Genomic DNA, 144,179 nt, shown 5'->3' on the forward strand with positions numbered 1-144,179 from the left:
CTTTACGGTCTACTGAGAATTAAAGAACCAGATAGGAAAAGATGTGGTTTACTAGAATAGGTTAAGAAATAAATGAATGGAGAATTGTACTTGATTTATGGAGAATTTGTCTTGTGGCTTATATAATTTCTGTCATATCCATCATAATCTTGAGGTAAAGTTATTGCAAAAGTCACTGGCTTTGGACGAGTTGGCTTTGGTATTCTTTTACGTGCTTCCAGTTCCTTGATATTGAGGCAACAATATCTCCCATTTTCACATAGTACTTCACGTATTTCAGTTACTTTGCATATTTTTCTGCAGTTTCCTTGTATATATTGATTCCAGCATTTCTTAAGTAGTTCAGTTACTGTGCACATAAAAAACAATTGATCAAGGTCAGTGTTTGAGATTGAAAGGCAACTTTGGACATGGAAAGTATAGAGGAAATTTGTAGGGATTAGGTGCATGAGAGATTCACAAGACAGATGCCCATCATATCCCACAGGAGATGCCCCAAGAAGGCAAACCTCAGTGTTTATATCTATCTGATTACTCATATTTAGTTCCTCCAAGGTTTTGGGTTTCCAGTCAACATCTGATGGACTCCATCAAGAGCATTAGGTCATATATAGGAAAACAAAGAAGCTGGTTCCTTGATTTCAGGGCATGGCACTATATCAGGGTACCACAGCAAATCTTCCTCTGTTTGAATGTTCCCAGGTCACTCATTTTTTTTAAATAACTGCTCCACCTTTATTACCCAGAGTATAATAATTCTTTGCTGTGTTATTTATTTCTGGGTTAAATTCTGTTCTTGGGTTCATACTCACTGTCATGGTCAAGAATGACTTTCTTATCCAGTCAAGTTATTTTTCCCCCTAAATAATCTTCCTCCCTCCCCCGTTAATTCTTAGCATTGTCCATTTCTTTCTTCTTTCTTTCTTTCTTTTTTTTTTTTTAGCATTGTCCATTTTTGTCAATGCCTATCTTCCTTTGGCTTCTAAGTTATTACAATAATCTTGGATTTGTTTTATGACTTCTCATTCTTCCTCTACCTCCAGTTGCAAGAATTCCTCCAATATTCAGTCCCAGACTGAATAAAGCAAAGGCTCACCTTGAGATATATTTTTTCCTTTAGTTATCCTAAATACTTTCTATGATCTAAGGGTTAGGAAGTTCAAATATTGGTTTCTGGGCTGGTACAACCTTCTAGAATAGGTCTCAGAGGAAGATTGAGAACAAAGATTCCTCCAACCTCAGGTTTTAGAACCTCTTTGATTGTTAGGAATTTATGGACCCAGGGACATGCCATCACCATTACTATAATAAGAGGCAAATGTAATAGATATGGTTTTGAAAGAGAAATTTCAAGTTCTTAGTATGTGCCAACCCCTATGCTAGGTATTTCACAAATGTTATATCATTTAAAAAGGTCCACATGAGTCCGGTGTCATTATCTCCACCAGTGAGAGTCTTCACCATTTATCCAAAACTGACCGACCAGAAGTAGACATCAAAGGCCTGTTTCTTAAACCTGACTCCAAAGTTTGTGAATATTCACCCTCTGTAGTAAAATGGACTAATATATATCTATTTCCACTCTTTCCACACTATTCACACTCATACAATGGAAGACAATATGATTGGATGTCAGAATAAAAACTATATCCAAAGAAATAAGTGCATCCTTAGATATTGGGTGCATTACTTTCTACAATGAGACTTTCCCAGAGGAAACCATGGCTTCTTTTCAACTCTGAATATTCCTTTTTAAGAATAGTACCATGGTAGAAGGCCTCAGGAAGAGGGAATCTAATGACATTGGGTAGACTTCAGTCATCCCTAGGGTACCTATTTCCTAATACTATGAATTATAAAATTATCTTGGGTTCTTAGAAATACTCTATCCCATGTTGATTTGTGTGAACCCCTGGAAAACTCTAGGTTACCTGTGGGCTTCTGGGAAAGCAGAATTACAATGATCAGGAAGAGCTTCATAGTTAGGCTTCCCAAGGGAGGTGGCAGCCAAAGTTCTTGGTCCAGTGAGCTACACACCATGTCACCTTCCTCAGAGACTTGGATTCTTATGCACTGAACCAGAATAGATGGTATGGTACGAAATGTGTCCCCAAACTTCCCATCTGTGGATTTTGCACCATGTGGGCAGGCACCGGAAATTTGAGGTCACCCACTTTACCCCTACATGGAATCAGATGCAGCATGTTCTATTTCATCACCCCTGATGCCATTCTGTGGGCTGTGGACTGCTGGGGAGAAAAATCTGTGCCAGATAGACCAAAGTAGACATGTACTCACTTCTAAGAATGAATGAGTTAATATAAATAATGAAGCCTATTCCATTTATTGCATTCACCTAAGTCTAGGATCCCAGGGTGTTGTATCTATCACTTTAATTAATCCAAATGGAAGCCAACTTTTATTTCTACATCCTAGATTAATTTAATTATGCACAGACAAGCAATATATAATGGAGGAATAATCATATGATTATAATAAAAATTTCATTTAGGAACAGCAAAAAGGGGAGAAAATTCAGAGATAACAACATAAAGCATCGTCTCGATGGATAAGAACAGCAAAGTTTTTTGTTTTTCCTGACATTGTGGAATGGCAATTGTCAACCTTTTGCATCTCATGGCACACATAAATTAATTACTAAAATTATTTGTCCCACCAAAAAGTACATTATATTTTTTGCCAATCTGACAAAAAAATAGTTATAATTTTGATCCATTCACACCCAGATGGCTATTGTTATGTTGGCTCTTGTCTTTTTTTCTTTCTTTTTTTCTCTTTTCTTTTTTTTACAATCTAAGGGACAAGAGGTCAGTGCCTCTGACTAAATAGTCAGGTGTTGCATATCTAAAAAATTCTTGTGGTATACCAGTGTGCCTGCCGCAGTTGAAAATTACTATTGTAGAGTTCTTTTGTATTTTTTCTGTTCTGATCTCTGTGAAGGTTTCCCTTCTTCTCCGTGGCCATCCCTTGGAGGGGACTAGGGTGAAGGGATTCTTCTGGGAAATTTACTTTAGCAACATGTTTCCTGTTAGTGCAGGTTTAGGAAACTGTATGAATTATTTTGTTACACAGACTCTGATTTCTATGGCATTATAACTCTTTAGAAAGATCAGTAGACTTTATTTTGAATTGTTCTTAGTCATTTTAATTTCTAAGACCCATACAGAAATTCTTTTGAATCATGACAATTCATTTTAGATTCCAACCAGGGCACTGGTATCAATAAAACAAGCTTTTGGAGATTATACCATCTCTATAGCTCTTAGCTTAACAACTTCTCACTCAGGCTCTGATTGTATATAGTTCATTACAATAGTCTCTGGACAGCCTGGCTAGTGTTGCTCAGTGGCTGAACCTCAACCTATGAACCAGGAGATCACAGGTTCAATTCCCGGTCAGGCACATGCACATGCCTGTTGCAGGCTCGATTCTAGGTGTGAGGCAGCCAATCAATGATTCTCTCTCATCATTGATGTTTCTATCTCTCCCTCCCTCTCCCTTCCTCTCTGAAATCAATATATATAAAATAGCCTTTGTTCCCTTGAGTGTGGCTCTTCCATAAAATATCATGTGCGGGCGCACAGGTACACTGTGATTGAAATTTTGTGGCTCACGTGCAGAAGTCGGTTTTTGGCCTGGGCGAGTCTATTTTGAAGAAGTGGCATTAGAATACTCAAGAGGCCAAAGAGCCGCAGGTGACTCGCGAGCTGCGGTTTGTGGACCACTGGTGTAGGTGAACTAATCGAGATTCATCACCATGAATTTATAGTGGTATTAATGTATGCTCTTGTGTAATGCCAATAGCAACACTCATCTATCTACATGCAGAAATGCATGCAACAGATAGTTGGGTTAATACACAGCTATGGTGTGCCCAAAGAATCAAATGACTTAAAGAAGAGGAACAAGGATTCCTGGTTATTGGCTAGAGAGTTAGTGAAGTAGATCATGGACTCTATTCTTGATAAGAAGAGAAATATAAACAGGGAAGGTCTTTGGGTTTTGAAGATTTATACTAACAAAACATATTGCTTGTGCAATGGAGAGAACATTCTGTATCTAACCTGCACTGTCTTCTTCTACTTTTTTTTTTTTTTTTTTTTTTTTTTTTTTTTTTAGGGAGTTGCAATCCCATTGCATCTTTTTGTTTTTCTAAATATATATTTTATTGATATTTTTACAGAGAGGAAGGGAGAAGGATAGAGAGTTAGAAACATCAATGAGAGAGAAACATTGATCAGCTGCCTCCTGCACATCCCCTACTGGGGCTGTGCCCGCAACCAAGGTACATGCCCTTGACCAGAATCAAACACGGGACCCTTGAGTCTGCAGGCTGATGCTCTATCCACTGAGCTGTCCGCAGGCCAACACTCTATCCACTGAGCCAAACCGGTTAGTGCTGAGTCTTCTTTTCTTGAAAAATCTTTTTTAGAGCTTAAACAATAGGTGTTTCCACAGAAAGATGGGATGAATAAAGAACAGGATGTTTCTTAATGAGGAAGAAATCACCAGTCAGTACTTACTGTTAAATCTCAGGACCTCAAAAATTTGGGACTTTGAGCCGAAACTGGTTTGGCTCAATGGATAGAGCATCGGCTTGGGGACTGAAGGGACCCGGGTTCGATTCCGGTCAAGGGCATGTACCTTGGTTGCGGGCATATCCCCGGTGGGGGGTGTGCAGGAGGCAGCTGATAGATGACTCTCTCTCATTGATGTTTCTGGCTCTCTGTCTCTCTCCCTTCCTCTCTGTACAAAATCAATAAAAATATATTTTAAAAAAAATTTGGGACTTTGAAAGTACAAATTGTTTTAATGTACCACTTATAAAAGGACACAGTAGGAGATCAAATAACAGCCGAACAATGTGGAAATTAGGAGCTCCAACTCCCACACAGGTGAAAATCCACCTATAGCTAGGTATTTGATTATTCAAATGAGCCATTCAGGGAAGTTGTGTTTGTTTGGAAGATTTTGTTTAATTTTTAATGTCAATTAAAAACAATATTTAAAAATAGTTTTATTGTGTAATGTGCTTTATTGAGAAGAGCCAGGAAATATAAAAACAAAGAGAAAAAAGGCAACAACAGCAGCAGAAAACATCTGGAAACATGTTGTATAGCATTCTAAAATTTTTCTTTAATAGAATGAATATTTGCTTATGGGATTTTCCTGATTAGTAGGAAAGTGTAGTAAAACTGTCTCACACTTCCACCAACTGCATGGCTTTTGGAAATCTAGGGTCCTCAGCCCTCTGCTAACTCCAGAGATGTTTACATTCTCAGGGATCCACCTGCCTTCAGAATTCTGTCTTGAGGCGCTAACTCTGACTTGTACCGTATTTATCATTCCACCATATTTATCATTCCTGGTGCAAACCTCTCCTAACTTTCCAACAAAAATAAAATTACACATACAAAGCATTTAGGAGTTTAACAGAATTTACACAAGAGTTTGGGAAGGAGGATTATTTGGAGTAACACAATCAAATTTCAAAATGATAGGAAGACTTCAGTGATCTTAAATGAAATTTCTTCATCCCAGTAATGGTGAATTCTTTTGGCTTCACCTAACATTAGCTTCTCATTTGCTCACTGGCTTTTAAAATTATTTTTTCCTGTTTCATCTCCTTCACTCAAGCTTTCTTTTAAAAATTGCCCCCAAACCCTTTTATATGCTGTATTGTGGAATAGTTTTTAGTGTCTTGTGGCCACGTGAGTATTTCTTGGCATTAATTCCTAGAGGTGATTAGGTGGATTAGTGGGCAGGACTTTCCCAAGACTTCTAGTAAATACTGTCAATTTGGTTGTACAGATTTTACAATCTATCTGTAGTTGAGGAGAGTATGTTTTCTTGTCAGCACTCAACATTATAATTTCCTGTTCCCTATAGACTTTTCTAGGGAAGGTTTTAATGGCTAAATTGGTTCAGATAATTCAGAAGGAGGCCTCCTGCCAAAGGATATTAGTGTGTCTCAACCTCACTGATTTTTCCTAACAACAATTTTACATACGTCCAATCCAGTTCTGAGGCAGCAACTTTAAGAACTAGACTGAGCCTGCTGGTGAGGCTCAGTGGTTGAGTGTTGACTTGTGAACCAAGAGGTGACTGGTTCAGTTTGCTGTTAGGGCACATACCTGGGTTGAGGGCTCAATCCCCAATAAGGGTGTGTGTAGGAGGCAGCTGATTGATGTCTCTCTCTCTATCCTTTCCCCTCATCTCTCTCTAAAATAAATAAAAACGTTAAAAAAAGAATATTCTTAAAAAAAAAAAAAAGAACTCAAATGAATTTAATGGAGTGATTTTTCAAACCTGGGTAAGGTATTCGTATAGATTAGGGCTAATTACAAAGAACCATAAGTGCTGCTCCTTTCACCAGATAAATGCATTTTCTCTTAGCTTAGGCAAGCATATACTTATGCCTGAGCAATGAGAGTCCCTGCCCTGGGCCTTATGCTCTAGAGAGCCCTATCTGGCCTTCATCTCGCTGCATCCCTTCCTGTAGTGCAAAATGTCACTGCGGCCAAAGGGATATGTTAACATAGTCCCATTTACTTATTTTCTCCTTTGTTTCCCTTGCTCCAGGAGATGTGTCACAAACATATTGCTAAGGAGATGTCTGAAATTTTGTTGCCTATGGATTCTTCTAAGATTTTTATGGTTTCCCATCTTATGTTTAAGTACTTGATCCATTTTGAGTTTATTCTTGTGTATGGTGTAAGTTGTTGATCTAGTTTCATTTTTTGCATGTGTCTCTCCAATTTTCCCAACACCATTTATTGAAGAGACTGTCTGTACTACACTGTATGTTCTTGCCTGCTTTGTCAAATATTGAGTGTAATGGTCAATTTCTGTACTTTCTGTTCTGTTCCATTGATATATATGTCTGTTCTTGTGCCAGTACCAGGCTGTTTTGATTACAGTGGCTTTGCAGTATAATTTGATACCTGGTGTTGTGATCCCTCCTACTTTGTTCTTCTTTCTCAAGATTGCTGCAGTTTTCAGGGTCTTTTTTGGTGCCATATAAAGTTTTGGATTATTCGTTCTACAGCTGTGAAATGTGCCATTGGTGTTTTAATAGGGATTTCATTGAATTTATAGGTTGTTTTGGGTAGTAGGGACATTTGGATGATATTAATTCTTCCAATCCATGAACAACGTACATTCTTCCATTTGTTTGTAATTTCCTCTGTTTCTTTTTTCAATGTCCTGTAGTTTTCTTAAACACAGGTCTTTTACCTCCTTGGTTAAGTTTATTCCTAGGTATCTTATCTTTTTTTGGTTGTTGTTGCAATAGTAAATGGGATTTTTATTTTTTATTTTTTATTTTTTATTCCTGAAAGTTCATTATTGGTGTATAAAAATGCCATTAATTTCTGGATATTAATTTTGAATCCTGCAAATTTGCTGAATTCATTTATTAAATCTGATAGTTTAGGTAAGAAGCTTCTCAACATTGATCTGAGCAATGATTTTTTGGACATAACACCAAAAGCACAAGCAACAAAAGGAAAAATTAGCAAGTGGGCCTACATCAAGCTAAAAGGCTCCAGCACAACAAAAGAAACAGTCAACTAAATGAAAGTCAATCTACAGAATGGAAGAAGATGTGCAAACCATATATCAGATAAGGGATTAAAGCCAAAATATATACATAAACATACAACTTAATAATATAAAAACACTGCAATTCAAATTTAAAAATGGACAGAGGAACTAAGATAGACATTTAAACAGAAAATGACAGATGAAAACCACTCATCAGTAATTACTTTAAATGTAAATGGTAAAATTCTCTAATAAGTTAAATAATAGATATTGACAAAATTGATTAAAAAAAATTCCCAAATGTTTCAACTATATGTTGCCTAAGAGAGACTTGCTTTAGTTCCAAAGAAAGAAAGAGGTGGGAAGTACAAAGATGGAAAAATATATTCCATACAAATAGTAAACAAAAGAGAGCTGGTGTGTTTGAACTAAGAATGACAAAATAAGTAAAAAACTGTGATGAGGCAGAGTTTGGCATTATCTATGAATAAAAGAGGTAATTCATCACAAAGTTATAAAAAGTGCAAATCAAAATCTAAATGAGATAACACTTTACACCCACTAGTACGGTTAAAATTAAAGACAAAGGAAAATAGCAAATGTTGGTGAAGATGTGGAGACATTGAAATGAACCCTCATGCATTGTTGATTGGACTATAAAATCATGTAGCCATTATTAAAAACACTTTGGCACTTTTTCAGAAAGTTAAACAGAATTACTATATGACCCAGCAATTACACTGGTATATACTTAAAATTTAGGTATGTGCCTAAAAAAAATTTAAAACAGGATGCTACTGTGTGAGTGTTCTTAGTACCAGAAATTTATAATAACAAAAAGTGGAAATAACCCAAATTTCCAGCAACGGAAGAATGGATAAGCAAAATGTTATATATTCATACAATGGAATATTTGTCAGACATAAAAATAAGTGAAGTTCTGATTACTTGCTCCAACATGAATAAATCTTGAAAATACTCTGCTAACAAAATAAGCCAGGTACAAAAGGACAAATATTATATGATTTTACTGATATAAAATTTCTAGAATAGCGAATTCAGAAAGACTGAAAATATGTGAAAGGTTTCCAAGACCTGAGGTAAGTGGAAAATGGAGCTATTCTATCCTATATAATAAAAGGCTAATATGCAAATTGTCCTCTTGGGAGTTGGACTGACCAGGAGTTCAACCGCTTGCTATGATGTGCAATGACCACCAGGGGGTGGTGCAGAATGAAGGAAGACTGGCCAGCAGCTGGGGGAAGGAAGGCCCTGATCAGCCCTGATCGCTGGCCAGGCCTAGGGACCCTACCTGTACATGAAATGTGTGCACTGGGCCTCTAGTTGCTAAATGATTGGAGTTTCTGTTTGGGGTGATGAAAGGGGATTAGATCAGATAATGGTAATACCCTGTTTCCCCGAAAATAAGACAGTGTCTTATATTAATTTTTTCTCCCAAAGTTGCGCTAGGTCTTACCTTCAGGGGATGTCTTATCTTTCCATGCGCTAGGTCTTATTTTCGGAGGATGTCTTATTTTCGGGGAAACACGGTAGTTGCACGTTGTGAATTTATTGCCACCGAATTGTACACTTAAAATGGTTAAAATGGCAATCTTATGTTCTATACATTTTACCACATTTTGAAAAGAGATGAAAAAGGGTCTTTTTTTTTCCATTTTTTTTTCTAAATCAAGTGTACCTTGTCTTTGAGAAAATTATTTTGAAATTTTAATTATCTTGTAATATATTTGACATTATCTTTGTTGTTCTCTGAGCCTTTAATGAATCCAATAACATTCCATATTATTGAAATGTGTATGCATGTAAGCATGCATGCATGCTTGAGCGAGTGTGTGTTTGTGTGTGTGTGTGTGTGTGTGTGGTGTATCTTGGGTAACTCAGGTATATGACTTTCACTATATCACAAGAATCCACTAGAGGGAGATACTTAACTAAATTATCCTTAGACATAGATTTCATTTTTCAAAAAATTTCAACCATGTGAACCATTGATATGCACACCAAAATTAAATAAATAAGTAAATAAATAAGCCAATTGGCTTGGATGGGTAATCATCATTCAGGTCATACAGTGATTTATCTTTTATGTAAAAAAAAAAAAATCGACATGAAAGAAATCCTTATTGGAGGCAAATGTAAGTTTAAGTTACCTCTGAGGTCCCAAGGATCATCTCTCTTCACCATGAGCCTAGTTTACAGGAAGACTATGCTTAAACAGGAAGACTAGTTTAAGTCTAGTCTTTCTGTGGACATGCTTTTCTTTTCTCTCTTTCTTTCTTTCTTTTTTTAAAAAAAATATATTTTATTGAGTTTTTACAGAAAGGAGGAGAGAGGGATAGAGAGCTAGAAACATCAATGAGAGAGAGACATCGATCAGCTGCCTCTTGCACACCCCCTACTGGGGATGCGCCCACAACCAAGGTTCATGCCTTTAATCGGAATTGAACCCGGGACCTTTCAGTCCGCAGGCCAACGCTCTATCCACTGAGCCAAACCGGTTTTGGTTGCTTTTCTTTTTTTAAATATGTTTTTATTGATTTCAGAGAAAGGAGAGGAGAGGGAGAAGTAGAGACATCAATGAAGAGAGAATTATTGATCTGCTAACTCCTGCACGCCCCTACCCAAGCTCAGGCTCGTACCCCCAACTAAGAATTGAACCGTGACCTCCTAGTATAAGAGCAACAGTGACCGGGTGACATGCATACCTTCTGTATGTGACTCACTGTGGAGTCACTTACAAGCATCAAATAAAGAAATAGTTAAGTCTGAGCAGTCAGGAAAAGTATATAAGACTTTGCATTGTTTAAGTTTTATTTCTGAAGGTTGTTGTTAAGTTAATAATAATAAACAATCATAAGCATAAGTATTAATGGTGAGGACAAATCACATTTATGTAAAATATAGATATTTAAAAATAAATGTATAATATTCATATCAGCAGGAGATCTAGCTAGTGAAAACTAAGATATGAGGGATAAATGGGATATAACCAGAGGGCAGGATAAAGTCCTAATATACCAGTAGTTATAATATATATATATATATACACATCACTTTTTTGTTCCTTTTCATTACTGAGTAGTATTTTTGGCATGAATGTATATTGTTTAAACATTCACTTACTATAGGACATTTTGGTTATTTATAGTTTTTAGCTATTACATATAAAACTGCTATGAATATTATGGACAGTTTTTTAAGTGGACATGATTCATTTCTCTGGGATAAATGCTCAGGAGGATTTCTGGGTTATGGAATAAGTGTATATTTTATTATTTTGGGAACCTATTAAACTAGTTACCAGAGTGGCTATGCCATTTTACATCACTACCAATAATGAAGGAAAGATTCAGTTTTTCCTCATCCTTACCAGTATCTAGGTTGTCACCATATTTCATTTTTTCTGTCTTGATAAGTATGTAATGATATAGAGATTTAATTTGCATTTCCCTATTTGCTAGTGATGTTGAATATGTTTTCATGTACTTGTTTGCCATCAGGATATTCTTTTTGGTGAAACATCTCATGTCTAAAACTATTTTTTAACTGAATGGTTCATTTTAAACTGTTTTAAAAATGGAAACATCTCTGATTTGATCCTGGGCATCCTTCAGCGACGCACAGCTCCTGTCTGCTCGTATGGCAAACCAGATCTGAAATACCATGGCTGACATGTACACATAAGGAACTGTTTGACATTGAAATGGGGACTCAAAAGGACTGGTGGCTCAGAAAGGAACTCACTACAGACTGATTCATTTGCCTCTCAGCATAACCATTATGGCTGGTCTCAGTTTCGGTCCTTATAAGGGAATCCCTTGTATCACATGATCTAACGCATCTAGGGGAAATAATGAACAACATAAATTGATGAACAGAAACAGACCTGGAGGCAGAGAAGCAACGATCAGACTGTCAGGCCTCAAAGGGAAGGTAGGGGAGGGTGGGGGCAAAGGGGATATATTAACCAAAGGACTTATGTGCATGCATATAAGCCTAACCAGAAGTCATGAACAAAAGGGGGTGCATACATGGGGAGAGGTTTGGGATGGGAATGGGAGGATGAGGACAATTATGTGACACCATAATCAATAAAGAAATTAAAAAAAGGAAACATATTTGACAGGTAACACTGTGTAAGTGTAAGTTTAATGTGTACAACATGTTGATTAATACATATATCTATTGTAACATAATGGCTATGTAGGATTAGCTAGCACCTCAAACACATCAACAAATTACCATTCCTTTTTCCTGGTGGAAATAATTAAGCTGTAACCTCTTACCAAGTTTGGTGTCTGTAATACAACATTGTTGTCTATAATCACAATATTGTGCATTAGATCTTTGGTGTTTATTTATCTCCTAGTTGTACTAATAAGTTTGTACTCTTAAAAAGTCTCCCCATATCCATCATCTCTGACAATTCTGTTTTTGTTTCGTTTTTGTTTGTTTTTTTAAATCCATCAGCCACTTTGTGCCTTTGGTGAATTCAATCCATTATATTTAGAGGAGCTATTGTAATGTAAGGACTTACTACTACCATTTTATTGATTGATTTCTGTTGTTTCTTTTTTGCCTCTGTTTCTACTTACCTTTGTGAATTGGTGATTTCTTGGTGGTGTGTTCTGTTTCTCTTTTTAAAAAAAATCTTTTGTAAATCTATATTGGATTAAAAAATATTTTTATTGATTTCAGAGAGTAAGGGAGAGAGAAAGATCAATGATGAGAGAGAATCGTTGATTAGCTGCCTCCTGCATGGGGCCCGGCTACCAGGAGACCAAGCCTTCAATCCAGGCACATGTCCTGACCTGGAATTTAATCTAAATGTGACTTCCTGACTCATAGGTCAATGCTCAACTACTGAGTCACACTGGCTGGGCTATCGTGGATTTTTGCTTTGTGGTTGTCACAAGGCTTACATAAAACATATCATAGACAAAACTGTTTATTTTATGCTGATAACAACTTATTTTTGTTTGCCTATAAAGCCTCCACCCTTTTTCTTCTCTTTTATATTTTTAATGTCACAATTTATATATTTTTATGTTATATATTCATTAACAAGTTATAGAAGCTATAGTTATTTTATATTTTTAATGCATTAAAAATGCTGCCAGCCATCCCTGTTTGCCACATCCTAGCCTAGTGACACCCTGAGATCCCGCCCCGTACAACCTACAAAACCACCCAAGCTCCAAGCAGTGCCTTTTGCATATGAATGGCCTTCCTAATCGCAGCTTAACCTAGCAAATTTGCAACCTAGTTCGGAGGTTTGGAGCTCCTAGTTTGCAACCTAGTTTGGAGGTTTGGAGCTCCAAAACCTCCAAATCCCAAGCAAAGAGGAGAAAACTGTATTTCTCCCTGTAGTTCTCACTGTAGCTCATGCAGGGTGACCCCAAACAGTAGCTGACCTGCACCCCATTGGAGATCCAGAAGCCAGTGTACTTAGTGGTCAGTGTGAGACACCAGATTTTAACTCCTCACATCCATAAGTGACACATTCGGGAGGTGGACTCAGTGAGCACCAAAGCCCCACTGAAACAAGTTCTGCACCATAAGCGTGTCTCCAGTACAGCAGTTATTCCATTATAAACATAACGGGTCTCAATAGCCAATTGGCCTAGAGGACAATTCCTCCCAGTGTACAACAGCAATCAAGGCTTAACTACACCAAGACTTTGCAGTCAGCCCACAAAGGTGGACGCTCTGTACCAAGAGCGTCCACCTCAGGTGATTGGGGAGGCTGAGCTACTGGCCCCTATAGGTTATCAACCACACAAAGCCACTCCATCAACACAGGGAAGCAGCCAAAATATGGAGACACAGAAACATGTCACGAATGAAAGCAATGGAAGAAAGCAAACTAAGGACATCAAAACCACATTTATAAGGTTATTCAAAAATCTTCTAAAAACTGCTGAGAAATTTGATCAGACCTTCAAGGACCTTAATGAGAATACCAAAAAAATGGAAAAGGACCAGTCAGAAATTAAGCATACACTGTCTGAAATAAAGAATATACAGAAACTCAGCTGTAGATCAATGTACCCCAAGAATCAAACCAAAGATCTGAAATATGAGGAAACAAAAACACCCAACCAGAAAAAGAAAAAGAAAAAAAGGATCCAAAAATATGAAGATAGTGTAAGGCAGTGTTTCCCAAATTTTTGACATATGTGTACCCCTTCTATAATTTTCGTAATGCTGAGTACCCCTCGTACTCATGAGAACATAGAATTAGGTGCAGCTAAGCATGGTGCAGTGCATGTCCCCACCAAACTCCAGTACAACGGGTATCCCCACCAAACTCTTCCCATACCCCTGGGGGTACGCGTACCACACTTTGGGAAACACTGGTGTAAGGAGCCTCTGGGACAACTTCAAACGTACCAACCTCCAAATTTTTGGGATGCCAGAAGAAGAGAGCAAAATATTGAAAACATATTAGAAGAAATATTGACAGTAAACTTTCCCTACCTGGTGAAAGAAATAGACTTACAAGTACAGGAAGCACACAGAACCCCAAACAAGAGGAATCCAAAGAGGACCACACCAAGACACATAATAATTAAAATGCCAAGGACAAAAAACAAAGAGAGAATCTTGAAAGCAGCAAGAGAAAAACAGCTAGGGGGTACCCATACGACTGTCAGCTGATTTTAATAGAAACTATGCAGGCCAGAAGGGAGTGGCAAGAAATATTCAGTGATGAACAGCAAGAACCTACAATGAAGATTACCCAGCAAACCTATCATTTAGAATTGAAGGTCAGATAAGGAGCTTCACAGACAAGAAAAAGCTAAAGAAATTCATCACCACCAAACCAGGATTACATGAAAATGCTGAAGGGTATTCTTTAAGAAGAGGAAGAAGAAGAAAAAGGTAAAGATAAAAATTATGAACAACAAAAAGACATCAAAAACATACCTACCAGCAAGTGAATCTAAAAATCAAGAGAATACAAAGTCTGAAGAACAGAATGGACTGGTGAATATAATGGAATCAGGGACATAGAAAGGGAGTGGACTGACAAATCTCAGGGGGAATGGAGTCTAAGGGGGTGTGGAAAGAGATTGGTCAGAAGTCTTACACCTATGAATAAGGACAGTGGCGGGAGGTAAGGACATGTGGTGGAGTGGGGAATCAGGTGGAGGGGAGCTATGGTGGAGTGGGGGGGGGGGGAGAAGAGGAACACCTGTAATAATCTGAACAATAAAGATTTATTAAAAAATAAAATAAAATAAAATAAAATAAATAGGAATGCATTTACAAGTCAGGAAATGCGATAGATTCTTTGATTAAATAAGCATTTCTTTAGAAAAAAAATTTGGCTTTTGCTGAAACCAGTTTGGCTCAAAGGATAGAGCATCAGCGTGCAGACTGAAAGGTCCCAGGTTTGATTCTGGTCAAGGGCACATCCCCAGTAGGGGGTGTGCAGGAGGCAGTTAATCAATGTTTCTCTCTCATTGATGTTTCTAACTCTCTATCTCTCTCTTTTGCTCTCTGTAAGAAATCAATAAAAAATATATTTAAAAAATTTTGGCTCTCAAAAGAAATTTCATTTGTTGTACTGTTGATATTTGGCTCTGTTGACTAACGAGTTTGCCGACCACTGCACTGTCCTATTGCAGAATTAGTTTTTTTAAGTCTGACTATATGTTTTTTACCTTTAGCATTGTGTTGTATATGTATTTTCATGTTGTATTGAGTGTTGTTTCATTTCAGCTGGAAGAATTCCTAACAGCATTTCTTGCAAGGCAAGTCTAGAGACTATTAGACCTGCCTAATAGTGGTGATACATGTCCTCAGCTTTTGGGAAAGCCTTTATTTCTCCTTCATATCTGAAGAATAACTTTGATGGATAGGGTATTTTTGGACAGCAAGCTTTACCTTTCAGCATGTAATATGTCATTCCACCATCTCCTAGCCTGTAAGGTCTCTGCTAAGGAATCTGTTGATAGCCTAATGAGGGTTCCCTTATACTCTTTTTTCTCCTAGCTGCCTTTAGGATTCTTTTTTTCTTTTTCTTTTTTCCACATTCACATGTTTATTACAAAAGAATGCTATAATTGTTCTATTTTATTATTAGTTACTAGAGGCCCGGTGCATTAAAGTTATGCAGGGGGGAGGGGTGTCCCTCAGCCCAGCCTGCACCCTCTCCAATCTGGGACATCCCACTCACAATCCAGGACTGCTGGCTCCCAACTGCTCGCCTGCCTGCCTGATTGCCCCTAACTGCTTCTGCCTGCCACCCTGATCACCTCCTAAACACTCCCCTGCCAGCTTGAGCTATGCCTAACTACTCCCCTGTCAGCCCAGTTGCCCCTAAAGGCCCTCCCCTGCAGACTTGGTCCCCCTCAGCTTCCCTCCCCTGCAGGCCTGGTCACCCCTGCAGACCCTCCCCTGTCAATCTAGTCAACCCTAACTGCCCTCCCTTGCCAGCCTGGTCCCCCCCAACTGCCCTCCCCTACCAGCCCGGTCACCCCTAACTGCTCTCCCCTGCAAGCCTGGACTCCCCCACAACTGCCCTCCCTTGCAGGCCTGGTCACCCCCAACTGCCTTCCCTTGCAGGCCTGGTCCCTCTGAACTGCCCTCCCCTGTCCCACCAATTTCACAGCAGGGAAAGGTTATTTTCCACCTAATTTCAAGCATGGAATGAAGAAGAAATGGATATGAGGCAAGAAGACAGGAGGGTTAAGTTTCAGGCTTCAGCATTGAAATTACATTCCTCATCAGTAATGACAGTGCTCACAGGTCTAAGATATTTTCAAGGTGGTGATCCAGGTGATTAGTGATGAGAAAGCACAGTGAGTTCTACCAGGAGCCTTTAAAACTCCACCTGGCTGTTCAAAGAGACCCTATTATCCTAATCTCTGTCACATTCTTCCCTGCATAGTAATGAGCTTTCCCTCAGGTGAAGCATGGCTCTTAATCACCCATAACCTTGCACAGCAGCCTTGATCCAGTGGGCAGTGCCCTGGGGAAAGGTACCTTTGTGCCCATTGTCCAAGTATCAGCAACCTGCTAGCTATTGTAAGTCCCTGTGATGTAAGTAAATTTGAAGATACCACTTCAGCAACCCTCAAAATAGCCTGAGTGGGAGTAGATATTTTCTTTATTCCCCTAGTTCAGAAAGCTAGGCTTAAAGATGGGAAATCAATTGTCCTCAGTCTAAAACTGAATACATGGTGGGACCCGGAATAACCTCGTATATATTTGACTCAAAGTTTATGACCTTTTCTACTCTTCTTCTTTGCTGAAGTGACCAACTCTGTCCTTCCACCTTCCTATGTGCATTCATGAGTTCTACCTACAATGATAGCCATGAGTATAAGAGATAGTGATATCCTACTGGTTGGGTCTACCCACTGCTCCCATCTCTTCTACTAGACAATGACGTAGATCATTGATGTGTTTCTTGAAGGAGTCATAAGCCATTCTTTTGGAAAAAATCTAGATCTAGAAAAAATTGAAGCTGAAATTTCAGTAATATCCCCAAATTTTCTAGGTCCTCAAGCTTCCATTTTATTTATTCAAGTATTGCTATAGACTCCAGTTGGAGGATGATAGGAGAAAAAGAAATAGAAAAAGTTATTTTCATTGACTACAGTTTCAAAGACTAGTAGAGGGGAAGACATATAGAACATCATGTGACATGGTGACAATTTTGGATAGGTCACGATAGTAGAGAACTAGATGTGGTGGTAGTTCTGTTTTGGGAGAAGCATGTGATTATCAGTGTTTTCTGGAAGAGAATAAGAGTTAATGGAATCAGGTTTAAGCAGAGAGAGAAGCATATGTTTAAAACGTATCCAGAAGCAATCTAGTGAGTTCAAATCAATAATGAGTAAGTGTGTAGTATGAGGTGTAGGATGTTCTGGGGGAGAATGATAGGAGATGAAACTGGAAATGCCATGTAGGGTATGAACATGAAGAGCAATGAAGTCTGTACTGAAATATTGGCTAGGATGCTTTCAACCTTTAGAAGGAGGCCTTCAATCATTCCATATTATAGGCCAGTTGTTTGGCAATGATGCCAGAGGTGAGTTCAATGATTAGCTTTGCATGAGGACAGTGACTGGCTATCAGTTTGGAGGATGGATGTGTAAGTGTGTGGAAGGAATGCAGTGATCAATGGGAAGGCTACTACAGTAATCCCAGGAAAAATCATAAGAGCTGAGTCTTTCCAGTCGCAGTGGAGATGGAATGATGGCACATATTAGAGGTGGTAGATGCACGCTGACATATTAATAACTGGATGTTACTAATTGGTAATCAATTGAAGAAGGAAAAGGATTTTGTGATGGCATTCACAGACTTGTGTTTTATAATGGAGATAACCCTTCCAGCAATGTTTTCTCCCAATGTTTTTATTTATTTATTTATTATTATTTTTTAATATATTTTTTATTGATTTTGTACAGAGAGGAAGGGAGAGAGATAGAGTTAGAAACATCGATGAGAGATAGTCATCAATCAGCTGCCTCTTGCACACCCCCTACTGGAGATATGCCCAAAACCAAGGTACATTCCCTTGACCGGAATCGAACCCGGGACCCTTCAGTTCCCAAGCCGACACTCTATCCATTGAGCCAAAGCGGTCTCGGCTCTCCCAATGTTTTTAGTGTTTTCTCTGCATTATATCTTTGGTCTCTAATGAGGTCAAAAGTGAATTGACCCTACAAGGCATGAGCTAAGCTCATATTTTCAGAATCAGGACACTAGCATGACAAAGGTGCGGAGAAAGACATTTGGCCCAACTCTGTCATTCCATAAGCAGGAAAACTGAGACAGACAAATACATGGCTGCCATAGGTGTCCAGGAAGTGATGGCAACTGTGTTTCCCATTCTCCCCATCCAGGTATCAAGGAAGTGGGCCTGTGGCATAAATGGATAACTATTATGTGCCATATTCTCTTATTGGTACAGGAAGAGCTCTTAAGGGGAAAATCTTATGGCTTAAGGTGAGTGTCTATCTCAGTCTTTAGGTCACACGATGTAGATCTTGATCTTCCATCCTATGATTGAAATCTATGGTTGAGGATTTCCAGGGAGAGCAGAAATCGGGACATCAAGGTATAGTGATAGAATACTCTCAGTAGTCAATTAAATCTGTTCCAGTTCTAATGCTTATACCTTAAATGTCTTCTTCTCTGAAGTGAGATCATAATATGGACATTCTGAAGTTGTTATAGGGAAGCTAGTAAGAACATGACTAAGCACTCTGCAGGAATGCTTTTGTTTCACTAACCACGTGAAAAAAATACATGGGAAATGCTTTCAACCTTAGAGGGAGGCCTTCAGTCATTTCGTATTCTAGGTCTGTTGTTTTCCAATGTGTTCCCTAGATGAGGAACATCAGCATTGCTTGGAACTTCTGAGCAATGCTAATTCTCCGGCTCTACCACAGAACCAGAAATTGGTGGTGAGGCCCAAAACTTGTATCTTAGTAATCCCTCCAGGTGTTCCAGATGCTCTTTACAGTTTGGTAATCAGAACTACAGGCAGATTGTGGACCCATTGGCTGGGAACTGTCTTCAGTGATGACATTGTTCCTATTCATCTGTCCTTAATGTGTCCTTTGGACTAACCCTCACATGGTCCTGGCATCTATCTTTATATACATATGTATGAAGGATAGAGAGTTAGAAACATCGATGAGATAGATACATCGATCAGCTGCCTCTTGCACATCTCCCATTGGGGATGAGCCCACAATCAAGTTACATGCCCTTGACTAGAATCGAACCCGGGACCCCCCAGTTGGCAGGCTGACGCTCTATCCACTTAGCCAAACCAATTATGGCCCTTGAGTCTATCTTATTTACATCCCTACCTTGGAATTGCGGGTGCTTCAGAGATGTGATTCCCTTCCAGTGTGAGAGGAGAGAAGGTGAGAAGTAGTGAGAAGACTGACACCAAAATAAAGCCCTTTGCTTTAATGAACCAAGCATCCTATCTCAGGAGACAGAGGGTAGAATGCTCAAGGTGGAGCAGTAGTGGCTGCTGCTGTTGTCGCCGCCGATGCTGCTGGTGCCCCCGCTGCTGCTGTTGTCGCCCCCGCTGCTGCTGTTGTCGCCCCCGCTGCTGCTGTTGTCGCCGCCGCTGCTGCTGTTGTCCCCGCTGCTGCTGGTGTCCCCGCTGCTGCTGGTGTCCCCGCTGCTGCTGGTGTCCCCGCTGCTGTTGTCGCCCCCGCTGCTGCTGCTGTTGTCGCCCCCGGTGCAACTGGTGTCACCGCCGCCGATGCTGCTGGTGTCCCCGCCGATGCTGTTGTTGTCGCCTTTGCCGCTGTTGGGTTTGCAGCGGTTGTCACCTGTGCCACTGTTGTCTTTGCCACCGTCTTTGCCACCGTCTTTGCCTCTGTCTTTGCCACCGTCTTTGCCTCTGTCTTTGCTACCGTCTTTGCCACCGTCTTTGGCACCGTCTTCGGCACCGTCTTTGCCTTCGTCTTTGCCCGTGTCATGGTTCCTGCCATAGTTGTTTCAACTTCTGAGGCATTTCCAGGTGTAGTTCTTGGGCCTTCAGTTGTTTTCATTTTGTGACCACCGCAGAAAATAGGATTATTTCTTTCTTTAACACAGCACTTTGTTTCCCTGCTGCACATCCCAGTCGGAGGATTTATTAGTAATTCTCCAGTGTTGCACTTGCTCCTGCAATATCCACCTTTGTTTGCACACTTTCTCACATAAAAACTACCTGTATAAAAGAATTATATAGATCATGTAAGTCAGAGATCTATCATGATAGGAAAAAATAACAATTATTTCTTGAACATTGATTATCCAGGTTCCTTGTCATTTGCTTTGTTATACCTTTCCTAGTCATGAAGACCTGCTCTGAGGATTAAGCGAGATTTTAAGTGAGATTTTATAAACATATATGCATATAGATAATTTTTTATATATGAATGACCCTTTCTGAAACCAAAATTCTGCATAAAAACACATGGCAGGTGTCTATTTTCCATTTTAATCAGAAAACTATATAAAATGTGATTACTTATGAATGTAAAACCGCCAATCAATTACAAAATGCAACTAAGACACACCTAAATAGAAGTTTAAAAACTATAGTTTAAAAATATTGTATATAATGCTCAAATCATTACTGTAATGCATCCCACTGTTATTGAAACACATACGGCATTTGTTGATGCCTGGTGAGATTTTTAAAAAGTCTTTACACATTTCTGAGGTCCTACAAACTGTATTTGAAATATATGTCTGGATTTGTCTTATATATTACTTGCTAAATATAAACATATATTTTCATATATATATATACACATTTATATATATATATATATATATATACTTAGATATATAGATATAACTATGTATTATTGAGGTATAAATATATTTTACAAAAATTTGGAAATAAAAAACCAAAAGCCAGTCTACTAGTAATATATACATTTGGGAGACATTCTGTGGATATGACTACATATGTGTACATATTTTATATATATATATATATAAATTTAGTATATATATATATACTAAATTCTCTCATCACATGGTATATAGCAGTGTTTCCCAACCTTCTCTCATGATGAGAATCACCTGGTGGAGTTGCTAAAACACAGATTCCTGAATCCCAACTAAGAAGTGCTAAACTAGAATTTTTGGGAACATATAGGTAAAATTGTATACTTAACTAGTGCTCTAAGACAGATTTTATATACAGAGCACTAAGTTAGGTATGCAATTTTACCTATATGTTCTCAAAAATTCTAGTTTAGCACTTCTTAGTTGGGATTCAGGAATCTGTGTTTTAACAACTCCACCAGGTGATTCTCATCATGAGAGAAGTTTGGGAAACACTGGTATATAGCACAGAGATGACCCTGAAGAGTTGCTGAAACTCTTTTCACCTTGCTCTACATTGCTTAACTCATTCCTCTACATTCAACCAGCAAATATATAGTGAGTGCCTAATATGTCAAGAAAGCTGCAGGATGATGGGAATAAACAATGACTAGAAAGACAAGGTCTGAGAAGCTTATATTGGAGAAGGGGAGAAGGAAAAGAAACAAGTAAATGAATAAACAGAATAACTACAGATTGTAGTAAGTACAACAAATTGAAAAAATAATGTAATGTAGCAGAGGGTAATCATTTTTGATTGCTGACTATTAACACTACTATTATCCCTTGTCAACTGCTTAATCCTCTCTGAAAATTAAATGAGATTTTGCATACATAATATTTATATACATGCATTTACACACATAGATCTCTAGATCTATCTATATATAGTCCTCTCACTACTATTACCAGAATTCTTTGTGGGGGTCATTGAGGGAAGTATCCCTCAGGAATATGATGCTCAACCCTAGACATAAAAGATGAAAAGGATCTAACGATAAGACAATCTAGAAAAGTATTTAAAGAAGAAGGAATAACATATGCAAAGGCCATGAGCAGGGGAAGAACCTCAAACTTCTGAGGAACAGAAAGATTTCTTGACTTCTTTGTTTCATGGCTTTTCTTACTCTATTTCCTCTTTTTATTCTTTTGTATCTGCAAGGGCTCTCCATAATAGTCCTTAGGCTTCAAATTACTCTGCACTCCTTCCACAATTCCCTTTTTTGGCAGGATCCCAAATATCTCCATAAAGATAGCATTCAAATGTTTTTCTTCACAGAGTAACCTATGTGAATGGAAACCACAGATCAATGTTCCCTTCTTTCTATCTTGATCTTCTGTGGCCACTGGCATTTTATTCATTTTTCTTTCCAAATGTCCTTTCTAAAGCCTCAAGATCTTGGGTTAGACTTAGTTAATCTTACAGAATAATCCTGAATTGCTTATGTTTGTGTAGAAAAAAATAACTATGGGGTTTTCCCCGGTCTTTTGGTTTAGAAAGGACACACCATGCAAGTATGTGATGTATGTCATTAATGTCCTAGAGTCAGAGTGAGAAATCATGCAGTCTAAACGGATAGAATTTCAAGGATGGAGTAGATCTGAAACAATTTCTGAGACTACACTCATATTGTTATTAATTTCCTCTTGAGTTCTGCAAATTCTAGAGGAATTCAGTACTATCCATAGAGTCAGCTATATAGATATAACTATGTATTATTGAGGTATAAATATATACCTCAATAGTACTGAATTCCTCAAATTCTAGAGGAATTCAGTACTATCCATAGAGTCAGAAATTGTACCTCAAAAAAGATTGATTCTCACTGTGTGCCATATATATGATTCTCACTGTGTGCCATATATATAAAATATGAGAATGTGTTCAATGTAAAAGAAAACAACCACACAAAACTTCACAATAATAAAACCTGTAAAAGAAGTTTCAGTAAGCAGAAGTTAATTCAAATTATTTAAGCTATTATTTATTCAAGAGAAATTGACATAAATGGCAATTCTCTCAAAAGTGATATAAGGAAAGAAACACATTTTGAAAATATTGGTGAATTTGCTTTCATTGAAGCTAGGAAAGTAAAATTAGAAGTAAACTATTTAACTTAACAAGAAAACAAAGAAATTGGTAAGTGTGGTGAATAAACTGTTAGCATGCAGAACTTTCTAATTTAGTGGAAGACTGCAAACAAAATGCCAGTATATTTGCCACATGAAAATGCAATTTTTGTGTCTCAAATAAATTAATACATTTTTATAAGTAACCCATATATTAGAAAATATTTGCAAGAAATGTGAAATAGAAAGTTTGAAAACAGTAACAAAATAGTATCACTTGGTTATATATGCTAGTTTTCTTTATCACCTTTTGACTAACCAATGGAACTTCTAAAACTTACCAATATAAGCAGAGGATCTTAGTGATATATTAACAAGGTTGTACTATGTTATTTATAATAGTGACACACTGTAAAAAAAACCAATTCAAATTAGGAGCTCTTCAAGTCAATACTCATACAGAAAATATGACAAAATAATAAGCATCTACTGTAAATTGTATATTCAAGGAATACTCAAAGACTTGGGAAATTTCCCCTATATATTCTTAAGTTTAAAAATGCAGATTATAACTTGTTCATCAGTTTGTCACACTTTTTAAAATGTAAGCATTTTACAAGAAATGGTGGCCAATTTTTTTTTATTTCTTAAATGCTTTCAGTGTTCCTGTCTTAATTGTGCAAATATAAACTATGGAATTAATTAAAAAGAAGAAATGCTTATAGAAGCAGAGCTGAAATCTGACACAAGACTTCCAGGAGGCTTGATTCACACCTCTTCACTGAGGATATTCTTCTTTCCTTTTCCAACTTAAGGTTCTATTAATTACATCCAAGAATTTAACAAATGGGAAATGTTCTCTGTAAGACCAAAAACCTGGGAGAAGTAATATTTTAGAATTGTTACCATATAAAGTGAAGCCAGGCAGGGCTGGACTGCACTGGCCCTAAGTGATAGCACAGGGAAGTTTGGGGTGTCATGATCATGTCAGTCCTTGGCTTCTAATTATTCTCCCTCACCTCCAGTTATGGACATTGTGAGAGCTTTGAGGTCTCTTAGTGGTGTTTTGAAGAAGTAAGGCAAACCTCAGCCCCGCTCCTGTGGTAGCCCTGCCCCTACTCCCATAGCCAGTTTGGAAACAGGGACTCCATGTGTAGGACCCTGTCCTAAGTTGGTGTTTCTTCTTCCCCAATATTTTATTTACCTGAGACCAACTGGGCCAGGAGCAAAAAAATTGCAAGAGCGAGTAATAGGTACTTCATGACTCCTGAAAGACAGTAGGCAGGCAGTGGGTTCTATGGAGTCCAGAGCTGTCTATTCAGTGTGACTCTGAACATGGGTCTTTATTGTCCTCCCTAGGTGGGGTTGGGCTCAGCCAGTGAACCAGAAGGGTATAGGACACTGTGCCAAACCTGACTTCAGTCCATTGGCCAGCAGCTCTAATTGGGGCATCACTATTCAAGAGCCTTGTTCTAGGCATGCCTTGGGGGAAAGAGAAAGATAAGAGAAGGTGTAAGACCTGCTGAAGTGTATGACAATTTAGAGAGAAAGACACAAGAGGAATTTTTGTTGATTTCCCCAATGCTGGATACGTCTACCTTTTTCCCATGGTCTCCCATGTTGGTGGTTCTACCAGAGTATTTATCTTACTGCATTGTGACAGTCTGTTCACCTGTATGTCTCTCCCCCTAAAGTGAAATGTATTTTTTGAACATTGACTACATGTACGTTTTTTTTTTAATATTAGTTCTGGGCATGGAGGAGTACCTAAGCAATTTTTTGGTGATTGAAAAATTTCCTTGGTGATAATCTGTCAACTTAGAAAATACTTTAAAAGAAATAAGTCAATGCTCCAAGATATATGTACAAAGATGTCTTTAGGGGAGTGGGGGAAGTAACAAGAGTTACTGGTGTTAGCTGGGCCTGGAACCATGGATCTGTGTGAACTTCTGAGCTACCAGATGGTAGTGGAGTAGGTGGATCTTTCTTGCACCTCTTCCAAACTGGATATACAACTACATTGGGGAACATTCACCCTGAATTACCACCTGAAGACTAAATGAATAGGAACCTTTTGACAAGGAAGGACAGAAACCACCTCAAGACTGCTCCTGCACAACAACATGTATGACATGGTCAGGATTGTTCCTCCCAGCCAGACAATGTGGGTTGTGGGGTGATCCCACCCACAAACAGGACAATAACAGTCAAGACCCAGTTATACTAGGAGATCCCAAATAACTCACACAGCGGGCATTTCTAGAGCATCCAGCTCAGGAGATCAAAGAGACTGCACCTGTGGGTCCCACGGGACACTTACTACATAAGGTTACTCTACGAAGACTGGGAGGCATAGCAATTCTAATATGTAGAAACAGACACAGAGGGACAGCAAAAATAGGGAGACAAAGAGGCAACCCTCAAATGAAGGAAAAGGAGAAAGCTCTAGAAAAAGATCTGAATGAAATGGAGGCAGTCAATTTTTGAGAGATAGAGTTCAAAGTAATGGTATAAGGATGTTCAAAGTAACTTAGTGGAAATTGCAACAACATAAAAAAATGAAATAGAAATCGTGAACCAGAACCAGTTGGAAAAAAAGAATACCATATCTGACATTAAGAATACACTGGGAGGAATCAGAGAAAGACAAGTATCATATGATCTCACTCATATATGGAACCTAATGAACAATATTATTTGGTGAGCATATTAGATCCAGAGACGACATAGAAGCATAGAATAGATTATGGGATCTCAGAGGAAAGGCGGGGAAGGGATGGTGGGTGGGAAGGGATCAAACAAAGAACTTGTGTGTGTATATATATATATATATATATATATATATATATATGCATAACCGCATAACCCAAGGACACAGAAAATAGGGTCTTGAGCCTCTAGGGGTGAGGGGTGGGGCAAAAGTGTTAAATGGGGGTGGGAGGATGTGAAACCTATATAATATTTTCAACAGTAAAAATTTAATTTAATAAAGAGTATAAAAGAATATACTGGAAGGAATAAAAAGTAGATTTAATTTAGCAGAGAATCAAATCAGTGATTTGGAAGATAAGATAGAAAAAAACACCCAATTAGAGCATCAAAAAGAAAAAAGAATTAAAAAGCAGAGGTTAGTTTAGGGGATTTTGGGGATAACATGAAATAACATTTGCATCATATGGGGTACCAGAAGGAGAAGAAAGTGAGTAAAAAATAGAGAACTGTTAAAGAAGTAATGACAAAATCTTTCCTAACCTGATGAAGGGAAAAGTGACAAGTTCAGGAAGCACTGAACCCCAATCAAGATGAACCCAAAGATACAACATAATTAAAATGGCAACATTAATGAAAAAAAAAAAAGAGAATCTTAAAGGGAGGGAGGGAGGGAAGGAGGGAGGGGGAGAGGGAGGTGGGGGGGGGGAGAGAGAGAGAGAGAGAGAGAGAGAGAGAGAGAGAGAGAGAGAAAGAAAGTTACCTACAAGGAAGTTCCCATTAGACTGTCAGCTGGTTTGTTATCAGAAACATTTCAGGCCAGAAGCGATTTTCATGAAGGATTCAAAGTAATGACAAGTAATGACCTGAATTCTAGACTACTCTATCTAAGAAGATTATCATTTAAAATTGAAGGTGAAAATAGGGCTTCTGGTGTGAAAAAGGCTAAAGGAGTACATTATTACCAAACTAATATTGCAAGAAATGTTAAAAGTACTACTTGAAGAAGAAGAAATCCAGAGAGAGAGATGAACACAGGTATAAAGGAAAAAAAAAAAAAAGGCAATAAATAAGTACTGGTTCATAATAACCTTAAATGTAAATAGACTAAATGCTCAATCAAAAGATACAGGATAGTTCACTGGATAAGAAAACATGACCCATATATGCTGTCTACAGGAGACCCACCTCAGAAGAAAAGATTCACATAGACTGTAAGTGAAGGGCTGGAAAAAGTAGTCCATGAAAATGGAAACAAAGAAAAAGCTGGGGAAACAATATTCATAATTGATGAAATAGACTTCAAAATAAAGGACATACTAAGAGACAAAGAAGGTCATTACATAATACTAAAGAGAACAATCCAATGGGATTATATAATCCTCCTAACATGTACATACCCAAGATAGGAGCCCCTAATATATATTAAAAAAACCTTGGTGGAATTTAAGGGAGAGATTGATAGCACAACAATCATAGCATGGGACTTTTTTAAAAAAAAATTTCTTTATTGATTAAGGTATCATATATTTGTCCTCAACTCCCCATTTCAATCCCCCCCACTCATGCTCCCACCCCACTATTGTCTTTGACCATCGGTTAGGCTCATATGTGTGCACATCAGTCCTTTGGTTGTTCTCTCCCTTTTATCCCCACCTTCCCATAGTAGGGGACTTTAACAGCCCCTACAGGCTCACTGGATAGATCTTCCAGATAAAAAAAATCAACAAAGAAACAGTGACCTCAAATGCACTCTAGATCACATGGATTTAATGGATATTTACAGAACATTTCATCCCAAAGCATCAGAATATACATTCTTCTCAAGTGCACATGAAACATTTTTGAAAGAAAGTTTTGACATGCTTGGACACAAAATAAGTTTTTTTAAAAAAATCTATATTTTAATTTTTTTTTTTTTTTACAGAGCGGAAGGGAAAGTTATAGAGAGTTAGAAACATCAGATGAGAGAGAAACATCGATCAGCTGCCTCCTGCACACCTGCTATTGGGGATGTGCCCGCAACCAAAGTACATGCCTTTTTACCAGAATTGAACCTGGGACCCTTCAGTCCTTAGGCTGACACTCTATCCACAGAGTCAAACCGGATAGGGCCACAAAGTAAGTTTTTGTTTGTTTGTTTTAATTTAATAAATATTATTCAGATTATTACAATTATTTCTCCTCCCCCTCCTCCCCTTAGCTCCCCTCCACCTGGTCCCCACCCCACCCTCTGCCCTTTCCCCCCTCCCCCTGCTGTCCTCATCCATAGGTATATGATTTTTGTCCATTTTCTTCTTGTACCCCCCACTCAGACACCCCCTGCCCCCTGAGAATTATCAATCCCCTCCCATTTTATGCCCTTGATTCTATTACATTCACCAGTTTATCCTGTTCCTCAGATTGTTAATTCACTTGACTTTTAGATTCACTTGTTGATAAATATGTACTGTTTGTTGTTCATAATTTTTATCTTTACTTTTTTCTTCTTTTCCCTCTTTTTAAAGAACACCTTTTAGCATTTCATATAACACTGGTTTTGTGGTGAACTCCTTTAGCTTTTTCTGATCTGTGAAGCTCTTTATCTGCCCTTCAATTCTGAATAACTTTGGTTGTAGGTTCTTGCTATTCATCACTTTGAATATTGCCACTCCCTTCTGGCCTGTATAGTTTCTGTTGAGAAATGAGCTGATAATCGTATGGGTGCTCCCTTGTTTTTCTCTTGCTGCTTGTAAGGTTCCCTGTTTGTCTTTTGCCCTTGGTATGTTTTAAAAAATTATATATTTTATTGATTTTTTACAGAGAGGAAGAGAGAGGAATAGAGAGTTGGGAGCATCGATGAGAGAATCATCGATCAGATGCTTCCTGCACATCCCCTACTGGGGATGTGCCCACAACCAAGGTATATGCCCTTGACTGGAATCGAACCTAGGACCTTTCAGTTTGCAGGCTGACGCTCTATCCACTGAGCCAAACCTGTTTCGGCTGCCCTTGGCATTTTAATTATGATGTGTCTTGGTGTGGTCCTCTTTGGATTCCTTTTGTTTGGGGTTCTGTGCACTTCCTGGACTTGTAAGTCTATTTCTTTCACCAGGTGGGGGAAGTTTTCTGTCATTATTTCTTCAAATAGGTTTTCATTGTCTTGCTCTCTCTCTTCTTCTGGGACCCCCATAATTCAGATGTTGGTATGTTTGAAGTTGTCCCAGAGGCTTCTTACACTATCTTCAACTTTCTGGATTCTCTTCTCTTCTTGCTTCTCCAGAAGAGTGTTCTTTACCTCTTTGTATCCCAAATCTTTGACTTGATTCTTGCGTTCCTCTAGTCTGCTGTTGGGTCTCTGTATAATATTTTTTATTTCAGTCAGTGTATGTTTACTTTATAGTTGGTCCTTTTTCATATCCTGAGGGTCTCGTTAAATTTATCAGCCTTTTCTAGGAAATTCTTGAAAAACCTTATAACCGTGATTTTGAACTCTATGTCCAGTTGTTTGTTCTCCTCCATTTCTTTCATTTGTGATCTGTTTCTCTGTCTCCTCATTTTCGCTGCTTCCCTGAGTTGGTAGGGTAGCTTTGTGTGCTAGGTGTCCTATATGGTTCAATGGGTCAGCCTCCCCAGTTACCTGAGATGGACACTCTTGGTGCACCCCTTTGTAGACTATGTGCACAGCCTTGTTGTAATTAAGTCTTGATTGTTGTTGGTGTCACTGGGAGTAATTGACCTCCAGGCCAATTGGCTGTGAGGACCCGCTGTGTCTATAATGGAAAAATTGCTGGGCTGGAGACACGTTTATGGGGCAGGACTTGTTCCAGTGGGGCTTTGATGCTCACTGAGTCTGCCTCTTAAATGTGTCCTTTATGAGAGTAGTTGAAATCTGGTGTCATCCCACACCAGCCACTAGATACACTAGTTTCTGGATCTCTATTGGGGTGCAGGTCAGCTACTGTCTGAGGCCACCCAGCAGGAGCTACAGCAAGAACTACAGTTTTCTCCTCTTTGCTTGGGGTTTGGAGGTTTTGGGGCTGTCTGACTGAAGCTGCTGTTTGTTTCCTAAAGCTGCGATAGGGCAGGCTATTTATATGCAAAAGCTGCTGTGTGGATCCTGGGGGGAAGGGAGGGTCCGTTGTAGAATGTGCGGGGACAGGGACTCAGGGCGGGGCATCAGGGCGTCACTAGCCTGGGGCGTGGCAAACAGCGATGGCTGCCATCAGCCCTCTCTGCCTTTTTACGTTTCCAAGTCCCCAAGACCCTGAGCTCCAGCATAGAAAACAATGATTGTTGCGTGCACCTCTGCAAAAAAGTCACCCTCACTTTTGGACCCGATGGCCCACAGACCAGCTTCTTCCTGTAGTCATCTGGGTCCCCCACGTGACCCCAGAAATTGGATTTCAAAGTGATTGGGAGCTTGTTTCCCTTCAGGTTGAAAACAGCTGTATGCCCAATCACCTGCCATCAGCCTGATCCGCATGCCTCCGTACCTCAGCGTTTCAGCCTTTCAGCGCTTGTGCTCCTTTCAGCCAACTTTCCCGTGATTTTGGGTGATAGACGTTTTGTCTTTTGGTTGTAGTTTTGAAATTGTTGTGCAAGGCGGCAGATTAGTTGTTTACCTTTGCGACCATCTTGGTTTCTCCTGATTTCTCCACAAAATAAGTTTTAACAAATTCAAGAAGATTGAAATCATATCAGGCATCTTCTTGGATCATAATGGCATGAAACTCTAAATCAACTACATTATAAAATACTCAAAAACATTCAAACACATCAAGGCTAGTAGCATATTATTAAAGGATTACCAATGAGATCAAGGAAGAAATAAAAACTTCCTCCAGACAAAGGAAAATTAACACAACAACCCTAAATCTTTGGGACACAGCAAAAGCAGTCCTGAGGAAGTTTATAGCATTGCAGACCTACCCCAAGAAACAAGGAAAAGCTCAAATAAACAATCTAACCCTACAACTGAAACAATTAGAAAGAGAACAAGAAAAGCTCCTTGGAAAGGGAGCCCCTTTCCAAGCCTAAGAGTAAGTTAAAGGAAGGAGATAATAAAGATCAGAGTGAAAATAAATGACAGAGATGACAAAAAGAAAAAAAAAATTAAGAAAGCAAAAGTTGGTTCTTTAAAAAGATAAAGAAGAGTGATGAACCTTTAGCCAGACTTATCAAGGAACAAAGAGAGTGGACCCAAATAAATAAACTCAGAAATAAAAGAGGTGAAGTAATGCCCTCGCCGGTTTGGCTTAGTGTAGGGGTGTCGAACTCAATCAGAGAAGGGGCCAAAATCTAAAATCCAGCCTAAATCGCGGGCCGAATGGTTTACTGAACAGTCATAAACTGACAATGTCATAAACTCACAGCGGAGTGCAGTGATGACAGCGCGGTGCGGGCCACATTGCAAGGCCTGGCGGGCTGGATTTGGCCCTCGGGCCTTGTGTTTGACACATGTGAAGCGATAGTGTTGGCCTATGGACTAAATGGTCCCAGGTTTGATTCTGGCTAAGGCATATGCCTGGGTTGTAGGCTTGACCCCAACCCCTAAGCAGGGGATGTGCAGTAGTCAGCCAATCAATGATTCTCATCATTGATGTTTCTATCTCTCTATCTCTCTCCCTTCCTTTCTGAAATATCTATCTATCCATCCTAATGGAGTAATATGCAAATTAATCATCACTCTGCTACACAAGCCATGCGCATCAGCCACGCCCACCACCCAATCAGAGTGACTATGCAAATCAACCTAACAAAGATGGCGGTTAATTTGCATATGCAGAGGGAGTGAAGACTGAAGACAGCATAGAAGGAAGAGGGAGGCAAAGTGGAAAGCAAGGCGGCTGTGGCTGCTGGAGGGAAAGCACTGGCAGCGAGTGCTGCTGCCCAGGCGGAGGCGGGAGGCAGTGGGTCGGGTGGGCAGGGCGAGGCGCACAGCAGCAGTGCACGTGGCCATGGAGGAGGCCGCAGAGGTGGGAGGCAGAAGGGCGGGGCACACAGCAGAGGCATGCGTGTGGCCCCAGAGGTGGTGGCAACAGGCACAGCCTCAAAGACGGTGGAGGTGGTGGTCCCCGCCCGCCTGTCCACCCGCCCCACCCTGCCCGCTGCAGCGGGAGAGGTGTGGGGGGGGGGGGGTAGAGGTGGGGTAGCGGGAGGGAACTCATCAGGCAGAGGCTTTAGGCTTGGGAAGGGGCTGAGCCTGGGATCGGAGGTTCCAAGTGGGGTGGTGGTGGGGGGCGAGTGAAGACCCCTTCCCAAGCCTAAACCTGGGGTGGAGGCTTTAGCCGGCACCTCTGATCCTAGGCTTTAGAAGGAGCCAAGCCTGCGATGGGAGATGCGGATGGGGAGCCCCTTTCCAAGCCTAAACCTGGGGCCGAGCCTGCGATCGGAGGTGCTGGGGGTGGAGGAACCTCTTCCCAACCATAAAGCCTGGGGCAGAGGCTTTTGGCTTGGAAAGGGGCTGAGCTTGGGATTGGAGGGGGAAGGGGAAAATATCAATGGAAACACATCCAGGTGAGGATAAAAAGAAAAATAAAGAAAGAAATGCCATATCTGCCCTAACTGGTTTGACTCATTAGATAATCAGCCTGCAAACTCAAGGGTCCCAGGTTTGATTCCGGTCAAGGGCATGTACCTTGGTTGCAGGCACATCCCCAGTAGGGAGTGTGCAGGAGGCAGCTGATGGATGTTTCTCTCTCATCGATGTTTCTAACTCTCTATCCCTCTCCCATCCTCTGTAAAAAGTTGATAAAATATATATATATATTTTTAAAGAAAAAGAAATGTCATATCCTATGAAAGACACATCTTGAAAATACTTAAAGTCATCATTATTTCATGGTGAAGGACTGGAGTCCAAGTTTATGAAAATACCTTGGCAGCTGTGGTGATTGGCAGTGGCTTTAGCAGTGGGGTAATAGGGCTGGCGCCTTCTCCTGATCAGCCTGGTCATCTCAAGCAAAGGGAGGCCAGACTGGTGGCTTAGGTCTGCTCCCAATGGGAAGCGGGCTTAAGCCATCTGTAGGACATCCCCCGAGGGCTCCCAGTATGTGAGAGGGGGCAGGCAGGCCTGAGGGACCTCTCCCCAGTGCACAAATTTCATGCACCGGGCCCTTAGTGTGTGTGTGTGTGTGTGTGTATTATTATTATTATTTTAAGAGATGAATTAACAACTGACATCACAGAAATACATAGGATTATAAGAACATACTTTAAACAACTACATACCTGGATAACCTGGGCGACATGGACACATTTTTAGAAACATCCTATAAGCTTCCAAAACTCAATCAGAAAGAATTAGAAAACCTGAATAGGCTGGTAACAACTAATGAAATTAAAGCAGAAAGAATAATAAGAACAAATTCCCAGCAAACAACAAGTTAGGACCAGATGGCCTCATAGAAGAGTTGCAACATTCAAAGAACTAACACCTATTCTCCTCAAAGTATTCCAAAAAATTTCAGAGGAGGGAGGACTTCCAAACTCTTTTCATGAGGCCGGTGTTAGCCTAATTACAAAAACAGATTCCAAAGACACTACAAAGAAAGATTACATGCTAGTATCCCTGATGAACACAGATGTCTAAAATCCTCAACAAAATATTAGAATGTTGGATACAGCAACACATTAGAAAGGCCATACACCATAATCAAATGGGATTTGTTCCAGGGATGCAAGGCTAGTACAATATTTGCCATTTAATAAATGTGATGATATATCACATAAACAAAATAAAGATAAAAATCACATGATCATATCAATAAATGTAGAAAATGCATTAAACAAAATCCAGGATCCATTTATGATAAAAACTCTCAGCAAAGTGGGAATAGAGGGATAATACAGCCATATCTCATCATGAAAAAGACCATACTTGAGAAACCTACAGTCAACATCATTCTCAATGGGCAGAAACCTAAAGCACCTCCCTTAAGATCAGGAACAAGACAGGATGTCTACTTTCACCACTCTCATTCAACATAGTTCTGGAAGTCCTAGCCATAACCATCATAAAAAATAAAATGCATCCAAATTGGAAAGGAGGAAGTAAAACTGTCATTATTCACAGATGACATGATATTGTAACATAGAAAACTCTGAAGACTCCAGAAAGGAATTGCTAGGTTTAGTAAATTAATTCAGCAAATTAGCTGGATACAAAATTAATATCCAGAAATCAACACCATTTTTATAGACCTATAATGAACTCTGAGAAAGAGAATAAAAAAATAAAATCCCATGTACCATTGCAACAACAACAAAAATAACACCTAAGCTATCTTGGAAAAACTTAATCAAGGAGGTTAAAGACTTGTACTCTGAAAACTGTAGGACATTGAAAAAGGAAATAGAGGAAGACACAAACAAGTGGAAGCATATACTGTGTTCATGGATTGCAAGAATTAATATCATTTAAATAGTCATACTACCCAAAGCAATTTATGAATTCAATGCAACCCCTATTTGAATAACAATAGCATATCTCACAGTTCTAGAACAAATATTCCAAAAATTTATATGGAACAAAAAAAGACCCTAATAGCCTCAGCAATTTTGAAAAAGAAGAACAAAGTTAGAGAGATCACAATACCGGATATCAAGTTATACTACAAAGCCATTGTAATCAAAACAGCTTAATACTGGCACAAGAACTGGCATATAGATCAATGGAACAGAAAAGAAACCCTATAAATTGACCCATGTCAATATGGTCAATTAATATTTGACAAAGGAGGCAAGAGCATACAAAGGAATAAGGACAGTCTCTTCAAGAAATGGTGTAGAGAAAATTGGACAGGTACATGCAAAAAAATAAAACTAGTTCACCAACTTATACCACACACAAGAATGACATTCTTCAAAGATGAAACTAACCAAAGAATGATCCTTCCCCCTCTATACACTAATTTTGATGAATGAACATATTGAAGGACACACCTAGAAAACTAATAAATATTTTGTCAGGACCCTTTCCTGAGACCTCCTCTAGGGTTCCCACCCACACATCTAAATTAATAAAAGAGAAAGATGCAAATTGACCATATCTCTGCAATACCCACCAGCTAATCAGAAGTGAATATGCAAATTAACTCAACAAAGATGGCGGTTAATTTGCACACACAGGTGTCCAGTGGCCTGGGTCCCGGGAGCATCCTTGGGACCCCGGCTGCTCAAAGCCTGTAGGCCCTGAGCGGCCAGGGTCCCAGAATGCCCCTGACCATTCCTGGCCTATGGGGGTGACTGAGGCTTGAGAATGGCTGGAGTGGACCCACTGGGCCCTGCCCAAGCCAAGGCACAGACTTGATTGGAGCCGGGGTGCCCTGCCCAAGCCACAGCAGAAGCTTGAGCAGGCCCAGAGACTGCAGGCTCCTCCCTGGCCAGGGCCCAGGTCAGGGCTCATGCAGTAGTCAAATTAACTGCCATCTTTGTTGAGTTAATTTGCATATTCACTTCTGATTAGCTGGTGGGTATTGCAGAGATATGGTCAATTTGCATCTTTCTCTTTTATTAATTTAGATGTGTGGGTGGGAACCCTAGAGGAGGTCTCAGGAAAGGGTCCTGACAGAATATTTATTAGTTTTCTAGGTGTGTCCTTCAATATGTTCATTCATTGAGAGGCCCAGGCTGGGCTGAGGGACACCCCCACCCTACCCCCAGCCTCGGCTTGCCAGCAGTCCTGCCTCTGTGCGTGAGCTGCAGAGGAACACCTTTTCTGACTGCTGATTGGCTAAGCTCCCTGTACGCCACTGGTAATGTTGTTGGTAACTTGGGGAATAAGAATGCCAAAAGGTGTTCTAAGGTTTTTCTACCACACTCGTGGAGGAAAAAACTAAGGTCTACTGCTAGCAGGCTAAGAAATTCCATATCCTGCCTTAGCTCGTTTGGCTCAGTGGAAAATGCCTCGGCCTGCCCACTGCAGGGTCCAGGTTCAATACTGATCAAGGGCATGTACCTAGGTTGCAGGCTCCTCCCTGGCCAGGGCCCAGGTCAGGGCTCATGCAGTAGTCAACCAATCAAAGTGTCCTTCTGTATTGATGTTTCTCTATGTCTTTCACTCTCTCCCACACTCTCTAAAAATCAATGGAAACATATCCTCAGGTAAGGAAAGAGAGAGAGAAAGAGAGAGAGAGAGAGAGTCTCCTGATCAGCTCGTTCGCCTTCCTTAGAGGGAGGCCAGACGGTGGCTTAGGCTCCTCCCACTTTATGAGAGGGGGCAGGCTGGGCTGAGGGACACCCCCACCCTACCCCCAGTGCACGAATTTTGTGCTCCAGGCCCCTACCACAAAAATAAAAGTCTGAAGACAACCCAGCACAGGCTCTCTGGAGCACACCTATACCTTTTCTCTGTCATGAACTTATTTTTTTCTCCTAAACGCTTAAGTGTCCCCGTGAGACTTACAACCAGGGAGGCAGCGGGCAGGGGCAGCTAGTCCCAGGAAAAAAAACAAACCCTGAGCCTGTCTCCAAGGCTCCCTTTTCTCTGAGCTTCCAGTGAGCTGACAGCAGTCCCACCTTGGCTCACTCTCTCACTGTGACGTTTACTTCTCATTGAATTCATGCAGCCCAGCATTCTTTCCTATAACATTGTAGAGAGCCGCAGTAGCCAGCCCTGCCTGGGCTCTCTCCTATTGCTTCTTCTACCCTTAGAGCTCCCTTTGTTTCCCTGTCCCCAGCTTTAAGAAATGTACTCTCAAAATCACCTGGACTCATGTTGTGAAACCTTTCCCACACAAAGTCAAGAACCCACACCCGATAAGTCAGCTCAAGGCAGACCTGTTCTAAGTCAGGTCCCCATCTGTTAACATAGCCACTATTTTTTTTTTTACACCTGAAACTAATATAAAATAACTAGAGGCCTGGTGCATGAAATTCGTGCACGGAGGGGAAAGGTGTCCCTCAGCCCAGCCTGTACCCTCTCCAATCTGGGACCCCTCTCACAATCCAGGACTGCTGGCTCCCAACTGCTCACCAGCCTGCCTTCCTGATTGCCCCTAACTGCTTCTGCCTGCCAGCCTGATCACCTCCTATCCACTCTGCTGCCAGCCTGATTGATGCCTAACTCCCCTGCTAGCCTGTTTGCCCCTAACTGCCCTCCTTTTCTGGCCTGGTCACCCCTAACTGCCCTCCCCTGCAGGTCTGGGTCCTGCCCAACTGCCCTTCACTGCAGGCCCAGTCACCCCCAACTTCCCTCCTCTGCCAGACTGGTCACCCTTAACTGCCCTCCCTTGCAGGCCTGGTCCTTCCCAATTGCCCTCTCCTGCTTGCCTGATGGCCCACAACTGCCTTCCCTTCCAGGCCTGGTCCCTCTCAACTGCCCTCCCCTGCTGACCATCTTGTGGTGGCCATCTTGTGTTCACATGGGGGCAGGATCTTTGACCACATGGGGGCAGCCATCTTGTGTTGTAGTGATGGTCAATCTGCATATTACTATTTTATTAGATAGGATAGAGGTCTGGTGCTCGGGTAGGGTCTGGATGGTTTTCTCTGAAGGATGTCCTGGATCAGGTTGGGTGTTCCCTTGGGGTGTGGGGTAGCCTTGGCGAGGGGCCTGTGGTGGTTTGCAGACCAACCATGCTCCCTGGTGACCCAAGCAGAGGCCATGGTATCTGGGATTTATGCATCTTCTACAATTGAAACTTTGTAGCCTGGAGTGGAGCCATCTCCTGCTAGCTTTGTGGCTGCAGCCATTTCTGTTGGAATTTGTTTACCTTCTATAATTGAAACTTTGTAGCCTTGAGTGGAGGCTTAGGCCAGCAAGGGCAGGAGGAAAGCTTGGCTTCCTCTGTTGCTGGAGAAACCTAAGCCTCCCTCCTGCTCTCTGTGGCTCTAGCCATCTTGGTTGGGTTTATTTGCATTCTCGCTCTGATTGGCTGGTGGGAGTGACTTTTGGGTATAGCAGAGGTATGGTCAATTTGCATATTACTCTTTTATTAGATAGGATATTGAATATCAATTGTAATTGAAAAAATATCTGTTTTGTGTTTTATGAATTTCTTCTTTTCATGTCTACTATTAATTTTATTTGGTGTATTTGAGTTGGATGTGCTAACTGTTCTCTACTGTTTTAATTTGAACCTCTAATAATACAGTATTTTCAAATTTTTTCTTTTCCTAATGTATGGATCAAATGACATATATTTCCCTTTAAGAACTTTTTAGTTGTTATGTTATATCTCTAATATAATTTAGTTCAGAATATTTAATTTTTCAGTTTTATTTAGCTAGATTGGTAAATTAAAATTGCATATGCAGTATATTAGTTATAAAAATGATGTTTTGATTACCAAAATTAAATGAATTAACATAGCTATCAGTTCGCATAGTTACCGTGTGTGTGTGTGTGTGTGTGTGTGTGTGTGTGTGTTTGTTGGGGGGTGTGTGGTAAGAACACTTGCCATCTATTGTATTTCTTCCTTTTTATTGAATTTATTGGGGTGACACTGGCTAACAAAATTAAACATGTTTTAGGTGCACAATTCTGCAACATATCATCTGTACACTGTATTGTGTGTTCACCAAACCAAATTACATCTCCATCTATCACCATTTATGCCCACTTTACTTTCTTTCACTCCTCCCCCACTCTCTGGTAATTACCATATTGTTATCTGTGCCTATGAGTATTTTTTTCTTTGCTTAATCTCTTTACCTTTTCACCCAGCCCTTTAACTCCCCTCCCCTCTGACAGTTGTAGGTCTGTTCTTTGTATCTATGAGTCTGTTTTTATTTTGTTTGTTAGTTTATTTTGTTCCTCAGGTTCCACATATAAGTGAAATCATATGGTTCTTGTTTTTCTCTGACTGGCTTATTTCACTTAGCATAGTACTTTCCAGGTCCATCCTTGCTTTCTCAAAGGGCAAAATTTCCTTTTTTCTGAGCATTTCATAGGTGCCAGACACTGTGCTTCATGCTCAATGGGCCTTACTTCATTTTTTATATTTTAAGTGGTAATAACCTATACATCACTAAACCTACATGCCTTAGAGTTTTATGGGTTCCAGTTTTATGTAATGTCCCATATCCTCACCTATTTTAATTTTTAAACTTATCCTAGGAAGTAGGTATATGATGATATCTGTCTTATCAAGGAAGAAATTTTGGTAGAGACCACATAATAGGTGAAAGTAGTAAAGGAAGAACCTAAATATGTGTAGCTCCAGTTTCCTCAGCTGTAACCATGTTATTGTAATTACCATGTAATGCTTCTGTTTCACCAATGTGGTTGGCCCATCATGGGTTCTTATACAGTAAAGGTCCCCATTGTCCCACCAATTTCACAGCAGGGAAAGGTTATTTTCCATCTAATTTCAAGCATGGGATGAAGAAGAAATGGATATGAGGCAAGAAGACAGGAGGGTTAAGTTTCAGGCTTCAGCATTGAAATTACATTCCTCATCAGTAATGACAGTGCTCACAGGTTTAAGATGTTTTCAAGGTAGTGATCCAGGTGATTAGTGAGGAGAAAGCACAGTGAGTTCTACCAGGAGCCTTTAAAACTCCACCTGACTGTTCAAAGAGACCCTATTATCCTAATCTCTGTCACATTCTTCCCTGCATAGTAATGAGCTTTCCCTCAGGTGAAGCATGGCTTTTAATCACCCATAACCTTGCACAGCAGCCTTGATCCAGTGGGCAGTGCCCTGGGGAAAGGTACCTTTGTGCCCATTGTCCAAGTATCAGCAACCTGCTAGCTAAGTCCCTGTGATGTAAGTAAATTTGAAGATACTACTCCAGCAACCCTCAAAATAGCCTGAGTGGGAGTAGATATTTTCTTTATTCCCCTAGTTCAGAAAGCTAGGCTTAAAGATGGGGAATCAATTGTCCTCAGTCTAAGACTGAATACAGGGTGGGATTGGAATAACCTCGTATATATTTGACTCAAAGTTTATGACCTTTTCTACTCTTCTTCTCTGCTGAAGTGACCAACTCTGTCCTTCCACCTTCCTGTGTGCATTCATGAGTTCTACCTACAATGATAGCCATGAGTATAAGAGGTAGTGATATCCTACTGGTTGGGTCTACCCACTGCTCCCATCTCTTCTGCTAGATAATGACGTAGATCATTGATGTGTTTCTTGAAGGAGTCATAAGCCATTCTTTTGGAGAAAATCTAGAACTAGAAAAATTGAAGCTGAAATTTCAGTAATATCCCCAAATTTTCTAGGTCCTCAAGCTTCCATTTTATTTATTCAAGTATTGCTATAGACTCCAGTTAGAGGATGATAGGAGAAAAAGAAATGGAAAAAGTTATTTTCATTGACTACAGTTTCAAAGTCTAAGTAGAGAAGAAGACATACAAGCAGCTATATAGAACATGCTGAAACATGATGACAATTCTGGATAGGTCATGATAGTAGAGAACTAGACGTGGTGGTAGTTCTGTTTTGGGAGAAACATGTTGTTATCAATGTTTCTAGAAGAGAATAAAGAGTTAAGGGAAGCAGGTTTAAGCAGAGAGAGAAGCATATGTACAAAATCTTATTTTCCAGAAGCAATCCAGTGAGTTCAAATCAATAACGAGTAAGTGTGTAGTATGAGGTGTAGGATGTTCTGAGGGAGAATGATAGGAGATGAAACTGGAAATGCCATGTAGGGTATGAACGTGAAGAGCAATGAAGTCTGTACTGAAATATTGGCTAGGATGCTTTCAACCTTTAGAAGGAGGCCTTCAATCATTCCATATTATAGGCCAGTTGTTTGGCAATGATGCCAGAGGTGAGTTCAATGATTAGCTTTGCATGAGGACAGTGACTGGCTATCAGTTTGGAGGATGAATGTGTAAGTGTGTGGAAGGAATGCAGTGATCAATGGGAAGGCTACTGCAGTAATCCCAGGAAAAGTCATAAGAGCTGAGTCTTTCCAGTCGCAGTGGAGATGGAATGATGGCACATATTAGAGGTGGTAGATGCACGCGGACATATTAATAACTGGATGTTACTAATTGGTAATCAAGTGAAGAAGGAAAAGGATTTTGTGATGGCACTCACAGACTTGTGTTTATAATGGAGATAACCCTTTTAGCAATGTTTTCTCCCAATGTTTTCTCTGCATTATATCTTTGGTCTCTAATGAGGTCAAAAGTGAATTGACTCCACGAGGCATGAGCTAAGCTCATATTTTCAGAATCAGAAGGACACTAGCATGACAAAGGTGCGGAGAAAGACATTTGGCCCAACTCTGTCATTCCATAAGCAGGAAAACTGAGACTGACAAATACATGGCTGCCATAGGTGTCCAGGAAGTGATGGCAACTGTGTTTCCCATTCTCCCCATCCAGGTATCAAGGAAGTGGGCCTGTGGCATAAATGGATAACTATTATGTGCCATATTCTCTTATTGGTACAGGAAGAGCTCTTAAGGGGAAAATCTTATGGCTTAAGGTGAGTGTCTATCCCAATCTTTAGGTCACACGATGTAGATCTTGATCTTCCATCCTATGATTGAAATCTATGGTTGAGGATTTCCAGGGAGAGCAGAAATCGGGACATCAAGGTATAGTGACAGAATGCTCTCAGTAGTCAATTAAATCTGTTCCAGTTCTAATGCTTATACCTTAAGTGTCTTCTTCTCTGAAGTGAGATCATAATATGGACATTCTGAAGTTGTTATAGGGAAGCTAATAAGAACATGACTAAACATTCTGCAGGAATGCTTTTGTTTCACTAACCACATGAAAAAAAATACATAGGAAATGCTTTCAACCTTTAGAGGGAGGCCTTCAGTCATTCCATATTCTAGGCCTGTTGTTTTCCAATATGTTCCCTAGATGAGGAACATCAGCATTGCTTGGAACTTCTGAGCAATGCTAATTCTCCGGCTCTACCACAGAACCAGAAATTGGTGGTGAGGCCCAAAACCTGTATCTTAGCAATCCTTCCAGGTGTTCCTGATGCTCTTTACAGTTTGGTAATCAGAGCTACAGGCAGATTGTGGACCCGTTGGCTGGGAACTGTCTTCTGACATTGTTCCTATCCATCTGTCCTTAATGTGTCCTTTGGACTAACCCTCACATGGTCTTGGTGTCTATCTTATTTACATCCCTATCTTGGAATTGCGGGTGCTTCAGAGATGTGATTCCCTTCCAAACATGTGAGAGGAGAGAAGGTGAGAAGTAGTGAGAAGACTGACACCGAAATAAAGCCCTTTGCTTTAATAAACCAAGGATCCTATCTCAGGAGACAGAGGGTAGAATGCTCAAGGTGTAGCAGTAGTGCCTTATGGGGTTCTCTATGTCCCAGGTTGTAGTGATGTCATGTTCCCCCACATAGGTGTAGGACCTGCAGTTGTATTCATTACTTCACTATCACAGAGAAGAGGATTAAGCTGTTTGCCATTCAGAACACAGCAAATTTTTTCCTTGCTGCACTTCCCAGTTTGAGGTTTTATTTGCAACTCTCCATTTCTGCACCGGCTCCTGCAATTTCCAGCTTTGCTTGCACACTTTTTCACATACCAACTACCTGTATAAAGGAATTATATAGATCATGTAAGTCAGAGAGCTATCATAATAGGTAAAAATGACAGTAATTTTTTGAACACCGATTATTCAAGTCCCTTACCAGTTGCTTTGTTAGAGTTTTCTTAGTCATGAAGACCTGTTCTGAGGATTAAATGAGATTTTAAATGAGATTATATATATATATATATATATATATATATATATATTATATATATATATATAATTTTTTATATATGTAAGACCCTTTCTATAACCAAAATTCTGCATATAAACAAATTGCAGGTGTCTGTTTTCCATTTTAAATGGAAAAATATGTAACATATGATTACTTATGAATATAAAATCTTTAATCAATTTAAAAAATATATAACTTAGACACATCTAAACAGAAGTTTAAAAACTATAATTTTAAAATATAAAATTCTGAAATCATTACTGTAGTGCTTTTCACTGTTATTGAAACACACATGGCTTTTGTTGGTGCCTAGTGAGATTTAAAAAACGTTTTTGCATGTTTCTGAGGTCCTACAAACTGTATTTGAAATATATGTCTGGATTTGTCTTTTATATTCCTTGCTAAAAATATATATATATTTGTCTTTTATATTCCTTGCTAAATATATGACTCTAAGGAGTCATGGAGTACCTAGCGAGTAATAGGTACTCCATGACTCCTTAGTTATATATTCCTATAACTATGTATTATTGAGGTATACATTTGGGAGAGATTTTGTATAATATGACTATATATGTGTACATATTATATACATATATACTAAATTCTCTCATCACATGGTATATAGCACAGAGAAGGCCCTGAAGAGATGCTGAAACTCTTTTCATCTTGTTCTACATTGCTTAACTCATTCCTCTACATTCCACCAGCAAATATATAGTGAGTGCCTAATATGTCAAGACTGCTGCAAGATGATGGGAATAAATAATGCATAGAAAGAGAAGGTCTGAAAAGCTTATTTTGGAGAAGGAGAGAAAGAAGAGAGAAAAGTAAATGAATAAACAGAGTAACTACAATTTGTGTTAAATGTAGCAGATTGAAAAAATAATGTGACATAGCAGAAAATAATCATTATTATTTTACCAATACTATTATCAATACTATTACCAACACTATTATCCATTGTCAAGTGCTTAATCCTCTCTGAAGATTAAATGAAATTTTGCATACTTAATATTTATATACACGTTTACATACATAGATTTCTAGGTATATGTATGGGTCTCTAACATCTATTACCAGAATTCTATGTGAGGGTCATTGAGGAAAGTATCTCTCAGGAAAATGATGTTCAAGCCTAGACATAAAGGATGAAAAATCTTTAACTATATGTCAATCTAGAAAAATGTTTAAAGAAGAAAGAATAACTTTAAAAAGGCCATGAGCAGGGGAAGACTCATACTTTTGAGGAATAGAAAGATTTCTTGACTTTTTGTTTCATGATTTTTCTTACTCTATTTCCTCCTTTTCTTCTTTTGTATCTGCAAGGGCTCTCCATAATGGTCCTTAGGCTTCAAATTACTCTGAACTTTAGTCCCCTTCTTTCTCAGAATCCCAAATATATCCATAAAGATAACAACATTCAAATGTTTTTCTTCATGGAGTGATCTATGTGAATGGAAACCACAGATCAATGTTCCCTCCTTTCTCTCCTGATCTTCTGTGGCCACTGGCATTTTATTCATTTTTCTTTCCAAATGTCCTTTCTAAAGTCTCAAGATCTTAGGTTAGACTTAGTTAATCTTACAGAATAATCCTGAATTGCTTATGTTTATATAGAAAGAAAAACTATGGGGTTTTCTCAGGTTCTTTGGTTTAGAAAGGGGACACCATGTAAGTATATGATGTATGTCATTAAAGTCCTAGAGACAGAGTGAGAAATCATGCAGTCTAAATGCATAGAATTTCAAGGATGCAGTAAATCTAATACATTTTCTGAGGCAACACTCATATTGTTATTAATTTTCTCTTGAACAGTTCTGCAAATTCTAGAGAACATTCAGTACTATCCATAGAGTCAGCTATAGAGATATTATGCAGTTTCCATTAAGAAATTGTACCTCAAAAAAGATTGATTCTCATTGTGTGCCATATATAAAATATGAGAATGTGTCCAATGTAAAACAAACAAACAACAACAACAACAAAAAAAAAACCCACACCGCACAATAATAAAACCTATGAAAGAAGTTTTAGTAAGCAGAAGTTGATTCAAATTATTTAAGCTATTATTTACTCAGGAGAATTGTCAAAAGTGGCAATTCTCTCAATGAAAAGTGAGATAAGGAGAGAAACACATTTTTAAAATATTGATGAATTTGCTTTCATTGAAGCTAGGAAAGCAAAATTATAAATAAACTACTTAAACTTAAAAAGAAAACAAAGAAATCAGTAAGCATGGTGAAATAACTGTTAGCATGCAGAACTTTTTAAGTTAGTGGAAGACTACATACAAAATACCAGTATATTTGCCACATGAAAATGCAATTTTTGTGCCTCAAATAAATTAATACATTTTTTACAAGTAACCCATATATTAGAAAATATTTGCAAGAAATGTGAAATAGAAAGTTTGAAAACAGGAACAAAATAGTATCACTTGCTATACACTATATGCTAGTATTTTTGTTTTTTTTAAATAACCTTTTGACAAACCAATGGAACTTCTAAAATTTACCAATATAAGCAGGGGATCTTACAATGTTATATTAACAAAGTTGTACAATGTTATTTATAATAGTAACACACTGATAAAAACAATCCAAATAACACACAATAAGGGGCTGTTCAAGTTATTATTGGTACAAAAAATGTGACACACTGTAAAAAAACAATTCAAATAAGGAGCTCTTCAAGTCAATACTCATACAGAAAATGTGACAAAATAATAAGCATCTACTGTAAACTGTATATTCAAGGAATACTCAAAGACTTGGGAAATTTCCCCTATATATTCTGAAGTTTAAAAATGCAAATTATAACTTGTTTATCAGTTGGTCACGTTTTTTTAAAATGTAAACATTTTATAAGAAATGGTGGCCATTTTTTTTATTTCTTAAATGCTTTCAGTGTTCCTGTCTTAATTGTGTAAATATAAACTATGGAATTAATTAAAAAGAAGGAATGCTTATAGAAGAAGAGCTGAAATCTGACACAGGACTTCCAAGAGGCTTGACTTCCCCACCTCTTCACTCAGAATATTTTTCTTTCCTTTTCCAACTTAAGGTTCTATTAATTACATCCAAGAATTTAACAAATTGGAAATGTTCTCTGTAAGACCAAAAACCTGGGAGAAGTAATATTTTAGAATTGTTACCATATAAAGTGAAGCCAGGCAGGGCTGGACTGCACTGGCCCTAAGTGATAGCACAGGGAAGTTTGGAGTGTCATGATCATGTCAGTCCTTGGCTTCTAATTATTCTCCCTCACCTCCAGTTATGGACATTGTGAGAGCCTTGAGGTCTCTTAGTGGTGTTTTGAAGAAGTAAGACAAACCTCAACCCTGCTCCTGTGGTAGCCCTGCCCCTACTCCCATAGCCAGTTTGGAAACAGGGACTCCATGTGCAGGACCCTGTCCTAAGTTGGTGTTTCTTCTTCCCCAATATTCTATTTACCTGAGACCAACTGGGCCAGGAGCAAAAAAATTGCAAGAGCGAGTAATAGGTACTTCATGACTCCTGAAAGACAGTAGGCAGGCAGTGGGTTCTATGGAGTCCAGAGCTGTCTATTCAGTGTGACTCTGAACATGGGTCTTTATTGTCCTCCCTAGGTGGGGTTGGGCTCAGCCAGTGAACCAGAAGGGTATAGGACACTGTGCCAAATCTGACTTCAGTCCATTGACCAGCAGCTCTAATTGGGGCATCACTATTCAAGAGCCTTGTTCTAGGCATGCCTTGGGGGAAAGAGAAAGATAAGAGAAGGTGTAAGACCTGCTGAAGTGTATGAGAATTTAGAGAGAAAGACACAAGAGGAATTTTTGTTGATTTCCCCAATGCTGGATACGCCTACCTTTTTCCCATGGTCTCCTATGTTGGTGGTTCTACCAGAACATTTATCTTACTGCATTGTGACAGTCTGTTCACCTGTATGTCTCTTCCCCTAAAGTGAAATGTATTTTTTGAACACTGAGTACATGTACGTTTTTTTTTTTTTTTTTCTTCTTAATATTAGTTCTGGGCATGGAGGAGTACCTAAGCAATTTTTTGGTGATTGAAAAATTTCTTTGGTGATAATCTGTCAACTTAGAAAATATTTTTTAAAAAATAAGTCAGTGCTCCAAGATATATGTACTGTGAATCCTACAGTATTAAAAATTTACTCATTTATTTAATGACAATCATGTCATCATCTTCTGGAACATCATCATAACAATCCAATTCCTGAATTTCCTGGTGAATTTCTTGTGACTCCATTTCTTTAAGAATCAGTGGACCAAATCTCTCATGTTTAGCAATAGCACTGTAATTAAATGAGTACTTCTTGTCAAGGTAGCCTGCTCGCAGTGCATTTGCAATACTGTAGGATTCACAGTTTATCTGGTTTGTGTTGATAATTACTGTACTACCATACCGTATACAGGTAATAAATTTCCTTTATTTTCATTTAACAATAAATGTGTACAGTATTCTTCTTCATGGAAAAAAAAGACATCCCCTGAAAATAAGACCTAGCGCATCTTTGGGAGCAAAAATTAATATAAGACACTGTCTTATTTTCGGGAAAACAGGGTAGCTTATGTCCATCTCTGCATTCTCTGTTCTGTTCCACTGGTCTATACGTCTGTTCTTGTGCCAGTATCAGGAAGTTTTGAGGACAGTGGCTTTGCAGTATAGCTTGATATCTGGTATTGTGATCCCTCCAACATTGTTCTTCTTTGTCAAGTTTGCTGTAGCTATTCGGGGTCTTTTTTTTTTTTAATTCCATATGAATTTTTGGACAATTTGTTCTAGGTCTTTGAAGTATGCTGTTGGTATTTTAGTGGGGATTGCATTGAGTTTATAGATTGCTTTGGGTAGTATGGACATTTTGATGATGTTGATTCTACCAATCCATGTACATGGTATATTCTTCCATTTGTTCATGTCTTCCTCTATCTCTTTCTTTTTAGTGTCCTGAAATTTTCTGAGTATAGGTCCTTTGTTTCCTTGTTTAAGTTTATTCCTAGGTATCTTAATTTTTTGTTGTTGTTGCAATGGTAAATGAGATTGCTTTTTAAATTTTCTTTTTCTGTGAGTTCATTATTGGTGAATAGAAAAGCCATACACTTCTGGGTGTTAATTTTGTATCCTGCTACATTGCCAAATTCAAGGCTAATAATTTATTGATGGAGTCTTTGGGGTTTTCTATGAACAGTATCATGTCATCAGCGAATAAGAACAGTTTTACTTCTTTTCCAATTTGGATGTCTTTTATTTCTTCTTCTTGTCTGATCTCAATGACTAGTACTTCCAGTACTATGTCAAAGAGGAGTGTTGAGAGTAGGCATCCCTGTCTTCTTCCTGTTCTTAGGGGAAATGTATTTAGTTTTTGCCCATTGAGTGTGATGTTGGTGTGGGTTTGTCATATATGGCTTTTATTATGTTGAGGTATGATCCTTCTATTTCCACCTTGCTGAGAGTTTTTATCAAGAAAAGGTGTTGAATTTTGTCAAATGATTTTTTTGCATCAGTGGATATGACTCTGTGATTTTTATCTCTCAGTTTGTTTATGTGATGTATCATGTTTATTGATTTGCAGATATTGTACCATCCTTGTATCCCCGGGATAAATCCTACTTGGTCATGGTGTATGATCTTTCTGATGTACTGCTGGATTTGATTTTCTAGAAATTTGTTGAGTATTTTGACATCTATGTTCATGAGAGATATTGGCCTGTAATTTTCTTTCATTGTGTTATCTTTATCTGGTCTTGGTATTAGGGTGATGCTGGCTTCATAGAAGGAACTTGGAAGTATTCCTTCCTCTTGAATTTTCTGGAATAGTCTGAGGAGGATAGGTTTTATTTCTTCCTTGAATGTTTGGTAAAATCCCCCTGTGAAGCCATCCGGCCCCAGGCTTTCGTTTGCTGGAAGCTTTTTGATGACTGCTTCAGTTTCTTCCATAGTTATCAGACTATTGAGATTTTAAGAATCTTCCTGAGTGAGTTTTGGAAGGTTGTATTTTTCTAGGAATTTGTCCATTTCCTCCAGGTTGTGTAGTTTGTTAGAATAGAGTTGTTCATAGTATTTTTTAACAATCGTTTATATTTCTGTGGGGTCTGTTGTTATTTCACCTCTTTCATTTCTGATTTTATTTGGGGGCTCTCTCTTTGCTTCTTGGTGAGCCTGGCTAAATCAATCTTGTTTATCCTTTCAAAGAACCAGCTCTTGGTTTTGTTTATCTTTTGTATGAAAAAAAAAAATTTTTTTTTTTTTTGTCTCTATGTCATTCATTTCTGTTCTGGTCTTTATTATTTCCTTCCTTCTGTTCACTGTGGGATTTTCTTGTTGTTCTTTTTCTAATTCTTTGAGTTGTTGAATTAGATGATTTATTACCATTTTTTCTTGTTTTTTGAGGTAGGCCTGTAGAGCTATAAACTTCCCTCTTAGTACTGCTTTCATTGTGTCCCATAGCATTTACATTGTTGTGTTTTTATTGTCATTAGTCTCCAGGATGTTTTAAATTTCTTCTTTGATCTCATTGAAAGCCCAGTCATTGTTTAACAGCATGCTATTCAGCTTCTAAGTGTTTGAATTTTTTGAATGTTTTTATTGTAGTTTATTTGTAATATAATGCCATTGTGGTCTGAGAAAATGCTTGATATGATTTCAATCTTTTTGAATTTGGGGAGACTTTGCTTGTGACCTATATGTGGTCTATTTTTGAAAATGTCCCATGTGCACTTGAGAAGAACGTATATTCCATGGCTTTGGTGTGAAATGCTCTAAAGATGTCAATTAGGTATATCTGATCTAGTGAGTCATTTGGGATAGCTGTTTCTTTGCTGATTTTTTGTCTAGAGGATTTATCCAGTGATGTCAGTGGTGTATTAAAGTCCCCTACTATGACTGTATTGATGTCAATCTCTCCCTTGATATCTTACAGGAATTTGTTTATTTATTTGGATGCTCCTGCAATAGGTGCATATATGTTTACCAGAGTTAAATCTTCTTGTTGAATTGTTCCATTAGTATTATGTAGTGGCCTTCCTTATCTATTGTTATGGCCTTTACTTTGAGGTCTATTTTATCAGAAATAAGTATTGCAACCCCAGCTTTTTTCTCATTTCCATTTGCCTGAAAAATGTTTTTCTATTCCTTCACTCTCAGTCTTTGTGAATCCTTTGCTCTGAGGTAGGTCTTTTGTAGACAGAAAATATATGGATCATGTTTTCTTATCTGTTCAGCTACCCTATGTCTTTTGATTGGTGCATTTAATCAAAACATTTACATTTTATGTTATTATTGACAAGTGCATGTTTGTTGTAATTTTCCCCTTTAGCGTTTGTGTTTCTTCTTTTCTTTCTCTTTCTTCTTTTCACAGCAGTCCCTTTAGAATTTCTTGCATTGCTGGCTTGGTAGTGATAAACTCTCTTAGCCCTTTTTGGTCTATGAAGCTCCTGATTCCACCTTCAATTTTGAATGATAGCCTTGCTGGGTATAGTATTCTTGGATTCAGTCCCTTGCTTTGCATAATTTTGTATATTTAATTCCATTCCCTTCTGGCCTGGTGTGTTTCTGTTGAGAAATCAGTTGATATTCTAATAGGAGATCTCTTGTAGGTCACTTTCTGTCTCTCTCTGGCAGCCTTTAAGATTTGTACTTTGTCGTTAGTGTTCGCCAATTTAATTATGATGTGTTTTGGTGTTGGTCTTTTGGGGTTCAACTTGTGTGGGACGCTGTGAACTTCTTGGACTTGCATAGCTTTTTTTTCTTACCAATATCAGGGAGGTTTTCTGCCATTATTTCCTCAAACAGGCTTTCTATTCCTTGATTCTCTTCCTCTCCTTCTGGTATCCCTATTATGAGAATATTGTTTCATTTTGTGTTGTCCCAGAGCTCCCTTAGGCTCTCTCTTGCTTTTTAAGTCTTCTTTTCAGTTGCTACTTTTTTTTCTTGTTTTCTTTTTCTTTTCTTTCTTCTTCTTCTTCTTACTTTGTCTTCTAATCCACAGATGCAGTCCTCATCCTCTTCTAATTTACTGTTCTTTATTGTGTTCTTTATTGCAGCTATGTCATTCTTCATCTCCTCTTGGTTTCTTTTCATGTTGGTGACATTCTCATTTAGCTCCTTATAGGTCTCATTGAGTTGTGTGTTTGTCATCTAGCCGTTTAAACATCCTTATAACCATTACTCTGAATTCTTTTTCTGATAAGCTGCTAGCCTCAATTTCATTTAACTCCCTTTCTGGTGATTCCTCTTTTTCTTTTCTTTAGGGATTGCCTTTTGTCTTCCCATGTTTTCCTGTAATGTTTTAATTTTAGATCCAATTGCTTTGCTACCCAGGTTCTTTTGGGGATGGTGCTACTGGTGTAATCTCTCAGTTTTCCTGGGCTTGTTAGTCTAGTGTAGCTCCCTACTTGAGCTATTTAGGTTATTTTGATGTAGGCCTACAAGCTTGAGAGGCACAACTGCAGTGTCTAGAAGTCAGCAGTGGTAGAGGGGAGTGTCCCAATTTTTGCTGTCTTGCACCCTTAATTGAAATCACGTGTGCCCAGCAGGGACTCACAGTGGCACCAAGGAACCGTCTTTTGAGGTGATGTAACTCAGGGTGCCTGCACTCTGGAAAAGCATGACTGTGGTGCCCAGAGTTCTGAAGTTGTGGGGTGGACAGACTCAGCTTTTGCTGCTGAACCTGTCATGGATAAGCTCTTACTCCCAGTGGCAGCTCACAAAAGCACCTGCGGTAAGCTTGCCAGTGAGGCACACTGAAGCACTCTGAATGGCGCTGGTAGTGTAGCTGCGTAATTGAGGTGCCTGTGGGCAAGGTATCCAGTATGAGTGAATTCAAGATTTCTATTGTTCGGGGGGAGTGCACTCCTGTTTGTTCAGGATTGCTCCCAGGGAGAGCTCACAGTGACTCCCACGAGTGCTCTGTGGGTAGATGGGCTCAGGGTGCCTGCCTGTTGGAACTTCGCAATTGTGGACGTGCGTTTTCAGGCACAGAGCTCTGAGGGGTCCTGGCACTGAGGTTGAGCTGCTGGGGTGTCTGCGGGCAGTTATTCAGGAAGAGGGAGTTCAGAATTTCTACTGCAGGGCAGTGCACCCCTGTCTTTTCAGAATCATACCCAGAGAGTCTCACAGCTGCTCCCAGAGTGCACTGTGGGTAGATGTGCTCAGATGTCCTGTTTCTTTGTGGAGGTGTGTTTGCTGGTGCAGAGCTCTGATGCACTCTTAAGGGTCCTGGCACTGAGGTTGAGCTTTTGGGGTGTCTTCAGGCAATTATTAAAGAAGAGGGCGTTCAGAATTTCTACTGCAGAGCCGCATGCCCTTGTCTGTACAAGATCATACCCTCAGGGGCTCTCAGTGGCTTCCAGGCACTGCCTATAGAGTGGAGTGCCCTGGATGTCTGTGCACGCTGGAAACACATGAATGTTTTGTTCCTGATTTCTGCCACTGGGGAGAGGGAGTTTGCACTTACTGCTGCCGAGTGATGCACCTCTGGAGTGGAAGTCCCAGGGTCCACAGTTCTGCAGCTGGGGCAGCAAGATTTTGGATGGAGTGGCCACTGGGTCACCGGCAGTTCCAAGGCCTCTTTAGGTGGTGGTGCTGATGAGTTCCTAAAAAAGGCCATTTTTTCCCTTCAAGATGGGGTGGGCTCTGTGCCTGAGTCCTGCAGTCCATGGAGTGCCCTTTTAGCATTTCTTGCATTGTTGGCTTGGTTGATAAATTCCCCTAGTCTTTTTTTATTTTATTTTATTTTATTTTATTTTTTGCTGCAAAGCTCCTCATTTCCCATTCAATTTTGATTGATAGTCTTGCTGGATAGTGCATTCTTGGATTCAGTTCTTTGCTTTGCATCACTTTGTATACCTCCTTCCATTTCCTTCTAGCTTGATGTGTTTCTGTTGAGAAATCATTTGATAATCTGATGGGGGATTCTTTGTAGGTAACTCCCTGTCTCTCTCTTGCAGCCTTTAAGATTCATTTTTGTCGTTAACATTTGCCATTATGACCTGTCTTGATGTGGGTCTTTTGGGATTCATCTTGCTTGGGATTCTCTGTACTTATGTAACATTTTCCTTCCCCATATCTGGTAAGTTTTCTGTCATTATTTCTTCAAATATTGTAGATTATCTAATCCTTGCTGCTCTTTTTGTCCTTCTGGCAGCCCTATTATACATATGTTACTTCATTTTGTGTTGTTCCAAAGCTCCCTTAGGCTCTCCTCCTGCTTTTTAAATTTTTTTCTTCAGTTGCTGTTCAGGTAAACCTAGTTTCTCTACCTTATCTTCTAATTCATTAATTTGGTCCTCTGCTTCTTCTAGTCTACTGTTGAAACATTCCATGGTGTTTTTATTTTATTATAGCTATATCACTTTTGATTTCTTTCTGATTTCTACATAGGTTGTTGATTTTATCATCCATCCGGAGTATGAACTGTACAACCATTACTCTGAATTCTTTTTCTGTCATGTTGCATGCTTCCATTTCACTAATTTCCTTTCTTAGCGACTCCTCATTTTCTTTCCTCTGGTGTTGTGTCATCTCCCCATTCTGACTATCACCAGAAGTTTCAAACGTTAAGTAGTGTGGGCCTGGGCTGTGTGCAGTGGGAGCTTCGCCCCACCCAAGTGTCACCGAAGAGCTCCAACACCAAGACATGTGGATGCCGTGTGTTGGTTGGAGCCACACTCGCCCAGGATCAGAGTCACTGGCGCTCAGTGTGGCCTCATGTGTGCATCTAAAATTAGGGACCCCACCTGCTCCTTACTGAAACAGAGACTCCTTGCTGAAACAGAGAGAAGCAGAGTCTGATCCATAGCCTGTGTGGCAGCTATTGATCAGCATTTGCCTCTCTCTTTCTGTCTGTGACACGCCAGCAGCTGCATCTTCATTTCTCTCCAGGCCTCCACCTGGGCTGCTGATAAGCCCTGCTGATAGGCCCAGAGATGCTGACTGGCATAGAAACTGACCAATAAAACCAAATCTGGGTGAAGTGTGAGGAGCCGATGACTGCCTAGGAGGCAAAACTTTTTTTTTTTTTTTTTTTATTCTTTTAAAAATATATATTTTATTGATTTTAGAGAGGAAGGGAGAGGGAGAGACAGAAATATCAATGATGAGAGAGAACCATTGATTGACTGCCTAGGAGGCAAAACTTTTGACACTGACTGGTATAGAAACTGACCAATCAGAACCAAATTGGCCACCAGAGGAGGGCAGTTTGGGGCAAGATCAGGCCTGCAGGGGAGGGAAGTTGGGGGTGAGATCAGGCCAACAGAGGAGGGCAGTTGGGGGCGAGATCAGGTCGGCAGGGGAGGGCCATTGGGGATAAAATAAGGCTGGCAGAGGAAGAAAATTGGGGGTAATCAGGCCAGCAGGGATTAGCAGTTGGGGACAAGATCAGGCCAGCAAGGGAGGGCAGTTGGGGGCAACCAGGCTGGCAGGGAAGGACCATTGGGGGCGAGATCAGGCTGTTAGGGGAAGGCATTGGGGGCGAGATCAGGCAGGCAGGCAGGTGAGCAGTTAGGAGCCAGCAGTCCCAATTGCGAGAGAGATGTCAGACTGCCTGTTTTGGCCCGATACCTGTGGGTTCTGGCTTAACTCGGCAGTTGGACATCCTCCAAGGGGTCCCTGATTTGAGAGGATGCAGGCTGGGCTTAGATGACCCCCCCACCCTTCCTTGCATGAATTTCATTTACTGGGCCACTAGTACAAAAATAAAAGCCTGAAGACAAAGGACCCAGCACAGGCTCTCTGGAGCACACCTACACCTTTTCTCTGTCATGAACTTCTTATTTTTTCTCCTAAACACTTAAGTGTCCCCGTGAGACTTACAACCAGGGAGGCAGCGGGCAGGGGCAGCTAGTCCCAGGAAAAAAAACAAACCCTGAGCCTGTCTCCAAGGCTCCCTTTTCTCTGAGCTTCCAGTGAGCTGACAGCAGTCCCACCTTGGCTCACTCTCTCACTGTGACGTTTACTTCTCATTGAATTCATGCAGCCCAGCATTCTTTCCTATAACATTGTAGAGAGCCACAGTAGCCAGCCCTGCCTGGGCTCTCTCCTGTTGCTTCTTCTACCCTTAGAGCTCCCTTTGTTTCCCTGTCCCCAGCTTTAAGAAATGTACTCTCAAAATCACCTGGACTCATGTTGTGAAACATGAGTCCTACACAAAGTCTAGAATCCACATATGATAAGGTCAGCTCAAGGCAGACCCATTCTAAGTCAGTTCCCCATCTGTTAACATAGCCACTATTTTTTTACACCTGAAACTAATATAAAATAGTATTGTTCATCAGTCTGTGTTGTTCACCATTTCCCCTAGATGAGTGAGATCGTGTCCTACTGGAAATATACTTATAAGAATAAAAAATGAGACAAGCAATAATTGTTATGCTGAAAGGCATATGAATCAGTCTGTAGTGAGCTTATTTCTGGGCCACCAGTTCTTTTGAGCCCCAATTTCAATGTCAAACAGTTCCTTATGTGAACATGTCAGCAATGATATTTCAGTTCTGGATGGTGGGAAAATGGTAGTAATGCAGGTCCAACCCTCTCTGAACGGACCCAGAGATAAGGAGCCATGGGTCAGACTGTTGGACCTCAAAGGGAGGGTGGGAATAAAAGGGAGAGATCAACCAAAGGACTTATGTGCACACATATGAGCCTAACCAGTGGTCAAGGAGAATAGGGGGGTAGGAACATAAATGGTGGGGAGATTGGAATAGGGGGTTGAGGACAAATATGTGATACCTTAATCAATAAATTAATTTAAAGAGTAGTATTGAATATCAATTATAATTGAAAAAATATTTGTTTTGTGTTTTATGAATTTCTTCTTTTCATGTCTACTATTTATTTTATTTGATGTATTTGAGTTGGATGTGCTAACCGTTCTCTACTGTTCTAATTTGAACCTATAATAATATAGTATTTTCAAATTTTCTCTTTTTCTAATGTATGGATCAAATGACATACATTTCCCTCTAAGAACTATTTAGCTGATATGTTACATCTGTAATATAATTTAGTTCAGAATATTTTATTTTTCAGTTTTATTGAAAAAGATTGATAAATTAAAATTCCACATATATATTAAGTATACAACATGATGTTTTGATATATGTATACATTGTGAAAAAATTACCAAAATCAAAGTAACTAACAAAGCTATCGGTTCACATAGTTAGAGTGTGTGTGTGTGTGTGTGTGTGTGTGAGTGGTGAGAACACTTGTCATCTATTTTTTAAAATTTATTTTTAATTGATTTTATACAGAGAGGAAGGGAGAGAGATAGAGTTAGAAACATCGATGAGAGTCATCGATCAGCTGCCTCTTGCACATCCCCTACTGGGGATATGCCGGCAACCAAGGTACATACCCTTGACCGGAATCGAACCCGGGACCCTTCAGTCCCCAAGCCTCTATCCATTGAGCCAAACCGGTCCCGGCTTGTCATCTATTTTATTTTTTCCTTTTATTAAATTTATTGAGTGATACCTGCTAACAAAATTATACATGTTTCAGGTGCACAATTCTACAACATATCATCTGTACAGTGTATTGTGTGTTCACCAAACCAAATTACATCTACTACCATCACCATTTATCCCCCCTTTACTTTCTTTCACCCCTCCCCCACTCTCTGGTAATTACCATATTGTTGTTTGTGCCTATGAGCATTTTTTTCTTTGCTTAATCTCTTTACCTTTTTCATCCAGCCCCTTATCTACCCTCCCCTCTGACAGTTGTAGGTCTGTTCTTTGTATCTATGAATCTGTTTTTATTTTGTTTGTTAGTTTATTTTGTTCCTCAGGTTCCACATATAAGTGAAATCATATGGTTCTTGTTTTTCTCTGACTGGCTTATTTCACTTAGCATAGTACTTTCCAGGTCCATCCTTGCTTTCTCAAAGGGCAAAATTTCCTTCTTTCTGAGCATTTCATAGGTGCCAGACACTGTGCTTCATGCTCAATGGGCCTTACTTCATTTTTCATATTTTAAGTGGTAATAACTTATAGACCACTAAACCTACATGCCTTAGAGTTTTATAGGTTCCAGTTTTATGTGATTTCCCATATCCTCACCTATTTTAATTTTTAAACTTCTAAGAAATAGGTATATGATGATATCTGTCTTATCAAGGAAGAAATTTTGGTAGAGACCACATAATAAGTGAAAGTCGTAAAGGAAGAACCTAAATACGTGTAGCTCCAGTTTCCTCAGCTGTAACCATGTTATTGTAATTACCATGTAATGCTTCTGTTTCACCAATGTGGTTGGCCTATCATGGGTTCTTATTCAGTAAAGAACTGAATTCTCCCACCAATTTCACAGCAGGGAAAGGTTATTTTCCATCTAATTTCAAGCATGGGATGAAGAAGAAATGGACATGAGGCAAGAAGACAGGAGGGTTAAGTTTCAGGCTTCAGCATTGAAATTACATTCCTCATCAGTAATGACAGTGCTCACAGGTTTAAGATGTTTTCAAGGTAGTGATCCAGGTGATTAGTGAGGAGAAAGCACAGTGAGTTCTACCAGGAGCCTTTAAAACTCCACCTGGCTGTTCAAAGAGACCCTATTATCCTAATCTCTGTCACATTCTTCCCTGCATAGTAATGAGCTTTCCCTCAGGTGAAGCATGGCTTTTAATCACCCATAACTTTGCACAGCAGCCTTGATCCAGTGGGCAGTGCCCTGGGGAAAGGTACCTTTGTGCCCATTGTCCAAGTATCAGCAACCTGCTAGCTATTCTAAGTCCCTGTGATGTAAGTAAATTTGAAGATACTACTCCAGCAACCCTCAAAATAGCCTGAGTGGGAGTAGATATTTTCTTTATTCCCCTAGTTCAGAAAGCTAGGCTTAAAGATGGGAAATCAATTGTCCTCAGTCTAAGACTGAATACATGGTGGGATTGGAATAACCTCGTATATATTTGACTCAAAGTTTATGACCTTTTCTACTCTTCTTCTCTGCTGAAGTGACCAACTCTGTCCTTCCACCTTCCTGTGTGCATTCATGAGTTCTACCTATAATGATAGCCATGAGAATAAAAAGCAATGATATCCTACTGGTTGGGTCTACCCACTGCTCCCAAATTTTCTGTTAGATAGTGATGTAGATCATAGATATGTCTCTTGACGCAAGCAGAGACCTGTCTCCTGGTGAAAATATAATAAATGAAAGTGATGTATTATTCTGATTATCTTCTGTGACCCGTGTGGGCAGAATTCTTAAAGGAACAGTCCTATGGCTAACCATGCGCACCTATCCATTTTATGTCACACTCCAGAGCCCTCGATCTCCTTTGTAACCTCTCTAAGTTCGTAGTTTATGTGAATTTAGATTCATAGGTAGAAAAAAGAATTGGGTAATATCACAGTGTATTGACTAAGTGCTCTTAGGCTTCTGTTTCAATCTCAGTTCTGATGCCTACAAATCAATATTTCTCTTCTCTGAAATGAGGTCATCCTATAGTTGTAGGAAATCCAATAAGAAAATGAATATGAATACTGTAGGAATGCTTTTGTATCAATAACCACTTCAAAAATATATAGCAAATGCCTTCAATCTGTATGAGGAAGCCTTGGGTCATGCCATATTGTAGGCCAATGGCTCTCAAGGTGTGCTTCTTTCATCAGTATCACCTGGGAATTTGAAATGCTAATTCTGAGCCTCTACCTCAGTGAGAATTGGAAATCTGTTTCAGCATTTCCTACAGATGTTTCTGATGCAAATTAAAGATTGATAATTATGGCTACAGGACTGGGAAATGTTTTCAGTAATGACACCACTTCCTTCCATCAGTCCTTAATGGGTATTTTGGCCTTAGCCTCACTTTGCTTGGCCTTTACCTGATTTGCCTGCTCCCCAGACCTTTGTGTGCGGTGGAGAAGTGATGACCTTCCAAACACTGTTGAATGGAAGGAGAGTGGGAAGGTTGATATAGAAAGAAGACTGATCCTGCCAAAACCGGTTTGGCTCAGTGGATAGAGCTTCGGCCTTCGGACTGAAAGGTCCCCGGTTCGATTCTGGTCAAGGGCACGTACCGTGGTTGCGGGAACATCCCCAGTGGGGGGGGGGGGGTGCAGGAGGCAGCTGATTGATATTTCTCATCGATGTTTCTAGCTCTCTATCCCTCTCACTTTCTCTCTGTAAAAAAAATCAATAAAATATTAAGAAAGAAAGAAAGAAAGAAAGAAAGAAAGAAAGAAAGAAAGAAAGAAAGAATATTGACCCAGAATAAGCCCCATTTGCTTTAATGAGCCAGGAATCCTATGGCAGGAGACAGAGGCTGATATGCTCAACCAGTAGTAGCAGTGGTCACCATTATTATAGTTCTTAGTTTCTTAGTAGCTGACAGTTGTCGATTCTCAGTCGCTGGCAGATAGATTTTATTACTGGAACTTAAAGGTTTAATGTCTTTAAGCTGAGCACAGCACTGCGTATTATTGTGGGGTCGAACCCTGGGTTCAAAATAAGACCACTGGAGGCTGATTAATTAATTTAAAAAAGCAGGCAAGGATTTATTGAACTGGCCAGGACAGCCACAAGAGCACCACACGCAGGTGGATTACAAATGACTGCACCGTTTCAGGGGTAGGCAATTCCTTTTAAAGGTTTAAACCGCAAGAATTTTCCTTTTGTTCCTAAATCCTAAAGACTAAATTCTAAAGACTGGGGACAGCCCGCAGGGTTGGTTCCCAGTCACATCCTGCTGGACATTGGAATGTGGCCCTATCTTGCGATAGCGATAACACAGAAGCAGAGCTCAGCGGTTAGACTCTAAAGGTTATCTACAGTTTCTATCCCCGAAGCTACTGAGTCAGTGGGAATCAATCTCCTGTGGTCCTGGTCCCTAGGAAAGGGAAAATTGCCTTAGCCTCCAGGTCTCCACCTGGAAGCTGAGGTAAGTACCCAGTGTTTTAATCAGATGCAAGAGCCAGACTTAGCAGGGTTAAAATTCAAACAGGAGTTTTTACCAAAGTATGGTTGCCACTATATTTCACGTATTTGTGTGACATTTCCATTCCGAAATATATTTTCTGTACTCTCCACGTTTCCAGATCTTCCTGCAATATCCATTATTGTATTCACACTTTGTCAAAAACATAACACCTGCTAAAGGAATTATGTAGATAATTAAACTAAAGATATTTATTACAATAAATTTAAACAGCCATTTATTGAGCATTGACTATCCAAGTCTTTACCAGTTGATTTGATATATTTATCCTAATACTCAAAACCATTTCTGTGGAATAGATGAGATTTTATAAATATGTAAACATATTTATGGGTATATGTATAGACTGATCATTCCTGAAATCAGAATTCTGTATGCAAACTTTCACTAGAGTCGTAGTGCCCATTTTTTTTTTAAATGGGAAAAAATATGACAAATCAATACAAAATCCTCACCCAGTTTCCTAAAATGTAACAAAAAACCCACTTAAACATCTAAATAGAACTAACAAGTTTTCATTTTAGAGTGTGAAATGCTTAAATTAGTGTTATAATGCTTCTCAGCATTACCCAAAACATACATGGCTTTCATTGAAATTTTCAAAATGTCCTTTCATATTTCTGAGGTCTTATAAATTATATTTGGAATATAACTTTATGCTTGCCTTATCAATTTGTATTGTTCAAAATGTTGTATTTACTTAGACACGTACCTGTAAACTTTATATATAACGTTGAGATTTTCACACTTTTTGATAATTTTAAGAATAAAATATACGAGGCATTGTACTAAGATTATATTAATCAGAGAGGCATTCTTCAGGGTATGCTTGTATATATGTAGGTATTATATACCTCTATATAATCTCCCATTCCATATAGAAGTCCTTGAACAATGTTGCAACTCTTCTCCACCTTGATCTATGTTGAGTCATTTTTTTTTTTAATTCAACCAAAAAATATATAACAAATGTCTACTGAGCAATACAGACAAGGTTAGGGACTTATACCAGTTTTAGAGAGGAGGCAAAAGAAAATAAACAAATAAATGACTACAGATTGATATAAGTATAATTAAGGAATGAAATAATGTGTTGTAATAGACAGAAACTGAATAGAGCTACTATTGACAGGGCAATGTAGGACATTATTTCTCAAAGAGTGACATACAAGGCTAGACATGAAAGATAGAAAGGATTCAGCTAGGTGAAGAGCTAGAAGATTGTTTGTTAGAAGCAAAGGGAATAGCATATGCGAAGTCATGAGCTTGTGAAGAGCTTGATGTATCTATAAAACTTCTGTTGTTTCCATGATTCTTCTTTCTCTTCTTCTTCTTCTGAATGCCTCAGGGACTCCATCATAGTACCTGGACTTACACTTCTTTTCCAGCCATTCCATCTATTATCTTTCCTCACTGTTACACTTTTCCTCCATAGGCATGACACTCAAATGTCTCTCCTTTTGGATATGCTGGGGGAAATCTCAGATGGAATAATTGTTGCCTTCTTTTCATTCCTGACGTTCCATGTTTCTTGGTGTTTTGTTGGTTCTTCCTTCCACGAATCCTTCTAGGTGTTCATTTTTAATGCCACCAGGTCTTGAATAATCTGGAATTGCTCTAGTATTTGCCTAGAAAGGGAATCTGAGTTTTCACAGGGCCCTTCAGTTTAGAAATAGAACACTATGAAAGTATGTAATATATGGTGTCAATTTTCCAGAGGCCAAGAGAAACAATGTAATCTAAATTCATAGAAGTTCAAGGATGCAGTAGACCAGAAACATCTTCTGAGGCAACTTTCATACCATTATTAATTTCTTCTCATCCATAATGTGAATAGTCTGCTATTGATAGAGAGCAAAAACTACTATCTCTAGAGGCAGGCTGAACAGTTATAATACTCTCTGTTAGGAATTTCTCTCTCAAAAAGTTACCTTGGCCCTGGATGTTGTGGCTTGGTTGGTTGAGCATTGTTCCAGGCACCAAAAGGTCAGTGGTTTGACTCCTTGTCAGGGGATGTGTTCAGGTTGCTCTTTCTTTCTCTAATAAATTAAAAAAAATGCTTTAAAAATTAAATATTAAAAAACATTTTTTAAGTTACTTTGTCACTTTATTTCATAAATTGAAAACTTATAGCCGGGACCTGTTTGGCTCAGTGGATAGACCATCGACCTGTGGACTGGAAGGTCCCGGGTTTGATTCTGGTCAAGGGCATGCACCTTGGTTGCGGGCACATCCCCGGTGGGGTGTGTGCAGGAGGCAGCTGGTCGATGTTTCTCTCTCATCGATGACATTTCTAGCTCTCTATCCCTCTCCCTTCCTCTCTGTAAAAAAATAATATATATATATATATATAATAAATTGAAAATTTATAGAAGAGATATAGTCCAGTGTAAAAAAAATTGAACTATAGAAAATATGAAGCATGTATGAATAACTTCTCAACATGGGGAGAAACATTCTAAGCTAATGGAGAATGCAAAGAAAACATATCAATAGATTTGATATGAAAATGAAGTGTTTATGCCTCAAATAATAAATAAAAAATCACAAGGTGATCAAAAGTGATTTGCCTTGGGCTGGTGGAGCCAAGTGTGGAGTGACCGCTACGGGTACAAGGTTTCTTTTTAGGATGATGAAGCAGTTCTAAAGTTAGATGATGATGGTTGCGCAACTTTCTAAATATACTAAAAGGCATTGGTTTCTGCATTTTAATAGATGAACTATATGGTAGGTAAGTTCTGTATCAATAAAGGTGTTAAAAATAATCAACAAAATTTACAATATGCTAAAGGTAATATGTCTGTCATATAAAAGTAAAAAATTAGAAAGAAAACACTAATATACTAAGAGTATATTAAAAAATGTATGCCAGTTCTCTTAAAAAATAATATGACAGATATGAATTTATATATAAATAAAGGTATTAAAAACCAGCACACAATATTTACAGTAATGTCAAATATACTTATCAGGTGAAACTTAAACAAATTAGTAATAAAACACTAACAAATTAAGTACTGTATAGGTCAGTTCCTTTAAAAGAAATGATATGCTGAAATCTAGAAATAGAACTTCTAAAATTTGTTTTTATATATGTCAGAAATCTCACAATGATTTATGAACACTATTTATAATACTGACACATTGGAAAAGTAATTTAAATGACACAATAGAGGTCTTTTCAAGTAAATATTGGTACAAAAGTAGAATAGCTGATGACATGATACTATATATAGAGAACCCTAAAGATTCCACCAAAAAACTACTAGAACTGACTGATACATAAATTCAGTAAAGTAGGAGGGTACAAAGTAAATATCCAGTTGCATTCGTTTTTAATCCCCACCAGAGGATATGCTTAGAGAGAGGGAGGGAAAAAGGAAAGAACAGGGAGAGAGAGAGAGAGAGAGAGAGAGGTGAGAGAGAAACGGATTGGTTGCCTTCCATATGTGCCCTGACAGGGAATCCAACCAGCAACCTTTAGGTGCACAGAATGATGCTCAACCAACTGAGCCACCCAGGCTGAGATCAGTTGTATTTTTATGCACCATGATAAACTATCCAAAGGGAGAACTAAGAAAATAATCCCATTTACAATTGCATTAAAAAAGTACCTAGGAATAAATTTAACCAATGGTGAAAATGACCTGTACCCAGAAAATTGTAAGACACAAAATAAGGAAAATGAAAATACAAATATGTGGAAGCAAATACTGTGTTCACAGATAGGAAGAATTAACACCATTAAAATGTCAGTACTACCTGCCCTGGCTGATTTGGCTCAGTGGTGAGAGTGTCAGCCCGTGGACTGAAGGGTCTTGAGTTTGATTTTGGTCAAGAGCACATATCTCTGGCTGAGGTCAGGGGTGCGTGTGGGAGGCAACCAATCAATGTGTCTCACATCGATATTTCTCTCTCTCTCTCTATTTCTCCCCTCCCTCCCCACTCCTTCCACTCTGAAAACCAATGGGAAAAATATTATCCTGAGGTGAGGATTAACCAGAAAAATTTTTCCATACTACCCAAACAATCTATAGATTTAATACAACTCTTATAAAGATACCAATAATGTATTTCACAGAACTAGAACAAATATTCCAAAATTTATATGGGACCGCAAAAGACCCACAGAAATCTTGATAAATATGAATGAAGGAATCACACTACCTGATATTGAACTATACTATAAGACTATAGTAACCAAAACAGCATGGTATTGGCATACAAACAGATAAATAGGTCAGTGAAACAGACTAGAAAGCCCTGAAATAAACCTCCACCTTTATGGTCAATTAATATTTGATAAAGAAGACAAGAATACACAATGGGGTAAAGAGAATCTATTCAATAAATGGTGTTGGGGAAATTGGACAGATAAGTGAAAAAAATAAACTCAAAATAGATTAAAGACTTAAATCTTAGACTTGAAATCATAAAAATTATAAAAGAAAACAGGCAGTAAAATCTTGGGCAATTCTTGTTGTGGTATTTTTTCTAATATATCTACTCAGACAAAGGAAACAAAAGAAAAAATAAACAGATGGGACTATATCAATTTAAAAAGGTTTTGCACAGCAAAGGAAACCAATAAAATGAAAAGATAACTCACTAATTGGAGAATATATTCACCAATGATACATCTGATAAAGGGTTAATAACCAAAATTTATATATCAATATCAATGATGAGAGAGAATCATTGATCAGCTGCATTCTGCACACATCCCCCCTCTCCTCTTGGAAATCAATAAAAATATAAAAAACAAAACAAAAACAACAAGCAAGTGTTGGCAAGGATATAGAGAAAAGAGAACCCTGTGCACTGTTGGTGAAAATGCAGACTGGTGCAGCCACTGTGGAAAGCTGTATGGAGTTTCCTTGAAAAATTAAAAATGGAACTGCCTTGTGACCCAATAATTCCACTTCTGGGAATATATATGAAGACATCTGAAACACTAATTTGAAAGAATATATGCACTTCTATGTTCACTGCAATGTTATTTATATGTTTATTTGGTTAATTTATCATTATTAAATAATTTTTAAAAATAAATAATTTTCTTGGAATCGAGCCTGCAACCCAGGCATGTGCTCTTGACTGGAATCAAACCCAGGACCCTTCAGTCTATAGGCTGATGCTCCATCCACTGAGCAAACCAGGTAGGATACTGCAATCCTATTTAATAAAAGAGTAACATGCAAATTAACCATAGCTCTGCTACACCCACCAGCCACGCCCACCAGCCAATCAGGATCGAATATGCAAATTAACCCAACCAAAGTGGCAATTAATTTGCACATCCAGGTACAGAGCAAGGACTGAAGACAGCATAGAAGGGAGAAGCCAAGCGCTGCAGAAGGTAGCAAAGCTGCGGAGAAGCAAGCAAGCCAGGTGGCAGAGAAGGGAGGGAAGCAGGTGGGGCAGGGGAAAGGGAGGGGAGCAGGCGGTGTGGGGGAGAAGGGAGGGAAGCAGGCTGGAGGGCAGAGACCACCGCAGGAAGCCCTAGTGCAGGAATCTTCCTGTAACGGGCCTCGAGTGTTAATTATAATAGCCAAGATTTGGAACCAGTCCAAGTGCCCATTAGTAGATGAGCAAATAAAAAAGCTGAGGTACATTTACACAATGAACACTACTTGGTTGTAAAAAGAAAATCTTACTTTTTATGACAGCATGGATGGGCCTGGAGAGTATTATGCTAACTGAAATAAGCCAGTCAGAGAAAGACAAGTACCATATGATTTCAGTCGTATGTAGAATCTACGGAACAAAACAAACCAGCAAACAAAATAGAAATAAACTCATAGATACAGAGAACAGACTGGCAGCTGTTGGGGTGTTGGAGGTCTGGGTGAAAAGGGTAAAGGGATTAAGCAAAAGACCCCCCAAAACTCATAGACACTGACAACAGTATGGTGATTACCAGTGGGAAAGGTGGGTGGGGAGGAGGTGAGGAGGGTAAAGGGCTGATAAATGGTGATGGAAGGAGACTTGACTTGGGATGGTGAACATACCATACACTATACAGATGATATATTATAGAATTGTATACCTGAAACTATAGAATTTTATTAACCAGTATCACCCCAATAAATTCAATAAAAATTAATATAAGAATAATAGGCATCTATCTTAAAATCCAATTTCCAAGGAATATTTAAAGATCTGCATTTAAAAAAATGTAGATAAAAATCAGTTTAGAAATATGCCTATAACTTGGTCAAAGCTTAGGAAATATAAGAGGTGATAAAATTGTAGCCAATTTTCTGTTTCCCAAACACTTGCAGTGTTCCAGGGTTAATTTTGTAAATATAAACCATAAAATTAATTAAAATGGAGGAATGCTTACACAGGTAGGGCTGAAATATGACGCAGGATTTCCAGCAGTTCTGAATCTTTTCCCAGTGTCCACCCAGAATGGTTTTCTTCCCCTTTTCACCTTAGAATCCTATAGGTATTTAGAAAGAGCCTCACCTGTTCTGTTCACCACATCCAAGACCAACAACAATAAAAAAAAGGAATAAAAGGGAGACCTTCTCTGTAGAATCAAGAAAACTGGAAGAAGTAATGTTTTAGAATCATTGCCTCTGGAGGTGATGCCTGTTGCCATACAAGGTGAAGCGAGGCAGGGCCGGATTGGAATGGCCCTAAGTGATAGCACAGAGGGAAATTTTGGGGTGTCTGTCCTTGGCTTCTCATTATTCTCCCTCAACTCCAGTTATGGGCATTGTGAGGGCCTTGAGGTGTTTTGAAGAAGGCAAACCTCAGGCTCAGTGATGTAACCCCCAGTCTCATAGCCAGTTTGAAAATAAGGACTCCTGTTCTAAGTTGGTGTCCTTTCACCCCAATATTCTATTTACCTGAGACCAACTGGGCCAGGGGCAAAAGAATTGCAAGAGCGAGTAATAGGTACTTCATGACTCCTGAAAGGCAGTAGGCAGGCAGTGGGTTCTATGGAGTCCAGAGCTATCTGTTCAGTGTGACTCTGAACATGGGTCTTTATTGTCCTCCCTAGGTGGGGTTGGGCTCAGCCAGTGAGCCAGAAGGGTATAAGACACTGTGCCAAACCTGACTTCAGTCCATTGGCCAGCAGCTCTAATTGGGGCACCACTGTTAAGTCAGAATGCCTTGGAGGGATGTAAAAACAGAAGAGAAATACAAGAGTGGTATGATAATTTGGAGAGACCTGAGGCAGACAAGAATAATTTATTCTGATCTCTCAAGCCTGGGTCCTCCTGCCTGTTTTTGTCACAGACTCTTATGTGGGTTCTATCTGTGTTTTCTTACTGCTCCTGACAGTCTGTTTATTTGTCTTTCTCTTCCCCTCAAAGGAGATATTCCTCAAGACACTGATCATATATGATTCTTTTCTGTTTACCAATGCTGGGCACAGAGAAGTACCTACACATTTGTTTATTGGATGAACAAATTAATACTTTTTTGATAATAAATATTTTTAAAAAAATATGTTTTATTGATATTTTACAGAGAGGGATAGAGAGTTAAAAACATCAATGAGAGAGAATCATCTATCAGCTGCCTCTTGCACACTCCTTATGGGGGATGTGCCCGCAACCAAGATACATGCCCTTGACCGGAATCAAACCTGGGACCTTTCAGTCTGCAGGTTGACGCTCTATCCACTGAGACAAACCGGTTTCAGGGATAATAAAGTATTTTTTAGAGAAATAAATCAGTGCTTTAAGATATATGTGCAAAGCCCTTTTTGGAGTCCATCAACAGAATATCATTAAATGAAGCATATCTACATGATTTATGCATCTGCTAAAAAGAGTGCAGTGGACATACTGCAGCATAAGTAAAATGATTTCCTAAACGTGTAAGTTTGTGTTTTTTTTAAACTATGCTCTTCTTTTACAAAGTATTTTTTGGCAACTTTAAGTTATTTGTATTTCCATATAAATTTTAAGATCAGCTAGTGAACTTGTACAAAAAGGTTTGCTAGGACTTTTACAAAGAGGTTTGCACTCACTCTATAGGTCAGTTTGGGGAAAACTGACATTTTAACCTGTAAATACGTCAAACGTAAACAATATCGGGAATGGGTAGGATGTCTGAATACGTCCTTGGAATATATCTTGCGCCCCGAGAGGGACGGTATATATTTTTTGTAATCTTTTTAAAAAAAATATTTTATTGATTTTTTACAGAGAGGAAGGAAAGGGGAGGGATAGAGTTAGAAATATCGATGAGATGAGAGAGAAACATCGATCAGCTGCCTCTTGCACACACCGCACTGGGGATGTGCCAGCAACCAAGGTACATGCCCTTGACCGGAATCAAACCCCGGACCTTTAGGTCCGAAGGCCTACGCTCTATCCACTGAGCCAAACCGGTTTCAGCTATTTTTTGTAATCTTTATCATTGTTTGTAAAATTTATAATTTTTTAATTCGACGTGTCCATTTTTTTTTGTCGGTATTCTTTTCTATTTTTTTGTAATTTTGTATTTTCCTTTGTGCTTTATGTATATAAATAAACGAAAATATATATATATTTCATTTATTTTCATTAAGTATAAATAAAAAAAATAATATGAAATTACGTCCTCCGGGCGTGACGTACTGACACGTCCTAGTGAAAGAGTACGCGCCCATTACAGGTTGCGTCATTAAAAAGGGAACTCCCCGGTTAACAGGTTTAATATTTCAAACCATGAGCATAGTTTATATATTAGATCTTGATTAATTTCTCTCAGTGATTTTCTTTTTAGTTTTAAACAACTTTTGTCGTATTTATCATGAAGTATTTCCTATCTCTGATGCTGATGTATATACTAGTTTTAATGTTTTACTATTAATTGTTGGATTGCATACAAAAATAAAGTTGATTTTTATATATTGTCCTTCATATTGAAACCTTGTCAAATTTGTCATTTTAGTTCAACAAGTTTTTATGTAGATCCCGTAGGTCTTTTCTACATGGATGAATCTGTTGCCTAACAATACAAGAATTTTCTTTCATCTTTTCCAAGTGAATACCTGCGGTTATTTTTCTTGCCTTAATATACTGGTCAAAGCATACAGTACAATTTTGAAAAGACATCTTTGCCTTCTTGCCAAATTTCGGAGGAAAACATTCGGTTTTTTACTATCAATAGAATAGTAGCTGCCGGTCTTTCATAGTTGTCTTTTTAGTTTTTTTTTGACAGGATTTGTAGCATTTTAATAAGTTCAAAGCCTAGACCAAGTATGTCAGATTTGCAGCCCACGGGCTGCATGCAGTCCACAACAAATATTTTGGCGGCCCAGCCAATATAGCGTTATGTAAGAAACACTTTAATAAAAATTTCATAACTTAATTTTCACAATATCCTGTTATACATAATTATTAGAAGCTTAGTGCATGAAATTGTGTGGCTCCGCCCACCCATGTGGCCTTGCTGTGCTCGCAGTCCCATCATTACATAGAATAGTTTAATGATTAAGAGGGAATATCCTAATTCATTCTCTGAGGCCATTAACACTCTTCTCCCCAAATTAGACATTAGTATTACAATAAAACTACAGACCAATATCCTAAAGAAAACTAAATATTTAACATTTTAGAAAATAAAAACAAAAATGTTAAAATGTCAGACACTGTAAGATAAGATTTTACTTATGTGAAGAATATAAAGAGCAAAGTAAACAAATAAAACAGAAATAGACTCTTAGGTACAGAAAACAAACTGAGGGTTGCCAGATGGGGGGGTTCTGGGGGAGCTGAGTAAAAAAGGTGAAGGGGGTAAGAAATCTATAAAATAGTCCTGGTAATACATAGTATAGTAAAGCACAGGGAATATAGTCAATAACCATATATAATAAAAGAGGAATATGCTAATTATCTGTTATGCCTTGAGAGGTAACGACCAAGCAAGTAACAACCAGATCATGGATCTTCAGGAGGGCGGGGAAACGAACTACAAGCAGGTGGTGAAAAGCTACAGGGGGGAGCAGAGCAGCAAGCTATGAGGATGAGGGAGGTGGGGGGAAGTACAGGAGAGTGGGGCAGTGGGCAGAGAGCTACTGGCCCCATCACACCTCTGCTGCTAGCACTGCTGGCAGCCCAAGCCTCAGCCGACCCTGGTTACCTGAGCCTCGGGTGGCCCTAGGTGTCTGGGGGGCTGAGGGGACTAAGAGACTCTGGAGGCAGGTATGTGGAGTGGCTGGGTCCACCTGGGGGCAGGCCCATCCTTGCCATGTGCCTGCCGCCCCAGTGGGGCTAAGGGGACTGAGCGCTGCCATCTTGTGGCTATAGGCGCCATCATCTTTGAGGGCGTGGCAGTCAATTATCATGTTCCCTCTTTATTGGCTGTGGGCACCTCCACCTTTGCAATGGCATGAGGATCAATTATCATATTCCCTCTTTATTAAATAGGATGATAGAGAAGTTAGGCTTATATATATAGGGTGTCCCCCCAAAATGTATACACATATTAAACTGATAGCTCAATTAATGATTCTTTTCAGATTTAACTCAATGGAATTAAAAATTATTCAAAGTGTGTATACATTTTGGGTACATTCTGCATATATATATAATATCTCCATTCTGTACAACTTAGACTTACACAATGTTATATGTCAATTTTTTAAAGGCTTAATATTTTCATTATATATATATATATATATATATATATACTAGAAGCCTGATGCATGAAGATTCATGCTAGAATGGGCTTTCCTTTCCCTGGCTGTCAGCCCTGCCTTTCTACTCCAGCCCAGCCCTTTCTGCTCAGGCTCCAGAGCCACCTCTTTGTGCTCTGGGAGCTGCCTCTTTTCGCTCTGGCCCCCCTTCCCACGCTGCCCAGAGGCCCTGAGAGACTGGGGGTGAGGAAGGATGGCGATGATGCAAGCGTCCGCCCCAGCACTCAAGCGCCTGTGTATGCAAATCAACCACCATCTTTGTTGGGTTAATTTGCATATCATTCCTGATTGACTGGTGGCATAGCAGAGGTACAGCCAATCTACATGTTTGTCTATTATTAGGTAAGATATATATTTATTGATTTCAGAGAGGAAGGGAGAAAAGGGAGAGATAGAAACATCAGTGATGAGAGAGAATCATTGATCATTTGCCATTTGCACATCCCACACTGGAGTTTGAACCTGAAACCTGGTCATGTGCCCGATCTGGAATCAAACTGCGACCTCGTGGTTCATAGGTCGATGCTCAACCACTGAACCACGCTGTCTGGGCTGTCAATTTTATTTCAATAAAAAGACCAAGAAAAAGGTATAACTAATAAGTCAACAAAAGAGATAAAGTGGAATAATAAGAAATACTTTACTCACATAAAATAAGTCAGAAAGGAGGGAAAACAAAATAAAGAACACTTGGGACAAAGAGAAAACAAATAGCAAGATGCTAAATTTAAACACAATATGTCTACAAAAAAACTTAAATAATCTTAACATTTCAATTAAATGGCATAGATTATTGAATTGCATAGAAAAGCAAGACCCAAGTATTTACTGACCATAAGAAATATTAACTAAATAGGGAGACTCAACAAGATGGCGGCATAGGGCAGACACCCGAATGCAGCCTACCACAACAAGTTTGAATTTAGAACTGAAAAACAGGGGAAACATCACCCTGAGGCGCTGGACGGCTGGCTGAGGGGAGGCTCTACCATCTGGGAAGGAGAGAGGAGGAGCGCTGAACCTCAGGAACTGTGAAGGTACGGAAAACTGCCCGTGAAAAGGCGGCCGCTGGACTTTGCGGCAGGCTTGCTTGCGGAGCGCAGAGAGAGTGAGCGAAGTTCGCTACCGGCTCACTCCCTGCACGCAGAGAGGGCGGACAGCTAATGCGCGGCTGGCTTTCTTGTCCGGGAGGAAAAGAAAACCACCCTATTGCGCTGATAGACGGCCCCAGAAGGGGAGAGGGCAGACTGTTGGGCAGTGGGCGGGGATCTCTCGGAGGTGTGTGAAGCCAGCGGCCATTACTGCGGGACTCAGAAACCAGACCCTCGTAGGGAGGGGCTGAATAAAGCTTGTCTGCACCACCCGAGACTCCGCCCCATCCAATCAGAGCAGAGGCCCTTCCAGTGGCTAGCTTTCACGTTCGCTGCCAATAGGACTCTCTTAGGGAGGGGCAGACAGGAATCTAAAGCTTGTCTGCGCCTATACCAAAGAGGTGTGCGCGTGCCTGCAACCAATTGTGCGGGATTCAACAAAGCTTGGCTGTGCCACCCTGAGACTCCGCCCATCCAAGTGGAATACAGAAACCCTCCTAGCTGAGACACTTCTGATCCTCATAGCCAATTAACTTGGAGATCAACGCTTCCCAGTGATACCAACAACAAGCAAGGCTTAACAACAAGACTGCACAAAGGGCTACACCAAGACTGTCCACCTCAGGTAGCTGGGAGGCTGACTCACTGAAACATATAGGACACCTTAGCACACAAAGCCACCCTACCAACTCAGGGAAGCTGTGAAAATGCCAAGACAAGGAAATAGAGCACAAAAAAAAGAAATGGAGGAAAAGAAGAGACTGGATATAGAGTTCAAAACCACGCTTATAAGGTTTTTCAAGAATTTCCTAGAAAAGGTCGACAAGACCTATGAGGAGATGAAAAGGGATCAACAAGAACTAATAAGGGATCAACAAGAAATAAAGAATACATTGTCTGAAATAAAAAATATTATACAGAGTCCTAAAAACAGAATGGAAGATCGCAAGAATCAAGTCAAAGATTTGGAACATAAAGAGCCAGAAGACACTCCTCCACAGAAGCAAGAAGGCAAGAGAATCCAGAAAGTTGAAGATAATGTAAGAAACCTCTGGGACAACTTCAAGCGAACCAACATCAGAATTATGGGGGTCCCAGAAGATGAGAGAGAGCAAGATATTGAAAACATACTGAAAGAAATAGTGACAGAAAACTTCCGCCACCTGGTGAAGGAATTAGAATTACAAGTCCAGGAAGCGCACAGAACTCCAAACAAAAGGAATCCAAAGAAGACCACACCAAGACACATCATAATTAAAATTCCAAGAGCAAAAGACAAAGAGAGAATATTAAAAGCAGCAAGAGCAAAGCAGGTAGTTACCTATAAAGGAGCACCCATATGATTGTCAGATGATTTCTCAACAGAAACCATGCAGGCCAGACGGGAATGGCAAGAAATATTCAAGGTGATGAATAGCAAGAACCTACAGCCAAAAATAATCTACCCAGCAAAGCTATCACTCAGAATCAAAGGCCAGATAAAGAGCTTCACTAATACAAAAAAAGCTAAAGGAGTTCATCACCACCAAACCAGAATTATATGAATTGCTGAAGGGGGTTCTTTCGGAAGAGAAAGTGAATAAAGATAAAAACTATGAATAACAAATACGTAACTATCAACAAGTGAATCTAAAAACCAAGGGAATTAAAAAAAAAATCTGATGAACAATATTAACTTGTGAATATAATAGAATCAGAGGTATGGTAGGGAAGTGGACTGACAATTGGGGAAAAAGGGGAGGGGGGTGTGTGGGAAGAGACTGAACATAAACTAGGCACCTATGGATGAGGACAATGGGAGGTAGGGAAAGGACAGAGGGTGGGGTGGGAACCTGGTGGAGGAGAGCAATGGAGGGGGTGGGGATGAGGACATTTGTAATAATATGAACAATAAAGATTTATTAAAAAAATAAATAAAAAAAATATTAACTAAATAAAGTAAAGAATGTAGAAGAACTTGAATAGCTATTGGGTCGGCAACTAAGTAATTGCGGATTTTTTAAAGAAAATCAAAGACAATTTTTTCATGGAACTAAATAACTTTATTCTGTAATGTATTGCCCATTTTGATCAGTGACCTTTTGCCATCTTTCAGGCAGCATCATAATCCCACGTTCAAAAAACTTCTGGTTTTTATTAGCAAAAAACTGAATCAGGTACGATTTGACATCATCATCATTATTGAAATTTTTACCATTCAAGGAGTTTTGTAAAGATCGAAACAAAAAGTAATCAGATGGTGCAAGGTCAGGACTATATGGTGGATGTGGCAAAACATCCCAACCAAGCTCCATTAATTTTTGCCGAGTGACCAAAGATGTGTGTGGCCTTGCATTGTCATGATGGAATACAACACCTTTTTGATTTGTCAATTCGGGCCGCTTTTCTTCAACTGCATTGTTTAATTTCGTTAGTTGTTCAATGTAGACATCAGAATTGATCGTTCGGTTGGGTGGTAAGAGTTCAAAGTAGACAATTCCTTTGTAATCCCACCAAACTGATAACAAAACCTTCTTTTGATGAATATCAGCTTTTGATGTTGTTTGAGTTGGTTCACCTGGCCTGCTCCACGATCTTTTCCGCTTGATATTGTTGTAAACAACCCATTTTTCATCGCCAGTTATCAGTCGTTTTAAAAATGGATCATTTTCATTACGTTTCTTTAGCAAATCGCAGCTGCTAATGCGTTGCGTTAACTGTGATTCTTTCAGTTCGTGAGGAACCCATGTATCGAGTTTTTGAACATAGCCAAGTTGTTTTAAGTGATTTTCAATGCATGTATGTGATACATGAAGCTTCTCTGCAATCTCACGTGTTGTACTGTGACAGTCCGAATTGATTATTGCTTTGATTAGGGCGTCATCAACTTCAACTGGACGACCAGAGCGTTTTTCATCTTTGAGTGAAAAATCACCAGAACGAAATTTGGCAAACCAATTTTGACACTGCCGTTCTTTTAAGGCTTCGTCACCATAAACAGCACATAACTTTTTATGAGCTTGCGATGCGTTTTTCCCTTTGTGGAAATAAAAAAGCAAAATATGACGAAAATGTTCCTTTTGATTTTCCATTTTTCAACGAACGCCAAACGAAAACTACAAAACAGATCAAAAAACTTTTTTTACTGATTAACAGCTGAATAGCCAACTATCAAATAACAAAATGTGTTTTACATTTGTACTACGTCTGCAAACCTAAAAATTCAACTGAAGCCATATATGTGTGAAACCCGCAATTACTTAGCTGCCGACCCAATATATTGATAGCAGACAAAAAAAATTACAGAGCAAAAAATATTGTCCTTAATATTTGGCTCATTGGATAGAGCATTGGCCTGGGGACCAAAGGATCCCAGGTTGAATTCCGGTCAAGGGCACATACCTCAGTTGCAGGCTCCTTGCTGGCCCGGGCTCTGGTCAGGGCTTGTGCAGGAGGTTACTAATCGATGTATTTCTCTCACATTGATGTTCCTCTCTGTTATTCCCTCTCCCACTATCTTTAAAAATCAATGGAAAAATATTCTCGGGTGAAGATTAACAACAACCTGTTTATATATAATGCATACACAGGTCATCCCTATAATAATTAAGGTGTCAATTCATGAAGAGAGCATAGCAATCTAAATGTTTAGAGACTTAATACCGAAGTTTCAGAAAACATGAAGGAAAGCCTAATAAAATTTATGAGGAAAAAGGCAAATTCACAGTTATAGTCAGGTATTTCAAGAAGGCTATCTCAATTATTCATGGAACATATATTGATAGAAAGCGGGGGGGGGGGGGGGGGAGGGGGAAGAGGAGTGGAGAACTGAACACACTATCAACTAATTTGACCCAATTGACATTTATCAATCATTTCAATAATGGACATTCTTTTTTTTTTTTTTTTTTTTTAAATATATGTTTTATTGATTTTTTTTTACAGAGAGGAAGAGAGAGGGATAGAGAATTAGAAAACATCAATGAAAGATTCAGATTTGGTGCCAGTGCTGAGCCTGAGGCCACTTAGCAAAAGTCTCAAAGTACACTGAGGTCACCTGCCACTCGCCTGGGACCTGCAGACCTATGTGGTGGGATGGGGTTTCAGAGAGTCATCAGGGTGGAGCTTGTGGAATTAACCAGGCTAATAAGGAGTCAGACTTATCTATGTTGGGGGAGGACTCAATACAGAGACAATGGTAGCTGTCCCTCCAGCACTCAATCTAAAACCACACAACTCAGTTTCTCCCTGTATGTCTGTAGCAACCCTTAACCGTGGGCCCTTTAAGAGTAGTCTTGTGTTTCCAGCAGGCTTCTGTCTCATCCAGACTAGTGGAATATTCACTGATTTATCACATCTTTATTTATTTATTCATCAGTAGAGACTTATGTTGTTTCCAGACTTAGCTTATGTTGTGGATAATGCTGTAATAATACATATGGGAGTGCAGATATGTCTTTATGTCTCACTTCCTTTACTTTGGTGTGCACTCAGAAGGAATTACTGGATCACATGGTGGTTCTATTTTTAATTTTTTGAGGAAGTTTCATATCATTTTCCATAGTGGCTGTACCAATAGTGCACAGGCTTCTATTTTCTTCAGATCCTCACCAACATTCATTATTTATTATCTTCTTGACAATAACTATCCTAACAGGTATGAGATAATATCTCACTATGGTTTTGATTTGCATTTCTCAGATAATTAGTGATGGTGAACATCTTTTTTATGTCCCTGTTGGCCATTTAGATGTCTTTTCTGGAGAAATGTCTATTCAAGTCTTCTCCCAGTTTTAAATTAGATTATTTATTTATTTATTTTTAAAATATATTTTATTGATTTTGTACAGAGAGAAAGGGAGAGAGATAGAGAGCTAGAAACATCGATTTGAAAGAGTCATCGATCAGCTACCTCTTGCACACCCCCCACTGGGGATATGCCCGCAACCAAGGTACATGCCCCTGACCGGAATCGAACCCGGGTCCCTTCAGTCCCCAAGCCGACGCTCTATCCATTGAGCCAAACTGGTTTCGGCTAAATTAGATTATTTTTGTGATTGAGTTCTTCATATATTTTGGATATTAACTCTATCATTATGTGGTTTGCAAATATATTCTCCCATTCTGTAGATTGCCTTTTTTATTTTGTTGAATATTTTCTTGAATAATTTTTTTTTAAGTCTTTTCCCCCCACATTTCTAGCATGTGCTTTTGCCCTATAGTTATGCGGTGGTTGCATTGCTTCCAGCATTATGGCCATGTAACATGCAAAAGGAAGTGTCAAAGCAAAATCTAGTGAGTACAAGCCACTTGAACCTCTCTCTGCACCCTCCTGTGAAGTATCTTACCAAATACTCCACCAAAACATATCCTGCTTACTATCATTGGCTAAAATTGCATCACATTTCACCACTCTATGTTTGCAAAGTTTGGAAAGGTTGTTTACATGTGCCTATTGCTACACTTAACCCATCATTCAGACACAATAAGCTGTCATAAGCAGCAAATAAAAGGGAATATCGAGAGCACACTCTCTCCTGGGCAGATAGTAAGTAGCACACAGAATTCCCTGAGAAAGATGGCAGACCCCACAGGGGTAGTTAATGATCCCCTTCTTGGAACATCAAGATCTAACTCTGCTGGTGGCCTGTGGGCACACCCACACCCTGAGTTCTGTGGACCATCACAGAGGGCAGGAGAGGAACTGCACGTTCATACCACCACCCATGAAAGGAGCAGCCAAATATGGGGCAGATAGAAGAGCTCTGTGACAAGTGACCAGTGCCCCCCCTGATGAATTTTGGCAACTCTTACTAGCCTACAGCTCCTGGAACACGGAGGCTTCTCAAAAAGCTTCTCATACCCGGACACAATATATGTCCAGGCAACACTCTTAGTGTTGGTGAGATGGTATTCAATGTTACAATATTTTCATGCAAGTTCCCTGTCCAACTCAGCTACCAACTAGGTTATTATTATTTTTTTTTGGTTTTGGTTTAGCAAATAATTCATATATATAGACTAACTAGTATCCAGAGTTTAATAATCAGAAAGTGATTCCTTTGATTCCCATTTAAAGATACTTTAAGAAAAATGTAACAGAAACCCCACACATATACATGCCATAAGCAGGTCATCTAATACATGTTTCGGAAAACTAATGCCACAAAACAAAATGAATATTAGATGGCTATTATTTAATAACTAATTACTATAATTGGTCTACTCTAGACACCATTTACATAATATCTTTCTATGGTAGATGATCATGTATCTCACTTACACCTTATCTCCGGCACCTTATTATTGCTTCTACAATGTGAACCAGTTTCATGCTATACAGGCTAAAGATATGTCATCTTAGACTTTTGAATTATATAACTCCTGAGTTGGCATAAATATTTTTGGATGCTATGTTTTCATCTTATTTTTAATTACTCCATCTTTCTGCTTAAGTACATCATAAAAAAAAGAACATGCAGTTCCTCTCCTGCCCTCTGTGATGGTCCACAGAACTCAGGGTATGGGTGTGCCCACAGGCCACCAGCAGAGTTAGATCTTGATGTTCCAAGAAGGGGATCATTAACTACCCCTGTGGGGTCTGCCATCTTTCTCAGGGAATTCTGTATGCTACTTACTATCTGTCCAGGAGAGAGTGTGCTCTCGATATTCCCTTTTATTTGCTGCTTATGACAGCTTATTGTGTCTGAATGATGGGTTAAGTGCAGCAATAGGCACATGTAAACAACCTTTCCAAACTTTGCAAACATAGAGTGGTGAAATGTGATGCAATTATGGCCAATGATAGTAAGCAGGATATCTTTGGTGGAGTATTTGGTAAGATACTTCACAGGAGGGTGCAGAGATTCAAGTGGCTTGTACCCACTAGATTTTTGCCATGCCACTTCCTTTTGCATGAAACATGGCCATAATGCTGGAGACAGTGCAACCATCTCATAAGTATGGGGCAAAGGCATATAATAGGAATGTGGAGAAAGAAGGAAAGACATTGCCTGGAGCCTGATGATATTGTGAAGCTCTCATAGCACACTTGACTTGGTGAGAAGAATAAAACTCTGATTTGGATAAGCTGCCTTTTGCCCATCTTTTTTGTTTCATACCAACAACCTATTGTAATTGGTCATGTGTTACAGATGGAATGTGATTGAAAGACATAGCCAGCCCTCTCTTAATGACCTATAGATGTAGTTTTCTTCCTTATTTTTCATTCTCATTACGGTCTCCAGTTGAATGTGAGGGCAGTTTATTATATTAGGACGCTTTTACCTGGAAAATTGCAACATGATATTGACTGGAGAAATGTAGGCTGATAACTCTAAGAAGAGTACCATCCCGATTTTGAAAACAAACCAAAACCCCATAGAACATAAATCAGAGATCTAGAGTATATTTCTTGAGGTCATGGAATGGAATATTCACAAAAGCAAGGATTATTTTGTTTTTGTCACTGCTCTGTCTCCTTCACCAATACAGGCAGAGAGCAGGTGCTAACAAATATTTGTTGGAAGAATAAATGCATGAAGGTATTCATCATTTTCTACACAAACACTCCCACATGCACATACACACACCCAAAAATTCTACATTAGGGTGAAAACGATACTTTGGGATGAGTTCCTAAATTTCTTTGAGCTTGTCTGTCTTCCATGTTTTGTTTTGTTTTTCTTTATGGAAAAGGACAAGAAAGTTAATTGGAGTATAGAATGTGTTTCATGCACAAACCATTGATGAGACCCTATTGAAGAGAAATTCTGAAGAGTCTGGGCATATGAGAGAGTGCCACAGTGGGAAGTAGGGAGAGCTCTATCCATGAGATTATACAGACCTGGAGAGAGAGATGCCCTGGGACAGCCAACAGGGAAACTGGCTGGAGCTTTGCCTCAGGAGCAGCAGTCGGTCGTTTAGATTCGGCATGTAACACCTTCTTTGCTAGACCATGCACTAGGTGGAGAGAGGGCAGCATCTGTCTCCAAAAGCAGGCTGTGTTAGACCTCAGATGGTTGACAAGCCCAGAAACACAGGTCCCAGGGAACATTGCCAAGTAGATTTTATTTCTAAGTCCCTTTTACTAAAAACACCACAGAATGCAAGAATCAACAATAGCTCCCAACCTCTCTATCAAGCATATAATGAATATAATCAGAAGAGCGAGAGGATAGCACATCCATGAAATGAAATAGGTGTTCGTGCAAAGGAATAACTGGAGATATGAATGATGAAAAACTTAACTGTTTATATGTAATCTTTTCACTATATATTCATATTGTAATGAACCCCAGTAGAGAGTAGCACAGTCGTTTGAAAGGGCTGGATAGAAAATGCTAAATTGCAATTCTAGATAAAAACAAGGAAATGAAATAGAGAGTATGTGTGTGTGGAAGGGTGTATGTATAAATGTTAAGAAATATGAGGAACAGACCAAGAAATTCCAAAATCCATTTAGTAACAGTGACAGGAAGGCCATGTTTTTTAATATAAAATCCCTGGCCAGTGTGGCTCAGTTGGTTGGGCATTGTCCCATGCACCAAAAGGTTGCCAGTTTGATTTCCGGTCAGGACACATGCCCAGGTTGCAGGCTCCATCCCCAGTGGGGGTGTGCAGGAATCAGCCAATCAATGTTTCTCTCTCCCTCTTCCTTCCTCTCTCTAAAGTCAATAAAAACAAATATAAAGTAAAATAACCTTATAGAGTGCATGGGGAATAAAAAGACAGAACGGAATTGAATAAATATTGAAGGAACCAAAGAAAAGAGAAAAATTTAAAGATATGAAAAATGAGTTCTCTAATTGGAGGTGCCCACTAGAAGTCTGGTAGGAAAAATCAAAACAAAAATAAATAGAATTGGCTTCCAATTCCACAAAGATTAAGTAGCCCATTTCCCCCAGGTTCTTCCTGTTAAATCTAAAACCTCTAGACTTACTGTAACAGGATGGAGGTAAGAAGGGGGACTGTCAATACAGCTCAGGACTTGCACTATTACCCGGGGTTGAGATCCCTGGCTTCCTTTAATGCCCCACATATACCCAAGGCTCATGTAATCAAAATGTCATTTATTTCAGGCACCTGGGTACAGGTGGTCTGACTCCAGAAAGAGCCAGCGGTGAACAGGGGAGGGAGCAGGCTTTTTATGTGCTCAGGGAGAGCTGTAGATGGGGCTTCGGCTTGACACATGTATCAGGTCCATAGTTTACAGCTTTGCCCTTTGTCGTGCTGCTGGCGCCAGACATCCTTTCTCGGGTGTGTGTGTGTGTGTGTGTGTGTGTGTGTGCGCGCGTGCAGGGCTTATGATCTTCAGGAATTTCTGTAAAATAGGGGAGCATGTTTGTGCAAGGCGTAGGCTAGCAAAACGAGCTTTCCCTTGGACATTCGTTAGATTTTGTAAGGCTCAAGCCTTGTGTTCTCCAGTTAACCCTTTTAGTTAAAACCATTAGCTGATAGAAATGGGTAATATGTTAAAAGAATGAAAATCATGACCACATGGGCTTTGTTGTGCGTTGAAATACAGTTAAATATTTGAAAATCAGAAATACCAGCCACCACTTTCACTCCAGGGAGCATGCTCTGTCTCTCTGCAACTTTGAGTTGGAAAATGCCATCTCTTCTCCAAGACCCACCAGTTGTGGACTTTGGGTCCCTTACCTGCCTCATTTAGTCTGTCGCCTCCTCGGTGAAATGGGGCTGATTATAGTGCCTACCTCAGGTTGGGGAAGAATGCTAGTCATGCTCAATATGGGTGCAGAACACAGTGACTGGCGAGTATTAAGACCCGAGTGCAGCCCTGGCTGGTTTGGCTCAGTGGATAGAGCATCGGCTTATGGACAGAAGGGCCCCAGACACATGCCTGGGTTGCAGGCTTGATCCCCACTGGGTGGGGGTGGGGTTGGGGGCGTGTAGAAGACGGCCAATCCATGATTCTCTCATCAATGATATTTCTCTTCCTCCTTCCCTCCCTTCCTCCTTCTCTCTTTTCCTCTCTCCCTCCCTCCTTCTCCCTTCCTCTCTGAAATCAATAATATATATATATATATATATATATATATATATATATATATATATATATATATATATTAAAAAAAAAGAAAAGACCTGAATGGCTATCGCCATGGCTCTAGGCTCCAGAGGCCTTGAGGTCATTAGTAGGTAAGGCCCCTGCCCTCAGGAGCCTGCATTAGATCAGATGCTGTTTACATAATAATAAGTTTAATAGCTTGAGAGGTTAAGTGCTTTATATGAGATCACATATTTCACATCAAATATTAAGGGGGAGGAAAATGCTTTAATGACTTAGGAGATGGCAAATGATTGGAAATAATTACGGAGTGATTGGGAAATAAAGTGATTATACATCTATTCCCTTTCCTATAAAAATTTTTTTCCTCTGGCCTCTTATCAGAATGATTTCACTAAATTTCCATCGTCCAGATTCAAAGCTCAAAGCCCTCTCTTTGTCTCTATCCACCAGTGCTCCTTTCCAGTTACAGATAAAATACTCACTCCAGCCTTTACAGCATTAATGTATGATAGATACTTAATAAATATTAAGCCATTTAACTGAGCTGCTTAAAATAAATTCCTGGTTCCTTTCTGACTATGGCATAAACTTGATTTTGTCTGAAGATGAAAACAGACTCCAATTTACCTTCCTTTTTTCATTGTTCTTTCTGTTGTTGTTGTGACTCATCTGAGAATTTTCATGTTTTTTTTCTTTCTGAGAATTTTCTTTTTCTTTTTTTCTTTCTGAAAGAGAGAATGGAAGGGAGAGTGGAGGAGAGAGAGAGAGAGAGAGAGAGAGAGAGAGAGAGAGAGAGAAACATCAATGTGAAAAAGACACATTCATAGGTTGCCTCCCACACATGCCCCAACTGAACCTGGGAGTTGAACCTGCATCCCAGGTACATGCACTGACCAGGAATCAAACCTGTGAACCTTTGACCCATGGGTGATGCTCTAATCTCTGAGCCAAATCAGCCAGGGTTCCAAAGATTTAGTTAATTAATTAAAAAATAAATATCAGCCACCAAATTATCAGGCTAAGAAAAAATCATATGATCATATTATAAATAGCATTTCAATAAGTTTCATATGCATTCATAATTTTAAAAAACTCTCAGAAAACCAAGAATGGAGGGAAACTTTCTCAACTTAATAAAAAAAAAAATCATCTACAAAAAACTTCTAGCTAACTTAATGGTAAAAGAATAAATACTTCTAAGGTTTTTCACTTTCACCACTCTTATGTAACACTAGAGGCCCAGTGCATGAAATTCATGCTTTGGGGGGGTTGCGATTTTCCCTCAGCCCAGCCTGCACCCTCGCAATCTGGGACCACTGGCTCCTAACCACTCACCTGCCTGCCTGCCTGATCTCTCCTAACCACTCTGTCTAATCACCTCTCTGCCTGCCTGCCTAATTGCCCCTAACTGCTCTCCCCTGCTGGCCTGATCCCCATAACTGCTCCAGAAGATTTCTGATCTAATTAGCATATTACCTTTTATTAGTATAGATATTTGGAAAATAATACCTAGCATAATAAGAAAAGGAAATGAAATAAAAGGCATACAGGTTGGAAATGAAGGAAAACATTTGTCTCCATTTGCAGCTGACATTTTAGTCTGCATAGAAAAGACCAAGGCATTTACAAAAAACCTTTTGGAACTAAAATGTGAGTTAAGCAAGGTCCAGGCTACAAGATCAACACATAAAAATGAATTGTTTTGCTCTATACTAGTAAGGATATGTGGATATTAAAATTAAAGTTAAAAATACTTAGGTATAAATAGGAAAAACACTTTAGGTCTTATACTCTAAAAACTAAAAAATTACAAAACACTGATGCAAGAAATTGTATTTATTTTGTTGAAAGAAATTAAATGAAGTGACATAGACACACGTTCGTTCCTTGAAAGACTCAACATAGTAAAGAAGTCATTTCTTCCCAAACTAATATGTAGATTTAACTTCATTGCTGTCATAATCCTAGCAAGATCTTTTGTACACAAGATCATCCTACAATTTTTACTGAAAGACAAGGCTACAACAATTTTTAAAAAGAATAAAGCAGTGAAAATCGCTACACTGTCTCAAGACATATTATGCAGCTATAGTAATCAACAGTATGTGATACTGACAGAGAATAGACACATAATCAATGAAACAGAATAGAAAACCAAGTATAGCCAAATAATTTTTGACAAATGTGCCAAAGTAATTCAATGGAGGAAGAATAGCACTTTCAACAAACGGTTACTGCAAAAAGTAGATATCCACTGTTAAAAAAAAAAAATCCATCTCAAAGTTTTATACCTTATACAACAATTAATACAAAATGGAGTAGGGCAGTCACTCAAGTGGAAAGGAAGATACTCTACTGGATGTCATGAGCTATTGGCCTGAAACAAATGGTATGTTTACATAGCATTCCGCTATCATTGAATATAAATATATGGTGTTACCATCAGAAAGGCCCCATCTAGGGTTAAGGAGTACTTCCTTTGGGAATTATTGCTTTCCATTAGACCCCCTCACTTCCTCAGAATTATAACCCATTTCATAAGGCCTCAGTTTCCTCTTACAGTTCCTAGAACAGAGCATTATTTTGTCATGCACACTCAATGGTGCAAGTCAATGGTCTGGTGTTCTGAGTGGCATAGCATTCTGCCCATCTCTGATTCGTCACCCATGATAGACCAGTAAAAGTGACCACTTAGATTTCTAGCTGTCCAAAATGTTTTAAGTTTCTCAGCATACTAGAGCTTCCTCTCTTTCAGAAGCCATGAATTTCCCGATGCTGACCTTCATTATATGTGGGTTACTAATTTCAGCGACCAAAGGTAATGGAACCCTAGAATATAAGGATGAAGGAACTAGGATGAATTATTGACATTGAGCTCCTAGGTGTCACCAAGGGGGGGAAAGAATCCACTGGAAAAGTCTTGGGCCAATATAGAGTAGCAAAAAATGCTCTTATTCTGGCAGCTTCACATCCCTACTCTCTAAGAAATCTTTAGAGGCACCTATCAAGCTGGGTATTTCCTGAGACATTTCTCCAAAGGCAAGGATTTTCTCAATCTCCTCAGCAGCCTTATGTCTCTCTATGTAACTGACAGTGTTAACTCAGCCTCATGTCACTTCTATTTGAATGATTTCATCTTTGTACTTGTCTCGTTGTGTCCTACGAGTTAAACTCTTACTACCATCTTGAATTATCTTTTCTTATGAAAGTACCTTTGCAGGAATCTTTTATTTTTATGTTCTGAGATATTGCGAACAAGTTCATCACACTGTTTGTAGATTCTGCAGAGCTGTCATGAGAAAGAGACAACATAAATTTGAGTTATAAGGGGGATAAATGAAGACAGAGATAAAGATTAATATACAAGACCAATGGGGAGCTTCTATGATATTAGATAAAAATGAATGAGGTTGTTCCTCTTTTGAAAAATGCTATTACTGAAAATTATCTTCAATATTTTTAGCTGTGGCATCCATATCTATCAGAAAGTCTGTTACATCTACCTGCAAATTATATCCAGAACCAACACCACCTGCACTGCTACCACTCTGATTCAAGTTACTGTCATGTCTAACCTGTTACTGCTATAGCTTCGTCCCAGGTCTCTGTTTGATCCTTGGCTTGTGCAGTCTACTGTCAAGATAGCAGAGAGTATGATCTGCTCACCCTGGAAGTCAGATTATGTATATTTTCTGTTCAAAACTCTGCACTGTCTCCCCCCTCTTTACTCAGAGCAGTAACCAGGGTTCCTATAGTGACCCACCTGGCTCTCCATGATCTGGTCCTTAGGATGTCTCTCACCTCATCTCCTTCTATTCTAGTCCTTGCTCACTTTGTTAGAGCCACACTGGCCTCAATGCTGTTCCTCAAACATGCCAGGCTTGCAGGACCCCCAGAGTTCTGTTTGTTTCTTCTACCCTGTTTCCTCGAAAATAAGGCAGTGTCTTATATTAATTTTTTCTCCCAAAGTTGCGCTAGGTCTTATTTTCCGGGGATGTCTTATCTTTCCATATGCTAGGTCTTATTTTCAGAGGAGTCTTATTTTTGGGGAAACATGGTAGTTAGAATGTACTTGCCCCAGATATCAGTGTGGCTAATGCCCTTACCTCCTTCAAGTCACCATTTAATTGTCACCTTCTTTCAGACCTATGCTAACTGCTGTTTAAGAAATTGCAATCTGGCCGAAACTGGTTTGGCTCAGTGGTAGAGCGTCGGTCTGCAAACTGAAAGGTCCCAGGTTCAATTCCGGTCAAGGGCATGTACATTGATTGTGGGCACATCCCCAGTAGGGGGTGTGCAGGAGGCAGCTGGTCGATGTTTCTCTCTCATCGACGTTTCTAGCTCTTTATACCTCTCCCTTCCTCTCTGTAAAAAAATCAATAAAATATATATTAAGAGAAAGAAAAAAAAGAAATTGCAATCTGGCCTCATGACATTGCAAACAGATTCCACTTAAATCTGTTCTCTCTTATTTCTATAAACCACTTATCACCTTCTCACATAAAAGATAACTTACTTGTGTTTTTTTTTTAATTGTCTGTATTCTCCTAAGTTACATATGATTTTTTCTGCTTAGTTCACAAATGTACCTCAAGTGTCTAGAATTGAGTCTGCACCATAGTTAGGGGCTCAAAACTGTGTTGAATGAGGGATTATGCCCTAAATTTTTACTCTGAAGGGAATGGTTAAAAAGGAGTAGTGAGTACTGCAAGTGAGAAACAATTTTGATAAAAACTTGACAGGTCAAGATGATTTAAAGAGTTTAGGAGAGATGAACTAAGAAACTTCTGATTTCAAGTATGGGTACCCTGGAGGAAAAGAAAAATAATCTCTGTAGAAATGAAAAATGGAGACGCAATGATAGATTTTGTCTTAGATGAAGCAAGTGAAATGTCTACATTTAAAAATTTTTATTTTTCAATTATAATTTACGTTCAATACTTTGTATCAGTTTCATGTGTACAGTATAGTGGTTAAACAATTATATAATTTTCAAAGAATTTCTCCCCATATTTCCAGCACCTTCTTGGTACTATCAGGCTCACAGATACAGAGAACAGACTGCTGGCTGCCAGATGGGAGAGGGGTTGGAGAGTTGGGTAAAAAAGGTGAAGCAATTAAGAACTATAAATTGATAGTTACAAAATAGTCATGGGGATGAAAAGCACAGCATAGGGAATATAGACAATCATAGCGTAATCTACATTTTAAACTTACAGAAAATTCTATCATGAACCAAGTAAATTTGGGCCAGTAAAATAATAAGGGAATGAAACATTGGAGAAGTGAAATAAAGCCAACATATTTCAGAGGAGGCAATCAGGTCCAAATTATTTTGAACTTTATAAATGCCAACCCAAGAAAGGTGCCTTTCATACATGATCAAATCAAATCCAAAAGAGGTTGTTTTGAGAATTACTTGCTCTTCCTCATATGTACCAGCCTTCCTCCATCATAGAATCTTTGCTCTAGCTGCTTCCTTTGCCTAGAATACACTGACCTTGGTACTTCTCAGGGAATTTGCTGAGAAAGATGGTCATGTAGTTTGCTTGATCAAATATCATACAATGGACTGACTAGTTTCCTTTAGATTAATATATACACCCCACAACTGAATTATCACGCTGCTAAGAAATCTCCCTATATTTCTCTCTTAAGCTCATCTTTCCTCTTTTCTAGATAGCTGTTTTTTTTTTTTAAAAGGGCTTTAAAAATTTATATATATTTTTATTGATTTCAGAGAGGAAGGGAGAAGGAGAGATAGAAACATCAGTGATGAGAGAGAATCATTAGTTGGCTGCTTCCTGCATGCCTCCTATTGGAGATCAAGCCTGCAACCCGGGCAGGTGCCCTTGACCAGAATTGAACCAGGACCCTTCAGTCTGCAGGCTGACCCTCTGTCCACTGAGCCAAACTGGCTAGGGCTTTTAAAAAAGATTTTAAATTGATTTTTAGAGAGAGGAAGGGAGAGGGAGAGAAGCATCGATTAGCTGCCTCCTGCATGCTCCCTACCAGGGATTAGGAGCCCATAACCTGACATGTGCCCTGCTTGGGATCCAAGCAGAACTGGGAGTGGGGGGTCAGTACAATGATTTATGTTAAGAGGCATTCCCCAGCCCCCAAAATCAATTTGGAATGGGGAAGTTAGGGAAGTCATAAAGTAAGGGCAACCTTTCGGTGCATGGACGAGGCCCAAGCCACTGAGCTACACTGGCCAGGGCAGTAGACATCTCTTTTGTACTGACCACTCTTTCGTTCTAACTCTCCTGCTCCACTCCTCTGCGCCACTCTCTGCCCTTGCTTATGACTATACCCCGCACTTCATGATTTAAAAAATTCAAATAGAACTTTTTGTTTTTATCACTGCCAACATTCATACCAGTAGACCTTTGCATCCATCTTGTCTTTCCCCCTTGACAGGCTGAGGAAGTGTGCCTTCTCCACCTCAGTCACTCTGCTGTACATTATTTTAATCTTTGTCAACTTGTCAAGGTTATGCCCTTCTGTTGTCTCATTTTCCTCTTGTACATTAATCTCTCCCTTTCTACTTGTTTCTTCTTGTTTGAAAACATGCTGTTATTTCCCATTCTTTTAAAAAAAAAATAGTTTTAATTGGTTTTAGAGAGGCAGAGAAAGGGGGAAGAGAGATAGAAACATCAATGATGAGAGAAATCACTGATTGGCTGCTTCCTGCACACCCCCTACTGGGGAATCGAGCCTGCAACCCAGGTGTGTGCCCTGACCTGGAATAGGTCCATGTTCAGCCACTGAGCTATGCCGGCCAGGCTGTTTCCCATTCTTAAAAACAAAGGAAAGAATCCACCCTTAAGCCCTTATTGTCCACCAAGAACTTCTCTGTTTCCCTGCTCTTCCTTTCTGCTCTTGTCACTTCCATTTCTTTTATTGACATTTCAACCAGCCTCACTTTCGTTTCTATTCTTCCTACCACTCTGAAACCACTCTTGTCAAAGTTCCCTGTGACACTCATCAAGTTAAATGCAATGGACATTTCTACCCTTATCTTACCCTCTCAGCAGTAATTGCCTACAAATGTTTAGTCATTTCTTTTTTTTTTTAATTAAATATATTTTATTAATTTTTTACAGAGAGGAAGGGAGAGAGAGAGAGAGAGAGAGAGAGAGCCAGAAACATCGATGAGAGAGCAACATCTACCAGCTGCCTCCTGAGCCCGCGACCAGGGTACATGCCCTTGACCGGAATCGAGCCTGGGACCCTTCAGTCCGCAGACCGACGCTCCACCACTGAGCCAAACCGGTTTCGGAGTTTACTCATTTCTTTAAGATACATTTTCCTCTCTTGTATAATTTAGTCACCTCTGATATAACTTTCGTGGTATCCTTTTGGTATTTTCCATTTATACGCACACCAGCTTGAGCTGCACTGGCAGAATCCCTAGAGCATGGTTGGTTGTGTGGGAAAGATCCCTGTTCAGGGCAATCCAGAAATGACAGGGAATTATCAGCTTTCTCCGGGGTCATCTATCAGCTATTGGCTGGCAGGCCAGTAGATAAATATTCCTGCACATTTGACCCTCAAGAAAGATTTCTCTGATGCTTGTTTCATACTCTGGCTGCCAGAGTTCCCCATGGGGTTGTGCTTTAGTCAACCACAGTGATAGCTAACTGTGCAGCTCACTCCTACTGGTTTTATTACTTCCCTAACTTCCCCACTCCAAATTGATTTTGGGGGTGGGGAGGGAAGGGGAATGCCTCTTAACGTAATTATTGTACTGACCCTCCCACCCCCACCCCCAGTTCTGCTTTCGATGGAACTGATCTAATCTCTAGTGTTTCGTTCTCTTGATTTATCTGGTTGTTCCTTTTGAGTCTTTTCCTCTTTTCTGAGCTCTCAATATTGATATTCACCAGGATTTAATTAGGTCCCCTTTTACCTCAGATTATTCCAACTTAATATACTTTGCCTGTTATTGTAGTTTCTAATACTATCCATAAGCAACGATTCCAAAGTTTACATCTAGAGGTCCAGACTTCTACTGAGATTTTGTAGGTCTATACCAGTGTTTTTCAACCTTTTTTGGGCAAAGGCACACTTGTTTCATGAAAAAAATCACGAGGCACACCACCATTAGAAAATGTTAAAAAATTTAACTCTGTGCCTATATTGACTATATATAAAGTAATTCTCTTGAATAGGAATCAAATAAACACAAATAAAGTATTTTATAATTACTTTATTATGAAATATTAAGTAAACAAAATAGTGAAAAATTATAAAATTCTTGTCTTGTCTGCACCTACGGCACACCAGGCAACATGGAGTGTGCCGCGGAACAGCGGTTGAAAAACGCTGGTCTATACCACTGCCTTGTTGACATTCTAGATTACATTATGCTGTTTACCCCAAAGCAAATACTTGAGTCCACCTTTTCCTCTTCCCTCCAAATCTTGTTCTTTCCTCAGCTTGCTATTCTATTAGTGGCAAATATCACTAATCTCCCCATCTCAGTTCAGAAATGTAGTGATGCATCTTCCTTTGACCTTGTATCCAAATAACCAAAGTTTTAAATTTGTCTTCTTTCCACTATTCTCACAGCACCATTATGTCTCATCTGGCTAAAGCCTCTAACATAGGTGTCCCTAATTCTAGTCTTCCCTTTCTCTAATATAATTTTCACAAGAATTCCTAACTAATTGTCTAAATCATAAAGTAAATTAGCTCACATCATGTTTTGAAATAAACAAAATGCTTAATATAATAGTAGCCTAAAGTGACTGGGGAGAAGGCATTACTACTTCAAGCTCATTTCATCTTGTGGTCCTTTGCTCTTTATACATTACTAGAGGCCTGGTGCATGAATTCGTGCATGGGTGGGGTCCCTGGAGGTGGCCTGCAGGGATCGGGCTGAAACCCATAGTCCAACACTGCCTGCAGCTCCCACCTGCTGCTCCTGCTCATCCTGGCCCCGCTGCACCTGCTGCAGGTTGCGCCCAATCAGTCCTGATAGGTGAGGCTCACACTGCAGCAGCAGCAGCAGCAGCAGCGCTTGCCAGCTGTGAGCCCTGCACCTGGTGCCCTCCTGAGGGGTGTGGCTTGTAGGATCGGGCCGAAACTGGCTCTCTGACATTCACTGAGGGGTCCTAGATTGTGAGAGTGTGAGGTCCAGGCTGGAGGACCCCCCAATGCATGATTGGGGCTGAGTAGGGACTGTGGGAGGGCTCTAGGGCATGTCCAGGACCGTCTGATCTAGTCCTGATCAGGGCAGGTTGGGGCTAGCTAGGGAGGAATGCAAGAGGTTGGGAGGGACCACAGGAGGATTCCAGGGTTGGTCTGGCCCCTCTCTCCCTGTCCCAATTGACCAGACCCAAGCAGCAAGCTAACCTACTAGTGGGAGTGCCTGCCCCCTGGTGGTCAATGCACGTAATTGCTACTGGATGACCAGTCGACTCACCCTAGTGGTCAGTTCATGTCATAGCAAGTGGTTGAGAGGTCTTAGCATATCATTAACATATTAAGCTTTAATTGGTTGAACGGTCAACTTGTCACTGGACAACTGGACACTTAGCACATTAGGCATTTATCATATAGGATACTTTGGACTTATCAGCCTTCTCTATAATAGATAATTGAAAACACTATCCAGTTTTTCAACATTGGAACTGAACATTTGTCAGTCTTTTCCTGAAATAATCTTATTTACTCCTTGCAGCTGGCTGGAAAATCAAAAAATGCTGGAAGAATGATATAGGACAATGCAGAAAACGATGTTTACATACTGAAAGGTACAAACTTCTTTGTATGAACAAGATAAATTGTTGCATTCCCATAAACTTCGAGGAATACACTAGAAAGCCACTACCTCCCCTATTCCCTACAGATATGAGCAATGTTACTTGGGATGTGCCTGCTTCCCCTGTAACTCGGCCCAATGATCAGGTAACATATATCCCAGATGACGTTAGCACAGGAACTGAGATCACAACTCCCGGGAAGAGAGTTTCTACAACGGCTTTGACACGTGCTACTAAAGTTTCTACAACAGCTTTGACACAAGCTCCCAAAGTTCCTACACCAGCTTTGCCACAAACTCCCAAAGTTCCTACAACAGCTGTGACACAAGCTCCCAAAGTTCCTACAATGACTGTGACACAAGCTCCCAAAGTTCCTACAACGACTGTGACACAAGTTCCCAAAGTTTCTACAACGGCTGTGCCACAAGCTCCCAAAGTTTCTACAACGGCTGTGACACAAACTCCCAAAGTTTCTACACCAGCTTTGACACAAACTCCCAAAGTTTCTACACCGGCTTTGACAACACAACCTACGGGAACTACTACTTCAACTAACTAACATTTCCTCCTGGGTATGAAACACTAGAGATAACTACTGGGAATAATATCCAGGAAGCCACTTCTACTTACCTATTTCAATTCTGTTGGGTATTGGATGACATGGAGATGGACATAATGCTACTGCCAAGACAAGAGCCAAGAGAGTTACCTTACAATTAGAAATGTGGAAAGAGAAGTATATAGCAGGGATTCTCTTTACTGGGCTTTAGTTCTTTGTTTTTCTCGCATGTATTAAAATATATGCTCTAATATTTGGCCTCAAGTGAACATTTGTGTGTCTGTGTATTTTCCCATGTCCCCTCACCCTAAATGAAGGCCACAGTGTGGAGCTGCCTTTTTGGTCGAGATGAAGATTTTGATTTTAATGATGCCTGAACCACCACTATCATATATGGGAGAATCAATGAAGGCACATAAAAAGTTCTAGACCAGTCTTCCTTTTCCAATTCTTCCACATTTTATTATGAGCTCTGACTTGAATCCCTATCTGAATCATGAGATCAAATTTTGTTTAAGGCTTCAACTAGAAACTCACCCAGCTAGTGTTAGAAACTATCTAATTGAGCACAAACACCAGTTTAACTAGATAGAGATGAAAGTGGAACTTACCTTCGGAGCACATCATATAAAATGAAAAGCTATATCACAAGATCTACTTATATTTCCAATGTCCTTTCCTTTCAAAAATCTAACTACCAGCTAGGGTGATCTCATAGCATGCCTCTCCAGATCTTCATTTTGTCTGTGAATACTTGTTAGGTGTAGGGTAACTATGTTTGTGTGCCTATATGCATGCAAGTGCTGTTTATATGACAACTAATGGCTCAGCAAGTTTGTTCTCTGATATCACAGAGAAGGTAATAATTGTAAAGTTGATTAACTATTAACCTGTTGAGCTAAGGCTACCAAGAACCAGAGTCTCAGATGCCTAAATGTTTCAAAATCAAAATTCTTTTTGTCTAGATCAGTCTGCCAGTAACCGTGGCTGTAGTTTGGACATTAGCTATCAGACTGCTGATCTTTCAGTAGACCTCATATTTCAATGGATCTCATACCTCCCGTTAGGGAGACAAACCATCCGAGTGTGCCTGGGACTGATTATCTTTCTAGATCCTGGAAAGTAGAGTACCAAAATCAAGAAAGTCATTAGCAAACTGGGACAAATTACCTTCCAAATGTACCTCAGCCTAAATTCTCTTCTCCATTTCTTTGTATAGCTGACACCTCATCACATAGGTCACAGGTCAATTCTTCACAGAGGCATTCTTTCACCATAAAAACTTCCCCAGACCACCAGTCTGCCTTAAAAGTTGATTATTTATTCTTTTTCCTTATTTTTGCTTCAAATGTCATATCCTTAGAAATAATCCTTGGCCATGAGATCACTTCTTACCCTAAGTTGTATTATTTTCTTCCTATCACTTGAACTCTTAGAAATTATTTTGCATATTTTTTTGCTCTCCTTCTGAATTACTGAGTAATTTATTTATGGCCAATCATAACTGCTATACTGTACATAGAGTCCTGATACCTTAATCTTGCTCATGGCTGTGTCCCACACTGCTAGACAGTGCCTTGTACATGGTAAATGCTCCATAAAATCTTGTAAACATGTTAATGCAATTATTCCTATAAATTAAAAAGAAAACTGTCCTGTATGATCCAGCAATCTCACTTCTAGATATATATCTGCATGAAATGAAATAGTTATCCTGGAGAGTTATTTGCACTTCTATGTTCATTGCAGTATTTACCATGATAGTCAATGTATGGAAACAATCTAAATGTCTGTTGACAGATGAAAAGATAAAGAACATCCCATGTACACACAGGGATATTAATCAGCATTTCTTAAAAAGGAAAACCTGCCACTTATGACAACATGCATGAACCTGTGAGACATTAATTATTAATTATGCTTATGGGAAATAAGCCAGATGAAGAAAGAAAAATACTGCATGAGCTCATTTATATGTGGAATCTCAGTAATCAAACTCATAGAAGCAGAAAGTACACAGTGGTTACCAGGGGCTCTGTGGAGGAGGAAATGGAGAGTTGGTCAGGGGATATAAAGTTTGAGTTATGCAAGATGAAAAAGTTCTGAACAACAGCGTAACTATAATTAACAATGTTGTGTTGTATACTACAAATTTGGTAAAGGAACAGACCTTAAGTACTTTCACCACACACACACACACACACACACACACACACAGGAACAAAAAAGAGGTAACAATTTTTTTAAAAAAAGGATTAAAAGAACAAACAGGCTGAGAGATATTATTTGCAAATTTCATATCTAACAAAGAACTCAAATATCTTCTTACCTAATAAAAGAGTAATATGCAAATTAACCATCACTCTGTTAAACCCACAAGCCACACCCACCAGACACACCCACCACAATCAGAGTGAGTATTTAAATTAACCCCAACCAAGATGGCTATGGCCACAGAGAGCAGGAGGGAGGCTTGGGTTTCCCCAACAATGGAGGAAGCCAAGCTTTCCACACTCACTGGCGGGCCCAGGCCTCCACTAAAGGGTACAAAGTTTCAATTATAGAAGATAAATAAATTCCAAGAGAAATGGCTGCTGCCATGGAGCAAGCAGGAGGGTTGTCTCCGCTCCAGGCTACAAAGTTTCAATTGTAGAAGATGAATAAATTCCAGACACCATGGCCTCTGCTTGGGTCACCAGGGGGCATGGCTGGCCTGAAAACCACCACAGGCCCCTCACCCAGGCCACCCCACACTCCAAGAGAAACCCCACTTTGATCTGGGACATCCTTCAGGGCAAACCAGCTGGCCCCCACCCATGTACCAGGCCTCTATCCTATAAAAGAGCAATATGCAGATTGACCATCACTCCAACACACAAGATGGTTGCCCCCATGCTGTCAAAGATCCTGCCCCCATGTGGACACAAGATAGCCAGCAGAGGAGGGCAGTTGGGAGGCACCAGGCCTGAAAGGGAGGGCAGTTGAGAGGGACCAGGCCTGAAAGAGAGGGCAGTTGGGGGCGATCAACCCTTCAGGGGAGGGCAGTTAAGAGTGACCAGGCCAGCAGAGGAGGGAAGTTGGGGGCAAACAGGCTGGCAGGGGCGCAGTTAGACATCAATAAGGCTGGCTTGGGAATGGTTAGGGGATGATCAGGATGGCAGGCAGAAGAGGTTAGGTGCAATCAGGAAGACAGGCAGACAAGCAGTTGGGAGCCAGCAGTCCTGGATTGTAAGAAGGATGTTCGACTGCCCGTTTAGGTTCTATTCTGGTGGGATCCAACCTAAATAGGCAGTTGGACATCCCTTGAGGGGTCCCAGATTAGAGAGGGTGTAGGCTGGGCTGAGGGACACACCCCTGTGCACGAATTTTGTGCACCAGGCCTCTAGTAGAATATATAAAGAACTCTCAAAATTAACAATTCAAAACAAATAATTTATTTAGAAAATTGGCAGATGAAGGAACCAAGATGGCAGCCTAGGTAAGCACCTAAGCTGCCGCCTCACACAATAATTTCAAAATAACAGCTAAAAGACAGAGGTACATCATCCAAAACCACAGGAAAGCTGGCTGATCAGGAAATCTACAACTAGAAAGAAGGAGAGAGGCTCACGGATCGGATCGGGAGCCGCAAAGCACTGAGGTAGGGAGATGCTCCCGCAGAGAGGAAGGTTGGCCAAGTGCCGGGCTGGTGGGAGGGGAAAGGAAGCCCCTGACTGCATTGAACCCCAGATCCAACTGCACTGAACCCCAGTCCTGACTGAAACCTCGTGGACCCAGGCTTATACGGGTGGAGTCTGGACTGTAGAGAAAGCACCTGGAGTCTCAGAGGCTGGGAGACTTGGGGGAGCCAGGAGCCACAGTGCAGGAGTGAGTGCACACAGAGAGGTCTGTCCAGACTGGGAGACCAGGGAAGCTGGGAGCCATAGTGCAAGAGTGAGTGCATGCAAGAGGTCTGACTGTGGAGGTTGCTGCAGCCTCTCCATAGCGGAAAGAGTCAGAAGCTCCTAATTGCACTGAATCCCCAGTCACGACTGCACTGAGCACTGAAACTCAGTTCAGGGCAAGCCCCTGGGGCACCCACACTCTTACAAGGGGAATCTGGACTGTCAGGCAGAAACTCAGAGGATCCGTGGAAGGCAGAGGCCTGAAGCACGTGCACAAGGGCAGGACTGATGGGAAGCCAAGACTGGTGGTTCAGCCCTGAGACTCCGCCCCATCCAAGCTGAGCTCAGAGGCTTTTGCAGTTTTGAAAGTCTGATCCTATAAGACTGTCTCCAACAGAGAAGGCATTCTGGTGTAGACACAGCTGATATTCACATCCAATATGTCTGGAGGTCAATTCCTCCCAGTGATACCAACAACAATCAAGACTTAACTACAATAAGGCTGTACACGCAGTCCACATAGGGGAACACCAAGAGTGTCTACCTCAGGTAACTGGGGAGGCTGACCCACTTGACCATATAGGACACCAAACACACAAAGCCACCCTACCAACTCAGGGAAGCAGTGAAAATGCTGAGACAAGGAAAGAGATCTCAAATAAAAGAAATGGAGGAGAACAAAAGACTAGATATAGAGTTCAAAACCACGGTTATAAGGTTTTTCAAGAATTTCTTAGAAAAGGCTGATAAATTTAATGAGACCCTCGAGGATATGAAAAATGACCAACTAGAAATTAAACATACACTGATTGAAATAAAAAATATTATACAGAGACCCAACAGCAGACTAGAGGAATACAAGAATCAAGTCAAAGATTTGGAATACAAAGAGGCAAAGGACACTCTTCTGGAGAAGTAAGAAGAGAAGAGAATACAGAAAGCTGAAGATAGTCTAAGAAGCCTCTGGGACAACTTCAAGCGTACCAACATCAGAATTATGGGGGTGCCAGAAGAAGAGAGAGAGCAAGATATGGAAAACCTATTTGAAGAAATAATGTCAGAGAACTTCCTTCACCTAGTGAAAGAAATAGACTTATAAGTACAGAAAGCACACAGAACCCATAACAAAAGGAATCCAAAAAGGACCATATCAAGACACATCATATTAAAATGCCAAGGGCAAAAGACAAAGAGAGAATCTTACAAGCAGCAAGAGAAAAACAGTTAGTTACCTACAAGGGAGCACCCATATGACTATCAGATGATTTTTCAACAGAAACTATGCAGGCCAGATGGGAGTGGCAAGAAATATTCAAAGTGATGAATAGCAAGAACCTACAACCAAGATTACTCCACCCAGCAAAGTTATCATTCAGAATTGAAGGGCAGATAAAGAGCTTCACAGATAAGAAAAAACTAAAGAAGTTCATCACCACCAAACCAGTATTATATGCAATGCTGAAAGGTATTATTAAAAAGAGGAAGAAGAAAAAGGTAAAGACAAAAATTATGATCAATAAATACATATATATCAACAAGTGAATCTAAAAATCAAGTGAATTAAAAATCTGATGAACAGAATAAACTGGTTAATATAATAGAATCAGGGGCAAAGAAAGGGAATGGATTGATCATTATTAGGGGGAAAAGGGTATGAGAGGTGCAGGAAGGGATTGGACTAAAATCGTACACCTATGGATGAGGACAATGCGGGGAGGGGGAGTAAGGGCAGAGGGTGGAGTGGGAACTGAGTGGAAGGGAGCTATAGGGGGGAAAGGAGAAACAATTGTAATAATCTGAGCAATAAAGATTTATTTATTTAATTTTAAAAAAAGAAAATTGGCAGATGAGCGGACATTTCACCAAAGTGGATATATAAATGGCAAATACATACATGTAAAGATGTTCAACATCACTAGCAATTAGAGAAATGCAGATGAAGACCAGGATGAGGTACTACTACATAGATATTAGAACAGCTGGAATTGAAAACCATGACAATTTAAATGTTGATGAGGAGAATCTTTCATACATTCCTGGTCAGGAGTTAACCTCCCTCAGAGCCTTTGCTCTTGCTACTCTCTCTGCCTAGAAGATTCTAGATATGCACGTGGCTAACTTCCTCAGTACATTTAGGTTGCTATTCAACATCATTTCCTCAGAGAATCTTTTTCCTTTCTTTAGTAATCTGTTCAAAACACACACACACTCACACACACACACACACACACACACACACACACACACACACACACACCGTATTATTTTCTATCCCTTACCCTACTTTTATTTTCCTTTATGGCACTTGTAACCATGTGGCATTGTATGTTTGTTGTCTCTCTCATTAACCAGAATGGCAGGACTTTGCTTCTCCTCCTCTCAGACCCAGTGCCTAGAACTGTGCCTGACATATAGATCCATATTCAGCCAGTTCAGTAGTCCTGAAGAACCTGAGACAAGTGGTCATGCAGACTCAGTTTCTAGCATTTGGACATAGGAACCACCACTTCTCCCGGATAGTCCAATCATTTCAAGATGGTTCCAATCATCTTTCCAATTAGTTTAAAACTGCCCTCCTGCAATTTCCACCTAAGACTATAGACTTCAGAGAAGAAAGGGGTGGGGGAGAGAGAGAAACATCAATGATGAGAAAGAATCATTGATCCGTTGCTTCCTGTACGTCCCCTACTGGGGATCAAGCCCACAACCCTGGCATGTGCCAGACCAGGAATTGAACCAGCAACCTCCTAGTTCATAGATTGACTCTCAACCACTGAGCCACAGTGGCTAGGCTCCACCTAAGACTTTTAATTCTACCCTCTAGGCCTGCATAGAGCATATCTTTCAGAAGATAACAACTATAACTCTCTTCAGTCCATTACTACTTGTTAAACAGGCCTCCCTTTCCATCATTTCTCAGGCATAGTCCTCTGAGATGATAGAAAGAACATGTGCTCTGAGGACAGGTAAACTAGGTCAGAACCCAGACCTCATTCATAAGCACTGCATCACCTTGAGCAAATCACATCTGCCTATTAGGGATCCTGCTAGGATCCCAGGGGTCATGTATGTGAAAGTTCAGTGCCTGGATTAATGCTCACTGTTTTTCTGAAGGTACCTACAGGATATCAAGGGCAAAACAGATTTTCTGAATCTCATCATGCTGTCCCTAATACTTGCTCAATGTAGAAAGAAGAGAGTATAATAGAAGAGTACTGCCATCAAAAGGAGTAAAATAACTAAGACAGACCATGGGCCCAAAAAAGAAAATTCAGAGGATTCACAAACTTCCTGCTGGAGCCCAGGCAGTTCTCCCTTCCACACCCTCTTCGTTGGAGAACCCACCTAAAATGTTTTTGCTCTATTCTTTTATTCTATTCTAGTCCAAGAAAGGCCCAAAAGCAGCTAATATCAAAGAATTGGAGTAGGAGTGCTCGCTTTGGCAGCACAAGCTGGAGTAGGAAATAAGGAGAGAAATGCAGAGCTGGGAAGAGCTGAACTAGGACTTGGATTATGAATGCTCTCTCTTTCTTTCTTTCTTACTCTCAATGTGACCCTAGTCAAGACTTTTCTACTCTGGGACTGCATCTTGTCAACTGAGAAATGCCAACTCTAAGATCTATCAAGATATGAGTGAATACTATACATGCATTCATCCATTCACTGGTTTCAACAGATGTTCAGTACATACTCTGGATGTACAGAAATCCCAGCATACAGGGATCCTTATTGTCAAGGGGTCTCACTGTCTATTAAAAGTTGCCCTCAATAGTGTTAGTACAATAGGGAAGATGGACTAAGTAACAAAGGGAAGGAAGAAGAGGGGGTGTGAGAACATAAGGGAGGAGGTTAATGAACCAAAAGGAGAAGCAATATAGGCTCCTTGGAATGTGGGTCCATTCTCTCCACAATGCCACAACTTGTGTAGGACTTGAGCATACTCAGCTAATGCCTTTCACTGTCTCAGATGATGTCTAGAAAAGGACTCTAAGCACTAGATCAGTGATTCCCAAAGTGGTCTATATCGACCCCCAGGGGTCTATGACAACCTGCAAGGGGTCTACGTCAGCGAAAAAAAATTTGGGGGTCCATGAAATGAAAATGGGGGTCCACGATAGTGGATCTCAACATACACTGATAGTACCTATTTACTTACATCATATTATCTTATAATATAAAAACATATAAATTATTTATAAAAGTACCTATGAAGTAAAAAATTTATTATATATGTTTATAAAATTGTGTAAGTTGTAGGATAAAAACCTGCACATAATGATATACCAGTATCATCTTGTTACAAGCATATGCGCAGTAAACATTCTTGCCAATTTTTGTCTCAAAGCTTCGCGAACTTGCACCGACTTGTTCAATTCATCACTCTATAAATATGAATGTGAGAAAAATACGTTCATTCGTTTCCTGAATCTTGAATAGGAAAGTGCTGAGAAAATATTTTAAAAAATATAAACTGGTAGTTTATCATACAAATTATAGTGAATCAGTGTTATTTTGTTTGAGAATGCCGGAGAAAAGTAGGTACATTATTTTTTATTAAATTTTAACACTAAACTTCACTACAGTTAGAAATTTACAAAAAAATCAATATCAGGTAAGTAGGAGGTCTACCCAAAACCGAAAAACATGGCAAGGGGTCTACGGCACAAACAAGTTTGGGAACCTCTGCACTAGATGATCCATTTATACTGTTGACCCTTAGGCTGATGTTCTGGGTAGTGAAACATTGTGTTCTTTTCTGATTTATTGTCCATGACTACCCTCGTCAATAAAATTCAGAGTAAAGATCTACCTTCCTTAGGACATTCAGTATGCTGCAGGATCATTCCTCACCCCTCTCAAGATACAAGCTCTTGTTCCTGGCTTTAGCTGTCCTTGTGGTTCTGGATCAGGCTTCCACAGGTAACTGAACTATGGAAAGGAGGGAAAATGGAGTAAGAATGGGGTCCTACTCATAGAATCATTGGAAAACTGAACATGTGTACGAGTTAGAATAGCCCAGGGATGACTGAGATTTGGTGAAAAGCCTTAACAATGAATGTGCTCCATTAATAAGGGCAGTCTGTCACCCGACCATGATGATGCTTTCTATTAGGGAACCTGGTGAATATCAGCAGAAGCCAGGGTATCCCTACTATCTGCAGAAGCAACCCCATGTTCTTAATATCCTTGGCCCAGACGTTCATAGACTCTCATCCCAGGCACTTTTCACTCCAATTTCACTTCCAGTTGCTACTACATCTTGCAGTACCCAGTCCCATTACTTCACCTCTCCATAATTGTTTGGCTTTGAATGCTCCTTTGAAGCAATCAGAGGAGGCATCTTGCTCTTGTATTAGAACATATAGTGGGGAAGGTGTAGGTTGGTGTTGGATATCTACAGTTTAAGGTGGTGCTGGAGTTAGGGCCGAAGATTCTGGGTTCCAAATTAAATGTGGCTAGAACTCTATAACACAACAGGTTTCGTGGCCAAGTGGTGATAACTTTCTAATAGAAATGTTCCCACTTAGGCTTCCCAGTCATTCTAAAGTTTGTGATTTTTAATTCCATGGTTTTCCTTTGGGTTATTGCTGTTGGAAGTTGCATCTTCTTTTGGATCAGCTTTTCAAACTGAAAGTCTTTGCCAATCACTCAGTTGTTCTAAAAGCAAAGAAAGGTAATTCCGAACTAACCCTGATTTGATTTCAGACTCCCTAAAACTCTGGTGAGGGCAACTTGAGTAGATGAGAGAGTTGAAAAGATACTTTGGAGAATGAATCTGCACATTGATTCATGGAATCAGAGTCATCTTGACTCTGACTTTTCTAGTCTGCACATCCTGGTGAGAAAGAGAGAATTGGAAATTCTCTACCAGGAGGGGTGTCTAGGGGAAAAGAAGTAGAAGGAATCTGTCATTTAAGGCAAAATACTAAGCTATCTCAACTGGACTCAGTGTGCTGGGGACCCTGGGTCAGCCCTTTGTGTTTTATTGACCCCCATAGGGCTGGGTCACAAACAATAAATCACATAAGGGCAGTGTTACACCATCCAGCACATTAGCCCGCAGGCCAGCAATATGAATTGATAATTTAGTGTTCAAAGTCCCTCTCTAGGCATCATCTGGGGCACTTGAACAGTGCCTGGCACATGTAAATGCCCAATAAATCACTGTTGAGTGAATAATGAAGGGAAGGGGGAAACATAATTGAAGGTGTAGGCCCACTCCCAGGATTTGGAGACAAGGAGGAACCAGGGTTGATGAGACTGTGAAAAAATTATGAAGATGGAAACATAGTATAGAAATAAAATCCAACTGAAGGAAGAGAGATAACCAATCATATCTAGTAAACATTAAGACCAGCAGTAGGCATTCTACAGGCACCATTATTACAATTACCAACAACTTTAGTAGAATAGTCCTTACTCTTTTCATGTATTTGTTTCTTAATTTCTATTTATTTTGATAGGTTGGTGGCTCGAAGAGTGCAGTTATTCAGTTGGCAGATGCAGGACAGCTTGCAGAGAAAATGAGACGCCGAAAGGAACATGTGTGGGGAACAAAATGTGCTGCCTCCCTGTAAAAAAGCAGAAATCATCTGCCTTCCCAAGAAACAAGAAATGACATGTAAGACTATGGCAAGTGCAACTAACTCTCTATTTAAGACTCATGACAAAAAGAATTTTAAGAGACCTTATAATGAGTCAGTGAAATGACTATGTAGGCACCTGCATGGTTCTTAGATTTTAAATACCCGCTGGGTATTCACATGCCCATTAAAGAAAATATGCTCATTTCAGCTATTATACCTTGTCTCTCTAGTCTTCTGTAGCCTAACATCTCTAGGTTGTCCCAGGATATGACTAATAATATTGGTCCTCATGGTAAGATAATTTTATAGGATCTGGATCCTGAATTCCTTAGCCTCTGACTAGGTGCTACTAGGTCCCTGAATGTGCATGTTTTCCACACTTAATGCAAATTCCACCTTGGCCACACATTAATCTGATGTCTCATCCTGGATTATTGAGATAGGCCAGAGTGATATAGAGATTTTTTTTTTTTTTGATTTTTTTTTTTGCCTATTTAGCTCAAGGTTTAGCCCAAGGCTCTGCTTCTTGGTCTCACTCTTAAAATGTATCCCTGACCTTCATCTTACAATCACAATTTGCTGTCCAAAGATTGGCATGCCCTCTGAGCAGAAGGCAACCGTTTCTGCCCCAACCAAATGGGAGGGGGAAGTAGTCAAAACAAAACAAAACAACCCCTTCAGCATTTAATGAGAATTTACTGTGTGCAAGACCTTCTTCTAAACACTTAACATATATAACTTCATTTTATCCAACAACTGTTCCATGACGTTACCTCAGAGGTTTCAGTTCCCGACCACCTAAACAAGCCGAATAGCGCAGTAGCAAGACACATCTTTTGATTTCCCAGTGCATATAAAAGTTATATTTATACTGTATTACAGTCTATTAATTATACAATAGTATTGCGTCTAAAAATCCATGTATATACTTTTAATTAAAAAAATATTTTATTACTAAAAAATGCCAACCATCATCTGAGCCTTCAGCAAATTGTTTTGGTGGTGGCTGCCACAAACCTTCCATTCGTTAAAAAAAATTTTTTTTTAAATAACTATCTGTGAGGCACAATTAAAGCAAAGCACAATAAAACGAGGTATGCTAGTATAGTGTATTATGTCCCTTTTGCAGGAAAGGAAACTAAGTCTCAGAGAGTTTAAATGCCCTGCCCCAGAAGGCACAGATATTTGGTTCAGTAGCAAGACTTTGAACCCATGGTGACTGGATGATACATTAAGGTTCCTCAAAGTGGAAAATGATTGTTGCCATAAGAATAGCTTCCCTTGAGTGGGAGCGGCCTGGGAGAGGTCGATGCGGGGAAAGGAGACATATGTAATACTTCAAACAATAAAGAAGTTAAATTAAAAAAAATTCAGATATAAGAAAGGAAGGAAGGAAGAAGGAAAGAAGGAAGGAAGGAAGGAAGGAAGGAAGGAAGGAAGGAAGGAAGGAAGGAAGGAAGGAAGAAGGAAGAAAGGAAGAAAAAAACTTCCCTTTACTCTTCTACCCAGAACCCACTTCCTTAATGTGGAAGGTGTGGTGACAGGGAAAGCCTTGTGAGCCTCCCTGTGGTTAAAATAAGTAACAAACCCAGCACTAACTGGTGTATCCAAGCACAAATATAAATCATCCCGCGTTCCAGTTAAAGAGGAAGTTGTGCCCACTTAGCAGACAGTCTTAGCTCTGAGGCCAATGCCAGTCAGGTCTAAAGTTGAACACAGTCAAAAGACAATGTGCAAAATTCATTGCAATAATTCCAGCTTCTTATTTTTCAACCCATATCTCAAAGCATGTCTACATTGATTCTCTCATTTACCCCACTGCAATACCATGAAGTGATATTTATATCCTAAACTGAACAGGCTGTCCTTGTGCTATCTGGAGAATGGATCAGAGTCTAGATCTCAGATTACCTACACACTGTGATTCCAATGAATAGTTCACCTTCAACCCAGACCACACCAATGGCTGCAGAAAGCCCTTAGAAGCTACCTGTTCTTGTATCATGAGTTTTTGTATATTTTGTGCTTGAGAAATATACAAAAGGAACCCCGAGTCTTAGAGAGTTGGAAAACATGACTCCAGGTCTTTAATCCTAAAGAAGTGAAAAGGATGCAGAGGAAATGCAGATGGACTAATAAGATATGACTAAAATCATCTTACTACTCTAGGCCTCAGTTTGCTCATCACCAAAATGGAAATGTTGGATTATATTATAAACTCCATATATCTTTCAAACCTTAACACCTTCTTCATTCTTGAAATTATGGTAGAAAATCTACTCTGTACCTGAGACTTTCAAAGATGCCACCTCAGAAAGCAAAGACGTGGAAGATGAGAGAGGTTAAGAAACAGGAAAGTGGCCTCAATCTAAGTACTCAAATCATAATCTTAAAATGTATCTTAGATACCCTTTTGTTCCTCACTGATCCCCATCATGCCAGCCACAATGATTTTCCAAGACTGCCTCCATAGCACCTGTTCTCCATCTCTGCCTCTACTATTCTATATTCTAATTCAACCATCCTTCCTTACCAGTAATTATTGGCTAAACTGTGTCCCCTCAAAATTCATATGTTGAAATTCTAATCACCAGTATGTGACTAAGAATGTGAGTGCATTTGGATTCAAAGAGGTAATTATGCTAAAATGAATCTTTAAACCAATAGACTGGCATCCCTATAAGAAGACACAAATACACACAGAGGGAAACCACGTGAAGACGGAGAGAAGATGGCCATCTACAAATCAAAGAGCAAGACCTCCAAAGACACCAACTTGGTCAATACCTTGATCTTGGACTTTCAGCCTATAGAATTGTGAGAAAATAAATGTGTTGTTTAAACCACCGAGTCTGCTGTGCTTTTGTTGTGGCAGTCCTAGAAAATTAATGTGCACCATACTGTAACACTTGCATCCTCTGGGTCTCTGTCTCCCATTATGACTCTGACTCACTTTAATCTTTCTATACGGTTGCCAGGGGATTATATCTAAAACCTATCTAACATTTAAATGTTTCCTTTTAAACCCTTCAAAAGCTGAACAGTGGTTAAAGGAATCAATTCTAAACTCTCTTTATGATAATCTCCTGCCCACCTTGGGTAGTCTCCCTTCTAATTCCCACCTTGGACCTCACAAGCAACTGTGTTCTTGGGAATTAAACTGTTTCTCTCACCCCACGTCCCCTCTAAATTTTTTTTTAAATATTTCAGAGAGGAAGGGAGAGGGAGAGAGAGATTGAAACATCAATGATGAGAATCATCAATTGGCTGCCTCCTGCATGTCCCTCACCAGTGATTGAGCCGCAACCCTAGCATGTGCCCCAACCAGAATGGGACTGTGACCTCCTGATTTGTAGGTTGATGTTCAGCCACTGAGCCACCACAGCAGGATCTCTCCCCCTTTTTAAATATGCTTTCCTTTTGTGGAGAAGATTCTTTTTGCAAACCAGATTTATGATTCTCTGTAATCAACATCTAAATATAAAAATAATTTTTTTGCCCTAAGCCATGCACATTCATTCCTTTTTCTACCCAGAGAGACCTTTTTATTTACTTTGTTGTCTTTCTTTTTTCAAATAAAAGTTGTATCATTTAAGGAATGATGATTTTATAGACAATGTGATGAGTTGATATACGTATACATGCTTTTATTATGTATATGTCATACTCAATTTAAGCATATGCATAATAAAAGCATGTATACATATATCAACTCATCACGTTGAACTGTTTGACATTGAAATTGGGACTCAAAAGAACTGTTGGCCCAGAAAGAAACTCACTACAGACTGATTCATTTGCCTCTCAGCATAACCAATATAGCTAGTCTCATTTTCGGTTCTTATAATAAGTGTATTTCTAGTATCACATGATCTCACTCATCTAGGGGAAATAATGAACAATATAAACTGATGTACAAAAACAGACCCAGAGACAGGGAAGCACCGATCAGACTGTCAAGCCTCAGAGGGAAGGTAGGGGAGGGTGGGGGTAAAGGGAAGAGATCAGGACTTGTATGCATGCATATAACCCTAACAAGTGGTCACGGACAACAGGGGGGTGGGGGCATGCATGGGGAGGGGTTTGGGATGGGAATGGGGGGATGAGGACAAACCAAACATGTGATACCTTAATCAATAAAGAAATTTTAAAAAATAAAGTGAGTATGGTAAAGCAGATGTTCAATTTTTCATTTATATACCTACAAGCAGATGAGGGAGCCAGTTCCTCCACATCCTCTTCACCGTAGGGAATTGGCCTGTGCTTAGCCATTTTAGCATATGCTGAGTAACATCTCACTGAGGTTTTATTGGCTTTTTTTTGTTGTTTTGTTTAGTTGCCATTTAAGTATCCAATCTTGTGAAGTGCCTACCCATGTCTTTTCCACACTCTGTGATAAGCAAGGTAAAATATAATTTTCCTTCCTCTGTATTACCGTGTTTTCCCGAAAATAAGACATCCTCCGAAAATAAGACCTACTTACAGGTTTCCTTCTGAGTGAAATATAAAGCATCCCACCCAAAATAAGGCCTATCTCCAGACTCTTGATATTGCAATAAACAAGCCATTCTAAGACAATTTGCTCATGGAAATTAATGACTACATTGAAAATAGAATGGAGAGAAATCAGCGTGGAAACTTTGTGGAACCTAAACTGCAAGAAGTTGTGACTTGGGTGAAGAATTCATGGGAGAAAATCACTGACAGTTGCATTGCAAATGCACTGCAAGCAGGCTACCTTGACAAGAAGTACTCATTTAAAGACAGTGCTATTGCTAAACATGAGAGATTTGGTCCACTGATTCTGAAAGAAATGGAGTCACAAGAAATTCACCAGGAAATTCAGGAATTGGATTGTTATGATGATGTTCCAGAAGATGATGACATGATTGTCATGGAATAAATGAGTAAATTCTTGATACTGTAGGATTCACAGTTTGTCTGGTTTGTGTTGACAACTACCGTACTACCGTGCCGTATACAGGTAATAAATTTCCTTTATTTTCATTTAACAATAAATGTGTACCGTATTCTTCTTCATGGAAAAATAAGACATCCCCTGAAAATAAGACCTAGCGCATCTTTGGGAGCAAAAATTAATATAAGACACTGTCTTATTTTCGGGGAAACAGGGTATTTATGTCTACTGGACTATCTCAGCATTTTATTTGCTTTCTTCACTGGAGCCTTTTACCAAATTCAATGGCTCCCACCCAACTTCCCTCCTCCAATCATGAATCTTCATAGAATAAAAGACAGATACAGGAGGATGGATGCAATTTTATAGTGAAAATATTTGACAGGAAGATTTCCAGAAGAGGAAAAATCATAGAATCTTCAGTAGGAAGGTTGACTTGAGGTGGTAAATTCTATTTTAAATTCCTCTTTTACATAAGAAATAATTGTTGAAGATGAATCCACACAACACAGTTGGTTGTTTTCAAAACAGTAATGTAATTCAACTTCTGATTGTTTGCATTTCTTTCTGCACATTCCTTTGCCATTCTCACACGTAATTGCCGATTTCATTGGCTTAATTCTGTAGTGTAAATTATTCATACCTCCTGGGGGAAAAAATATGGCTATAGTTAGACTCTATGCACAAGAGATGGAACCAGAATCATCTACAATAGATTCAAACCCAAGCTCTGTTATTTGCTAGATCTTGGTCTTTGGAAAGTGATGTCAGCTCTCTGTCCCTTTGTTGCTCTCATCTGTGCAATGGCAATAATAAGAAAAGACTACTTCTTTCAGTTATTGTGATTATTAAATGAGTTCATACATGTAAGTTCTTAGAATAATATATGACACTTATTAAGAGGTATCTAAACATTAGGTTTTGCTGTTATAATTGTTGTCATTCCCACTGTTATTATTATTAGATAAAGGTATTTTTCCAAGAGTTTATGACTACAGGCTTGGGCAAATTTCCATTTGCCTGAATAAATATACCTTCTCAGTGCTCAGCTTCTTTGAGATAGCCAGGGTTTATTACAAATTAGGACATACACGTGTTTATCAGTGCCTTGCCTTCTGTGCCTTACCTCCCACAGAAATAGTATTTATACCAATGGACACAATATCAGGGACACATGTATACAATTCAATTTATTTCAAGATCTACAAACACACACAAACCCTGCTTGGACACGTGTGTGTTTGCAATACACACCCATAATTGTGTATTCACAACCTTGTATCAATGCACAGGCAAGCAAACCAGTCACTCAGATTATACATGTGTATCCAACCCTTTTGCCTGAAAATACTTTAGTGATACAATTCCTGGTATACAGCTACCATATCTATCAGCACTAATTAGTAGCAACAGCTGGATTTCAAAAAAAAAAAAAGGCCTTTAGAAAGAAAATAATAACTACTAGCAATCATTTAACACCACTTGTGTCAAAATTTTTTATATGTCACTTCAATGAAAACTATCATTATATCTTGTTTTTTTTTGTTTTGTTTTTTCAATTAAGAAAACTGAAGCACAAAAAGATACCATTGTTCTGCTGAGGTCCCCAAATTGGTAAGGGAGGGAACCAAGATTTAGTTTCTGGTCTACATGACTCAGAAATCTAGAGTGACATCATCAGCAAGATGGTAGACAAGAAAGTTTCAGGTCCTCATTTCCCTCACAGAAGAAAGCAAATAAACAACATGTGGACCAAAGTAGTTTTGTGAAAAGGTACTCCAGAACCAGTTAAGAAGCTGCATCAATCAAGTAAAACACCTTAACAACAACAACAACAAAATTCACACTCAAGAATGTTAGGAACAGCAGAAACCGGTTTGGCTCAGTGGGTAGAGCATCAGCCTGCGGACTGAAAGGTCCCAGGTTTGATTCCAGTCAAGGGCATGTACCTTGGTTGTGGGCACATCCCCAGTAGGGGGTGTGCAAGTGGGGGATGTGCAAGTGGCAGCTGATCAATGATTCTCATCGATGTTTCTAACTCTCTACCCTCTCTCTTCCTCTCTGTAAAAAAATCAATAAAATGTATTAAAAAAAAAAAAAAGAGAGAGAATGTTAGGAACATTTATGGCATTTTTGCTTTTTCCCCCCATTTACTTTTTGGTGCAATGATCAAGAAGAAGCCACCCAATTTTCAGCTCTTCCATCCGGATGGAAAGAAAGAGTAGAATTTGCTTACAATATTCTGGGTAGTGTTTAAGCCACCTGAGTGTCTGCCTTATTTGCCTCAGAGAATTGAAGAAAATGGGGCATAATTTGGACATCAGATTGGAGGCTGTTGAAAGCAGTGGTGGGTACTACAGCTTGTGAGACTATAGTCTCATGGGAGCCTCAGAATAAGAACTAAATATAGGAAGCAAAAAATGACAGAATTGAAGAAACAAACAGTTTTCGTGGTCCCAGATGGTTCCCACTGCACCAGGTGGCTCCATGACACTAGTGGGCCTCCACAAATCCAGGTCCCCAATTCACCCCGGTGTCTGCAGGTTTCATGGCCCTGGCATCATCCACAGCACCAGGCTCACGGGAATTGAGCTGCTCTCTACCCTTTCCACCTCCCCCCTCCCCTGGGCTCACTCTGAAGCCTGCTGGCTCTAGTGGTCTCAGGAGGCTCCCAGGCCTAAGGCAGCTCTGGCAGCACCAGGCTCCCAGAAGACTCCTGCAAATCCAGACCACAACTCACCCTGGCATCTACCAGCACTAGTGACCCCGGCATCTCCAGTGACTCCAGCTGGCTTCCTCCGTTCCAGGCTCTCCATGGGCCCCTCTGAACCCAGATGCCTGTGAGCTCAAGCAGCCCTAGTACCTCAGCTGTCCCAGGTGTCTACCAGAGCTCCAAGAAGATTCCTTGGCTCCGGGTCCTAGAGGACCTCAGTGAACCCAGGCCCCCAAGCTACCATAGCATCTTCTGGCTCCCATGGCTTCAAGTAGCTCCGGTGGCCCCACAATCCCAGTGAGCTCTGACAATCCCAGACTTCTAGCCCACCCCAACACTGGGCACTTTCATGGAATCAGGATTCTCGTGCACTTCTATAAACCCATGCTTTTCACTACAATACCAATTGGCCCTTATGACACTATTCTTTCAGTGCATCCCAGAACTGACTAGTTCTTGTAGATATGGGTGCGTCCTAAAGTCCCAAGCTCCCCACTCCCCCCCAAAAAACAAAACAAAACAAAACAAAATTAAAAAACACCACTAGTAAACCCAGGCTAGAGATGGGCATCTATGAGCACAGGATTCTGAAGGGACCCAGTACCAGGATGACTTCTGCCATCCCAGACTTTTGACACACTCCAACACTAGACCATACAAAATTCTAGCATTAAGCCTTTCTGGGAACACCACTTTATGGCCCACCCAGAAGGGCTGATTGGTGAAGGGCTTTGCCTTCTAAAGTTAGTCTGTAAACACATGCAAAAGAATGAAACTAGATCACCAACTTACACCATTCACAAAAATAAACTCAAAATGGATACAGGACTTAAACATCAGACGGGAAACCATAAAAATACTAGAAGAATCCACAGGCAGCAAAATCTCAGACGTATGCCAAAAGAACTTCTTCACTGATACTACCCCTAGGGCAATGGAAGCTAAAGAGAAAATAAACAAATGGGACTACATCAAAATAAAAAGCTTTTTTACAGCAAAAGAAGCCATCAACAAAACAACAAGAAAGCCCACTGTGTGGGAGAACATATTTGCAAATGATACCACTGATAAAGATTTAATCTCCAACATCTACAAACAGCTTATACAACTAAATAAAAGGAAGATGAATAATCCAATTAAAAAATGGGCAATGGACCTAAATAGAACATTTTCAAAAGAAGATAGAAGGAAGGCCAAAAGGCACATGAAAACATGCTCAAAGTCACTAATTGTCCGAGAGATGCAAATCAAAACAACAATGCGGTACCATCTCACACCTGTCAGAATGGCCAACATCAACAAATCAACAAACGACAAGTGTTGGCGAGGTTGCGGAGAAAAAGGAACCCTCGTGCACTGCTGGTGGGAATGCAGACTGGTGCAACCACTGTGGAGAACAGTGTGGAGTTTCCTCAAAAAACTGAAAATGGAACTCCCATTTGACCCAGTAATCCCACTTCTAGGAATATATCCCAAGGAACTAGAAACACCAATCAGAAAGGATATATGCACCCCTATGTTCATAGCAGCACAATCTACAATAGCCAGAATTTGGAAACAGCCTAGGTGCCCGTCAGCAGATGATTGGATCCAAAACTATGGTACATCTACACAATGGAATACTATGCTGCCATAAAAAAGAAGGAATTCTCAGCATTTGCAGCAACCTGGATGGAATTGGAGAACATCATGCTGAGTGAAATAAGCCAATCAATGAAAGAGAAACACCACATGACCTCACTCGTTTGTGGATAATAAAGAACATTATAAACTGATGAACCAAAAGATCGATATAGAGACAGTATATCAACAAGTAGACTGTCAAATTACAGCGGGGAGGGGAGGAAGATCTGGGGGAGATAATAGATCAACCGAAGGACTTTTATACATGCATATAAGTACAACCAATGGACACAAAACTCTGGGGAGGGAGGGGATCGGTGGGAGGGAGGGAGGGGGGCAAAAAAAATCAATAAAATATATTAAAAAAAATAATAAAATAAAGTTAGTCTGTAAAGACTTTTCAAATGCACAGACACTCAAGCAAATACACAACGATAATAAATAATCAAGGAAACATGACACCACAATAGGAAACTAATAAAATTCCAAAGATTGACCCTAAAAAATGGAGATCTATGAACTATTAGACAAACGATTTAGGATAATTCTCAAAGAAATTTAGTGAACTATAAGAATACAGACAACTAAATGAAATTAGAAAAACAATGAATGAACAAAATGAAAAGTTTAACAAAGAAATATAAACCATTAAAACACGAGAGAGAGAGAGAGAGAGAGAGAGAGAGAGAGAGAGAGAGAGAGAGAAACCCTAAAGTTGAAGAATACAGTGACTGCCCTAAAGAACCCAGTAGAAACCTATAACAGCAGATTTGACCTAGCAGAGGAAAGAATTAGTGAACTATAAGATAGGTCATTTAAAATCATGCAGTCAAATTGTAAATCAATGGAAGTCTGGGGAGTACTATTCCATGGTGACCACTCCAGTGCCCTGGAAGAGTTATTGCAGCCTTTTTAAGTGTTTAATATAATATCTGAAACAAAAGAGGGCATGCAAACCCTGCTCATTTTGATTGACAGTTTGGCCTGTGGCTTAGACCATTGCAGCACAGACTCTAAATCAGACCATAGAAGATTAAAATTCTAAAAGAAGCTGTTGATTTCAAAGCCTTTAATTCACATTTTTCAGTCAGCAGGGTGGGGTTTTTTCCAGTTCATTACCCACAGACTCTTGTGGATTAGCCATTGTGTGCAACCCATCTCCTCCTTAACTCCTCTAGTAATGTGATCCTGTCTATCACTTTACCCAGCCCCAGAAGACAAGGCCGAAATATCTGTTCATTTTACCTACATTTACTTTGGCAGGATTCCAAAAGCATGGGAAACAACATAAATTCCAGCATCTTAGCTTCTAAACAGAAGCTGATCAAGTCAATGATTCCTTAACACAACTGAACTAATGGGAAATTGAGCAAGAGCTGGCAGCTCTGGCTGTGACAGAGGAGAGATGCGTGTGAGAAAAGAGGGGGAAGTGGAGAGACTCTTTAGTCTCCAGTCAGAATCGTGTCCATCTCAGTGTCATTCCGCCTCAGGAGTCTGGAGATGAAAACAATTTAGCTTTGAAACACATGCATGCTATTCCAAAACACCGCCGACAATTATAAGTATGGAGTGGGGATACCTGAATAGGTTCCTGCTGTGCAAAATTGCATGTTATTGAGTTGATTGAGTTGTCATTCAGAAAAGGTGATTTCAGAAATGAAGCTAGCAGAGAAATAAAGTAGAAATTCAGATAAAAAAAAAAAAATAAAATAAAATCATGCAGTCAGAGGAGCAAAAAGAAAATAAATGAAAAAGAGTGAAGAAAGCTTGCATCAATTGTGGATTACTACTAAGAGCTAATCTATGCATTATTGGAGTCCTAGAAGGAAAAGAGAGAGATAGAGAACAGAAAGCTTATTTAAAGAAAGAATGGATGTGAACTCCCCAAATAAAGGAGAATTAAACATGCAAGTCTCTGAAATTATTGTCACCCAAAAGTTTAACCCAAAAAGAACATTATAATAAAACGAGTAAAGTTAAAGACAAAGAGAAAAAATTTTAAACAGCAAAATAATTTTTTCACATATAAAGGAACCCCCATAGGGCTATAAGCAATTTTCTTAGAAATTAAAAACAAAAAACATTGCAGGGCAGTGTGGATGATATATTCATGTAAAAAGAGAAAACTACTAACCAAGAAAAAACTACTAACTAAGAAAAAACTACTCAGCAGAGTTTCTTTCAGGAATGAAGAAAAGATAAAGCCGAGAAAGTTCATTACCAAGATCACTTAAAAAGATGCAGAAAAACTCAGGTGTCTCATTCAAGTCCAACAGCCCTATCCCAAGTTAATCTAAACTCTATCCATATATTCACCTTCCTTAAAACAAACACCTGACAAAACTTGACTCCAAATCCCAACCTTACTTCCATCCTATGTTATCCCAAGACAAACACAATAATCAAGCCACTCAGCACCAATATCCAGCTTCAACTCAACAATATACCCAAGTAGATACTCCATCTACTCCAATTCCAAGCTTCACCCAACTTCACTGCAAGATCCATCCAACCACAAATATTGTCCCCAATCCTGCCTATTCCAAACCCAGTATAATTTCATAAATATAATCTTTCACTTTCAGCTAATTACTATTTATTCTTCTACCATTACCCCAACCAAACGGTCTTATCCTCTCACCAAATTCACTTCCCAATGTCCAAAGTAACACTTTGATTTATCTTATAATTATATCTCAATTAGGAGTTAATGCCACAAACATAATCCATGTCCAAGCTTTCATTCCAATAACATTGCTACCCTAAAATGCTCTATGCTAAATATTCTCTTCTGCTTCACCCAGGAACACCAAACCTTTAAATGGACCATAGCAGTATAAATCCAGTAAGATACTGGCATGATATGAACCTGAAGTTAACATCCCTAAGTTGTCTGACATTAGGTTAGCAAAGTTGCAAAACCACATGCAGTACCCCAGAACTTTTGAGAGTGCCTTGAGTTACCTGAAGTCTTATGAACCAGAATCAGAAAGATGACAATGGTAATTAAATAAACCTTCATAACTGATAGATTCTGAGAGAATGAAGGGCACACACAGGAGACAGAATAGAGATATTTGCACCAGGGCAGTGCCCTGCTTTATTAGTTTCAGAAGTAGGTTAGATTGTGGGCAGGGATCTAAGAAAGATGGGACATACTTGAGGTCATCCAGGCAGAAAGATAACATGTATTACATATGTCATCTGGGCACTCTGTGTAAATGTAGGAGCTTTGCCAGCACCCACACCAAGGTGGGCCTTCCCAGTAAGAGAGAAAGTAAAATTAAAGCTAGTTTGTATATCATGTAAATTGGAAAGAAAAATTGGAATGAATGAAAGAGTTAATCAGCACAATAATGAAAAAAAACACTAATAAGTAATTCTAAGAAATAAAGAAGCTTAAAAAATAGTTCTTTATACTCCTGTCAGAAGTATACCACATTAATCAGTAGTATTTACTATATATATTAGTACAGCAGTGTACTAGCCATCAGGATAAAAGGGGGGGGAAACAATGTGGGGAAATTGAGGGATGGGGGATGGAAAAAGGAAAAAAAATATGGGAAGTAAAAAACAAAAATTAGGGAGTAATGGTGAGATAGCAAACTAAGAGATCCCACTTCTCACCCTGCCCCCTACCCACACACATACACAAAAATTATCCACTGATGAAAGTAGTTCTGGAAGAGGTCCAGAGTACAAGAAGAATCTACAGCAACCCAAGGGAACACAAAAAACAAGATTGGCTGTATTGAAAACTGTTGGAAGCATTTTATCAACATCACCCCACCCCAGCCTAGCAAAGGTCAGCACCAAGAGGGATCCCCTCATGAGTGAACTCCATCTGCACAGGAAAAGGAGAGAAAAAGAACCCCAGAAACCTTTGCCACCAAGGAACCAAACAGTCCTCACCACTGTGTCTCTTTCACATCAATGTGTCTCTCTGTTTCTTTCCCTTCCTTCCACTCTCTCTAAAAATCAATGAAAATATATCCTTGGATGAGGATCAACAACAACAAAAAGACACTACAAAGAAAGAAAAGTATAGGCCAATATCCCTGATGAACATAGATACCAAAATCCTCAACAAAATATTAGCACATCAGACCCAGCAATATATTAAAAAGATCATACACCATGACCAAGTGGGATTTATTCCATGGATTCAAGGCTGGTACAATATTCACAAATCAGTAAATGTGATGTATCACATAAACAATTATAAATATAAAATCACATGATCATATCAATAGACACAGAAATGATAAACTCTCCGAAAAGTGGGAATAGAAGGAAGGAAGGAAGGAAGAAAGGAAGGAAGGAAGGAAGGAAGAAAGGAAGGAAGGAAGGAAGGAAGGAAGGAAGGAAGGAAGGAAGGAAGGAAGAAACTAGACCATCAACTTACACCATACACATGAATAAATTCAAAATAGATAAAAGACTTAAAGGTAAGTTATGAAACCATAAGCATCCTAGAAGAAATCATAGTCAGCAAATCTCAAATATCTCACATAGCAGAATTGTCACGGATACATTGTCTAGGCAAAAAAAAAAAAAAAGAAGGAGAAAATGAACAAATGATACTATATCAAACTAAAAAGCTTCTGCAAAGCAAAAGAAGCCATCCTCAAAATGCAAAGGGAATCCACTGTATGGGAGAACATATTTGCCAATGATACATGTGATAAGGGGTTAATTTCCAAAATATATAAAGAACTTAACAAAAAGAAGACAGACTATTCAATTAAAAAAAAAATGGGCAAAGGACCTGAATAGACACTTTTGTAAAGTGGACATACTGATGGCCAAGAGGTATATGAAAAAATAGTCAATGTCACTAAGCATCAGAGAGATGCAAATTAATCACCTCACACCTGCCAGAATAGCTATTATCAATAAATCAACAAACACCAAGTTCTGGCAAGGATGTGCAGAAAAGGGAATCCTAGTGCACTGCTGGTGGGAATGGGGACTGGTGCAGCCACTAGGAAAAACAGTGTGGAGTTTCCTCAGAAACTTAAAAATGGAACTGCTGTTTGACCCAGTGATCCACTTCTGGGAATATATCCTAAGAATCCTGAAACGCCAATCAGAAAGAATATATGCGCCCCTATGTTCATAGAGAGCATATAGAAACTCTGATAATAGGTTGGTTTTTAAGTCTGGGAACAAATACAAGTGATAGTCATCTGGGAGGGGTGTTTTAGGGGGTTTGCTCGGTCTATGTGTATCTGAAAATGAGGCCCTTTTTTTTTTTTTTCCTTTTGTGGTTCATTAATGATTTTTTTTTTCAACCTCTCATAGAAATATCAGTAAAGAAGGGGATTTGGAATTTTGATTTCCTTTTGTAAACCTTTTCCCACAAAATACCATGACTAATTTCTGGCCAAAATGGGAGATTTCCAGGTTTTTCTCTTAGATGTGTCCATCATCTTTCCTTCAGAATAAAGGAGGGAATAGAAGGAAGTGTCATATATTAAATTATAATATAACACTAGTTTGGAAGTAATCTCCGGTCACCAATTCCAAGCTTTTCTTTTTGATACTACAGTAGTCTAAAATAAACTAAACAGAGATGGAACTTCCTTTTTGACCATTTGACTGCAGATCCTGCAAAGTAAGGTCTAATCTAAAAAATTGGAGCACTGATTTTTCTCAGGTATAGATAGTAAGGGTTAACAGACAGGCAAAAAAAAAAACAAAAAACAAAACAAAAAAAAAAACCACTTTTCATGGTCCCTACCTGAAGAACATAGCATTTCTGAGCTCAGGTGTGGAGCCACGGCCTCTCAGGCCACAGAAAGGAAACCATGGAGGAGGATCTGAAAGTTAGGCCATGTGTGCATCCTGTCCTCCTCCTCCACTCTTCTTAGATCTTAGAAACTATGCCAGATTGCTGCACAAGAATGGCCAGACTCAACGTTCTAAATCAATGCTTGCAATTCACTAGAACTGCTTTTCAGGAAGGAAGGGGGAGATTGCCTATCAGCCAGGGGCTGGGAATCACTTCACCCCCATTGTTGAACACATCAAAATTACATGCTTTCTTTTACAACTTAATTTACCTTAAAAAATCCATATGAGAGGCAATCAATCGATGTGCCTCTCTCACATTGATGTTTCTCTCTCTCTCGGTCTCCTCCCTTCCCTCCCATTCTCTCTAAAAATCAATGGAAAGATATACTCAGGTGAGGATTAACAAAAACAACAACAACACCTATAAGATTTGTGTTGATAAGCAGTGGGAAAAGTGAAACTAGAAAAGGAAACATGAGAGAAACTAATGTTGATGAGAATGAAGGAGATCTTATAAAACAGCAAACTTCAAAGACACTGTTCAATGGGAGTACTAATAACAAAATAAAGATAGACAGATATACATTTGAAAAGATAGGAAATAACATTTCTTTCTTTCTTTTTTTTTTTTGGGGGGGGGGTTGAGGGGGAATGTGACACTGAAGATACCTAAAGGAGTAATAATGTACATTCAAGGGAATAAAACATTAAAGGTTTCTTAATTAGTTGAGAATTTTCACTTTCAGAACAGTGAATCCTCCACTTAGGATTGTGCAAAGGCTTATTTCATCATTAAATTAAGGTGAGTTTAAAAGTTGGAACTAAAACACACTTTAATGGTTTCGACATGGTGACTTGAAATGAATTGGGGGGGATCAAGAATGACTTGCTCCCAAGTTTCTGAATTGAGCAACAGAATGAATTGTAGATATCAATTACTGAAAAGGGAAGACAAAAGAAAAGCCAGGCAAACATTTAAAATCCAGTTTAGGACATTCTGAGCATGAATTAGATAAGAAATATAGGAGAACATAATAAATATATAATTTACTATATGAGTTTGGACCCAGTCTGAGGTTGAATACAGAACTTACCCAAGATCAGACAGCTTCTGAGCAGTGGTGGGGAGCAAGAGACAAACCCTTCTGTCTCCATATTTGTGTTTCTTTCTCTAAGACGTGTAGAAACTAGAGAAGTAGGAAGCTGCTTTAAATAGAGAATTCCACAACTATCATCTCTCTAAAAATACTGCTTAGAGTAGAAGGTCTAGAAATATTATCTATTTCAACTATAATGCTGAACACAGAACTGACACTTTCTTCCAAATATTTAAATGTGTCTAATCATGCTACTTATGCCAGAAGTTTTCTGTGACTCTTCTTGAAACTTGGCTTCTGCCAAGTCCCTATCTGCTGCGTGACAAACACATCTGAGTGACAGTGAATCTCAAAAATATAAGCATCTTTAAATTTTCCCATCAGATTTCTAAGTTTCATGAAAATTCAAATCGAGCTGTATAAGTCTGCTGTTTAGTTCATAGCCTTTGATCACTGGTTTGGTCTAGAATTGTCTAATAATGAAAAATGCAGGTAGAATGTGGTGAAAAGGAGATGCTGGAGGCTAATTGCAGCAAGTCACAAATGCAAGAAGTTCATCAAAAGGTTAATGAACCTTGGGGCTTCAGCAGGGCTGAAAATATGCATATTATTACCTGCTGCTGAACAGCTATGGGCAGTTTCTTCAACCTGATAATACTTTATTGTTTACCAAACCTTACGTTTGATATGTATATCTGCTTTGCTGTAGGGGAAAATGTGTGAATAAAAAGCCTTGGGCCCAGAGACTTGGAGAACTTAATTACTAGAACTGAGCTTCCACTGGCTCCCCCCAAATTCATATTTTTTTCTCTAGCCTCTTTATTAATTTATGTTGCAGCCCCCTTCTCCAGATTCCTGAACCCTAGTAGATGTGAATAAGACCCTGGCAAGGAGACAGAGAGAAAATAGGAAAGATGACAAATGTGGTGTAGATGGCAGAAGAGGAAACCCCAAAAGGAACTAATTATGAACACCCAAAGACCAAAAGCTAAGGCAAACAAGTATTTCAAGGAAGGATGGAGAGCAATGTAGGGGAAATAGTAGCTAGAGGAAAGTAAATGGGAAAGCCTAAAGACTGCTCACGGTTTTCAACATTCGTGTGCAAAGCCAAGGCCATTTCAGCGATATGATAAGCACAAAATGGAGACTTCTCTAAGTGGAGGTGAAATTAGGAACATAAAACTTGGAGAGCTTACTTGGAAACACTAGTTCTATTAGTTTAGATCCAAAGAAGGGGAGAGATAGACATTAACCATGGAAGAGAAGTATACGTAACACCATGAAAATTTCATAGCGTGTTAGTTGTGACTACGTTTGGAAAAACAATATTCTTCAATTCTCAAGAATGAAAAGGACCTTAAAGGTTAGCAAGTACAATGTCCAGCTTCTGTTCTATATCCCTAACACTGTGATCACCCTCATCTCTGTTTCACATCCAGAAATGGTCTCAAAACTGTTTATTCCACAAGCCTGTTCCACTTTCCAACAAAGCTCTACCACCTAGAAAATGTTGCCCTCATCTGTCCATCAGATTTCTACACTCTGTTTTATCCATCCATCTGTCGGGTCCTGGTTCTTCCTGAGGACATCACATCACACCAAACTGACCAGGAAGGCTCTCGGGTGTCAAAGGCAACCTTATTGTCTCTGTCCTTATCCTACACTGTTTACTCAGTGATTTCCTCTATACATTACTGGACATCCAGACTCAACCCAGATATCACCTTCTCTCTGCGGCCTCCAGAACAAATCACAAGTTGAACAGAAACATGATCTTTTCCCTTCCTTGGCTCCCTCAACATCTACTGAGCTATAATTCTTGCATCCTGTTTGCCTTTTTTTCTTTTGGCCAGTGCCCTTTCCTTTTCTCCTTTGCTCTCCAATTCTCAGCCTAACCTTCCCCTGTCCAATGATGATCCAATGATGGCTACTCACAGATGAAAGACACACACACATGAGAAAGAATACATTTTTATGGGAGAATATTCCAGAATTGGAGAGGAATTGCTCCAGGAGGGAGTAAGGTTGGTGATATTCAAATTTCAGAGCAGCGTTAAGTGTTTGTAACTGACAGCTTGGCGTTGGAGTTGGAGTTCTCCTTCACATTGTTAGAACTGGTTGTTTCCTCAAGAAATTTCAGGCAGCACTTTTGATCATTGGGGCAGGTTAAGTATTGAATTTCGTGTTTTCTGCAGGTGTTTCTGCACATGCCATGGTAAAGTTGGCATGGAATCCAAGGCTCGTTGCTCTTGCCAAAGAAGGATCTGAACAGGCCACCTGGGAAAAACATAGCCATGTTTAGTTTCTCCCTAGCAATGAAAACAGGAGTGCGGGAGCATGATTTAACAGAATAAACCCTGAGCATATTAAGAGCCCAGGATCTGGATACAAAACCACCTCAATTCAAATCTGCGCTCTGTCATTATAGCTCTTCATCCTTAAGCAAGTTACTTAAGTACTTGAGCCCACCATTGCATCACCTTTACCATGGACATAATAATTAAACCAACTTCTTAACATTTTTGTGATGATAAAATTAGCATATGTGCTCAGAAAAATAACAAAAAATAAATATTAGGCAGTGTTGTTGACATGAGAGTCTTTTCCTTGGGTTCCAGAACTTTAAGGACTGCCACTGTGAGTACCAATAGGACTTGTCCCAAGTGCCCATACAGATGTGTGCTCCTCACACACAACTTTCATCAGAGACTGCCAGGATCTGCTCTGAGGCTGGGCCCATGTATTTGAGCCCATGCATTTCCTTTGTCCTTTGAAATACTTGAGCAAACAAGTACCATAAGTGCTCACTGTACAAATCACTACACACATTTTTCTACATATGGCTAAAGCCCATTTGTGAGTATTAATAGCTATGTATAAGTCAACCAGATATGTCCATGTATATATGAGATCATCATATATACATTTATCGTCAGCATGCTGTAAATATTAGTCATCAATTAGTTACTCATTGGAACTTTCAAAGACAAAGGGAGCATTAGAAAGGAAATAATACTGCCGCTGCCCGAGCTCGTTTGGCTCAGTGGATAGGAGTCTTCAAACTACGGCCCGGGGGCCCCATGCGGCCCGCAGAGGAGTCTGATCCGGCCCGCCAGGTTTTTTGGGCAGTGAGCGCAGCCGAGGTGTTACAGTAGGAATTAGTAGTTCATATAGTCCGGCCCTCCAGTCTCTGAGGGACCGTGATCTGGCCCCCACTTTAAAAAGTTTGAGGACCCCTGGGATAGAGTGTCCGCTGGCAGACTGAAGGGTCCTGGGTTTGATTCTGGTCAAGGGTACATGCCCGGGTTGTGGACTCGACCCCTGTAGAATCCCTCCCTTCCTCTCTGAAATCAATAAAACTATGGTTAAAAAATTTTTTAAGGTATAATACTAACAATCACTATCTTATCAGGCATTTTACATGTAATATTTCACCAAATCCTTGCAAAAGCCTGCTGTTATCTCCACTCATTAGACGAACACACTGAGACTCACAGAGAGACCTTATTCTGCCCGTATTCTCATAGCTCGTGCTTGACCAAGCTAGGGTCCTATTTCTGGTCTACATGATATTAAACCCATGCTCTTTCCTCTCTGTCACATTTCCTCTCTATGTGATAGAGTTTCTGGGAGAGAGTGGCATATTATTGTGTGATGTCTGTAGACACTGGGCCTTCTGCAGTTTTCAATAGTCCGAAATTCTTAGTTTAGCATTTAGTAACTTTTCAACCATCCACATCCCCTTATTCCACACCCATTTATCAGCACTCACTCTGTGCCAGGTCCTGCACTCAGTGCTAAGCATGCAGAGGTAAAAACTGGACAAAGCAAGTTTGATGTTATTTCCTTCATGGAAAAACAAACACCACTCTGTTAGTTTGTTGACAAAACAGAGTAAAATTTTCCAAGTTTAAGGAAAGTCAGAGAACTGGATGGGAAAGAAAGAAGAAAAGCGCTGTTTCATTAGCAGACATCCTATAGCATTTGGGAACTGGTGTAAATGTGAACTGCCCCAGAAATGGGCACCCGGAGCCAGAGGAGGCATTCAGCTGCTGCTACATCAGCCGGCCTTCTCCAGCATCGTGGTACCACTGCATCCCCTACATTAATTCTCCCCTTCATTGTGGCAAGAATTAATGAGAACTGCCACATATGCACCAGTCTCCTTGTAGGAAAGGGAGATCTGCCTTCCCGTTGTGACCGCCATGCTCACAGAACTTTATTTTTCTCCTCAACACAACGAATGGAAGCCAAAGCACCGGGATTTCCTCTTCGCAGTCCCCAGGAGATGGATAAGAACATAGATAACAAGAAGAAGGATCTGGCAGGCTGCCTTTTCCCCACTCTTTCCACATGGGAAGCAGATCAAGACAATCCCAGGAGGATTCTACTGAAGGTGGCTAAACAAACAAACAAACAAACAAACCCTATATTGTCTTATGTCATAACAAACTGTAATACCCACATTAAGTTCATGATCCCTCTATCTTCAAAATGAAGCCAGAGGAGACCTGCTCTCAAGTCCCCGTATTGCCTCTGATCCCCTGGACCTCTGGACCTTGCCTCCGAGTGGGAGAAAGGGGAATGGGAGTGTTTGCACCCGATCAAAAGAAACCTCAGTTGAGTTTGTGAAGGAGGAGGTTACCAAGGTGTGTCATGCTTTGTAATAACCTAGGGGATTTTTAAGTATCCTCACATCAAGTCTCCAGAGACTGATTCGAGAGGTCTGGGGAGAGGCCAGAGCAAGGGTGCTGTCCAAGAGTTTATGAGAAAACACTCATGGGCTTCTGCTAAACGTGAGAGCCACAAGCCACTAACCTTCTAACATTCACCCACAGACACTCATTTTTTCTCACATGGAACTTGTTTTAAGAGCAAATGAAAACATAATGAATTTGAAACCAAAGCTTATGCTCCAGACTCTATCAGCTCCATCCAGAGACCAAAATCAATGTGATATATGATTTCTGTGCCATCTGTGCAGCCCACAAATGATCCTTTCCCATCCTACTTCTAAGGTTCTTCCTACCTATATGTACTTATTAGGGATAAGTCATTTTTAAATTCATTCATTCAACAAATATTTACTAAAACCTACTATGAGGAAAACACTCAGTTCAATGCCAGGAATACATAAATGTAAAAGGCATGAGTCTCGGTTTTCAAAGAGTTTAATTTCATTTGTATATGTTTGGGTGATAAAAGGAAAAGATGACTTTGATTGTCCCAGGAAAGGTTGCCCAGAACAGTTCCTGCCCATAAATTTCGCCAGGTGAAAATATTAAGTAGTTATTAAGGAAGCAACACTATGTACAATTTTTGAAACATAGAGTGTCATCTTCCTTGTTGTTTTTTGCAAACCCACCTGTGGTTTTTATTACTATTCTAGCATGGGAACTGAGCTTTCCTGGACAAGAGAAGGATTTTCTATCAAGTAAAGAAGATAAAACAGGATGAGAAATAAGGAGTAGGAGAATGTGAATAGAAAGATGGGAAAGGAGAGTGAGGAGAAAGGGAAGAAGGAGACAGCACTAGACAGTAACTCTGAACTCAATTCCAGAAAGGAGAAACTTAGTTTTCTATAAGGCTGGTTGGAGACTACTCCCATGTCTCTCTGTAGATGCCAAAGTTTGACAGAGACATTGAGGATACTCCAGACTTCTGATTTCATTTATCCACTCTACTTATATCTATTGTTCTTCAGTGTCCCTGAAAATTACACTAAAGGAAGTTTTTAAAAGAATTAAAAAATATTACTGGATACTTTTCATCCAGCATTCATTCTCCCCATTTCAACAGCCACAGCTCTGCTGTGATAAATTTGGCTCTTACTCAAACTTAATAACCCCCAAACCTAGGCCAAGCCAACCGCTTCCCAGATAACACCCACATAAGGTCCTGCTGGAATAAGACACCTACTTTGAACCAAACATCTTACTCCAACTCCCAGCCCTATCTCTCCTGATAACCACCCAAGGCTCAATTATAAAACTTAATACACACATAAAGCCAGCCAAACCACTCAATCCTAATCACAACATCAAGCCAAAACCCAGACTTCACTCTACCATAACTCCCAGGTCTACCCAACTCCTCCCTCAGCTCCATTCAATGAAAAATACTATTCTTCTCCAGATTACATTAAAGCATTAGGTGAGTCCAGTTTTATAAATAGATTTGTTCCCCCATCTCTTCTTATTTTCCCAATTTTACTCTAAGATTCTATACCACCCCCACCACAACTCACTCTCCAAATTCCAAACTACTGTTGAATTCTCCTACAGCTCTCTCACGCCTGATACACGAGTCCAGCTTCCATCCCAATAATAGCACTTCTGAAAATGCTTCATGCTTCAACACTCCACAGCACTCCACTAACCTCTTAAGTTTGTCTTGGCAGAGCAGAAACGAGGGAGATGTTAACATGAAATGGAGCTTGGAGTAAACATCCCACAACCTACCTGAGATGAGAAAAGGCTTTAGGCAGTGCCTACTGTATGTAGTTATCTCAGAGGTCACCAAGATACCAATAGCACATGTAAGACCCCAGAACTTTTGAGAGAGGCCTGAATTACCTGAAGTCTTATGAACCAGGATCAGAAGGATGGAAATGGTCATTAAATAGGGCTTCATGACTGACATGTCCTGAGAGAATGGAGGGCTGGGTAGCAGGGGACCGAATGAAGATCATTGCAGCAGAGCAGTGTCCTGCTTTAATGCATTTTGGAAAAGGGCCAGGGTTGTGTGCAGTGAACTAAAAGGGATGAGACATCCCTGGGCTCAGCCAGGCAGAGGGATAATATGTATCCCATATCTCAGCTGGCACTCAAAGTGTGGGAGAAGTGCCAGCAGCACCCTGTCTAGGTGGGCCTTCTTCCCAGGAAGAAGCAGACTAGAGCCAGTTGGATGAATAGATCAACTGATCCATCCATCAATCAAACCAACAATGAGAAGACTAATTCATAATTTAAGAAATCAGAAATCTTTAAAAACAGATCGGTCTTTATCCTCCTGACAGTAATCCTGTACTAAACATCAGGAACTAACAAAAAAAGGGAAAAAAGAGAAAAAGACGATGATGAAAGAAAAGATGGGAAGGAAAAAAATTAAAGAGGAAGGTATAACTGGAGGAAGAGAGGGAAAGACATGGAGGCAAAAATAATGGCAATTCGTATTTACCATGACTCTACCATGTGTCTGTTTCTGTACTAAATGCTATGGGGTAGATATGAACACTTACTACAACACTGTGAAGTTGGGTGGTATTTCCTACTTCACAGATAAGGATGAGAGAGTTTGAAGAGATGTTCATAACATTCTTATGTCACACATCTAATAAGGGATAGGGCCAAGAATTCAGTATTCATCCCTTAAGAAATGGGAATAACATGATTTTGTAGAGGACACCACAATGACTTTTTCTTTAGTGAATTAATGTGGAAGATGGGTGGCTGGTGTCCAGTCCTTCGAATGAAAGTGAGTGAGTAAAAAGACTCTTTGGAAAATCTAGGCTATGATTTCCACATCTCATCATAGCAAGGCAAATGGAACTAGACTCATCATCTCACTCAAACATATGGACTGAAAAGTATATTTCTAACTAATATTTAAATGTACATCATTATTCTTTCTATGTTATGTTATGTTATGTTATTTTTTAAGACAGAAAAACCATTTAAAATATGTGATATGGATATATATATAAAGTAAAAGTTAATGTTAAAAATTAGCTCTCTTATTGTGCTTTATGTTTTTCTTTCTCAGGTAAAGTGATGATAGAAGACAGCCAGTTCATTGCTCTCATAATTTCCAATCATACGAGCACATGGACAAAACCAACAGGTATGGATCCTTCAGCCTACATGTGATAGAGTTTCCAAGAAAATGAAAAGGAAGTGATTCAGATTCATCCCAGTAAGTGAATTTGTTCCTTTAACCCCATTAAATCTTTTATTCTGGCACTTTTCAGTCCAACTCTGAAGGTTATTAGGTATCCAAAAGGATCAAGTGGAGTCAGGTTGGAGACTGTGAAGTCTAAGACAGAGGTACCAGCATGGCCTGTTTTGGGTAGGAGCTCACTTCTAGCTTGTTGACGGTGGGAAGTGAGAAAGGAGGTTGATTTGAAAATTATTAGCATGATTGGATGAAAAAATTGTTCTTCCCCCAGAGTTATATAGTAAATTGTTGAATATTATAGAGTTTATATAGAAACTAGAAGCGAACATATTTAAAATATCTGATCCCTATATTGATTTATATATTAACCTATACTACTATACTTATTGTTAAATATTTGCAGAATCACACCTTGGTACAGATCTTGCTAATACTTGCGGTACAATGAAAAGAGGAGACATATGTATTCATATACAAATACATTTATGTATGTAAAATGTGTGTGCTTGAGGAACAGTACTCATGAGGCAAGACTCTATCTTTCCTCTCCATTCTCAAGTTTGACTTAGCTAATCATGAATCTTTACTATTTCAATCAAATCTTAAGAAAAATGTGTTGGGTTTACCTGGGAAAACTAACTTGGAATTTGCATTAGGAATGTATTAAAATCATAGATTTATTTGGGAGAGATGGATGGTTTACGTCATCTTATCCTGGAGCATGAATATCTCATCGTCTCTGTCCTTTGTCAGTATGTTCAAGTTTTCCCTGTAGAAGTCATATATGTTGGATCAAAATATGTAGATCTTGCTGCTAATGAAAATTATATCTTATTTTACATTGTATTTTCCACTTAATCATTGGTAACATAGAGAAATGCTATGATTCTTTAAATTGATCTTATATCCAGAAAACCTTTGGGACTTTCTTTTGAATTTTATTGGTTTGTCCTTTTATAAAAAAATTATTTTTATTGTTGAGAGTATTACAGATGTCCCCAATTTTTCCTCCTTTGCCCCCTCCACACGGCTCCCACCCCATGCCAGGCCTTCACCTCACTATTGTCTGTGTCCATGGGCTATGCATCTATGCACATAAATTCTTTGGTTAATCTCTTCCCGCTCTGCCCTCTCCCTTCCCTCTGAGATCTGTCAGTCTGTTCCACGCTTCCATGTCTATGGACTTATTCTTTAGTGAGTTTATTTTGGATTCCACATATCGATAAGATTACATAATTGTTGCCTTTCTCTGACTGGCTTATTTTGCTTAGCATAAAAATCTCCAAGTCCCTCCATGCTGTCTCAAAAGGTAAGAGATCCTTCTTTTTACAACTGCATAGTATTCCATGCTATAACTGTACCACAGCTTCTTTATCCACTCATCTGCTGATGGGCACTTGGGCTGTTTCCAGACCTTAGCTATTGTAAATAATGTTTCTATGAACATAGGGGTGCATATATTCTTTCTGACTAATGTTTTGGGTTTCTTAGGATATATTCCCAGAAGTGGGATCACTGGGTCAAAAGGCAGTTCCATTTTCAGGAAACTCCATACTGTTCTCCACAGTGGCTGCACAGTCTGCATTCCCACCAGCAGTGCTGGGGTTTTCTTTTCTCCACATCCTCGCCAGCACTTGTTGTTTGAAGATTTATTGATAGCCACTCTGGCAGGTGTGAGGTATTAGTTTGTACTTTGGTTGATTCTTCATGTAAGTGACTGCATTATCTGTAAGCAATGACATTGTATCTCCACCTTTTCAGTCTTTGCGCTTAATTCTTATTTTTCCTAATAGCATGGGCCAGGCCCTCCATTGTTACAATCAACATTTGAATCCTTGTTTTCCTTGTAATTTTAAAGGAAATGCATCTAAAGTTCCTTGAAAATATATGACACTTGCCCTAAGAGTTTGGCATTTAATATTTAGTTTGTTTAGTGCTCGCTTCGGCAGCATATATACTAAAACTGGAACAATATAGAGAAGATTAGCATGGGCCCTGCCCTGCGCAAGGATGACACGCAAAATCGTGAGGCATTCCATATTTAAAAATAAAATAAAATAAACAAAAAATATTTTTAGCTTGTTTAGTAAGTTCTCTTCTATACTTAATTTCTTAAAATATTCTACTATAATTGTTTTTTTGAAATTTATAAAATATTTTCTCTCGATCAGTTAAGGTAATTGTGTAATCCCTTTTTCTATTAAAGTAGAGAATTGTATTGTTTCTGATATTATATCATTACATTTTTAGATATATCTTAAATGATTACAGTATAGTTTTAATACATTTTTAAATTTAGTTATTTACAATTTAATATGGAATTTTGGCACATTCATGCAGAAGAGATATGGCTTATAGTTTTCTGTCCTTTACTGTTCATATCTGTTTTTGAAGTCAAAATAATATTAACCTCCTAAAATCATCTAGGTAGCTTTTACATTTCTCTTTCTTCTGAAACAACTTGTAGACAGGAATTAACTGTTCCCTCAAAGTTTTCAACCTCTGCCCTAGACCAAAAGGTCCGGGGTTCCATTCTGGTCAGTAGACAGCATCTGCCTCCAGACCAAAGGCACATACCTTGGTTACAGGCTCCTCCCCCAGCCCGGGCCCTGGTAGGGGCTTGTGCAGTAGGCAACCAGTCGTTGTGTTTCTCTCACATTGATGCTTATCTCTGTCTTTCTCTCTTCCACTCTCCCTAAAAGAAAGTGTTAAATTGTCTCTGGTGAGGATTAACAACAAAAAGTGTTTGTGACATCTGAGGTGATCGTAAATTCATCTGTAATGAATGTAAACAGGACACATTCGAGAACAAAGAAGAGCGTTATTAATAATTATGTGGTGGCAAAGAGGGAGAACAAGGGCAGATCAAACTAGAACTCAATGCTAATACTTTGTGGGACTTAGTGGGAGGCAGGAAGGTGCTCATTTCCATTCCATGTCTTCATGCTTCGCAGATCTCCTTAGGTTTGGATTTCTTCCAGTGCTACTCTTGATGGATGGTTTTGCTTTGAAGTATTTTTTATATTTATTGTGCATATTTGCTCATCATAGAGCAGGTATTCTGTAAAGCGCACATGGTCAAACACTGTATGTGATTTTATACCCCTCAGCCTCTGTCATTCTAGCGTACACTGACTTGTCCTGTTGGGATATGTTGAAGACATTTATTTGACCAGCTATTCTTACGGTGGTCCCCTTTCTGATCTATCTGCTTTTCTGTAGCTTGTTACCAATATACCATGTAAATAGGAGGTTAGTTGTAATGATTTTATTGATTCAGGTTATTATTTTTAACAAGATTGCATCAGAGGTGATGCTGTGTTGCCTATATTGCAACCCATCAGGACTCACTTAACATGTGGCTTATCCCTTACTTCAGTTAACCTATAACCGAATAAAGTGATGACTGCCTGATCTTTCCATTGAACAGTGCTGGTTTTCCCCTTCTATATTCAAAGTAATCTGCATGGTGCAACTTTGCCTATACAAACGTCTGGTTCCATGACAATCATTCACTTAGTGGTTTTAACACAAATTATAGTCCTTGCCTGAGACAATAGATTCTTTAGGAGTTGTAGGATACAATTCAGTAAAATAAAACTTTCCCTTATCACTAGAGATACTTGGTTACTGTAAATACAGCTCCTACTGGAGAGGCAGGATAAATACTTGATTTATTCAAATTAGTGACTGGTTATCAAAGGAAACAATTTGCTTAGTGGGTGCCTCAAAAAGTGACACAGGAGTTTTCCTGGTTATCCCATCTCTAGATATTATTAGATAATCATGTCTTTCCTCTGCTTTAATGTATTTCAATCTGTCATATTTAACTTTATTTCGATGTTCAAATTCTCATAATTTTAGCATATATACATTTTTTTCCAGCTGGATCCTGTTCTTTTTACACGACCCCAATACTTTTTTATATCTTGAAATAAAATTATAAATATTTATTAGTGTCTAAATGATAACTTTAAGAAGCTGATCTGATAACTAGTGCAGTTTTGAAACAGGAGTAAGTATAAACGATACCTTAAGATATATTCAAAAGTCTTTAATATAATACAAAATTATTTTTATTTCTATTGTGATAAAGTCAAAAGACTAGACAGTATTAATGAACGCGTTGCCCACATTCATAAATTAAGGAAAGCTTACATTTCAATTAGAGATTAATGATAACAAAGACATTATTTCTCCATTTCTGTACATAATCCTCAATTTATGAGCATGGACTGGTGGGAAAAGCTTTGATCTCAGAGTGAAAAAAATCTGATTTGAGCCAGGACCGGTTTGGCTCAGTGGATAGAGCGTCGGACTGTGGACTGAAAGGTCCCGGGTTTGATTCTGGTCAAGGGCATGTACCTTGGTTGCGGGCACATCCCCAGTGGGGGGTGTGCAAGATCGATGATTCTTTCTCATCGATGTTTCTAACTCTCTATCCCTCTCTCTTCCTCTCTATGAAAAATCAATAAAATATATTTTTTTAAAAACACCTGATTTGGCAATCTCATGCTGCCTCCTTCTTTTCCCCCCACCAGTTTTATTGAGACACAATTAAAATGCAACACTGTATTAGTTTAAGGTGTACAACATAGTGATCACACACACACACACACACACACACACACACACCACAATAAGTTTAGTTAACATCCATCACCTGACAGCAGAGCATGGCCTGAGGCCTTGACCAACCCCAAAGCCCAGACTGCATCCCCACAGAACATGGATTCCAACCAGAGGCACCATCCAGCCGGGAAGCACACGGCCTCTCACAGCCGAGTACAGAAGGTTGAACTTGAAGCTGAAAGAAAGGGGCAACTGCATAAGTGACAGCCGTGACTCTGACACGTGCCCAAACCTGCTACCCTTTGACCACGGCAGCAGCACTGATATCTTAAATCTGTCTCTCCAGGAAGAGATACTAACATGACATAAACATGGGGGCAAATTCACCAAGCTCTCTGAAACCAGGCTTCAGTTGCTGGCCACCATACTCTAAAATTGGTGTCCTAAAACAAGACCAGGTGGCAGGACTAATGGTCCTGTATTATTTGGGTTTCATGGGCCAGGTTTTCCCCCTCCGTAACAAAGATCAGGATATGCAGCCGCAGGGCTATAGGGTCTCAGGAGTCTGTGGCTGATTCATGAAAATGAAGTCATTTCAGCAGCAGGGCTGAAATCTGACACAATTAGCTTCTGAAACATGGTAGTTTTTGGTCGTATGAGGGGTTTATTGAGAAGTATAGGAGAAGGAAACTGATCTGAAGTTGGCTTGGCAGACAGACAAAGAAGGCAGAGAGGTGGGAATAAAGGTTGATGGAAAAAGGGAAGAGGGAACAAGGGAAGGTGGGAGGGTCAGTGAATATTTATCAAGCACCATTTTGTGTCTCTCTGTGTTCTAAACTACAGCAGGTGCAGAAACAAGGATGGAAGTTCAAATTGGGGTGTTCACTTTCCCAAGGTCACGCATCCCTGGGGACAAGGATGAGATAGCAGATCTATCTGAGGTCTCCGACAAAGCACCGCTTCTTCCCAGGGACAGGAAGTGGGAGAAGCCAGTAGAAGAGATACTAAAACTTTTCTTGATAGTCATTATCCATTTAAATACATCCAACTTTTGCTTTAGATAAGAAACGAGTCATTTCACTTTTTTGTTTCACTTTATGAGAGGAGTTGGAAGATCCGGAGATCCCTTTTCGGCTTTTTATCTTAAGAAAAGATAAAATATTACAAATATAATAAAATATTTCAAATATAATGAATGTGGCAACCAATTGGGAATTACAGCCCTCAGGGAGGTTATGAGACTAATTTCATAAGACATAGCAACAGACTTTGAAGGCAGGATGTTTTACAGAACTTGTTTGTTGGCATTGATCTCCATGAGAAGAGTTGTATCAAGCGGGATGTTATCCGCTTTCTGAGCAGACTGCACAAGAGAAGGGAACGTTCTCTCCTTCTTTTGTTGCAATTTATTTCCCCAGCAGTGAGCAGGATTATGGTTTCTAGGGCAAGTGCTGGAATCTGATGATTACTAAGAGGGGGAGGGAGAAGCAAGTTTAAAACACAGAGACATACGGAAACTTTTACCAAATAAAATATGGAGAATGCAATGTTTTACATTCATAATTCCTTTTTCTGTTGCCGCTGACACTTCATCTTAGACTTTAATTGGCAAAAGATGCCTTTAACTTCTTTTTTTCCAGAATGCACTACTCTTCGATATTGTTGAAGAGAAGATCACAGGCCCAAAATGGCATCACTTGCACTAAAGCCCATGATGCCAAATCCAGGTGTGATACCTGGCCAGGCTGCTAGCTCAGCTTCTCCCAGAAATCTAAACATAATCAGCCAGTCTGAAATGTTCCAATGAGGCAATCTATCACTTGGGTTCTCTCCATTTTCCCACCTCCAACCCCATAGAAAGAAGAGGTAATCTGCCCAGCTGGATTGACCTATAAACAAGGAGGTCATGGTTTGAATCCCTGATCAGGGCACATGCCTGGGTTACAGGCTCGATCCCCAGTCTAGGGTGTGCAGGACGCAGTCGATTAATGATTCTGTCTCATCACTAATGGTTCTATCTCTCTCTCCCTGTCCCTTCTTCTTTGAAATAAAAATATACTGTATATATTCAATAAAAAAAAAAGAGGTAATCTGCATGATAAAAACATTTGCCTGGGTCCCTTCCCCCCAAAGGAAGATGTCCCCCTCTAAAAATAATCCTTTATTTTCTTTTGTCAATAGCTCCCTTGCTCCACCCACCCTTTTCCTATAGAAACCTCCTGTTTTGTACAACCTCTCTGAGAGCCCTTCTAGTTGCTAGGTGAGATGCTGCCCCATACACAAATTACTTAATAAAGCCAATTAGATCTTCAACTTCACTCGATTCAATTTTGTTTTTAACACTATCCATGTGAAAACATTTGTTATTTAGTAGTTAAGGCTGCAAATTACACAATGTTCCAAAAATGTTTCTGTTAAATATAAAATACTTCTTCTAGCAATATTATTATTCTGTACATTTTAGAGTCAAGAAAACATCGATAGAGACAAGTTAAGTGTTGGATTTTTTAAATCCTTTTTTTTTTTTTTTTTTTTTTTTTTTTTTTTTTACTGCTTATCTGTCCAAATACACAGAATCTCCTATATATACATTTCTTTTACCAGACCTCCTTTAGGGTCCCCTCACACTACTCTTTTCCTCCTCCATTTCCCCTTTGATGCACTCCAACATTCCTGAAAACTTCTTAATTCTCTTAACCAGGTAAGAAGGGTCACTGCAGGCCTCTTGTTTGTATGTGAAAGTTAAAGGGACAATGAAATCACAGTTCATAATAACAATTTACAAAAAAACAAAACAAACAGGACATCATGAAACTGACCTACGTGGTACAAGTGGTGAAACTAAAGTTTTCAAGAACCGAATTTATAAACACTAAATGTTTTAACTTATGGCTCATTTAATTGAAAACTTAAGTTTACATTTTATATCCATAAATATTATTATAATTAATAAAAATTTATTAGACTTACTAATTATAGGGAATTTAGGTATTTAATGTAACCATTTTATAAAATAGTAAATAAATAAAAAGTTTTGAATAAACTAAAAATGTCATGCTTGTATTCTTATTTTCCACTGGATAAATTACAGGAGAATAAATATAGAGTTCTTTTAATCCACAGATCATAAAAATAAAAATGTTTTCCTTGATTGGAAGTATTTATGGGAACTAGATGTAACTATAAAATCTCTCAACCAAGTAATGTTACAAACTTTACAGAATGTTTCATAATGTTCTTTTATGATAACTCATTATTAGCCTAAAGTCAATTGCATATATTTTGTTCCTTATATTGTACTCAGCAGTAAACACTTAGATCGTTTAATTAAGTTAGACTTTCCTTTTCTCACCCAAAAATATTAGGAATTGAAAGGATGTATTTAGAACACAAGAACACCATTTAAATAATTTTTAAGAAACTCATGATTTTGCAAGATTCTTTATACATTTTTAGTTATGTACATATATTTTTATTTTATTTCTTTTTAAAATATATATATATTTTATTGATTTTTTACAGAGAGGAAGAGAGAGGGACAGAGAGTTAGAAACATCGATGAGGGAGAATCATCGATCAGCTGCCTTCCGCACACCCCCTGCTGGGGGTGTGCCCGCAACCAATGTACATGCCTTTGACTGGAATCGAACCCTGGACCTTTGAGTCCACAGGCCGATGCTCTATCCACTGAGCCAAACCAGTCTCGGCTATTTTATTTCTGAATGAGTATAGTATCTTTTCTGACCAAAAGATTTTAAACAATTCAACACTTTAATTACTTCACTTGCAAAAAGCCTTTTCAAGTAGAAATTAATAAGATTCAATCTTCTGGGGGCGGGGGGGGGGGGGAGATTCAGTCTTCTAAAGACAGTTTTCTTTAATTTATTTAATGTACTTTCATGTGTTACAAAGTTTCATTTATGACTGAATTCCTCAAATGCTTGCCACTTTCTCCAAGGCTGGAGGGCTATTTTCTTAAAGTGCTAATAGATGTAAAGTATTAGAATCGGGGTTGATTTTTTTTTTTTAATTCCTGGGTATTCATGAAACATTTACACTTTCCAATAACTTCCTTAGGCCACCTCACCTGTTAATGCAGAGATGCCTTTTATTTTTTGTTAATCCTCAGCCAAGGATATGTTTCCCATTGATTTTTAGAGAGAGTACAGGGGAGGGAGGGGGAGAAAGAGAAAAACATCGAAATGGCCTCCCATTGATTGGCTGTCACCCCCACCTGCAACTAGGTAGGTGCCCTTGACCTGGAATTGAACCCTTGGTGAGCAGGATGACTCTAACCAGTGGGATGTAGAGATACCTTTTAAAGGAAACTCCTTTTTTTCTCAGTCATATCCTATTTCCATCAACATTCAAGGTATGTGACTTCTAATCTCTTGATTCTAACCTCCTCAATTGAATATATACAAATCTATAATTTTGTCTGTTTGGTTTGTTCATATGTTTTTGTTATTTTTATCATATTTTACCTATGTAGTAGGGCCGAGATTCATATAGCTACTAAAATAAAATCAGACTGACTTATTTTTACTTAAAAAAAAAAAAAAAAAAAAAAAAAAAAAGGTATGTGACTTCTCCAACTTCTCCAACTGTCCTGTACTCAGGTAGCATCAGAAAGCACCAGGAAGGCAGACACCCTAGGACAGAATCCTCTTGTGCTACCAGACTAAAGAGGTTCTTTTGCCTGCCCACGTCAAAGCCCAGTAAGTCACGAACAGGAGTCTGCAGCACAGAAAGTAAGGGCTTATCTTTAGGAAAGGGCCCCTTCCCCAAGACACAGGTTCCATAACGCTCCAAGTCCTGGCCTCCAGTGGCTTCCAGAGGACCTGCTAGATAGGGGGGGGGGGGGGGGGGGGTCATTAATCCTGGTGACTAAGGCCGCTGAGGTCCTAGTCCCTACCAGCTGGCCAGCACTAGGGTTGATCAGAGCATCTGCCTGAGGTCAGCCATGGTGTCCGTCCTCTGGTGTGACTGCTTTTCAGGGCCTGGGGCAGAAACATAATGGAGGCCTGGATGTAATTTCAGTTTGGTTGGAATGCTGTGTCTGGGGCTTGAGGCTTTGTTCTGAGGGCAGAACCTCCTTGCCCTCAGGGCTTCATGTTTAAGGGAGTCGTCGTGGGAGGGAGGAGGAGGAGGAAGGTGAGTCTTTGTGCTGGATGAGGTCAGGTTTTTGTTTTTTTAAAAAATATTTTATTGATATTTTACAGAGAGGAAGGGAGAGGGATACATCAATGAGAGAGAAACATCGACCAGTTGCCTCCTGCACACCCCCTACCGGGGATGCGCCCGCAACCAATGTATATTGCCCTCGACCGGAATCGACCCTGGGACCTTTCCGTCCGCAGGCCGATGCTCTACCACTGAGCCAAACCAGTTTCGGCTGGCTGAGGCCAGTTTTAATCAAAAGGAAAGACGGGAGAAAAAAGGTCATTTTAATGAAATAAAATTTCTGCTCAGTGGCACTTGGATTTTTCACTCTCGGTCTCTCACATGGTCTCACACTGAGGAAACTGTAAATTCTTGGGCAAGATGGAAATTGTAGAGCAACCCTTACTTTTCCAGGGAAATGAACATCAGTCCTATTCGGAAAAGAAAGCACACTAAGCTGCTTTGAGATGCCTGTGAATCAAAACTTGACCTCCAGGGGGCAGCAGTTCCCTGATACTGAGGACAGGTCATTTTAAAATTTTATTTTATTTATTATTATATATTTTTTAGATTTTTTAAAATTTTCATGATCATGTATCCCCTCTATACCTTCTTTCACTCCACCCACCCCTCATCCACCACACAATCACACTAGTCCATTTCCATGAGTTCTCTATTTTTCTTTTTTTGCTCAATCCCTCCACCCCGACCTCCCCTCCCCCCATCCCTCCACCCCGCCCAAAGCCCCCACCCACCCACCTGCCAGAGCTTGTCTGTCTGCTCTCTATCTATAATATTAGTCTATCTCCATTTTGCTTGGTACTTCAGTTCATTAGATTCCACATACAGTTGAAATCATATGTAAAAGATGAAATAGAGAAGGCCGGAGACCGGGATGCCAGGACACCGGCTTTATTGAAGAGAAGAGTACCACTGCCGGCTGCTTCCAGATAAAGAGAGGAAGAGAGCGAGGGCGGGGGTCCAAGCACTTTCTAAGGGGAGGAAAGGGGACGGGGCTTAGGGCACTCACCACACGCTGATTGGTGGTTTCATGTAAGGCCTATGATTAGGGACCTAGGGACTTAGGAATGGGGGCTTAGGGTATTTGGCAGGTGCTGATTGGTGGTTCGGTGCTCAGGAATATCCAGCTGCAGGTGGAGTTTACGTCAGTCCATCAGTTGGAAGAAGGGAGGATCTATCAATATGGTACTTGTCTTTCTCTGGCTAATTTCATTGAGCATAATGCTCTACAGGCCCAACTATGATGTCGCAAAGAGTAAGATTGTCTTCCTTTGTATGTCAGGGTAGTAAATGTGCCACATCATGTAAAGGACCGCAGCTTTCTTATCCATCTACAGATGGGCCCTGATTGTGGACCTGCGGCTTTTGCCTGTGTCGATGGGACTATGGGTGGGGTTTTAGTTGAGAAGCCATCGGCAATGACCTCAGAGGAGGGAGCCCTGTTTCTGTCCTTTTACCACGAGTGTTTGTAGGCCTCAGTGTTGATTAGGTTAGCGTCGTATCTGCTCCCAGACAAATGAGTTTTCTTCCTTTGTGCGAATCCACCTCAGTGTTTCCTAATTCCGCACTGAAAATTGAAATCACCCATCACGGCTCACGTGCTCTCACCAGCTGTCTTGGGAGGACAGCCCTGTGTCTAGCGGGTCCCCCATTGGAGGCCGTTCCCCAAAGGGACACGCTGTGCAGATGAAAACAGTTTCCTCCTACTCCATTCTCACGGGAGCAAAACTAATAGAAGAATCAAATAAACGTGACATAATGACGCCCCCTTCAAGGAAATAAAAATGAAGCACACAGAATGCCTATAACTCAAAGCAATATGGTCAGTTAAAAGTTGTATTAAAGTTGTACTGAAGTGAACAAAGGAAGGGGACCTATGCGATGACGTGGAAGTGACACTTCACAATGCAAAACTGAATACAGTGAAATGGAAACCGTTATCTGGGGGAATGCTGCCTGCGGTTTCCTCCTGCTCCCATGAGAAGACTTAGCTACACACTCCAAGAGGGGAAGTATTCTAAAGAACATTTCCATGCCACCCCTCCAAATAATGAGCTCAAAAATTAAAAGGGGGACATGTGGAAATTATAAAGACATAATAGAAGGAAATTTCTCAACACTGAAGAAAAACGTGTGAAAAAATTCGCCAAGTCCCAGGCATATTTATGAGAGAAAACATAAATTTAGACATAAACTGGTAGAACAAATTAATGTGCTTTCCCAGGGTAGAAAGGCAATATCAGAAGCTTCCAGGCAAAGAATACAAGATACCAAGAAAGGAAAGAGAATCAAACTAGCTTCAGACTTCTCATCTGCAATTCTGGAAGTTGACAGCGCAGTACAATAATTTTATAGAGAATTATTTTTATAGGCAATTATATACAATTTCTATGTTAACACAAAAAAGTTAAAGTGGAATTCAAGGGCAAGACAAAGTAGAATATTATGTAAAAGTAAATGTTGCAATCTATAGAGAAGCTGTGAATGGACTAATTGATGTAGTCCAGCCAGCATGGCTCAGTGGTTGAGTGTTGACCTATGAACCAAGAGGTCACACCCAGTTCCATTCCCAGTCAGGGCACATGCCCGAGCTGCAGACTCAGTCCCCAGTGAGGGTGTGTAGGAGGCAGCCAATCAATGATTCGCTCTCATCACAGATGTTTCTCCCTCTCTCTCTCTCTCTCTCTCTCTCTCTCTCTCTCTCTGCTGTCATCTCTGAAATCAATAAGAATATATCTTAAAAATTTTTAAATGATGTATCATTTATAACATAAAATTTAATATAAGGAGAATTTTATTAAAAGCTTAATCACATTTAGGGAACTTAATACAATTACCTAAGTATTTCACAGTTAGTATAAATAGAATTTAAGTAAGAATATTTGAGTTTCGATAGAAGAGTAAAAAAAAAGTTATTATATAATAGGGGACATTGTTCCAGTTCATACCAAAGAACCCATTTCATTGACAGGAAAAATCATTACAGTAGCCTCCCCTTATCTGTGGTTTCACGTTCCCAGGTTTCAGTTACCCACAGTCAACTGTGATCTGAAAATATTAAATGGCAGAGTCTAGAAATGAACAATTCATAAGTTTTAAATTGCATGCCATGCTGTTCTAAGTAGCATGATGAAATTTCACATCATCCTGCTCCATCCCACCTGAAATGTGAATCATCCCTTTGTATTTTAACCCCAGTGTTTCATCTGTAAAATAAGGAGATTTAACCTACTTGATTCCAAAGATCCTGACTCTACAATGTATAAAAATATGTTTATACAGTTTGTATAAAAATATGTTTATCCCTTTCATTATATGTTATTTTCTTAATTTAAGCCCCTGGCCCTGGAAACATAGTAAAGACAGAATTTTTGCCCACAAAAAGCTTTCAGTTGGTCCCAGGGCAGTGTGATAAGGACTAGGATACAGGGTAGGGATTATGAGACGAGAGATTGCAGCACTACCATGAGTGGGGTGGGATAAGGGGCCAGGAAGACTTCCTAGTGTGTGATCCTCCCTTTATTTACTTCCATGATCTTTTTATCCACTCCTCTATTAGCTTCTGCCTCCCCTCCGAGTGCAGGGCTTTGAGTAGTGAGTAATAAATTAATGCTACTGGCCAGACCATCAATGTTATTTTATACTTTTCTTTGTTTCATTGCCCATGGCCCTCCCCCTGGACCCCGTCCCACGGAAGTAAATAAAAACTTGAGTCCAGAGCTCCATTGCAGAATGTTCTGGACTCCTGGATCTGCCACAACCTTCTCAAAGACCATGAAAGTCTTGCTCCTGACCTTTACTGTGTTTTTGATCCTGTTCCAGATGTTGCCAGGTAACCAGAACCAAAAAAATAAAAAATAAAAAATAAGGAAAAGAGAGCGAGGATGGGAAGTGCCTGTGGAAGATTTAGTATCTTTCTGTCCATTCAGACAAGGTTTACAGGGCTGCCTGAATCTGCCTGACCTTGTCAGAATATACTCCCAGGACAGACCTGAGGCCCCCTATTGGGGAAGGTGTTCCTGGCCAGGATCCCTAGAGCCACCTAGTAGGGCAAGGTAGCTTCCAAGAAGTCCTTCTCATCCTCAGGTGTAACCTCAGCATCCAAAGTACCTTTGGCACTTTGCTCCAATCAGTGTCCAGCAGACCCATTGAACAGCTGCTTGCCTTCAGTTGTCTTTCCAGTCTCCACCAGATCATGAGTCCTCCGGCCGTCCTTAGACAGGAAGTGCTAGTGTCCCTTCATATGAAGTCCCTGCTGGCCCCGTCTGGGATGAGAATGGCTGTGGAAGAGAGCAAAGTGCTTTCCAACTACAACAGCCTGTGGTTTTGTTAATGATTTGTAATAACATTCTACAAATGTGTGCCCAGAGCTTTGAAACTACTGTTTATGAAAGGCTGAGTAATTCTTAGACAAGATACCATTCCCTGCGTCTGTCCGATATTTGAAACCTTTTTTCTATACAGATGTAAATGCGTAGAAATATGTATGTGCCCATAGGTTTTTAACCAAAAAAAGTAACTTTCTATTGCTCTAAACTGTTTTATATTCAACAATATATAATAGACATCTTCCTTGTAAGCACATAAAAAGTGACCTCATTGCTTCTAGAAGTCATCATTCATCATATGGCTAGACCTTAATTTGTACATACAATTCCTATTGAGAGTAAAATGTCATCTTTCCAGATCTTTGATAAGACCAAAAATGAACTGCAACTGACTTTTACACACACATATATATTTTTTACTTTCTTGTACAAAAGTTTCTGAATAAATTCCTAACTTGCTAGGTAGACTAAGTTTATAATTTTGGTGTGGTTTTTTGTTGTTGTTGTTGTTTGTTTTTGGTTGTTGTTATTTTGTGAGCATTTTTTCTATATCTCCTGGATCTGACAGCCAGAAGAAATCACTTGTCTTTCAGATCAAAAAAGTTTCAGAAATCCCAAATGAACTTTTTTTTTTTTTTACATAAACCCAGAAAAACCAGGGTTGTGGCATCTTCTCAACTATGACACATATGAAAAAATTAACACTTTAAATAGTGAAGGAAAATAACTCCAAACCTAGAATTTTATATCCACTTACACTGGAATTTAAATATAAGAGTATAACAAGAATACTCTCAAGCATAGAGGACCTCAGAATATTTGCCACTCAAAAGCACACTTTGAAAACACTCTTGAAGAACTCAAATAAAAAGAGAAACAAATCTAGCAGGATATTGGAAAAGATATGAGAGGTAAGAATTATCAATTAGTTTGTAATTCTGTAATTGACTTTTAAAAAATTAGACTATGGGGGTGAGAGGAGTATAAAAGGAGAAAATGTATTTCATAATTTCCATAAATTTTAGGTAATCAGCATAAGTAGGGAGGGGATGGCCAGAGCTCAATGGAGAGAAAGCCAAGAAATATGAGAGCACTGCTGAGATACTTGTCTTATTAAGGGATAAAATATAATTACAGACACATTCTAGAAATCAGTAGAATAGATAATCATGAACATGGCTAATCACATAAAAATAAAATGAGTACATTTTAAGCCAACCAATAAAACCCTATTTATCTAATTAAAATTAGTACTGTAAATAGAAAATGTAAAGTAAGATAGTGGAAATAAGTCCAAATATAATTTTAATAACAATAAATGTAAATAAATTAAACTTACTAAATAAAGGCTTTTGCTGTCAAATGAAAAAGATCAGATAATATGTTCTCTAAAAAGATACAGACATGCTTGATATAAAATATATTTTAAAAAATTAAAAAATGAAGTGCCATACTAGGCAAATATAAGCTAAAAGAAAGCTTAAGTAGCAATCTTAATATGTGACAAAAAAGAATATGAGGCAAAACATGTAATAATTAACAAAGAGATGGGTTGTACTGGTAAAAGAAATAACTGAGCTACAAAAACCTATTGGCACTACAATTTCACCTTCCAAATTTTAATAAGAACAAGTGACAATACATTGGAGAAAAACTGTGAAGTCAACAAATAGTATTTGGAGATCTTTAACCCAATTTTAACACTTGGTTAATAGCCACACACTACAAATCTGACCAATGTATTAAAGAAGCTTAAGCTATGATAGATAAATAGATAATAGCTAGATGATAGATAGATAGATAGATAGATAGATAGATGAGGATATTTCTATACCCAACAGAGAGTAAGCATTCTTATGAGCACACATCAAAATTTTATAAAAATATCCCACAAATAAGACCACAAAGAAAGCTACATTAAGCCAAATGATATCATAAAGATCATGTTCTCCAACATAATCAATAAAACTAGAGATCAATCATAAATATATCAAATAATTTATATATTTGGAAACTAAATAACACATTGCTAAATAAACTTTGACCTAAACAAGAAATGACATTTACTAACAAGTGAGTCACATGGACATACAAGAGTCAAATGGTGGGGCACATTTCTTCAACCGTAATGGAGAGCATCATAAAATTATACAGCAAAGGATGTGGATCTAAGGAGGGATGGATATTGGGGGCCTTTTTACAGTCAGGATGGGATTACTTTGGAGGGAGGAGAACCGTCAGAGGACAGGAAGGGAGGAGTCTTCTAGTGCTGGTCACATGAGTAGTTTTCTCTATGATGATTCACATTTCTCTATGTGATTCAGTTGCACATCAGTAATTAGTGCATTTTCAAAGTACGTATCCCATTGGCCTACGTTTCTGTTTTTATGCCAGTATTATGCTGTTGTGATGACTACAGCTTAGTAATAGAATTTGAAGTCAGGAAGCACGATGCCTCCAACTTTGTTCTTCTTTCACAGGTTGCTTTGGCTATTCGGGATCTTTTGTGCTTCCATAGGAATTTTAGAATTGCCTTTTCTATTTCTGTAAAAAACACCATTGGAATTTTGATAGGAATTGCATTGAATCTGTAGATGGTTCTGGGTAGCATGGAGATTTTAACAATATTAATTCTTCTGTTCTCTGAACATAGGATATTTTTGCATTTACGGTACTTGTGTCCTTTTCAGTTTCTTTCGTCACCGTCTTGTCATTTTTAGAAATACAAATTGTCAAGCCCCGTCCCAGGTATACTAAATCAGAAACTCTGGAGGTGGGGCCAGCAATCTGTGTCTTCACAAGCTCAACTGTGAGAAACTATAATAATCTACTAGAGCTGTGTTTCTGAGAACTAAAACACTAACTGTATTTCATTGTTGCCTGTTAGAACAATCATTTTTTTGTGACAGTTGTATTTCCAATTGAAGTTGAAATTCCTGTACCAGTGGTGTGACAAATACAAATAACTCAGCTGAGGTGAAATTAGTAAATGAACCCATTCTGCTACAGGTAAATGTATCACTTTTATTACGAAATCATGTTTGTTGTAAACTTCACTCTGACATAAAAACAGAATAAATAGAACAGAATATATAGCCCATAATTAAAACCCCACATACATGTCCAACTAATATCTAACAAGGGAGCCAAGAATACTCAATGGGGAAACAAAAGTCCCTTCGACAAATGGTGCTGAGAAAACTGAATAATCACATGAAGAACAATGAAATGGATAAAACTCACAAAAGTTAACTTAAAATGGATTAAAGACTTAAATTTAACTACAAAACTCCTAGGAGAAAGCTTAGGGTAAAAACTCTTTAAGTTTTGGGGTTAATACCCAAAAAATATAAGGAACTCATACAATTCAATAGTAAAAGTGTAAAATGCAGATTGACCAAACGGCCGAACAGCAGAACGACCAACCATCTGTACGACCTTCCGGATGAAGCCTGGGCTGCAAAGGCCTATTCTTGCATGAATTTTGTGCATCGGGCCTCTAGTAAATAAATAATTTCATTAAGAATGGACAGAGAAATTGAATAGACATTTTCCCAAAGATATACAGATGGTCAGCATAAACATGAAAAAGTGCTCAACATCACTAATCATTAGGAAAATTCAAATAAAAACCACAATGAGATATCACCTGACACGTGTTTAAATGGCTGTTACCAAGAAGATAAAAAATAAGGGTTGTTGAGAATATGAAAAAAAGGGAACCGTTGTGTACTGTTAGCAGGACTATAAATTGATTCAGTCACTATGGAAAACATGGCGAAGGGTTCTCAAAAAATTAAAAACATACCCACCTCTAGGTATATATTCAAAAGAAATGAAAACAGGATATCAAAGAGATATGGCTCAATGGATAGAACGTCGGCCTACAGACTCTAGAGTCCCAGGTTCAATTCTGGTCAAGGGTATGTACCTTAGTTGCGGGCACATCCCCAGTGAGGAGTGTGCAAGAGGCAACTGATTGATGTTTCTCTCTCATTGATGTTTCTAACTCTCTATCCCTCTTCCTTCTTCTCTGTAAAAAATCAATAAAAATATATTTAAGAAAAAACAACAACAACAAAGAGATATGTGCACTTCCATGTTTATTGCAGTATTACCCACAAGACCCAAGATATGGAAATAATCTACCCATCAAGGAATTAATGGATAGAATTAGTCAGCCATGAGAAAGAAGGGA

At 39.4% G+C, this 144,179-nt stretch overlaps 2 protein-coding genes and 1 long non-coding RNA gene across 3 annotated transcripts; 1 reads left to right on the forward strand and 2 right to left on the reverse strand.

Moving 5' to 3' along the window:
* Positions 1-95: 95 nt before the first annotated feature.
* LOC311624815 (beta-defensin 127-like) lies at positions 96-1,980 on the reverse strand (the record flags this gene model as incomplete). Its single annotated transcript, XM_084888418.1, has 2 exons — positions 96-349; positions 1,932-1,980. 2 exons carry the CDS (start codon positions 1,978-1,980, stop codon positions 96-98), a joined length of 303 nt encoding a protein of 100 aa, XP_084744544.1.
* Positions 1,981-11,421: 9,441 nt separating this feature from the next.
* LOC311624561 lies at positions 11,422-102,021 on the forward strand. Its single transcript, XR_014795338.1, has 4 exons — positions 11,422-11,520; positions 18,453-18,555; positions 41,003-41,105; positions 101,732-102,021. It is a non-coding gene; the product is annotated as an uncharacterized lncRNA (long non-coding RNA).
* Positions 102,022-120,054: 18,033 nt separating this feature from the next.
* On the reverse strand, positions 120,055-124,643 carry LOC311624816 (beta-defensin 116-like; the record flags this gene model as incomplete). Its single annotated transcript, XM_084888419.1, has 2 exons — positions 120,055-120,278; positions 124,577-124,643. The coding sequence occupies 2 exons, from the start codon at positions 124,641-124,643 to the stop codon at positions 120,055-120,057; spliced, it is 291 nt and encodes a 96-aa protein (XP_084744545.1).
* Positions 124,644-144,179: the final 19,536 nt, after the last annotated feature.

This window comes from Pipistrellus hanaki, assembly GCF_964339955.1.
Source record: "Pipistrellus hanaki genome assembly, chromosome: 6".
Classification (NCBI taxonomy): domain Eukaryota; kingdom Metazoa; phylum Chordata; class Mammalia; order Chiroptera; family Vespertilionidae; genus Pipistrellus; species Pipistrellus hanaki.